Source organism: Peromyscus eremicus, unplaced genomic scaffold (assembly GCF_949786415.1).
Source record: "Peromyscus eremicus unplaced genomic scaffold, PerEre_H2_v1 PerEre#2#unplaced_618, whole genome shotgun sequence".
Lineage (NCBI taxonomy): Eukaryota > Metazoa > Chordata > Mammalia > Rodentia > Cricetidae > Peromyscus > Peromyscus eremicus.
In genome coordinates this window covers 425-144603 of record NW_026734854.1, presented here as the reverse complement: position 1 = coordinate 144603, position 144179 = coordinate 425, and the positions used below count along the sequence as shown (strand labels likewise).

The window sequence follows — 144179 nt, the reverse complement described above, 5'->3', positions numbered from 1 at the left end:
CTGAACAGACTTCTTCCTTCCTCACAGGCGGCTCCCAGTTTAGCTGTACTGCATTTGGAAGCTGTTGCCCCCCCCCCCCCCCCCCGTCATCCTGTGATTGGTTTAATATGACTAGCAGACAGATTGCTGGTAGCTGATTCATAACCACGATGCTTGGTTGCTTGATTAGGTAACCAAAACCTGTACCATAAAGACTCAGTTTTTAAGTATTCGGAGGGTTGATGTGCAAAGACAACATACATGAACAATAGACCAAGAGGTATACTGTGACAGGAACAAGTCATCCAGCTCTTCATATTTGAACCTGAAGATTCTAACTGTAGCGTTATAGCCAAATAGACAAGTCACAGCCCTTGTCAAGACTGATCTTGGGTGGCTATGAGTGTCTGGCATCTTAAGTCTTTGGGTCATCCACAGCTTGGCTAGGAATAGTCCCATTGCATAAAAAAAATTGTGTCAGCATGCTTCCTAATTAATGGAATCTTGTGGTTCAGTCTGTAATAAAAGCAAATGGGGTTAGCTATGTAAGCCCTCCTGAAGGTCTCCCGTTATGTGGTCTCATATGATATGCCTGGTAGTAGAGGAAGTTTATACATTGGAAGTGAAAAATAGATTAAAACAAATCGATATACCAATTGTTTAAAAAAAGTGGTTGGTGGGTCTACAGCAAGGCTCAGAGGGTAAGGGCACTGGCTGTTCTTCCAGAGGACCTGGGTGTGATCCCCAGCATCGGCATGGCAGCCAACAACCCCGTTACTCCAGTCCCAGGGAATCTGATAAATACTCTTCTGTCGGGCACTGTGTGCAGGTGGTGCACACACATACTGCCAGCAAAACAGCCAAACACACAAAATAATAAAATAAAATTTAGAAAAAAAATGGATTTGATAATATAGCAACAATGTGGTGTGGATTCCTTTTTTCTTTTTTCTTGCTGAAGTTATTCTGAGATGACTATATTAACAGCAGGGATGCATGAATGCTATGAGTCAGCTTTGGGACTTAAGGGGGTGGACACCTGGGAAGTAGGTGAAGCGATGGCACCTTATGTTTAACGCTGTTTCAGCGGTAGGTTAATGGGAAGCCAGAGTTTGTGACTTAGAACAGACAGCCTTTGCCGTCTGGATCTCCCTCTATCCCTGACACATGAAGATTTCACTAGAGTCAGACATATGCAAATTAGATTTCCCTTCCTAAGCCAAGGTTAAATAAGAGGGAAAATTATGAAAGGTTGCTTATGGCAGCAAAGATTTTTGAGGGCTTGAGGATGAATTTGCTTTAAAGCCAGGCTAGATCTCACTGCTAAGCGGGAATAAGGTGGAGGGAAAGGAGATCCCGGTATAAGCACGTTCCAGTCCAGCATTTGTGTTGAGGGGTTCTGACCCTTGCTAATTACAGGCATTTTCCTTGGCCTTGAGAAGCATTTGGCAAGGAAGCTGAAGGAGGGCGTTCCCTCCTTTCCGTGTTCCAGGCTGGGTCCTGGCACCCACTGCAGGGACAGCCAATTCCCAGCGCGGCTCCCTAGGAAGAAGGATTTCTTTCCTTTTCTCTGGTTCAGCCTGGGATGGAAAACCTATTCGATGCAAGTTGTGGTCAAGAGGGAAGACAGAGGAGCAGACTTGGGGAGGTGGGAGGGGACGCTGCTGCCTGGGCAGCCACACCCATTGGCCAGGCTGGGCCCCACGGCGGCGGTCCCATGTGTGTGCCCACGTCCGTGTCAACTCCACACATACACTCCATGCATAAGCCCTCTACGCCATTCCAGCCCACCACACGGCCACACACACTCATGCTCAACCTATGCAGTTAATCAGGCTCACACACACACTGTGGCATCCACACTCACTCCCCCGCTCCCACCCCCAACTCGACCACTCGACTGTACGCACAGGCCACACACATAGACATTACAAGTCACTCAGTGAACACCCCTACCCCCATCTATCAGGACACGAGCCTAACACAATCTCCCACCCCAGCTGCCCGACGCCCCGAACCCAGCACTAGTTCCGGGCGGCTGGCGCTGGGAGGAAAGCGCTAGGTCTCGGGTCTCGGGTCACTGTCGGACCGCGGCGGGGGCAAGTGCGAGCCCCGCAGGACGCCGTGGCACGCCGGGGAGGGAGTGCCAGGGCCAGGCTGGACCGTGTGCCGAAAGGATGCGGGAGAAGGCAGCTGCAGCCAGAGCCACCCCCCACCCCACCCCACGAGAGGGCGGGCGCGTGCGGGACGTGTGCGTGTAGGGACCCAGCTGACCGTCCTCGCGGCCCGCCCTCCGCTCCTACAGGCGCGTGGGACCGACTCGCGGGGGCCAGGCTCTCCGAGGGGCGCGGCAGCCTAAGTGTGCGCGTGCGCGTGCAGGCGTGGCGGCCCGAGTGGGTGGGGGGGAGCAGAGAGGAGGGAGCAGCGGGGAGGACGAAAGAGAGAGAAGGGAGGTGGGAGCAGGCAGGAGGGTGGAGAGGAGAAAGAAGGGAGGAGGGAGCAAGGAGGAGGGCGCAGGAGAAGGGACCCGGGCGGCTGGAGGTGGCAGGCCCGGCCCGGTCGCTGCGCCCTCCCGGGGCGGCTCCTCCACCAGCCGGTCCCCGCCGCGCCTCCTCCAGCCCGCAGCTCGCCCGCGTCCTGCCCGCCCCGCGCCTCTGCTCCCGGGCTCCGGCCCCGGCTCCGCGCCGGGAGAGATGAGTGCGGCCGCGGCGCCCGAGCGCGGCTGGAAGAGCGAGAAAGTGGACGAGGCCCAGGCCCTGGCGCGGAGCTGCGCCGCCCGCAGACCCGACTTCCAGCCGTGCGACGGGCTGTCCATCTGTGCCACGCACAGCCACGGCAAGTGCTTCAAGCTGCACTGGTGCGACATGTCACCTGGGATGGTGTCACTGTAAGTGGAACCGCGTCGGCCTGCGGTCGCCCGCCTGCGGCCCGGCGCTGCCAGGACGACGGGAGGAAATCCCCGGGGAGCCTAGCTGCCTAGCCTTCTCTGGCCCAGGGAAGCCTGGGTCTGGTGTTCTTTGCTTTTTCTTTAATATACTTGCTTAGAGGTGGTAAAGCCGCCAGAGCGAGTGCCTAGTGGCAGGAACGTTTTCAGGGGTGGGGGTAGGCACGGACATGCCCCTTTCACTTTCTTGCCTTTTCTTTCTGGCTGCTGTTTAACAGAAAGAGCTCAGAGAAGCCCAAGTGATTCTCATTTATTCAGACCGAGAAAGAAGTATGAAGGCTGGCTGCTAAGAAGTTAAACAGTTTGTAAGAGCAAACTCCTTCGATACCCAGTTACAGCGTTTGAGCCAAGCCAGAACTAGTCTAGGCCAGGCCCTTTCTGTTTATCCTGCAAGTTTTAAATAGATTAAACTTAAGTATCCATTTAATCAGAATTCCACAATTTGATTACTTCGGCATTTAGCTTAATCTGACTGATGAATCATTTCTTTTTAGAAACATTCTACAGTCTGTTTCCACATAATCTTAGATTAGAGGGCTTTAGAGTGTTTAAGACACATTTTCCAAGTGATCTTCAATCAAACTTATTTTTCCTGTTATTCAGAAGCAAATGGCTCACAAGGAGAGATGTAATATGTAACTAATCTTTATTTGCGTTAATTGAGGATATTTGAATACCTTAGTTGAATTATGAGTTAAAGGATAGAAAGTCTTTGCTTTTTCCTTATAGACTCAGCAAACAGGGGTTTTGTTGCTGACTCCCCTGCTGATGAGGCCAAACAGGAAGTTTTTGCTTCTCATCACAACTGTGGCTTCCGAGTCGGAAGTACGGGTCTGAAGGACAGCAGTGGGATGCATTGGATGGGAGTCCTCAAGCGTCCTGTTCATACTGTGGGCTGTGGAGAAGTCAGGGTGGGCCCAGCCTTTCTTACTCAAGCACTGCCCCTTGCAGGTGGAGTTGACTCCTGGGAAGTAGCATCTGCTCAAACCGATTTCTCCTCATTGATGAGCCTGGATTCCCTACTGTCTCCCTTATCCATTCTTTCCTCTGTTCTTACATGTGCCTTATGAAATCATGTGTGCGCGCGCGCGTGTGTGTGCATGCCGTGACTCACATGTGGAGGTCAGAGGACAACTTTGTGGATCTTGGGGAATCCAACTCAGGGTGCCAGGCTTATGAGGCCAGTGTCTTCAACTCTCTGAACCATCTTGCTAGCCCACTTCTTACTAAATCTTAAATTCTTCTCAAATCGTGGTGGTCTCCACTCTAGATACGCACGTTTGAATATACGAAGGATTTCTTGCACACGTGCCCATTTTTTTTCTCTGCATCCCAGGTTTGAACTTGATGCTCACTGAAGGACTTAGTGGATAGAGATAGCCACCATTTTTCACTGAGGCCATTGCTGTGTCCTGTTTCTGAACTGCCTGCCATTCCCGGCTGTCCTTCCTCTTATAGAAAAGTAGCCCTGTTCCTAGCCATCCTGGTTGTTTTGTTCTGAACACGTGTGCTGATGTTAGGTGGAAACTACCTGAGTTGTGGTCTGGCCCGTGGGGACCAGGACTGCCGCCTGTCTAGGTGGAAACTACCTGAGTTGTGGTCTGGCCCGTGGGGACCAGGACTGCCGCCTGTCTAGGTGGAAACTACCTGAGTTGTGGTCTGGCCCGTGGGGACCAGGACTGCCGCCTGTCTAGGTGGAAACTACCTGAGTTGTGGTCTGGCCCGTGGGGACCAGGACTGCCGCCTGTCTAGGTGGAAACTACCTGAGTTGTGGTCTGGCCCGTGGGGACCAGGACTGCGGCCTGTCGTCTCTGAGGGGCCACTCTGCCTTTGCCTAGCTGCGTGATGTTAGCCCTTCTCGGATACCTCGTCACGCCAAGCTGCCGCTGCTCCCTCAAACTAAGCTTGTTGTCTGCTAATGCCGTTAAGTGAGCTTTGAAAACGGTGGCAGTTCATCCATGACGTGCCCCTCTCAAAGCTGTACGTGTGGTTTTGGAGACAAGTTCTGATACCTTAGGGATCCCCCCCCCCCCCGTTATTTTATTATATGAGAATTAGCCCATTTTCCTAAGTTACTGTGATTTCAGCCTTGGCTCTTTGATTGGGTGTGCATAGTTTTTGTGTATTTACGTGTGTGTTATTCCTCCTGTGTTCATGTCATTGTGCCTGTAGTAAGCTTCTATGCCTTTACTCTAGTTATCGATAAAGTAGTTAAGAGGGAAGGCCACAGAGTCCTGCAGCCTGCTGATAGACCTGCCCTTGAAGCTGACAGCGCTTTGTTAAGGAGCACTGTTGGGACTGTTCCATATTACCTAGATGCCTAAATGCGCTCTCCATCTTGTGTTGTGATGTCCATCTGGGTAAATGGGAGCTGGTCAACTAAATTGCTGCGGTCCCACCAACACAGGGATTTTGCTGCAGCCTCTTGATCTGTGCTTTCTATACGCAATCCTCTTAAAAAAAGGAAATTAGAATGAGCAGATAACTCAGATGGGTTCCACAATGCTTCCTGTTTTCTTTTAAGAGACCAGGGACTGATAAATAATCCAAATTTAGGAAAGGATTTCCATCGGGTATACTGATATTCGTAGTTCTTTATGATTTCTTTTCTGTGTGTAATGTTTATATCTGTACATATGTGTGTGTTTCTGTGAGTGAGTGTGTGTGTAGTGTCAGTATGTGTACATGTGTATGAGTGAGGGTATATGTAGTGTCTGTGTGTGTGTAAGTATGTGTGTATAGTGTTTATGTCTGTACACACTTGTGTGTTTATGTGTGAGTGAGGGTGTGTGTGAGGCCCTGGGTCTGTCCTCCAACTTCCCCCTTGTTTGGGTCAGAGTCTTTTGTTGTCTGCAGACTGGCTGGTCTGTGAGCTTCTGGGGACTCTTCTCTGCCCACCTCCCGTCTCAAGGTAGGAGCACTGGGGTTGCAGACACAGGTTTTCGTGCTTGGCTTTTCTGTGGGGTCTGCAGATTTGAACTTGGGTCTCCTCACTTGCGGTTCAAGCACTTTGCTCGCTTAGCCGCCCCCCAGACCTTCATCTGTTCTTCTTCATCTCTGCCAGGCCCCCACTCCTGTTCTGTGCCCCTGCACTGGCAGCGATGCAGGGGTCTCATTCATGTGCGGCTGTGGTGCCCAGAACTGCCAGGTGCTCTGTTTCTGTCCCCTCACTTGGTTGGGTATCAGTTCTTACTACCTCTTCACCAAAATAAAATTGTTCTTGAGTAGAAACAGTTAACGTGTTTGGGAACCTTGTTGTCTGTCACGATTCTTATAATCTGTTCTATGTATCTTACATATTTTCTTTTCATGAGATGTTGTAGAAACGAAATACAGATATGAATACAGCTGCATCCCACCCTTTAAGCAGCGTCTAAGGGTGTGCCCCATGAATTTTTGTAATTTCTTTAAAGTAGCACATGTATAGATGAGGACACCATTGGTTTGTTCATTGAAGCTGAGAATGCAAAATGAGAGATATCCCATCATACTTGAGAAAGAGAGAATCAGAACAATTAAGCAAGTTCAGTATATATGATGGATGTTATATATATGATGGATGTCAAAACTGTGAAGTTCATAACCATATAAAATAGAAAAAGCTGAAAATATGTACATGTTTATAGAAGACATGTAAAATATATACTCAATGGTGCATTCTTGCATAATTAGCGTGTTTGGATAATGACTAGTTTTTGAGGAATAAACTAGGACTTTTGTAAACCTTCCGACTACAGACTCTTACTGTGTTAAGAGTGTTACTTACTGTGTTACTTAACCTTTTCCTGGTAAGAATGATGTTGAGTTGAATGAATGAATGAATGAATGAATGAAGGTTTCTAAGAACAGTTTTGAGAGGAGGGGGAAGTTGTGGCTTAGCTGTAGGAGAGAGGTAGGAGAGAGTAAACCATATGAAGATATTAGAAAGTAGACTTTTGTCCTTGAGTAGACATTGGTTTAGAAGGAAGAAGAAATTAGAGATGTAGGTGGGTGAATTTGAGAGATGTTTGAGGTGAAATATATGGGTGTGAGTAGACTTGGGGTGAGGGGAAGGGATGGGAAGTTTATTGGGATCAACTTCTAGGCTTCCGTCCTTTACAGCTGGGATAAACGGAGAGCAAGTGACGTGGGTGGTCATAAAGTCCGGTTTGGATTTGTTGAGTTTATGTGGTCTTAGTTGCATACAGGGTTGGAGAACTCAGAGGGGAGGTTTGGGCCAGAGATTGTATGAACGTTTTCTGTTAACTAGAGCTTGTAGTTGGAGCCATGGGGAAGTGTGGTATCTCCAAGAGCAAGAAGACACAGGGCAAAGAATAAAGAAAACCACCCTTAGGCTCTCTCTTCAGACAAGTGTGGAGAGTCAATGCATGAGGATAAATTCTGAGATGACTAGAGAAGACAGATCTTCAAATGGAGTGCTGGACGGGCAAAGGGCGGTGAATTCTGGAAGAAGGAACAGGAAGATGTAACCAGTACTCATCAGGTTGTTCCTTAGATATTGCCAATGACACTCCTGGTTTTTTTTTTTTTTTCTGCAGAAGAGGATGAAAGATTTAGCCTTGCAATCATTACTTCAGGAATATACTAAAGTATTAGTCAAAGCAATTTCAGATAGATTCTTCAAGGCAAAAAGCCAACAGAGTCCCAGGAGCTGAGAATTAGGAAGTGACTGCTCATGTTTGTTCACTGATTACTTTGTGACGGACTAAACTGACTGTGCTGAGGATATTCTCGACAATCAATGCCATTCTGTCCATTTCAAAGTTGATAAAGAAGACCCAGTGGAGTCAAGAAGCTTTCTCACGGCATATAACTAGTTAGGACTAGAGCTTGTATCTGGATCCAGGTATGCCTGATGCTGGAATCTGACCCAGAACCAGAACAGAGAAATTTAGAGTTAATGAGCAGAACCAATAGCTCAAGTCCATTAGAGCCAACGATGGAGAAAGTGTTTTAGAAATGGGCAAGTGTCGTTTACAGTAATGAAATCCAGCAGAGTGAGAGCTGTAAAGAGGTCACTGGATTTGGAGAATAAAACTCAAGTGAAGGCTTATGAAAGAGAAAGTGATTAGAAGATGACAGGTGGGGTTGAGTGGGTGTACATGATATGATGTAGGTGCCACTAGCAGAGCTCAGAGTTGACTTCATAAAGTCACATAAGAGATGAGCTCGATTTCCTGCAGAATGCATCTCAGAAGATGTCTGTTCCTTTCGGGTTGAAAGCAGTCGGAGTGGGACTTAATGTCACCTAAGATGATATTAGCATATCTAAAGAAAGACTGTCTCTGGAGAAGATGGAAGAATGGAGACAGAGGCAGGGCTGGAGGTGATTTTCAGGACTGTTTAGGGGAGACTGTATGCTACCTAAAGGGTGGGAAGCAGCCTGGTCTTCAGGCATTTGGATATAATCGAATCCCTGTTGGTCAATGTCCTATACAGAGGTAAATTGCTGATTAGAGAATTTAGCTGTTAGAACTTCAGAGCAAATGAACTTTGTCCGTAGGTTAGCACTGTAGTTTTGTGTTATTCTAGTGTTCTCTTTCCCCACATCCATACTATGAACGCTAGGAACCTCATACTTTCTGTTTTTCCTGGCAGTCCCTGGTTTCTTCTTCTGAAGGATAGCTCTGTCATACCCATAATTGGGGCTACAGGGAATATATTCACTGCGGTGACAGTGAAACGCGTAGCCGGAGGGGAAGAGGGTAGTTAGGTAGAACAGTCAACTTCTACCCTTTATTTCTCCATAAGACTGAAGGTCCTGCTTGACCTTGACTGGTAGTTGAAGAGGAGAGCTCAGGTCTTGGGTAGGAGATGTGGACTAATGTTCTGGGTAAGTCTGTTGAGAGATGTCAGAGCTGGAGAAGGCCGATAGGTATCCTCACATTAGACTGGTGCTCAGGAATGTGTCCACCTCCCCAACAGCATAAAACAGAATGCTTGTCTACACACGCTGAAGTCTTTCTGTTTGAGTGTTAACTCACCCGCTGCCAACAGCTCACACTGAGCAGTGCTGAGAACAGTAATGTAAGCATACATATTTAGTAGGTAGTTTGATACCATGTCCATTCAGGAAAACAACAGAAGTAGGTTCTTCATTGGGGCCTGTGACCTCAGGACCTCTGACCAGGTTTAGAATGTATTGCTGTGATAAAATACCATGACAAAAGTGTGGCGGTTTTTTGTTTGTGTGTTTGTTTTGTTTTGTTTGTTTGTTTCTTGGTTTTTCGAGACAGGGTTTCTCTGTGTATTTTTGGTGCCTGTCCTGGATCTCACTGTGTAGACCAGGCTGGCCTCGAACTCACAGAGATCTGTCTGCCTCTGCCTCCCGAGTGCTGAGATTAAAGGCATGAGCCACCACCTCCCAGCGGTGTGGCGGTTTGAATGAAATGTCACCCATAAGTCTCAGGCATTTGAAGACTTCATCCCCAGTTGGTGGCTGTCTGGGGAGGATTCAGTGTGACCTTGCTGGAGGAAGGGCCACTGGAGCCTGGACTTTGAATTAGCTCTCGCTACTTCCTGTTTGTGGTTTGAGATGTGATCTCTGAGCTGTTCCTGCCGCCATGCCTCTGCTCAACCATCAGATACTCTAACCCTCTGGAACCATATGTCCAATTAACCGCTTTATTTTATAAGTTGCTGTGGTCATGGAGCTTTATTACAGCAACAGAAAATAACACAAAAAGTACCCAAAGACAGGAAGAATTTATTTTAGCTCACAGTTCAAGGCGTAGTGCATCGCATCATGGCAGGGAAGTCAGAGAAGCAGGGAGCTGGAACAGCTGTTCACATTCCATCTAAAGTAAGGAGAAAAGAGCAAAGAATGCATGTTGTGTTCAACTCTCTTTCTCAATTTTATATAGTCCAGAATCTGCTGTCCTAACAATGACCCCACTCACAGTTAAGGTGGGTCTTCCTACATCTATTAACGTAACTAAAATAGTCCCCAGTGGGCATGCCCAGAGGTCCATCTCCCAGATGACGCCATATTCTGCCATGTTGAAAATTAACCATCACACAGTACCAGGTATGCGTTCCCTCCCATGGTCCTCTAATTCAGTCATGATGTGGTTGGTTACGCCACAGCAGTCATGCCATTATTGTATGAGTGGCATGTCCTGCCTGGCAGGCCAGTATTTTAATGCCAGGGTTTCACAGCTGGGTAAGACTGTTGATGACTTTTCTCTGCCAGCAGCCTGCATGGCATTATGAGAGCTATCTAGCATGAATGAAGCTTCCATCTCATTTCCAGTGTGATTTTTCTATGTCCTGTAACCAAGATGTGTGGTGTCTTCAGCAATATGGCCTTACCATCAAGTTCTTAAGGGCAACCAAGAGCATTGGCAATAACCTGTATTGTTTTGGGGACCTCTTGGGCCTCCATGACCAATACTCTATAGGGAAGTGTCTTACACCTAGAGCTGGTATACATGGCTTTTGGGAGAAACATTATCTACCCATGCAGGATATGTCTATTCAAACTTTTTTTTGTTTTTTTGTTTTTCAAGACAGGGTCTCTCTGTGTAGTTTTGTAGACCAGGCTGGCCTCAAACTCACAAAGATCCTCCTGCCTCTGCCTCCAAAGTGCTGGCATCAAAGGTGTGCGCCACCACTGCCTGGCTAACATTTTTTTTTTTTTTTTGGTTTTTCGAGATAGGGTTTCCCTGTGTAGCTTTGTGCCTTTCCTGGAACTCACTTGGTAGCCCAGGCTGGCTTCGAACTCACAGAGATCCGCCAGGCTCTGCCTCCCGAGTGCTGGGATTAAAGGCGTGCGCCACCACCGTCCAGCACAATTTTTTTTTTAAAGTTGTAATTTTTGTTTGTGTTTTAGATAGGATCTCACTATATAACTGTGGCTGCCCTGGAACTCCCTATGTAGAACAGGCTGGCCTCAAACTGACCACAATTGGTCTTTTTTTTTTTTTTTTTTTGTTTTTTGAGACAGGGTTTCTCTGTGTAGCTTTGCGCCTTTTCCTGGAACTCACTTGGTAGCCCAGGCTGGCCTCGAACTCACAGAGATCCGCCTGGCTGTGCCTCCCGAGTGCTGGGATTAAAGGCGTGCGCCACCACCGCCCAGCTACAATTGGTCTTAAATTGTATTCTTGAGTTAGTTTACAAAATAGGTTCCTAGGCGAGTTTTTCCGCATGTCCTTATTTCGGCCAGCTCTCTCACCCTCTCCTCTTCCACCACTCCATGTCTGTAGCCACTGAATCATTTCCTCTGCCTGTGTTCCTCCCCGGTGCCTTCATAGCACGTGTTCTACTCCCCTCTCCCCTGAGGCCTCCTCCCCTAGCCCCAACAGTGGTCCCTTTCTAACTTCCTGGCCTCTAGTCACTCCAGGGTAAACACACACATCTAAAATTTGAAAGCTAGGATCCGCTAATGAGTGAAAACATGGAGTTTGTCTTTCTGAGCTTGGTTACCTCAGTCAGGGTAATATTTTTCAGTTCCATCCATTTGCCTGCAGATTTCCTAATTTGGTTTTATGTACCACTTATTCATTACCCACTCGTCAGTTGGTGACATCTAGTTTGATTCCATTTCACATCTATTTTGAGCAGAGCAGCAACGAACATAGATGTGAAAGTGTCTCTGTAGTAGGAAGTGAAATCCTTTGGGCACATTCTCAGGAGTGATTTAGCTGAGTCGTATGGTAGTTCTATTTTTAGCTTTTGAGAAACTTCCACACTGATTTCCATAGTGGCTACACAAGTTTGCATCCCTGCCAACAGTGAATAAGGATTCCCCTTTCTCCACACCCTTCCAGCATTTGTTATCATTTTATTTCTTTTTTCAATTTAAAACGCTTTTAGGAAATACATAAATACTGTATTTACATAATTTTCACTTCTTCCTTTTCCAACTCCGCCTCCTCTCATGTCCCTTACTCCATCCTCTATAATTACACACACCAAACCAAACAAACCAGCAAAATAGCACCCCGAATCTACTGAGTCCGTGTAGTGGTGTTCTCATGGGATGACCAGTTGAGATCGGATAATCCATTAGTTGGTTTGTACCTAAAGAAGATTGCTTCTTCCTCTCTCAGAAGCCATTGCCTGTAGCTCCTTGGCTAGGGGTGAGGCCCTTTGAAATATCCCCTGTCTGCATTGACATGTCGACTGGTCTGTTATTGTGCTGGTCTTGTTTAGGAAACGGTATTGTTGAGATTTCATGGGTGCAGAATCCCTGCCACGTCTGCAAGACACTGCGTAGCCTTTAGGCATCCTGGTCCTGTGGCTCCCATAACCTCTCTTTCCCTTCTTCTGGGATGTTCCCTGAGCCTTAGAGGTAGGGATTGCATTGTAGACGGTCCACAGGACACCCCATTGTCACCTGATCTCTACATTTTGACCAGTTGTATATTTCTGTCGTGGTCTCTGTCCACTGCAAAAACAGGCTTCTTTGATGAGGGGTGAGATCTATAGACATCTGTAGGTGTAAGGGTAAGTACTTACAATACAGCTGTACATCATATTGGCTTATGGAAATGACAGTAGTGGTGTCTCCTCTAGGGTCTATAACGTCTACAGCAGTGGCCAGTTGAGTAGGTGTACAGTCCTAGACATGAGTTACCTGCTGTCCAGCAGGCCTTAAGTCCAGCTAGTCAGCTGTTTGTCACTTCCAAGATAGATGTGCCACTATGACATTATCGTACGGTTTCTATTGCTGTGAAGAGACACCATGACCACAGCCACTCTTATTAAGGAAAACATTTCATTGAGGTGGCAGCTTACAGTTTCAGAGGTTTAGCCCTGTGATGCATGCAGGCATATCTTGATCAGAAGGCAACTTAGGAAGCTGACTGTGACTGGGCGTGGTTTGAGTATATATGAGACCTCAAAGCCCGCCTCCACAGTGACACACTTCCTCCAACAAGGCCATACTCACTTCAACAAGGCCACACTTCCTAGTAGTGCCACTCCCTTTGGGGTCCATTTTCTTTCAAACCACCACAGGCATCATTAAGGACATCTTGCCAAACTGGTTATTGTTGTGGTTTATAGGCTTTACAGCTTGGGAGGACTACTGATTACCCATTAGCAGCTTGTATGGAACCTCTGTGAGTTCCTATGTGCATCGGTCTGGTGTATTTAGAAGACCTTGTTTCCTTGGTGTCCTCCAACTCCCTGGCTCTTAAAGCCTTTCTTTCTACCTTCTCTTCCACAGAGTTCTTTGAGCCCTGAGGGGAGGAATTTGATGGAGATATTCCATTTAGGGCTGAGTGTTCAAAGGTCTCTCACTGTATAATGTCTGGCTGTGAGTCTCTGTATTTGTTTCTGTCTACTGCAGGAGGAAGCTTCTCTGATGGTGGCTGAGCAAGGCACTGATCATGTTTGTCTTTCTGGTCTGGGTTACCTCACTCAGGGTCATTTTGGTTTTTTTTTAGTTCCATCCATTACTTGTTAATTTTATTAAAAACAAACCAAACCAAACAATAACAAAAAAACCACTGGAGTAATATAGTCCATTGCAGAAATATCCCACATTGTCTTTATTCATTCATCTGTTAGAGGACATCTAGGTTGTTTCCAGTTTCTAGATATTATGAGTAGAGGAGCAAAGAACATGATTGAGCAAGTGTCTCTGTGGTAGGATGAAGCATCCTTTACGTGCCTGAGTGTGGTGTGGCTGGATCTTGAGGTAGATCAGTTCCCATCTTCTTGAGGAACTCCCATACTGATGTCCATGGTGGCTGTCCCAGTTTACACTCCACCAGCCGTGGAGGAGTGTTCTCCTTACTCCACATTGTCGCCAGCATGAGCTGTCACTATTGTTACTCATCTTGGCCATTTTGACAGGTATAAAATGAAATCTCAAAGTAGTTTGATTTGCATTTCCCTGATGACTAGGGATGTTGAACATTTCTTTAAATGCTTCTCAGCCATTTGAGTTTCCTCTTTTTGAGAATTATCTGTTTAGCTCTGTACCCCAATTTAATTGGGTTATTTGTCTTCTTGATATCCAGATTTTTGAGTTCTTTATATATTTTGGATATTAGACCTCCTCCAGATGTGTTCTTGGTGAAAATCTTTTCCAATTGTTTAGGCTGCCACTTTGTCCAAATGATGGTGTCCCATGCCATGCAGAAGCTTTTCAGTTTCATGAGGTCCTGTTTATTAATTGATATTAGTGTCTGTGCCAATGGTGTTCTGTTCAGAAAGTCTTTTCCTGTGCCAGTGAGCTCAAGGCTGTTTCCAACCACTTTCTCTTCTATCAGGTTCAGTGTATCTGGTTTTGTTTGTTTGTTTGTTTTTGTTTTGTTTTGTTTGTTTGTTTTTTCGAGACAGGGTAGTTTGGGTGCCTGTCCTGGATCTCGTTCTGTAGACCAGGCTGGCCTTGAACTCACAGAGATCCATCTGCCTCTGACTCTGGAGTGCTAGGATTAAAGGCGTGTAACACCACTACCTGTCTTTTTCCTGCTTTTTAAATAAAGGTCATTTAAATTGAAACCAGGGCCTCATAAATACTAGGCAAGACCTCTCCCAGGGAGCCATACCTTCATGCCCTAAGGTCATTTTTTTAATATAAAAGTGATTTTTTTGTTTTTTTGTTTTTGTTTTTCGAGACTGGGTTTCTCTGTGTTGTTTTGGTGCCTGTCCTGAATCTTGCTCTGTAGACCAGGCTGGCCTCGAACTCACAGAGATCCATCTGGCTCTGCCTCCTGAGTGCTGGGATTAAAGGCGTGCTCCACCACTGCCTGGCGTGAATTATTTTTTTAAAGTGATGTTTACTTAGAATGTAGAAAAGTTTCCTATTGTGCCACTGCTTAGACATTCCCATTTGGTGCTTTCTTCTTCTCCTCCTCCTCCTCCTCCTCCTCCTCCTCCTCCTCCTCCTCTTCTTCTTCTTCCTTCTTTCTCCCTTCATCCTTCTTCCTTCTTCCTTCTTTCTTTCTTCTTCTGCTATTTTTTTATTATTGTCCCTGTAGTATATGATTCTATATTCAGCTTTAGTTTTTCTAACTTGTAAGTGCATATGTATGCACGTGTAATCACACATAAAGTATGTATATAAGCTGGTGTGGGACACTTATAATCCCAGAACTGGGGAGGCTGAGGCAGAAGAAGCTCTTGATGATAGCAGCTTAGGCTGTTTAGCAAGACCCTTCTCAAGCAAACAAACAAAATAAAAGAAAACCTTTGTCAAACATGGCAACACATACCTTATAATCCCAGCACTGGAGGTATAGGCGGGAAGATTAGGATAAGAAAGCCTTCTTGGCTAAAACTAAATCCCATTGTGCTTCAGAAATTTATACATGACATAAAATGGTCAAGCTGATTGATAGACATGTGCATCCTATTTTATGTGATGACACCTAAAGGCTGTCATGCTGTGATATTGTGCACAGAAGTGTGTAATACTGTTGTTTGTGGGATTCTTTTCAGCACCAGATGCCTCTCTTCCGGAAGAAGATGGTGTGGGAAATCCTCCACCAGCAGTTGCTGTGACAATGCCCTGCCCTGGGCCTTCTAGCTGCTGGTGGTTCTTTCATGGATGTTTCTATATACCTCATGCATTATGGGTTAAAAGTCCCCGTATCATTTCTGTTCTCTCACAGGTACTGAGCTATCAAGAGTGCATGAAGGCCTCTCCACAGTAGCCCTGACTTGAGGTGTGGAGGGGCTGCTTGCAGCCCTGTGTGTAAGGCTGTGCCTGCCCAGAGCCCTGGACTGTTCACCCCATACAAGAACAAATGCTCATTAATATTTTTTTGTGTTAAAGAGTTATTTCCATATGAATGTGGGAAATGCAGGATTTGTTCTATGAATTGTTGTTTTCTGTATATTTGTTCACATGTATTCATTCACTCACTCATTTGCAAACATTGGGCAGTGCCCTTTTCTCATTGCTCTTTTATAATTAACTATAAATCATTTGTTTGAACTATTTATTTCTGAAAAGAATGTAATCTAACTGCCACTCCCTGCTGCAGAGGGACCTCAGCAGGGGGAGGAAGGGAGTGTTGACTAGCTTCTCTAGTGCTGGAGTAGGAACTGCCCACATGAAGTTAACGTTCTCCCTTTAGAGGCTTGAAAATGCCAGAAGAAATGACGATGCTGTGTTGTAGGGATCTAGCTGCCTCTTAGAGAGTCTGCCGCTATGACACGGGCACAGTTCATGGAAATGTGGCCAAGGACCTCAGTCTCTGCGTCCTCAGAGCAGTGCGTGCTCATCTTAGAGACTTTCTTTTTTAGAACTGAAGTAGCTTGGCTTCCTCTCGAAACTGGATTCAAAGTGACTGTGACCATAAATGTTTCATCCTAGGTGTGGTTGAGTATGACCCTCACAGTGGTAGAGGGCTGGCCTGAGTTGTCTGTTTCAGAGGATGCTCCTCAATTTAAGCCTATTTTTCCTCAGAGTTTTTTTTTTTTTAAATATATAAATATATATAAAGCTGAAATTAAGTTCTTGGCTCATTAGCATGCCCTACTCCAGTCCCACTGAGCCTCCGGAGAGAGATTTAGTACGTGGCTCTGAGGTCATCTTTTACAGTCATCTATTTTGCATATGAAAGTTTGTATTTAACTTTTTTGTTCATTAAAAATCTTACAGATGTGGTTATGCATTTTTTTTTCAAAGATTTATTTATTTATTATGTATACAGCATGTATGACTGCAGGCCAGAAGAGGGCACCAGATCTCATTACAGATGGCTGTGAGCCACCATGTGGTTGCTGGGAATTGAACTCAGGACCTCTGGAAGAGCAGTCAGTGCTCTTAACCTCTGAGCCATCTCTCCAGCCCCTGGTTATGCATTTTTAATTTCAGAAAGTTGGTCAGAGCTTATTTTACAAGATCTAGTGCCTAGTGTTGCTTTTATCATGTAATAAAAGACTGTCTGGCAGAACCTAGAATATGCTGATAATTTCTCCTCTTTTGTCGGCTTCAACTTTCCAAACTTGTTCTGGAAACAAACAAAAAGAAGAGATAAACTTAGAAAAGCTGCACTCATGTTAGATACAGATGCACATATCTGCTCTTGAGAATCCTGGGCAAGCTGCTCAGAGGTTATAGCTGTTGAAACCTGTTTTTTCTGAGACTTGAAGTGGCCTTGGTATGGAAACTGGGCCTGTGATGTGGGCCCAAATGACTGAGCCTACCCAGCGTGACCTGGGGGCCTGGCCAGACCTGAGAGCATATGGTCCAGTGATTCAGGGGTGAACTGTTTGTGCTTCTTCCTCCACAAGGACAGACTGTGTACAGAGATCCCTTCCTTTAGCCTAGACCCTTTTCCTGGCCTCCCTAGGAACTGTGCCAGTGATGCTGGGATCTGGCAGCTGGTACAACCAAAGGAGCTCAGAAGTTGACTGTGTCTACACTGCTGAAAATTGGATGCTAGAATTCTACCTGAGAGTTTATGGCTCAGACCTACCAAGATGGCTGCCTTACCTGAATTTAATCCCCTGCACCCACCATGGAAGGAAAAACTGACTCCCCAAATAGTCCTCTAACCTGCACACTGGCACACACCAACAGGTGCACCATAGTAGTAACAAGTAGATTTTAAAAGGAATTAAGGGCCTTGGATAAGGTTTGTTTCTGTTGGCTTTGTTCTCTTGGATGGTGATTTGTTCTCCACTCAGGTGAGTGGTACTGTGGTTGATGTGGTATTTGAGGGACATCCTCTGAGCTTACCACCAATGTTTGCTCTTGAGAGCTATTCTTAATTCAGAACACGAAGCTAGAGAGAATTCACTCTCAGTCTCAGCCCAGCACCCATGTCATAAGCTGGGCAGCTACTCACATCTGCAATCCCAGTTCTGAGGGAATAGAGGCAGGAGGACCAGACCCTGAGGAACAGGAGGAGTGATGGAGGACACTGACCCCTCTTCCGGCCGCCTCCTGTGCACATCTGCAGGCAGTGCACACACCACACTCATGCAGACACACAGTAAGTCTTTACAGAACAGCAAAGTAGGGGTACAGATGTGAAGCTACAGGTGCACTACTCTGCCTGAATTCTGGGATCCAGGCTAAGGCACCACAGCCCATGGTTCTTGAGGCACTGATACGTCTCCCTTGGTGTGAGGACATGTGTGGGTAATAGAATTGTTACAGTCAAACAGATTATGAAATAAAAATAGGTGATAAAAACAGCTATTGGTGTAACTAGTGAGACAGCAAAATTAAAGCCAGTGATTTGTGTGTGTGTGAAATTTCAATTTTGGGACCTGAAAAAGTGTTGCATTGTTCTGTTTAGCCCACAGTCTCTGAAAATGAGTAAATTTTAAGAAATTCATAGTGTTGGTGACTTCTCTTTCTGCAGTCGACTGCTTTACGCTTGTGCTTTACCTGGAGTTGGGGTGGAGGAAAGCTGTCCAACCACCCCTGCAGATTTTGTATCCTACCCAAGTTGATTAAGGCTCTTAGAACCCCTACTCCTTCTCTCCCGAGTCTTGGACACAACTTGGGGACTGCTGAGGGGATGCTGGGTGTTCACCTACACCGAGAAGATGCACATGATGCTGGGGCCTTGTGTGGGTGTGGGGAGTCTTCCTGAAGATACAGTAAACCCCAAATACATAAACAACATAAAATACTGTAGTCACCCTGTAGCACAAATCTTAAAAGTTCTTATTAATAAACAAATCCAGAGCCAGGTAGGAATGCTGAATGATCAGAGAAACAGAACAAGCCACAGCTACCTCACCTTGCCAATTCCTCAGCAGATCCTGTTTCCTCAGGCTGGAAGCCTCCAAGTCTTCATCCAAAATGAATCTCAGCTGAACTGCTGCTCAAAAGCCTAAAAGCTTAACCAGGCTAGTTCCTGGTCCTCACACCTTATATACCTTTCTGCTTCCTGCCATCACTTCCTAAGATTAAAGGCGTGAGTCACCATGCTTGGCCGTTTCCAGTGTGGCTTTGAACTCACAGAGATCCAGATGGATCTTTGCCTCTAGAATGCTGGGATTAAAGGCATGTGCCACCAGTGCCTAACCTCTATGTTTAATATTATGGCTGTTCTGTTCTCTGACCCCCAGATAAGTTTATTGGGTTGCACAATATATCAACCACCGTCAACCACATTTAAATGGCTTTGTGAGCTAATTTTGAGAAGACCTCCATATCAAATAAGTTTTTAGAATTTATTTGTAAGGTAGAGATACAGCTGGCTTGCTAACTTACTGTTTTAATTATTTAATATACACAGGGATAGCCAGGTGGCGGTGGCGCACGCCTTTCATCCCAACACTCGGGAGGCAGAGCCAGGAGGATCTCTGAGTTTGAGGCCAGCCTGGTCTACACAGCAAGATCCAGGACAGACACCAAAATTACACAGAGAAACCTTGTCTACAAAAACAAGAACAAGAACAACAACAACAACAAAAGCCCCCCAAAAAAACCAAAACCCCATACACGCATGTGATTTTGGGTGTGTTGGAATAGATAATAATTTTATCTATTTACAAGGAAATTATTAAGTGGCTTTTTAGATTTTGTATTTAAACTCATATTTTATCTTATAATCAATATATAACGCATGTACACAATTATTTTGTGAAATAAATGTTTGCTTTTTTGGGCTGGAGAGAGGGCTCAGCAGTTAAGAGCCCTTGCTGTTTTTGTAGAGGACCATAAATTTTAATCCCAGCATCCACACTGGACAGCTAAGAATGGCCTATAATTCTGACTCCAGGGAATCCACCACCCTTTCTGGGCCCTGCACACTCGTACATGGTATACACTCACATAGACAAACACACAGTCCGACCAGCTCGAGAGATGGCTCAGTTGTTAAAGAGCACTTGCTTCAAGCCTCAGGGGATCCAGTGCTCTCTTCTGGCCTCTTTTGGCACCCGTACTCACATGCACAAACCCCACACAGATAATTAAAAATAAAAATTTTGAGAAAGGGCCCCACCTGTCCTAAATATATAAATCAGGCTGGCCTGGAATCCACAGAGGTCTGCCCACCTCTTCCTCACCAGTGCTGGGATTAAAAGTATGCACCAGTATGTCTAGCTCTAAATTTTCTTTTTCATTTCAAAGTGCTGCAGGCAAATCCAGGGGCTTTGGTGTGCTGGGCAAGTTTGCTATCACAGAATAGACTCCCCAGCCATAGTTGAAAACACTGCTCTTAATGACTTGAAAGCAAAATGAAAGGTTTTTAAAGACAGGAAATGGGCAAAGAGGGAGGAAGGGAAGGAGGTGAAAGAGAGGCACAAGCTGATTCAAAATGATCCATCTAAACCTAGGCAAACAGGCTAGAAGCTTCCAGATCCTTAATGGAAATCTGTAGGGTAATCACTGGTTTGTACATTGGCATTTCCAGTAGAAGTCCTGTTACTTCTCTACATAGGTGATAAGACAGGGAATCTGGGATTGACAGGATGGCCCAACAAGCAGCTGAGTTCACTCCCTAGAACCTGTGGGGGAAGGAGAGAACCACCATCCAAAAGCTGTCCTCTGACCTCCGTATGCAACACCAACACACACACACACACACACACACACCCCACAAACAAATTCAGATTTAGAAACAAAAAGGAGTCTGGCTGAGTCGATGTGAGAAGTGTGTCTTCTTTCTGAACATGCATAGCCAACATGAAGGTTTTACATTAACAAATTATGTCTTTGTTTTTATTTTGTTTTGAGAAAGGTCTCTGTAACTCAGGCTGGCCTGGAACTCACTTTAAAGCCCAGACTGTTCTCAAACCTACTGCCTCCTGAGTGCTGGGATTACAGGCATGCACAACTACGCCTAGCTAAATGTCTTAGCCTAGCATCTTTCAAATGTAGATATTGAGTCCTTGTCTCCAAGACTCCTATGGAACTGTTTACATGAAACTGTTAGAACTACAGAGTTCTTGAGGGCATGTGATTCAAATATATAAAGAAAAGTTCTACACCCCTGCTGTAAACACCCCCCCCACACACACACACTACATGTCATATGTCAAACATGTTACACATATGGCAGTCATAAAGTGTGATTCCTAAGTATCTGACACCTTTTATAATCTCATTTAATAATGTCAATAAAAAGTACTTATGGTAGAAAAATACTGATAGCAGGTAAAGAATAAAAATTCTGGCCACCTACCACCCCACTCCATATCCAGACTTCCCACATCTTCCAGGGTCCCACAGCCAGTCCCACCACCATCTCCTCTTCTGAAGTCAACCTCTAGATGTCCACTAAGACCTGCCCTACCTACATCCATCCATAAGACCCTTTGCCCTGCCTGCACCACCCCACATCATACATCAATCCATACATAGTAGGCAATTTCACTGGCCCACTTTCTCCAGTAGATCACCTGGACAAAAAAATAAATATCTGAATTAATTGACGTCATACATTAAATGGACTTCACATATCTACAGACTAGTCTATCCAAACACCAAAGAATATGCATTCTACTAAACAGCACATGGAAGCTTTTCTAAAAATAGGCCACATCCTGGGACACAAATGATTACAAATTCAAAAAGATTGAAATAACTTCTTGTATCCTATCTGACCACAATGCAATAAAACTTAAAATTGATACTGGGCAGTGGTGGTCCATGCCTCTAATGCCAGCATTTGGGAGGCAGAGACAAGTTTGAAGCCAGCTTGGTCTACAAAGTGAGTTCTAGGACAGTCAGGGCTGTTACATACATACCCTGTCTCAAAAAACAAAACAAGAAAAAAACAAAAAGTCCAGGACCAGATAGATTCACAGCAGAATTCTAGACATTCAAAGAAGATCTTAAACCATTCAAAAGAGTGCTCCAAACTCCTCCTATGAAGCCAGATAACTCTGATACCTAAACCAGGTAAAGGCAAAACACAAAAAGAAAACTACAGGCCAATATTCCTGATGAACATAGACTCAAAAATAATAAATACTTGCAAACAGAATACAGACATAACATCAAAAAGATTATCCACCAAATTGGAATTATCCCTGAAAAGCAGGGATGGTTCAACACATGCAAGTTGATAAATGAATGACATAAATGGACTTAAAAGCAAAAATCTCATGATCATCTCAATAGATGCAGAAAAAATACTTGACAGAATCCAACATTCATGATAAAAGTACTAGAGAATAGAAGGCTAGAGGGAGTAAAAGCTATATACAAGTAACCCACAGTCAACATCTTTCCTGATGGAGAAAAGCTTGAAGCAATCCCACTGAAGTCAGGAACAAGACAGGTCTCCTATCCCGACTCCTTCTCAACGCTGTGCTTGAAGCACTAGCTGCAGCAATAAGGCACGAGAAGGAAATTAAAGGGACACAAATAGGGAAAGAAGAAGTCAAACTATCGCTGTTTGCAGATGACACACTATACACGAGAGATCCCCAAAATCCTACCAGAAAACTTCTGGAGACAATGAACACAGCAATGTGGCAGGATACAGAATCAATTTGCACAAATCAATAGCTTTTCTATTGGTATTCTATACCAACAACACATATACAGAGAAGGTGGTTATAGACACACACTCATCCACAATAGCCTCAAAGAAAATACAGTATCTAGGGGTACACCTAACCAAGGAAGGGAGGGACCTCCACATGAAAAAAGAGATAGAGACACAAGAAAATGGAAAGACACCCCATGACTGTGGGTTAGTAGAATTAACATTGTGAAAATGACCATTCTACCAAAAGCCATTTATAGGTTCAATCCCAATCAAAATCTGTACCTCATTCTTCACAGAAATAGAAAAGGGTATCCTAAAGTTCATATGAAACCACGAAAGACTATGAATAGACATAACAATTCTTGGCAAAAAGAATAATTAATGCTAGAGGAATTACAATTCCAGATCATAAGATATATTACAGAGACATAGTAATAAAAACAATGTGTATTGGCAAAAAACAGACATGCAGACCAAAGGAACAAAATTAAAGATCCAAACATGAGCACACATAACTTCAGCCATTTAATATTTGATGAAGACTCAAAAACAACAACAAAACAAACAAATAACCTTGGAAACAAGAAAGCATCTTCAACAAATGGTGCTGGGAAAATGATGTCCACATGTAGTATACATTAGATCTGTGTCTATCACCTTGCACAAAAACAAACTCCCAATGGATCAAAGACCTTAACCTGAAACCTGAAACTGCTAGAAGAAAACAGTAGTACCCTAATGATACAGGTGTAGGAAAGGACTTTCTGAACAGGACTCTATTTGTCCAAGGATGAAGGCCAGCAATTGACAAGTGGGACTCCATGAAACCACAAAAGCTTCTGGTTTTTATTGTTTGGAAACAAGTCCTACAATAGATGAATGGATAATGAAAATGTGGCACATACACACTGGGAATACAAATCAGCTGCAAAGAAAGATGAAGTAACTTTGTGGGTAAACAGATGGAAGTAGAAAAGGTCAAATTGAGAGAGGTTACCCAGACCCAGAACGACATGCACCATATGGTCTCTTATTGAAGGTTCCTGGCTCCAAATCTTCAGATGTGAATACGTAGCCTATAGGAACTACAGAAACAAGGAAAGTAAAACAGAACCATTGTCAAGATAGGGAGGTAGGAGAACAATGGAAAGGGAAATGGGAGCAGGGAATCCCTAGGGTGGGAGAGGAGAGTAAATACAGAGGAGGGTGAAAGGAGGGTAAAGGGGAATAGCAGGATGCAAGTGATTTGATGGGGAAATGGAAAAGACAGGTTCTTCAGGGACTGAAGAGGGAGGTATATACAGAAGGAGGAGAGAGGTGGGTCAAATAACAATAAGGACATCTAGCCACATGGTGGTGGTGCACACCTTTAATCTCAGCATTCAGGAGGCAGAGGCAGGTAGATTTCTGTGAGTTCAGGACCAGTCTGGTCTACAGAGCTAGTTCCAGGACAGCCAGAGCTACACAGAGAAACCCTGTCTTCAAAAACAACAACAAAAAACCAACAAGGACATATGAAAAAGCTACAAGGAATCATACTATTATTTACAAAAAAATCCATAATACAAGAAATTGCGTGTATAAATATACATATATATATTTTAATGAACCTTTCTCATCTGGACTTTTTGTGCTCCCTCAAAGAGCCAAAGATCACCTAACAAAAACCCCAATAGCATACAGGAAAAGTTCTCTTCTGAGTTGTTGTCTAGGGCTGTCTAAGAGACTCCCAAAACATAGCCAGTTGCAATTTCCCTTGGCTACTCCTCAGAGGTGGAAGATAAGTCCCTATTGTTGAAGACACCAGGTACTGCAGAAACAGGGCCCAGAGGCCCAAGAGCTGGGACAGATTCGCAAAGTCCCCTCCCTGATGACTAGCTTTCATGGTATCTGGTCACTATGCAAGCTTCCAAGGGAGGGAGACAACCAACAGTCCTACCCAGCTATGACACCTGTGAGCCACATCAATGACCATCATGGCAGGATAACCCTAAAGATACAGTAATGGCACACATACCTTGGTGGTAACCAGTAGCTCTCTGATTGGACTTGACAAGTTCAACAAGAGGGAAACCATGCCTGGCACTGGAAACCTAGCTAGCTAATCAGTGCTAGTGAAGTCATGGTTATTGGAAGAGAGTCTACAAACACTAATTTACTAAACTAGCATGATCTCTATCAAAAGCCTATAATCATTTGTCCTTATACCCACAGATCAGTGTATTTTTCACCTTCATCAAGAAAACTTCTCTTCACAACACAAGGAGACTATTAGAGAAATTCACAAGCAATAAAAATGCAGAATTATAGAGCTCAGTCCCAGTGGATGCGTCTACAAAACATTCCTGCACGTAAGGCTCCGGGAACATTGTGGAAGAGGAAGTGGAAAGTTGTAAGAGCCAGAGGATCAGGGAGTTTGCTGTGGGACTGTGTCTCCTAGTCATGTCTGGCCAGCATGACTGTCCGAACGTGAGCTGAACAAGGATGACACCAACGGACATGACAATCTAGATAGAGAACCCACGAGGCCGCAACCCTACAGAGAACTATACAGGTAACTGAGGATGGCTAGAAATGGGAGGCGGCCTTCGAAGAGAAGTGCATACCAACTGATTCAGCGCCCAATGGTCAGCCCTGAAACTATACACACAGGTAGCATTATATGGACCGAACAGACTCTACTTAGGAATGCATATGTATATCCATATCCATATATGCACACAAATAACAATTAGTAAAAAAAAAAAAACCGGACATGAATTTGAAGGAGAGCAGGGAAGGGTATATGGGAGGGTTTGGAGGGAGGAAACAAAAGGGAGAAATGTTGTAATTAAATTATAATCTTAAAAAACTTTTAAAGGAAAACAGAAAAGAATAAAAATTCTCAACTTAACCACCCAGAGTTAGCTTGTGACTTTGTTTGGCATATATCCTGGCCGCCTTCCACCATATTCATGCTTATGTGTGTGTATTTTTAAATTAACAAATATACCAAGTTGTGCTTATATGATACCTTTTTATCATTTTTATTTTTACACAACATTTTGACAATTGATTCTGACCATATCTTCATGTCAATGTCATAATTGCTTCACAATCTAAGGTACAATTGTAACTGTAATATCATTACATATAACATTTTATACAATATATGGCTTTTCCTCTTAGAACAAAATGGAATCATTAAGATCTAGGTTGCTGGGTATAGGCTGGGTGTCTAGGCTAACACTTAGGTGTGTGTTAACTGCATGGGAGCACACACCTGTAGCCACACACTCTCCAGAGCTATGGTGATTGTCCTTTCTAGCATGAACTAAGGGTCTGTGTCTCCAGGGATTTAATGTCTACATTTTTCACAGGTGGGCCTTTATTCAGTGCACAATGAAGGATAGCATGAATCATCTCAGTGGATGACTTGAGCTTCACAGAAATTTTTACAAGAAACTTTTTGTAAAAATTTGAAGAGACAAAAAGAGAAAATAGGATAATGAGCCTTTATGCAAATATGTTCTGCAGTTATTAAAGTACAAATAATTCTGATAGGTGTGGCAGTACACACCTTTAATCCCAGCACTTGTGAAACAGAGTTCTGGGCCAGCCTGGTCTGCACAATGGGTTCCAGGCCAGCCAGGGCTACATAGTGAACCCCTATCTAAAAAACAAAAGAAAAAAAATACTGATTTAGTTCACCTATTTCTTTTAATGGGGGATAGTCAAACCTGGCAAGCAAAACCCTGATGAACCATCATGTTCTTCTACTTAAATGCATCAGAATGTCTCCCTCACAACAAAGAGAGTCATTTCACATTTAACAAAATAATTGATTAAAAAAATTCCAATATCCAGGTCATTTTCATAGCTCCCTGATTATGTTAAGAATATGTTAGAATCTAAACTATTTGGGGGTTTGCTCCATTTATCATGTGTACCACACTGTGTGTCTTGCTACCCAACCAGGAGCTAAGATGTAGGTTTTGAAGTTGATTTTCTCAGGTAGTTGGTTTGGTTTATTAGGCAAGGACCCCCTTTAGCTGACTTTACTGCAACAAGAGCTCAGAATGTCAACTTGTGCCCGTTAGTGGTGCTGGTTGTGATCAGCGGCGCAGGCTATGTAGGTCTGAACTCTGTTTTAAGTTTTGATAAATCCTTCTTAAAGTGTGTGTGTGCACGTGTGTGCACATGTGCTATTTCATTCACACATATAAAATGCTGATTTTATATTTCTGTCACTACTCCTGTGCTCATGAGCTTGAATTGTTCTAGGAAGGAAAAGCTCCCAACTATTTGGCTGTGTGCGTATTTTACACAGTGGAGGATGGCATGGCGCTTAAGTTCATTGTCATTGTTTTGTTACCACACAGTCCCTGACTTAAACTTGGAATTTCCTGTTGGTGTCCCGATTTCTTTTCATAGGTCATTTAGAAAGCCATATTTGGGCACAGTTGCTCTCATCCCTGGGTTATTGGTACTTCCAGACCTTTGCAATAGAAGAGGAAATGCCTTTCTTTGAAGAGAAGAATTTTCACTTATTTCACTTTCAAATTTGAGACTCTGAGGTTTCTCTTCTTATATTATAATACTGCACATCAGGGTGGCCTTCTGCATCAACAATCATTTGCTTGGTCCTAACATATATGTATAATGATGCCACAGTCTCAATGCCCGTGTTCTACTCATAGGACCACTAAGCCCAGTATGAGATGTGTTCTAGAGTCATGATGAGAGTACTCATCTGAAAACCAAAGAACTGGTGCTGCAGCCCTGAGGCCCTGAGTTTGATCCCCAGTGCCACCAAAAACCCCTCCGTTCACACTATGAGTGGTTGTGCTATCAATTCAGTATGCAGTTGTATTTGCGTTTGGGGACTTTTGTCTCTGTTTTTGCTTACATTGAGCAAATGATTGGGGCAAAGTTCCATGGCAAGGCATGTTCATAGTAGGTCTGCCACTTCTACCCAGTTCTCCCTGCAGCACTCACATGTTTACCTCCAGACTTCTGAATATAGCCAAGACTTACATGTTTTTCTATTGCTTTCCTAAAGAAGGCATAATAAACCATGCACACCCCTTGATTTAACCTCAGCTGTTCTAGACCCAATTCCTCATGTTCCTTCATATTACTGAGTAATTTGAGGCACTGTAGCTTATTGCTGTACCTTCCTAAACAGATGTTGAGGGTACCAGTCTTTCTATCATGAACAGTACAGTAATACAGGTACCTGTCTTGGGGGTAGGTTACATGAAATGAGGTTGCTAGGTCAAATACCCAGGAACATTTGTGATTTTGCTAGGTACTGCCAAATTTCCTTGCACAGAGGTAGCTTCTTCTTCATCACTCCCCAGACATGGCTTCACTGTGTAGCCCTAGTTGTCCTAAAACTCAATCTGTAGACCAGGCTGGCCTTGAACTCAAAGAAATCCACCTGCCTCTTCCTTATGAGTGCTGTGATTAAAGGCATGCATCACTACCATCCAGCTAGCTTTATTTTTAAATTAATTTGTGTGTGTGTGTGTGTGTGTGTGTGTGTGTGTGTGTGTGCGGTTGTTTGACCTGTGTTGGAGCCCACCTAGGTTTCCTGGTGGCTTTATCCTGCAGGTCTGCATATAGAGGATGATTGGACCACGGGCCTGCATATCAGGTGTTTGGAAGGGTCTACACTCTGGGAAAAAGTAGGGGTGGGATAGCCCCCAACAGATGGCACCAGTGAGCAGAGACAAAGACAAAAAGAAAATCCAGAGTACTTGGCAAAAGGGAGAGTTAGGTCTTCACAATAAGCAGTTGGTTCAGTCCAGTTTTGTAGTGAAAAAAGTTAAATGAGGCAGGGGTTTTATCCTCAGGAGAAAAAGAAAAAACGGGATGAAAGGATGCCCAAGTGCTGCAACAAATGTTTGTCTTTGTCTATGTTTCTCTGTCTATGTTTTTCTCTCTCTTTAGTGAAGTAAGTCATAAGTTTAGTTTGAGATATTAGGGTAGAATAAGCTTTAGGTATATACATTGTGAAGGCTTAGGTGAATTTAGAGTGGAGTAGGTTTTCCCAGCCTGGGACGCAGAGAGTAGTGTCCCTGGCAGACTGCGAGTTTGGCAGTCTGAGGGGCTGGCTTCAGGAACTCCAGAAGTCACTGAGAATGGTGGACACCAGAGGCAGCAAAACAGTCACAGCCAGGCATCTGCAGCTGAGACCCGAGGAACATCAGTACAGCGCAGGTGGCAGATGCCCCAGGGCCTGCAAGCTTTCTGCAGAAAGAAAGCAGCAGTGAGGAGAGGAGTGGAGACTCTAGGGCAGGTAGCAGCTTGAAGTGCAGCCAAGGCTTCATTAGACCCTAGTGGCTGGTGCAGGCCTGTCTCTTGAAACCACAGTCCCTGGTGGTTGGAGCCCCGAGACAGCATGGGAAAAGTGGAGAGCTGAGCAGGTGACACAGCAGAAGTGACACGGGAGAGGCTAAGTGCCAAGTGGGCAGCTGGAGTGCTGGAGCCCAGGGAGCTAGAGCCATGCTCCAGGCTGAACAGCCAGATCAGGGCTCTGCAGGAACTGCTGAGACACAGCTTGAGTTCCCAGCAGTAGGGTGTGGCTGGAGCCGTGGAGTCACCTGGGGTTACATTCGTCATGCAACAAGAAAGCATATAGAGGTTTCCAGGACCCAGAGTGCTGGAAGCAGGTAATGGGACCCAAGGAAGCTGTAGTAGTGGCTGGATTTCCTCCCAGAACCAGGGTTGCTGTAGGAAAGCAATGGCTCATAGCAGCTGAAGGAGACAATTTTGAGCCTGTGTGGCTGTGAGGTGATTGAAAGCTTTCTAGCCTCGGGACACAGAGGTCCTGGGAATGGCCTGGTTTTGGGAGGCACAGACATACTGGGACTGTAAAAGCTGTAAAACTGAGCTAGCAGCAAAAGCTTTGCAGTTTCTGTTTGCCGGCTAAAAGAAAATCTCTTTTAAGAGGACTTTTCACCAACTAGCTCTTGTGGAGCTATTAGCTTTTGCTATGAGGGAAAACTACTATAAAATGCTGTTGTAATTGAAAGTACCTCTGTCTGTGAGAATGAAAGTTGCAGAGACACTTGTTTGAACTAAAATTGTTAACTGCAAAAAGTTTTTGGTTGTGAGAAATGCTTCTTCCTTTTTGGAAGTAGAAGTCTAGAACCAGAATTTATTTTTTTGAACTTTTTGAACTTAAAAAAAAAAGAGATACAACTACAAAAAGGTTTTGGTTATGGTTCAAGAATTTATTTGAATTTTTGGATTTAAGAAATGAATTGCACAGGGGTGATTTCATTGCAATGGGACAACTTTGAGTTTGCTTATGTATATAGACTCTATCAATGGTGATGACTTAGGAACTGTTTTATGGAATTATTTGTGCTAAAAATGGAACTGTTAAAATGCAAAAATTTATTTTTTTCTACCTAGGCTCACGATATAGTTTTGTGTATGCATATATGCTTTATTAACTGTGGTGATTCATGAACTGTTTTGTGTTAAAAATGGAACTGTTTTATAGAACTGTTTATATAAAAATGGAACTGTTTATAGAATTGGTTTTGTGTTACAAATGGAAGTGTTTAAATGGAGAAGTTGGGTTTTTTTTCTAACTAGGCTTGAGATTTAGCTTAAAAATTATAAAGAAACCGGGGAATTAATATTCCTTAGTCTATTTAATTTAAAAAAGTATTTTCTTGTTGAGTGGATTAATGTTACGTTTTGTTAGTAAGAAATTCAAATGGTTATACTAAGAGATTACTTTAAAGTGTAAAGAGTTTTATTAAGGAATTGCTTTTGGATGTTTTGCTAAAGTTTTTAAAGTGTTAATGGTTATATTGAGAATATTGCTTTTAAATGTAGGTTTGTAGGAATTATAACTGTGTATAATAATATTGATGTCTTTTGTGGTTAAGGATACCTTCTGCATCTCTTATTGCTTACTTCTCTACCTATTTCCTGAGTCTGTACCCAGGAAAAGCAAGTAGTTGATCTTAGTTGTAAGTGAAATACTTACTTCAAAATAGGGGTCCAACTATATTTAGATTTTATATTTCTGAAATATTAGTCCAAAAATGAGATGTTTTTAAGTTTTTTAAAAAAGAATTTTGTTGTTTTATTTAACTTACTTTGGAGAGTTCCCAATTAATTACATTTTAAGGCTAGATGAAAGAGAAAAAGAAAAATTTTCACCATCACCACTGAAAAAAAAGAAGAAAATAAAAACAGAATTTTATATATCAAATAAAGCGTAAAAGGTCTAGGGGCCGAGTAGTACTCAGAGGGAAGTGAAGGTAAGAGGCATGTAGCTGACCAAGAAGCACATACAAGGACATGGAAAGTATCAGCCACTACCACTGCATGTATGTGTAGAATTTTGTAGAATAGAGCCTACCCCAATACACTCTGAGCAGGTCAACCATACTAGGTGGAAACTGAAAACCATACATTCATTATATTACTCCATAAATGTAGACTAAGGAACAATGTATTCGGACTGTTGTGTACTAGGCTTAAAAGAAAAAAAAACCTTTCCAGCCTACAAAGAGATTTCGGTCCAGGAAAAACTATAGCATGAGGTGCATTGCTGTGGGATGCTCTGTATGGCAAATGTGTTGCTGATTGGTCAATACATAAAACACTGATTGGTCATTGGCTAGGCAGGAAGTATAGGCAGGACAAGGAGGAGAATAAAGCTGGGAAGTGGAAGACTGAGTCAGAGAGACACTGCCAGCCGCCACGATGACAAACAGCATATGAAGATGCCGGTAAGCCACGAGCCACGTGGCAAGGTATAGATTAATAGAAATGGATTAATTTAAGCTGTAAGAACAGTTAGCAAGAAGCCTGCCACGGCCATACAGTTTGTAACCAATATAAGTCTCTGTGTTTACTTGGTCAGGTCTAAAAGAGGCTGTGGGACTGGCAGGTGAGAAAGATTTGTCCTGACTGTAGGCCAGGCAGGAAAACTCTAGCTACAGTGCAGAGTACAAGGATCTATTGAATGGAATGATTAGAACTCTAGTAGGTCCAAATATAGAGATATTTCCCAAATTACAAACTAAGGCAGTTGTAGTGTGAGGCCATGCAGTAGTTCTGAAGCTCTGAACTTTATCTATTGTGAATTAAGTGGGGCAGACTGATTGGAAAGAGAGAGATTATGGAAAGAGATTTGCCAATATTTCCATATTTAAAAAGTCCTTAGGCTCAGGGTCTGGTATTTAAAATAGCTGTAGGGCAGCTGGTTAGCAGCTTGCCCAGGTTCAATCCCCAGCAACACAAATGTGAAAGAAAAACATCTATGGCCTGACTAGGCCTTTCTTTGTGCTTATTTTATCCAGAAGTTTCTATTGAAGAAGCTTGATAGCCCAGCCAGGACTGAATGAACTACTAGTGACTACCTTGAGAACAAGAAGAGTATGTGTCATCTTAATAATGAATTAAGAACTTCATCCTTTTGTATAATTTTTTTTGTCATCAGTGTTGTGATTATTAGTGTGTACATCCTTGTGTATTTTCATTGAACTTGTAAAAGTACTCCTATGTCCAACTATCTATGCTTGTAATAAGCCAGCCTCTCACTACTCAAGGTTTAAAGTAGTAATCGTGTGTGTGTGTGTGTGTGTGTGTGTGTGTGTGTGTGTGTGTGTGTGTGTGTGTTTCTCAAGACCCTGACATTTGTCAGGACCCAATAGGGCTAACTGGTATTCATTCCTTAATGTCTAGGATTTGGCTGAAATGACTTAAAACAGTTGGGACTCTTTTCTATTCTGACCAAGAAGACGCAACAGTTGTGATAGGAAACAAGAAGACAGAACCCCAGACCATCCCAGCTGATGAAGAGCCAGGATGATGCAAGCTGCAAGACAAGGTAAGTAAGTTTCAAAAGAAAGTACTGAGGTCAATTTCTTCCCCCAAAGGAGGAACCTGAGAATTTGCTGGGCTTTTTGCTGCTTCCTTGGAAGTGACATGGGGGAGTTCTGACTCTGCTTGGCTCTTTCATGTCTCTGAATTTAGCATAACTACTTCCCTATTCTGAAGCCCAGACCAAGGCAAATTCTCTGTCAAGAAAGGTGGTCTTCACATATACAGAATAAAGAGATGATCTTTTCAAGGTATGGTTGAGGAAAAGTTTTTGTTTTTGTTTTTGTTTTTATTTTTGTTTTTTTGACAGGGTTTCCTGGATCTCACTCTGTAGACCAGGCTGGCCTTGAACTCACAGAGATTTGCCTGGCTCTGCCTCCCGAGTGCTGGGATTAAAGGCATGTGCCACCACCTCCTGGCAAGGAAAAGTTTTTTATTGAATATATGAGGGAGAGTACAGCCAGAAGTGTCTGGAAGAGTCCAGAGAAGGGAGAGAAAATAGTAGACTAAACATGACCAGTATACTGAACTGGGCCATGGGGGGAGCACCAAGAGAGGGGTCCAAGAACCAAGAGAGAAGAGAACCAAGACAGGGGCTGGAGAGATGGCTCAGTGGTTAAGAGCACTGGCTGTTCTCCCAGAAGTCCTGAGTTCAATTCCCAGCAAACATATAGCCACTCACAAACCATCTGTAATGAGATCTGGTGCCCTCTTCTAGCACGCAGGTGTACATGCAGGTAGAACACTGTATACATAATAATAAATAAATAAATCTGAAAAAAGGGAGAGAGAATCAAGACAACAAAAAGAGGGCACATGTTCAAAACGGCAAGGCCCTACAGGGATGAGAAGCTGGGGAAAGGGAAACCCATGAGCTGAAGAAGTTTAGGGTAGGGGTTGGGGTAAGAAGAGCTGAGAGGAGTCATGGACTCTATAACAGGTATTCGCAATGCTGAGAGAGTCTAGAGGCCAGCATGTTCTTTGGTGTGTTAATAGGTACCAGTCAGCCATTTGTCCCCAGTTTCTTTTGGACCTGACACACTAATAACACAATTGAAGCACAAAAGAATGAGAGAAATAAGCACAAGAATCCACCTGTGTGGATTCTTCATGACCTCCTTCAGTCCTGTGGGGTCAGCCCTTCATGGTCAGAAAAATCCATTGGAGACAAACCCATCCCCCCAGTTCCTTGGGTTATTTTGTTTTTGTTCTTGTGTTTTTGTTTGTTTGCTTGTTTGGTTTGGTTTGGTCTAAAAAAAGAAAAAGAGGCTCAGAGTGACAAGGTTCAGGGTAGAAGCTGCATTTCTCACTATGGAGACTGAGCTCTAGGCTATCCTATGAGCACAAATGTAAGCAAGAGTTCCCCTAATTTTCTTCTTGTGTTCCAGAGGAAGGTTCAAGAGGGTTCTGGAGAGACCCAACTAGTTGTGAACTCAGTGAGTGGATTGATACCTGAGAAAACAGAGAAGCATCGTACAACCTGGGGTGGAATGTTATCTGAGGATACAGAGGCACAAGGAAATGAAAGGGGAAAGGATGGGGGAAGTGAAGCTGGGAATGGGAAGCCAGGGGAGAGGTTATCTTTAAGGATACAGTCAGGAAACCCCTGTTGTTTTACTGTCAGCTTGGCAGCTGCATCTGAATCTAAGGCTACTTTAGCTGCTGTCTACAGCTCTGCAGTCAGTGCTCCTCTACTCAGGCTGCGGCTGGTGGGACTTCCCGTCCTTCTGACATCGGTTCTGCCACTGCCACCAAATGTAGGTTTTAACTAAGTCTCTATCGTTCTATTTACCAATAAAGACTTGGGAGTCAGATGATGGGGTGAAAACCTGCTAGCTCAGAGATGCCTAAAAGCAACCAACTGACTGACCTTCCTCTTTGGCTAGTGACCCAGCAAGATTATCTCTCCAGCTGTTCCAAACCCAAAAGACTGCCAATACTCCAAATCTCCCTACTACTTCCTGTCTGTCTGTCTATCTGTCTTCCTGGCTCCCTCATACTCACTATGGCTAACTCCTGTCAATTAGTTGCAGGCTCTGAAGGTTTTAACTTTAACATAGTAAAATTACATATAACAAACAAAAATTACAGTTACGGGCTGGAGAGATGGCTCAGTGGTTAAGAGCGCTGGCTACTCTTCCAGAGGAACCAGGTTCAATTCCCAGCAACCACATGGCAACTCATAACTGCCTGTAACTCTAGTTCCAGGGGATCTGACACCTTCACACACACATACATGCAGGCAAAACATGAATGCATGTGAAATAATAATAAATAAATTTAAAAAAGAATTACAGTTACAATATCTAGTCTATTTGTATTTTGTAAAATTAAAGAAAATATCTATCTTATATTTGTGAGTCTAAAGTTTCATATCTACCTTATCTCTTATCATAACCAAGGAAAACCATAATTATAACTATTTAGTCTTCAACTACATCAAAGACTTCAGAAGGATATACTATTACCTAAGTAAACAGGAAGAACATTGTAAGCAACTTCCAAAAATCTAGAATGTCAAAGACAGTTGCCTGGACAGTCACCCAAAGTTCCGCAATGTTGGGGCATCCATCTTCAGCCTATGGGTCTAGAGTCTTTCAGTCACTTTTCTCTGTGTCCTGTAGAATGTCTGGCAGTTTCCTCTGTGAAGCAGGAACCTGAAGGACCATCTCACCTTGCAAAGTTCAGTGGTCACCTTCCTATGGGTCTTGTATGTTCAGTCAATACAACATTTTGTCAAGCAGTCCAGGCAAGAACAGTTTCTTGCCCAAATGGCTATTTTTGCCAAGAAGAAGATAAATTCCATATGGAGTGTCTTTGACGCTCATCTTTCTTTGAAGTAAATCAGTGCTGCCAGGAGCAGACATGTCTCATTGTCCAGGAAAGTCTAAGTTTTTAAAACATTTAAATGCATATTCTGTGGGTCTTTGAAGTGTTTGAAGATTACCTACCTAATTGAAATGTATCTATATATATCTAGAAAACTTAACTAACATGACTATAAGTTTGATTATTAATTATTAATCTGTATTTCTCAACTATACACTACATTTTCAAATGAGTTGCACAAACAAAATACTTTAAATAAGAGTAGAAATATACATACAGTATAACAAAATTAACTTTAAATTTGTATCAATAAACTAAAATCCATAGCAATGTAAAACATTTTAAACAAGTTGCTCTTTAAAAGTAGGTTCAACAATTCACCCCTTTATCCTATCATATCTATATCCTATATTTTCATATCATATCCTCCTTTCTTCTTTTAGAAAGATACTGACTATGACCAATAACAATTTGTAACCAACAACCTAAACAAAGACAAACATCCATAATCCATTATTTGGGAATGTGGGCATAGTGTTCTAGGCTACTTCCTGCTGATAGGGGGCACTGGTAGTCTTATGGGGATCCTGAAAAAATTTGAGATAATGGTCAAGTCCTGACTGGAGTAGTCTGTGAGACTGCATTGTCTGAGCCAGTTGCCTTGAAACAGTTCTGGATGTTGGATCATCTGGGCCATGGTGTCATCAGAGACCTTTCAGGGGGTCTTGACTGGTCAAACCATATTAGCCTGGAAGCAGTCCACAGGTTTTCATCTTCTTTGGAAACAAAAGCAGAACCTCTTTCCCAAAGCAACATATCCTTAGACATACAATTTGAAATCGAGATACCTTTAATATATACATATTGATTTAACTCAGCAATTTTTACAATCAAATGTCTCTCTGCAGTTAAAAATCCCAAAGACAACATAATCCAGACTCTCTGTGTGATATCCATCTTTACATGGGTTATTTTTTATACTACCTTTACTGTCTCTTTAAAGATTTTCTTTTTTAAAACTATCTATTCCTTTATATAACTGCATATATTCCTTTTTCTCTCTTTTCCAAGCCTATGTACATTTTTACACACATTGTAAACTATTCCATCTGAACCTGTCTTATTGTGAACCTATTGCTTTAAATTGCAGTATTACTAGGACTGAAATGGCAGCTTTGGCTGCTGGCTCCACCCACCTCAGCTTCCCAATTTGGCAGAACTATGTTTACAGCCAGCTCTGAGAACTATGCTTACCGCCAACTCTGAAAAGCAGTGGGTCTATGCTTCCATCGAGCAGCATGTAGCCCAGAAACCTCTCTCTCTCTTTCTCTCTTTTTTTGTCTGTACTAGCAAAGGTTAAATCCACCACGTAGCATAATGTTTGGCTTGGAGAGGCCTCTGTGTACCACGGGAATGCATCATGCTGCAGGTCAAGCCCACACACTGCTGCAAACCCGCCATACTGTAGCTCACAGCTTGCCTGAGAGACACAACTAGGAAGCTGTTTTTAGCTGTTTTAGAATCTTTTTTTTTTTCCAAGCTTTCTCAGGTTTTAGGTGGAAACACTTGCTCCACAGTGGGCACCATTTGTAGCTGAAGATTTCCTGTGTCCTGCCCAGTCTGTAGCAGCTAAGACCTAAGTAAACACACAGAGGCTTATATTAATTAAAACTGCTTGGCCATTAGCTCAGGCTAACTACTGACTAGCTCTTATATTTAGATTAACCCATTTCTATTAATCTATGCATTGTCATGTAGCCTGTGGCTTACCTGTTCTCTGACACCTTGTTCTTTGGGTGACTGGATCGAGTCTGCCAACTCCTCCCGTCCTTCTCCCTGTATCTCCATTTTGCTTTCCCGTGCAGCCTTATTCTGCCTGCCAATAGGCCAAATCAGCTTTTATCATCAACCAGTGAGAGCAGCACACATTCAGCATACAGAAGGATCTTCCCACAGCAACTGGGTCTTGGGAAATTGGTGTCATGAGAAATGAATTTATATAAGTCCTGCACATGAGAGAAAGTGTGGTATTAGGCTGAGTTTAACTTATTTCACTTAAAAAAGATTTCAGTTGTACCTCTTTTCCTAACAAATGTCATGATTTTATTTTTATTTACAGGATCACAAAATTCTACTGCGAATATGTATCATGCTTCCTTTATCCATTTCTTGTTGATGGGCATCTAGGCTGGTTCTATTTCAGGCAATTATAAATAGTACAGCAATAAATGTAGGTATGTAGGTAAGGTATTTCTGTCTATGTTAACTTAGCACCCTTCAAATATATACATAAGAGTGACATAGGAGCCTGAAATGGTCATTCAGTGTTTAATTTGTTGAGGCGCCTCCATACTTATTTCCGTAGTGGCTGCACAGGTTTGGTTTCCCACCAGCAATGATAAGGGTTCTCCTCACACGCCCTTCTCTCTTGAATTTGATGTTATTTGTTTTCATGATCATGGCCATCTGACTGGGTTGAAATGGAATTTCAAAATACTCTTGTGTCTCCTTCATGACTTGGAACACTTTTCCAAGTATTTATTGCCCATTTGTATTTCATTTAAGAATGGTCTGTTCAGTTCATTGGTCCATTTACCGTTTTAGGTGCTTTGTTTTCATCTGTTCCATTTTTGCAGTTCCTTATATATATCCTAGAAAGCAATGACTTGTTTTTTGTTTTTTGTTTTGTTTTTTTTTGGTTTTTCGAGACAGGGTTTCTCTGTGTAGCTTTGCGCCTTTCCTTGAGCTCACTTGGTAGCCCAGGCTGGCCTCGAACTCACAGAGATCCGCCTGGCTCTGCCTCCCGAATGCTGGGATTAAAGGCGTGTGCCACCACCGCCCGGCACAATGACTTGTTTTATGAGTAATAGGCAGATTTTTTTTTTCCCTATTCAGTAGGTTGACTCTTCATTCTAGTGTTGTTTCTTTTGCTGTGCCAAAGATGTTTTAATTTCATGTAATCTCTCATTTGTTAATTTTTTTTTTTTTTGAGACAGGGTTTCTCTGTGTAGCTTTGCGCCTTTCCTGGAACTCACTTGGTAGCCCAGGCTGGCCTCGAACTCACAGAGATCCGCCTGGCTCTGCCTCCTGAGTGCTGGGATTAAAGGCGTGCGCCACCACTGCCTGGCTCATTTGTCAATTCTTAGAATTATTTCCGATGTATTAGAGTCCTTTTCCAAAACTGCTTGCCTATTCCTGTATCTCAGGTGTTTTTCTTAGATTTTCTTGGAATAGTGGTAAAGTTTCTTGTCTCACTTTAATATCTTTGATCCATTTTGAATTGATTCTGTGGAGGGTGAGAAATAGAGATCTAATTGTGTCCTTTTACATGTTAATCATTTCCTCAGAACTATTTGTAAAGGAGGCTATTTGGTCTCCAGTCTATATTTTGGACAGCTTTTCCAAAATGATATGACTGTGACTCTAAGGCTTTCCCTTGCTCACAAAGTAAAGATGTTGGATCCTTTCTTTTTTGCCCATGACTTGGGTAATTTCCATAATTTACTGAATTGAACCCTCACTACTGAGACATCTTCATTAGCAAGATAAACATTTTATAATCTATCTCATGTTAAAAAGAAATAAATCTTCCTTAATTTGTAACCTCCTATAGCTTTACTACATTTTCAAATTTGTCACAATAATTTTCTGTATCATTTAATCCATATGCCCCCATTTCCTCACAGTCACTGCTTCTTTGAATTCACACTTTGAAGCACTTTATATCCACCTGCTCATCAAAACTGTACTCAGGATGGTGTGGCTGGCAATACATAGATTAATAGAAATGGGTTAATTTAAATAGTAAGAGCTAGTTAGTAATAAGCCTGAGATGTTCAGCCAAGCAGTTTGTAATTAATATTAAGCCTCTGAGTGATTACTTTAGAAGCAGCCATGGGATGGGGTGGGACAGAAAAAAGCCTCCATTTACACCAACCTCCTGCCACCTCTGTCCTGAAAATACTAGCTTTGCTATAACAACCCCACAATTTCCTGTTGTTATTATTATTTTTTGTTTGTTTTTTTCGAGACAGGGTTTCTCTGTGTAGTTTTGGTACCTGTCCTGGATCTTGCTCTGTAGACCAGGCTGGCCTCTAACTCACAGAGATCCACTTGTCTCTGCCTCCCGAGTGCTGGGATTAAAGGCGTGTGCCACCACCGCCCGGCACTCCTGTTGTTATTTGACCAGACCATATATGTAGGATATTACCCAATGAGAATCTCCCTTCAAGATTTTTATGTAAGTTGTTTCTCAGGATTTATGGGCTGGGAGCTTGGTCTCCAGTATGGCAGTGTCGAGAGCCTAATGGAAAGTAATTAGTGATGTTTTAATTTAGGCACAGTGGCTGAGCCCTCATGTACTGCTATTTCAGCCGGCAATTGCAACTCTGCAGTTATGGGCCTGCTTCTCCAGCAGTGGCCTTGGCTGCTCAGGCCACAGCCTGGTCGGAATTCTGTTCCTGCAGGCACCAGCTCTGTCACTGCCATTGGAGGTAGCTTTAACTAAATCTCTATTGTTCTATTTATAAATAAGACTTGAAATTCAAAGGCTGGGATGAAAACCTGTGAGCTTAGAGAGGCTGAGTAGCCAAAAAGCTAACCTTCTCTCCTTGCTTCTGCTTGCCAAACCAGAAAAACCTGTTCCACTCCAAATCCCTCCCTCCTACTTCCTGTGTCTCTCTATCTCTCCTGGATGCCCTCTGATGCTGTATGATCACTTTCTGTCAACTAATTGCTAACTCAGCCTCCTGTTCCAAGGTTAATTTTATTTAATCAACACAGTGCAAACTCAGGGCTCACAGTGTGATCAAATATCCCCCAACAAATTAGAACATGGCAGGCCCCACCTCAGGAATGGATTAATGCTGTATACAGAGAGTGGGCTGCATCTGTCAGGAGTTAATTCCTGGTGGATCATGTAGTTAGAAATAGACATGCCTGCCCTTAACTCATACACCTTTTACACATGTCTGGTACCCTTTCTGATTTTCTGTGACTGTGCAACACAGTCAGAGGACTCTTCCTAGGATACCAGACAGCACTATACTATGTAGACTTTCTAGCTACTAGAATCATGAGTCAAATAACATTTTTTTTCTATATTGTCCAACATCAGTTTTGTTGTCCTGACAGAGAGTATACTAAGAGATATAACAGAGATAATTCAGTCTTTTTCATCATATAAGTACTAACGTGGTAATCAAGACCTGTTAGTGCCTGTGTTTCTCAATTTGTGAAGCTGGTAAAAGTGAAGGAAGTCCAGAGCTGGGGAGATGGCTCAGTGGTTAAAAGTCACTTTCTATTCTTGAAGAGAACCCTGTTTTTGTTCCCAGTACCCACATGGTGGCTTACAGCCATCCTTAACTTCATTCTGAGTGACATGGCACCCTCTTCTGGCCTCCACAGGTACAAGGCACAACATACACACACAGTGCATATATATTTGCAGGCAAACCATTCATACAAAAAACAAATAAATGAAGAGTCTTTAAAAATTGAATGGCCGGGCAGTGGTGGCGCACGCCTTTAATCCCAGCACTCGGGAGGCAGAGCCAGGTGGATCTCTTTGAGTTCGAGGCCAGCCTGGGCTACCAAGTGAGTCCCAGGAAAGGCGCAGAGCTACACAGAGAAACCCTGTCTCGAAAAACCCAAAAAAAAAAACAAAAATTGAATGAAGCCCATATGTAGAAAGGAGAAGAGATTGCTGGGGAGAGCCCTAGAGGTCTACGGGTCCTAGGTTGAAATTGTTCCATCCCATATTTAGGTAGTGGAACATCTCAGAGTCCTTCCAATAAATTATTTGCCACTTGTGACTAAGCAGTTCAAATCAAATAGAACAGGTCCAAACTCAGTGTTATTGGTGGAATGGGCATTGGCTCTACTGAGAAAAGTCTTGAAAGATGAAGAAAAAACCAGACACTGCTCACTATGGAGCATCATGACAAGCAGATGTCATGTGTTAGGTTTTCAGTAAGCAAGTTGCCAGTGTCTTCTCCATCCTAATCACCCTGCTCTCTTCTATTGGTGACAGGACTGAGCTGTACCTAGAGCTTCAATTCCATATGGCCTAGGTGGGACTTCCCTTGCTCACAAAGTAAAGACATTGGATCCTTTCTTTTTTGCCCATGACTTGGGTAATTTCCATAATTTACTGAATTGAACCCTCACTACTGAGACATCTTCATTAGCAAGATAAACATTTTATAATCCATCTCATGTTAAAAAGAAATAAATCTTCCTTAATTTGTAACCTCCTACAGCTTTACTACATTTTCAATTTGTCACAATAATTTTCTGTGTCATTTAATCCATATGCCCCCATTTCCTCACAGTCACTGCTTCTTTGAATTCACACTTTGAAGCACTTTATATCCACTTGCTCATCAAAACTGTACTCAGGATGGTGTGGCTGGCCAACCGTGAAGTGAGACGCAACAAAGGAAATTCTTGGATTCTAGCAATGCAGATGTAACAGGTGTAGAATGGTGAGGTTGGTCCAAAATGTGCTCAATTCTAGGGCTTCCTATCCTCACCGTTTCTCTAGTATTTCTTTCCCACAGACTCTAGACTCATATATCCAGTTGGCTACCTGGCTTTTCTACTTAAAAGTGTAACAGGCATCTCAGGCTTTAAAATCTCCAAAGGAAATTTGACTTCCCTCCTGTCTGTTCCCACAGTGTTCCTTATCTTATGAAAAGCATCATCCTCCATTGCATCCAAGATATTTAGAACATTTGCCTTTCTTCCCTGTTAACCACATGCCCAAAGCTTGGCCTTGGGAAAATAGGAGAGAGAAGTATGTGTCACAGGAAAACATTCCCACAGGAATGAGGGACTCAGCCATTTCTTCCTGCCATGATACTCCAGAGGAAATCCAGTTTATAGGGGACCATTGTTTTGATGTTCTGATAGCCAAAGGGAAGAAAACAAGTTGTTCTATTTAGAATATTTTTACTCTTGCAAGTAGGGTTACCTATAAAGCCTTTGCTTTCTAATACACTTGGGGGACTTCTATCTATCTAGTGAAATGTAAGCTCCAAAGGAAACTTCCTTCCTTTGTCATTCTTGACATCTCAGGCACCAACCCTAGCTGCAGATAGCTTTAACAGCCATATGTCTCCACCATTAGAAAGTCTTGGGGGGTTTCCAGAATCTTTTCTTCCCATTTCCTATTTCTCAAGCCACTTTAGCTCTCATATATTTTTTAAGCAGGGAGGTTAGACATAAAGCACTTGGCCAAGTTTCCCACTGAGGGCAAAGTCCCATCCTTAGAGCACAGTCCCCCTTGTAGATCTTAGTTTAGATGCAGAAGAATTAATGATGAGTGGTAAATTCTGTCATTTCATTCTGTATATTCTACTCTGCCATACCTGGAAACTGTAGAGGAAGAAGGGAGTGTAAGGGCTCAAAGCAGTGATTCCAAGTCACAAAGCATCTACTTCTATAACCATCCTGGCAGGCATGAAATAATGTAGAGATATACTTTTGGTCCTCCCTTTGGTATTAGGACACTGATACCATTGATGCCAAGAATCTCATACTGAGAGAAGGAACAAGCTAGGACCCTTGAGGAAGCCAGGAGGACTTATTTTCTGAGAAGAAACTTAAAATGTATCATATCACTTTTCAGGAGACTGAAGCTCAGACAATGGTAAAGGGGGTCAGGAGGGAGGGAATACCTTGACCAGCACTGCTGAGCTATGGATACCTCTTGACTTTGTTTAAAACTAAACCTCTGATAGGATCCTGAGGATGGTCTTGACGGAGGAGTCAATAAACCTCTTCGTTCCTCTTCACAATGTACTATCATAGCCAACATCAACAGGCCTTCTTAGGGTGCCATCTTGTGTTGTTCAGTGGGACTATGGTAGAGCAGTCAGGGCAGCATTCATGGGAAGTGGTCTGGTGGGGCTGAAGCAAAGAAAAGAGTTAATTTATCAGTCTTTCATTTCTGCTTTCCAGTACTAATTGTGTCTTTAATTGATTAGGGAGTGTCTTAGTTACTTTTATATTTCTGAGATAAAACATCATGGCCAAGGCAACTTATAAAAGAAAATATTTAATTTGGGGCTTAAAGTTTCAGAAGGTTAGAGTCTATGACCATCATGGCAGGAAGCATGGCATCTGGGAGGCAGAAATGGCACTGGAACAGTAGTTGAGAACTTGCATTTTGATCCACAAGTAGGAGGAAAACACACACACACACACACACACACACACACACACACACACACACACACGGAATGGCAAAAGGTCTTTTAAGGCCACACCTCTTAATCCTTCCCAAACAGTTCCAACAACTGTAGACCAAGTGTTCAAATATATGAGCCTATGGAAGCCATTCTTATTTGAACCACCATAATGGGATTCAGAGTCACGGTTTGGACCCTAACATGGGTACCACTTACACACCAAGTATAGGAACTGTACAGCTGAGGATGCCTAAAGAGATCTTCCTCTAACCTATTCTACCCCTCTGTTACAAGCTGGGTGGGTTAGCAATTCTAAAGAGCTATGCTGATCACCCCAAGCTTATGAAAAGCCTCTTGAGGCAATCCCAGGCTTGTTCTCCTAAGAACAAGAGGGGCTGAGCTCCAATAGACACATAGACAATCTAATCAAGAGGCTAGCCCTTGTAACCATATGACCACATTTTAGAATATCTGTACTCTTTCCAGGATGGTTGCATTTAAAGCCATCATGCAGTCAAACGAACCTATGATGTTGGGGAGGACAAAAAGACCCACAACTGGACAATGTACAGAGAGGGGAATTTTGGAACACTCAGTCCTAAATGATATGTCTTCATCAAGTCTGCCCCTCGTGGCTCAGGGACCTATGCAGAAGAGGAGGTGGAAAGATTTCAAGAGCCAGAGGTGACGAACCACTCCAAGGAAACACTGTCCTCCAGATGTAGCAGGATTGATGCACATGTGAACTCGTAGAGCCCGTGGCAGCACACATGGCACCTTCACAGGGGCGAGCCACACAGGGTCCCAACTCTGAGAGGGGGAAGTGAACAGGATTCCTAACCCAGAAGCTATTTGCAACCAATACCTATGGGCAAAGGAAAAATAAGTTTTCTACAATGTCAAACAGATGGCATTTGCAGAGTTCTTGGCCTAAGCCCTCATGTTGATGATAGACTTCACTGACCACACTGCTTACTGTTCCGTGCATTATAAAAGCTTCTGCACAGAGCTTGTTGCTCATTCTGGTGTGACCTCCTGGTGTACAGACTTGCCTTTCTGCATCACTCAGCTCCACGGCCATCACCTAGCAGCGGTGAAGTAAATAAACTTCCAATTAGATGATGATGAATGAGTACAGTGTGTATTGGCACCTTCCCCACACTCTAACTTCCAAGGCCTTTGTGAAGTGGTAGAGAAAGCTGAGTTACTCGGGCCTAAGTGTTACATAGCTACTACAATATTAGTAGGCTTGAAGGACATCATAATTAATAGTTTAAAACCCAGGACTACAACTACAGTCAACTAATCAATGGTCAAGAAGAATGGGACCTGAGTCATATCTCTGACCCTGGAAGGGAACATGACATCTTGAATGGCTAAGAAAACTTTAATTGATAACTGTCAAAACCTGGTTCTGGAGAAACCTGGTAACTGCCAATACCTGATTATTGAGAAAATGACCTTAGTTAAAAAAAAAAAAAAAAGATCTGATCTCCGGTAGGGAATCTTGAAAAGCATGGTCCTGAAATCTCAAACTGCTAGCCACAGATTGCTGCAACTTGGCATCACAGAGCTGCAGCCTATTGCCCTGTGACCCACACTTTAACCTGAACCAAACTTTAGTCAACCAGAACTGCTCTTATTTGTATGACTCTGATTTGCACAGGCCCTATTCACATGGCCTGGAATGCATAATTGAGGATTGTGTGCACTACAGTTTATGCTGACCTCCCAGACTAGGTAATCTGAACTGCATTTCTTTGCATGGGATGAACTACATGCCAGGAAAGTACACAAGGAAAGTCCCCCTTACTATAAAAGTAGTTTGCTCAAATGGAGACATCCCCCACACCTGTCTCCCGCCCGCTGCCCTGTGCTCTAAGTGATACTGTAGTTACTTCCCAGCCTGCTTCCCTCTTGCAGTCTACTCTATAAACTATTATTCCTGTTCTGGGTTAAAGAGTGAATTTGTTAACTCTACACTTATGCCTTCCCTACTACTGTAGTGGCTGAACACTCAGCCTGCTACAAAAATCTTATAAAATTACTATCTAGCAAGAGGCTTCTGCTAGTGAGCAAGGGATACCATATTCACTTCCCATAAGAGTCAATCCGAATGGTCTTGTCAATCACCCACACAGGATAACACCCATCAGGGGGCTTTGGAATAAAGCTTGCTTAAAACATAAATTGACATAATAGTATCTTTGGTCACTGTTAACTTACCCCTGTTGAGAGTGCCAGACTTTACTCTGTAGTAAGGACTGTCTACCTCCTGTACTATACTCTAAAATGTCTCATCAGAATTCTCTCCATAGAGATAACAAGGACCAGGGAGAAGAGGCAGAGCCAGGGTGAAGTTTTTCATGTATTTTTTTCTTAGAACACAAAAGGGGAGAAAAATTGGGTAAAACTTGGACTGGTCTTTTTGTGGCAAGGATGTGGGGAAAGGAGAAAACATTTTCTTTGGTGGTGGGAGTGCAAATTTGTACAGCCACTATGGCAGTCAGTGTGGTGGTTCCTCAGGAATCTGGGAATAGATCTACCTGAAGATCTAAATATGCCACTCTTGGGCATGTACCCAAAGGATTCTACCTCCTCCTACAGAGAAACTTTTTCATCCACATTCATTGCCGTTCTAGTCTAGATGATGTCCATTGACTGATTGAGAAGATATTGAAAATGTGGTACATTTACACAAAGGAATTTTGTGTTTTTTTTAAGCTGAATGAAATTCCATTGTATAATTAGACTAGAACATCCTTGCCAGCATGAGCTGCCTTTTTTTTTTTTTTTTTTTTTCGAGACAGGGTTTCTCTGTGTAGCTTTGCGCCTTTCCTGGAACTCACTTGGTAGCCCAGGCCGGCCTCGAACTTACAGAGATCCGCCTGGCTCTGCCTCCCGAGTGCTGGGATTAAAGGCGTGCGCCACCACCGCCCGGCCAATGTTTTATTGATAGATTTTGGTTGACTGGTATAAAATGAAAGTAGTTTTAATTTGCATTTCCCTGATGCCTAATGATGTTCAAGATTTCTTTAAATGCTTCTGAGCCATTTGTGTTTCATCTCTTGAGAATTCTATGCTTAGTTCTATACCCCATTTTGAATTGGGTTATTTTCTTGATGTTCAGTTGTTTTAGTTTTTTATGTATTTTAGATACTAAGCCACTATTCAATACATAATTGGTAAAGATCTTTTCCCATTCTATAGCCTGATACTTTGTCTGAATGATGGCATCCTTCGCCATACAGAAGCTTTTCAACTTCATGAGGTCCCAATTAGTAACTGTGGGTCCTAGTGCCTGTGCTACTGGTATTCTGCTCAGGGAGCATTTTCATTTGCCAATGGGTTCAAGACTATTCCCCACTTTCACTTCTATCAGATTTGGTGTATCTGGCCTTATATTGAGGTCTTCAGTCCATTTGGAATTTAGTTTTGTGCAGGATCATATGTATGCATCTATTTGAATTCTTCTACATGTAGCTGTCCAGTTTGACCAGCCGCATTTGTTGGAGATGCTTTCTGTTTTACAGCTCTGGAGGGAAAGGTATTCTGACTGTTCAGGAAGTCAAGCTATACCTGGAGCTGCAATAGGACAGCTCAGCTCCGGAGAGAAAGGTATCCTGTTTGCAAAGTCAGGCTATACCTGAAGCTGGGATGCAGTAGGGGATGGTCTCCCTGCAGTATATAGCAATCCTGCTCCTCTCTTGGAGAAAGCCATCACAGTTGAGCTTTGTTCTGCCTCCCCACCCCCACGTTTAGGGGGACTTCCCAGAAGAGCGCTGCTGCTGCTGCTGCTGCTGCTGCTGCTGCTGCTGCTTCTCCTCTCTGGCCCAAGATGTTGCTTCTTCTGCTTCACTCTGCTAAATGGGAAACCCCTGCAGAAATGTAGCAATCTCCTCAGGCTCTGGTGGAAATCTGTTACATTTTTTCTGCTCCACCCTGCTCAGTCCCCTAAGGGATGTCTCAGCAAGGTTCTTCTGTTCTGCACCTGCAAATGAAGATCTTCACCTAACACTCTTTTAAGAAAGAGCTTTATCACTCTGGAAGTTGCAAACAGCCCAGCACCAAAGTTCACACTGAAACCCTGCTGGTGGCCCTTTCTGATTTCATCTCTGTAACGCCACTGCTCAGAGGCACACAGGTAAGTTTGGTTTCTAACATTTTTTGTCAATTATAAGTTTTTGTTTTTAATGTTTTGAGGTAGGCAATTGGTTCCTTTATTGAAGTACAAATTGAGAAAAAAGAAAATGCTATTCCTTTAAGTCCAGTATACAACTCTACCAGCTTCACTAGCAGACAGCTGACAGGACTGGAGTTAGAAGAGACAAGAGTATTGAATCTTGGGAGAACAAAGAAAGAGATCCCATGATAAATGAAGGCACTGTGAGAATAGGGAGAAGCAGAGTGCTAGGGAGGTCCCCAGGAATCCACAAGGATGACTCCACCATAGACTACTGGTAATGAGCTGACCTACTCTGGTGATCAGATGGCTGAATACCCTAACTGTCATCACAGAGCTCTCATCCAGTGACTGATGGAAGCAGATGCAGAGATCCACAGCCAGGTCCTAGGTGGAGCTCCAGGAGTCCAATCAATGAGAGAGAGAGAGAGAGAGAGAGAGAGAGAGAGAGAGAGAGAGAGAGAGAGAGAGAGAGGAGACAGAGGGGGGGGATTCTATGAGCAAGAGATATCAAGACCGTGATTGGAAAAAGTACAGAGACAACTAGCCAAACTAGTGGAAACATATGAACTGTGTACCAATAGCTGAGGAGCCCCCATGGTACTGGACTAGGCCCTCTGGATAAGCAAAACAATTGTTTAGCTTGAAATGTTTAGGGGGCCCCCAGGATTGGGACCTGTCCCTAGTGCATGAGCTGGCTTTTTGGAGCCTAGTGCCTATGGTGAGACACTATGTGCAGCCTTGGTGCAGGGAGGAGGGGCCTGGACTTGCCTTAACTCTGCTGACTCCCTATGGGAGACCTTGCCTTGGAGGAGGTGGGAATGGGGGGTGGGAGGAGGGAGGACAGGGGAATCTGTGGTTGGTATGTAAAATGAATAGAAAATCTCTTAATTAAAAAAAAAGAAAAGAAAAAGAAAGAGATATATTAGGAAGGAGGAGTCCAGGTGAGTGGCTGCTTCTGCCAGGGTGGGAAGGAACAGCCCACAACTGAACATGCAGAGATGTTTATATAGGGCTTCTTAGGGGTGGAGTTTCTTGATGGAGAAGATTTTCTGCTTAGAGATTGGTTAGTTTTCCTGCTCAGGGATTGGTTGGTTTCCTTGATCAGAGGCAGAGATGGCTTTGGTTTCAGGGTTAAACTCTGTTTCTTTTACTGGCCCTTTTCAGCTTTTTGGCTCTAATTCTAAGACTAGGGCATATTTATTTCACTGGCTCTGATTCGAGGGACAAAGTATGTTTCTTTGGCACTGGTTTCAGAGTCAGGGCATGTTTCTTAGGTTCTGGGTTCAGAGATAAAGTGTTTCTTTCACTGGGTCAGGTCTCAGATTCAGGGTGTGTTTCTTTCACTGGCTCTGGGTTCAGGGCCGGAGTGGGTTTCTTTGGCTGGCCCCCTTTCCCTACAATAAGTATGGATCTATTTGAATTCTTTTACATGTAGCTATCCAGTTTGAACAGCAGTATTTGTTGGAGATGCTTTCTTTTTTTCAATTGTGTATTTCTGGCTTTTTTTTTTTTAATCAAAATCAGGTGCCCATAGGTATGTGTACTTATTTCTGAATCTTCAATATAATTCCATTGATCAATGTGTCAGTTTTTATGCCAATACTGTACATACTCTGTAGTACAATTTGAGGTTGGGGATGGTGATATCTCCAGCAGTTCTTTTATTATTCAGGATGGTGTTAGCTATCCTGAGATTCTCTCTCTCTCTCTCTCTCTCTCTCTCTCTCTCTCTCTCTCTCTCTGTTTCCACATGAAGCTGAAAATTATCTTCAATTTCTGTGAAGAATCGTGTTGAAATTTTTATAAGACTTGCATTGAATCTGTAGATTGCTTTTGGTAGAATGGCCATTTTTTACAATATTAATTCTACCTATCCATGAGCATGGGAGATCTTTCCATTGTCCAATGTCTTCTTCAATTTGTCTATTCAGTGTCTTAAAGTTTTTATTATATGTCTTCCACTTGGTTAGGGTTATCCCAAGGTTTTTTTCATTTATTATTATTATTATTATTATTAAAGAGATTTTTCTATTCATTTTACATACCAACCGCAGATTCTTCTGTCCTCTCTTCTCCCTCCCCCCAGCCTTCCCCCAACCAACCCCCCATTCTCACCTCCTCCAAGGCAAGGTCTCTGAGAGGTGTTATTTTCCTGATTTCTTTCTCAGCCTGTTTGTGATTTGTATATAGGAAGGCTACCAATTTTTGTGTGTTAATTTTTAATCCTGCCACTTTTCTGAACATGTTTATTGACTGTAGAAGTTTCCTGGAGGAGTTTTTAGGGTAATTTATGTATTTAATCATATCATCTGCAAGTAGAGATACTTTGACTCTTTTCCTGTTCATATCCCCTTGGTCTCCTTCAGTTGTCTTATTGTTCTTGCTAGGACTTCAAGTAGTACATTGAATAGGTATGCAGAGAGTGGACATTTTTGTCCTGTTCTTGATTTTGGTGGAAATGCTTTGGGTTTCTCTGCATTTAGGTTGCTGTTGGCTGTGGGCTTTCTGTAAGTCACCTTTATTATGTCAATGTATGTCCTTGGTGTCCCAACTCTTCAGGAAGGAGTGTTGGATTTTGCAAAGGGTCTTTTCTGCATCTAATGAGGTGACCATATGGTTCTGGTCTTTCAGTTTGTATATATGGTTCATTACATTGATTGATTTACCCATGTTGAACCATCCCCATGTCTCTAGAATAATGCTAACTTGGTCATGATGGATAATCTTTTTTATGTGCTCTTGAATTTGGTTTTTTAGGTATTTGTTGAGAATTGTTCCAGCTATCTTCATAAGGCTTGCTGGTCTATAATTTCCTTTATTGTTGAGTCTTTGTGTGGTTTAGTTTTCAGGATAATATTGGCTTTATAAAAAGAATTATGCAGTGTTCCTTCAGTTTCTATTTTTTTGTAATAATTTGAGGAGTAATGGAGTTAATTCTTCTTTAAGGCCTGATAGAATTCTGTGCTGAATTCATCTGTCCATGAACTTTTTTTGGAGTAGGAGACTTTTAATGCTTTATTTCACTAGGTGTTATTTCACTAGGAGGGCTATTTAAATTGCTTATTTGATCTTGATTTTACTTTAGTAGGTTATATATATCAAGAAATTCATCTGTTTCTTAGGTTTTCCAGTTTGGTAGAGTACAGAATTTTTAAGGTATGTCCTTATGATTCTCTATGTTTCCTTGGTGTCTGTTGTAATGTTCCCTCTTTTGTCTCTAATTTTATAAATTTTGATCCCCTTCTCTATATTTTAGTTCATTCGGCTAAGGGTTTGTTAATTTTATTGTCTCAAAGAACAACTTCATTTCATTGATTTTTGTGTGTGTGTGTGTGTGTGTGTGTGTGTGTGTGTGTGTGTGCTTCGATCTCTTCATTTCAGCCATGAGTTGATTATTTTTTGCTGTCTATTCCTTTTGGGTGTTATCTCTTCTTCTCTTCCTCCTCCTTCTCCTCTTCCTCCTCCCTCCTTCTTCTCTTTCTCTTTCTCTTTTTCCTTCTCCTTCTTCTGTTGGTCTTTTTCATCAGGACTGTTAGCTCCCCAATAATGACACAGAAACTTATTTAATTATGAAAGCTCAGCCTATAGCTTAGGCTTGTTTCAAACTAGTTCTTATAATTTAAATTAACCAGTTTCTATTAGTCTACATCCTGCCATGTGGCTCGTATCTCTTACCTGTCCTTCTGCATGTCTTGTTTGTTTCCTGTCTCTCAGCACCTCTGCCCTTCCTCCCATTGTCCTCTGTGCTCCCCAAATTCTGCCTAGCTATTGGCCATTTTAGCTTATTATTAAACCATTCACAGTGACATATCTTCACACAGTGTAATCAAATATCTTGCAACATTTCCCTCTTCTTGGGAAATAAAAAAGAAAGAGTTTTTAACTCTAACATAGTAAAACTATATACAATAAGAACAATTATCAAGTAAGGATTACATTTACAATACCCAGTCCATTTGTATTTGGCAGATTCAAAGAAAATACTCCATTATTTATCCTGTCTTGGTGACTCCAAAGTTTTGTACCTAACTTATTTTCTTTCATAACTAATGAAAAATATAACTAAAACTATGTAGTCTTCAACTTCATCAAAGACCCCAGAAGGATATACTATTACCCAAGTAAACAGGAAGTGCAGTGCAAGCCACTTCCAAACCTGTAGAAATAACAGACATCTGGCTGCCTGGACTGTCACCCAACATGCCTCTACAATATTGGGTCATCCATCTTCTGCCTACAGTCTATCTGTCAGACTTTTCTATGAATCAGGAATTTTTGAAGGACTGTCCTATCCTGTCTTGGCAAAGTTCAGTAGTTGCTTTTTTGTATGTCCTGCTTGTCTAGTTTAGATAGTGTAGTGACAACAGTAGAGGCAAAGGCAATTTCTTTTTTTTGTCACATAGAAAGCAAATTCCATATGGAGTTTCTTCGATGACCATCATCTTCTCTGAAGTAGATTGGTGCTGCCAGGAACAGATGTGTCTCACTGTCATGAGAAGCCCTATGTTATTAAAACATTAAAATACCATATTCTGTAGGTCTCTGAAATGTTGGAAGACCACTATCTATTTAAAATATGTCTCTGATTGACCCTGAAAATATACCTAACTTGACTGTAATTTTGATTGTAATAGAAGACTAACTACTAACCTGTATTTCTTTATTATCCTAAATAGCTTTCAAGGACAAGAACTTTACATTACATTTTTAAATGAGCTCCATAGGTACAATATCTTAAATAAGAGTAGAAACATACCTTCAGTATAACAAAAATAACTTTAAGTTTGTATCTATGTACCAAAATCCATACCAATGTAAAATATTTGAGGTTAATAGTTGTCTTTTTTCACCTATATTCCTATATCCCCACTAAATTATGACAAACATCCATAACCCACTGGATTACCATAAACTACTCACTCCACCTCTTGGGAATGTGGATGTTACACTCTCTTAACTTCTTCCTGTTGTCTGGGGGCACTGACATCTTTGAGGGACCTTAAGAAAATTAGAATAATGGTCAAGTGCTGGCTAGAATAGCCTGTAAGGTAAGACCGTCTCAGCCAGTAGCCTTGAAGCTGTTCTGGATGCAGAATTCTGAGGAAACTGCAACAGAGGCATTCTGAGAAGCTGGATCACCTGGACCATCCATTTTCCTTGGTGTCTGGTCCCCTTGCTCTGAAAACACATACGCTTTCAAAGGTAACATACATATCTAAATTAACACAAGTATGGCCTCTGTGGTGTGCAAAAGTCAGTTAAAGATGATTTTTTTGTTTTATGTTGTAGAATATTATTTTAAAATGTATTACATTGGTTTGTTCTGTGGAACATTGGTTTAATGATGCAAAGATGTGTTGCATTCTTTTATGTTGTGTTTGTTTGGCTTTGTGAAGTTGTGTTGCTTTGCCTGTCTAGAGTACTTGATATTCTGATGAAGGGCTGATGGCTGGTGGCAGGCCAGGAGAAAGGAAAGAAAGGGCTGGCAGAATAAATAGAAGGAGAAATCTGGGAGGAAAAGAAAGATGGAGCCAGAGAAGGCTAAGAGGACTTCAGGGGCCAGCCACCCAGCCACACAGCCAGCCATGGAGTAAGAGTAAAAGCAAGCTATACAAAAGTAAGAGAAATGTAAAAGCCCAGAGGCAAAAGGTAGACAGGATAATTTCTGTTAAGGAAAGCTGACTAGAAACAAGCCAAGCTAAGGCCAGGAATTTATAATTAAGACTAACTCTCTGTGTGTATTTATTTGAGAGCTGGGTAGCGGGACCCCCAAAAGAACAAAAACAACCAACAACAACAGTTTTCTGATTGAGCAGGTAAAATATACATCACTTGTCTTGGTTTTTTTTTTGTTTGTTTTGTTTTGTTTTTCGAGGCAGGGTTTCTCTTTGTAGCTTTGCACCTTTCCTGGGACTCACTTGGTAGTCCAGGCTGGCCTTGAACTCACAGAGATCTGCCTGCCTCTGCCTCCCGAGTGCTGGGATTAAACGCGTGTGCCACCACCGCCCGGCTGTCTTGTAGTTTTTATAGGCTTATTTCTTTATGTCTGTAGCCAGGATTTTTATGGGGTTTCCCCTGATCAAATCTGATCCCAGTTATCTTGAATGAATCCACAGCCTTTTATTTCCTTTGGAAACAAAAGCATAACCTCTTCCCCAAAGTAACATATTTTTTTTTACTTCAATTTAAGACATTTAAAAAATATACAGACTAGTTTAATGTAGTAGTTTTTATAATCCAGTGTCTCTCAGCAGCTATTGTTTGCTCATCAGCAATCACAAAATTTAAAGTCAATACAACACTATACAGGATCCAGACTTTCTGTATATTTCCCATCTCTATGTGGCTTATTCTTTTTTTGTTTTTTAACTTTACTTCTCTCTTTAAAGACTTTAATTTATTATTTTTAAACCATTGCTTTTTTACAACTGTCTATATCCTTTCTTTCCCTTAAGCCTTCGCACATTGTTAAACACACTATAACCTGTTTAGAGGTTTCTTGTATTTGGACCTGGCTTTACTAACCATCTGCAACATTCTCTGATCACATAACATACAGCTCAGCTTAGCCTATGGCACTGGCACATGGTACTAGTGGATGGCAACTGGCTCCATCCCACAGGCAGCAGCCTGTAGCCATGTCTTTGTACACTGCCAAGAACCAGCCTGCCTGAGAGACTACAGGGCTAGTTCTTTGCCCATAATTTTATTTTTTGTTTTCTCAGGCCCTATGTTTGGATATTCATACCCCCACATTAGACGCCATTTATAGACAGATTTTTTTGTTGGGACCATCAGCTCCCCAATAATGACACAGGGATTTCTTATTAATTATTAATAAGAATAATTGGCCTATAGCTTAGGCTTGTTTCTAACTAGTTCTTATAACTTAAATGAACCTATTTGTATTAATCTATGTCCTGCTATGAGTCATGTCTGTTACTTCTCCTACTGCATGTCTTGTTTATTCTCATCTCTCGGCATCTTTGCCCTTCTTTTCAGCATTCTCTGTGCCCCCCCAAATCCTGCCTAGCTATTGGCCATTTAGCTTTTTATTAAACTAATCACAGTGACATATTTTCATACAGTGTAATCAAGTATCTCACAATATTCTCCTTCTCCTTCTGTTTTAGAGCTTCCAGGTTTACTATTGAGTTGCCAACATTAGATCTCTTTGTTTTTGTTTTGTACGTTTGATTTATATGTGGGCACTTAGTGTTATGAACTTGCATCTTAGAATGCCTTTTTTATGTCTCACAGCTTTGGGCTTGCTGTGTTTTCATTTTCATTCAATTTGAAAAATTTCTTTCTTGATTTCTGTTTTGACTCAGTTTTCATCAGTAGTTAGTTATTTAGTTTCCATGTCTTGGTTCACTTTCTGGCGTTTCTGCTGTTGTTTATATCTAGGTTTAATCCATGGCGTTCAGATAAGATACAGAATGTTATTTCCATTTTCTTATATCTATTGAGACTTACTTCATGTCCAGTTGTACGGTCAATTTTGGAGAAAGTTCCATGAGCTGCTGAGAAGAAAGTATATTCTTTTGTGTTTGGATGAAATATTTCCTAGATATCTACTAGATACATATGGTGTATGGCATTATTTAACACCAGCATGTCTCTGTTTAGTTTTTATCTAGATGACCTGTATATTGAAGAAAGTGTATTGAAGTCACCCACTATTGTTGTGTGAGGGTCACTATGTAATTCTAGCTGGGATTAAAGGTGTGTACCACCACCACCTGGCTTAATCTGTATTTTTAATTATACATTACATTTTAAAATGAGATGCATAAGCATAATAACCAAAACAAGAGTAGAAACATACATGCAGTATTACAAAATTAACTTTAAATTTGTATCAATGTATAAAAATTCATACTAATGTAAAATATTTAAGACTGGTAGTTGTTTTTGGTTCAAAAATAGATTCAATAATCTATCCTTTTATTCTATTATTTTTATATCCTCCCTTTTTCTTTTCAGAATGGAATCTTGAATGTAATCTCCTTTGTTCAGCTTATTTTTCCTGACCATTACCAATAACAACTTGTAATCAACCCCCCTAAAATTATAACAAACATCCATAGCCAATACTTTTGGAATGTGGATGTTGTTTTCTCTAGACTGCTTCCTGTTTTCTGGGGGCACTGTTAATCTTTGGGAGAACCTTGAGAAAATCAGGATAATTGTTAAGTCTTGGCTGGAGTAGTCTGTGAGGCTGGATCATCTTAGTCAGCAGCCTTGAAGCTGTTTTGCATGCTAGATCACCTTGGTCCATCCATTTTTATTGGTGTCTGTTCCCCTTGTTCTGAAAATATATAGACTTTTAAGGGTAACATTCATATCTGTATCAATATAAATATAGATTGTGCATTGTACACAAGTCGGCCAAAGATGATTTTTTTGTTATGCATTTAGCAGGTAAAATATACTTCATGTGTCTTGTTCTTTTAGGTTTATTTCTTCATGTCTGCAGTCAGGATTTCAGGGGGTCTTCCTCAATCAAACCTGATTGTCTTTAACCTGGAATGAATCCACAGCCTCTCATTTCCTGTGGAAATAAAAGCATAACTTCCCCCCCAAAGTAACATATCTTGTGACTTAAAATTTGAAGTCAAGATATTTTTAAAATATATAAGTTGGTTGAATCTAGCAGTTTCCATAATCCAATGTCTCTTAGCAGCCAAAAAATTAAAATACAACACAATAGCATATAGGATCCATACTCTCTGTGTATTTCCTATCTTTATTGACTTTTTATATTTTTTAAATTACTCTATTCCTTTTTACAGGACTTTCTCTACACTTTATCTTTCCTATCCCAAGCTTATGCATATTTTAAAACATGCTATTATCCATTTAGAAGTCTTCTTCATCTGAATCTGTCTTTACTGTGTATCTGTAACCTTTTCTGTCTGCAAAAACCCTAAACCTGCCATGCAGTATGGCTCTGGGTGATATCTCTCTGTACCATGCCCCATGTGATGGGAACGTACCACGTGGCTTAGCTCATAGTGTGCTGGCAGTTGCCAGGAGATTTGTCACTGTACTGCAGCAGGTATGAGAGATACAAGACTAGGAAATCATGTCTGGCTCCATTTCTATATGTTTAGAACCTTTTTTTAAAGCTTGCTCAGGCTTTGTGTGGATGAACACGGCCCTGGAAGTTGGGTGCCATTTATAAGGCAGAGTTTTCCTTTCCTGACCCCCTGATCCCAGATAATCAACATGGAGACTTAAGATTGCTTATAAATGTCAGCCAATAGCTCAGGCTTATTACTAACTAGCTCTTACATTTTAAGTTAACCCATATACCTTATTCATGCTCTGCATGTGGTGGTACTTTTATTAGCATGTCACATACATCTCCTGCTCCCTCTGCATCTGGCTGGCAACTCCTCTGACTCCACCATTTCTCTTCCCAGCATTCTCAGTTTGGCTCTCCTACCTAAGCTTATCCTGTTCAGCTATTGGCCAGTCACCTTCTTTATTAAACCAGTCACAGTGACAAATCTTCATAGTGTACAGAATGGTTACTCTACAGCAGGACTATCTTTGCAGACTGAAGGAAATACCAAAGACCTGATGTGTTGTGGATGTGTTACATTTGTTTATGCTGTGTAATATTTATTTAATGATGCAAAGATGTGTTGCATTCCTTTATATTGTATTTGTTTAACTCTGTGAAGCTGTGTTACTTTGTCTCCCTAAAACACCTTATTGGTCTAATAAAGAGCTGAATGTCCAACAGCTAGGCAGGAGAAAGGATAGGCAGGGCTGGAAGGCAGAGAGAATGCATTGGAGGAGAAATCTGAGAAGAAATATCAAGGAGCAAGAAAAGGAGAGGAGAACTCCAGGGGCCAGCCACTCAGCTACACAGTAAGCTGTGGAGTAAGAAGTAAAGAAAGGTATATAGAAATAGAGAAAGATAAAAGCTCAGAGGCAAAGGTAGATGGTATAATTTAAGTTAAAAAAGCTGATTAGAAGCAAGCAAAGCTAAGGCCAGGCATTCATGAGAAAGAATATGCCTCTATGTGATTTATTTAGGAGCTGGATGGTGGGCCCCCAAAAAGCAAGAGTAAAAAAACAAAAGAAACTACAGAGATCTTTTCTGGAAAAAAAAGAAAGCATAGCAATATAGGACTTTGGCGAGAAAGGCATGAACAGGTATAGTGCGTTCTCAATGCTCCTGTAGTCATTACCCCTATCTTAGCCAGAATTAATAAAGGCTGTACAGATGGTCAATGAGGATGTCACCTAGAAAATGATGTGTACAGACACTGTTGTAGATGTAACAGTCTTATTAAATAAGAAACACAGAGCCAAATGCAGAGTTAAAAGCCCAAGAGGTCAGAGCAGTGGCTAAGAGCTGAGACTTAAAACCGCCTTCTTAATCTTCCTGCCGCTGCCGTCCTTCCCCTCAGAAAGAGGTCTACTTCCTGTGTGTCTGTCTTTTTATTGACTTTCTGTTCTGCCTTCTTATTGGTTGTAAACCCAACCACATGACCTCCTCGTCACTGCCTGTCTATGCAGACCTCTAGGTCTCTATGGTTGGAATTGAGATTAAAGGCGTGTGTCTCCATGCTGGTTGTATCCTTGAACACACAGAGGTCTGCCTGTCATGTGATCAGGATTAAAGGTGTGTGCCACCACCACCCAGCTTCTGCTATGGCTTGCTATGAGCTCTGACCCCCAGGTAATTTTGTTTATTAACATACAAATAAAATCACATTTCAGTACAAATATCACCATAGCTCCTGTAGTCATTACCCCTATCTTAGCCAGAATTAATAAAGGTTGTACAGATGGTCAATGAGGATGTCACCTAGAAAATGATGTGTACAGGCACTGTTTATTATATTACCAATGCACCTGGCTACTGTTCTTGTCTGTTTGTGATGAGGACATATCCAGGCCTGGCTAGTGGAAGGGAAGTTCCTATTCATCCCAACCATCATGTGACAACTTGGCTTTGAATGACTTTGAATCTGAGCATCTCTAGAAAATATGGAAGCCTTGTTCACCTCTCAGTGTGGTCCACTAACCAGAGAATCACTAACTGAGAGGCACTAGGCAGGTTGAAAATATTGGAGGAAGACCATATATTTCTGCTAAGCTAGGGCCCTTCTTAGCTTCTTATGTAAACAGTGAAGGTAAACAGTGAAAATAAATACATTCTCTACTGTTAGTTACACGAGTAACCAACATAATCTCATGCTACCTGAGTTCACTCATGTTGCTCACTCTTCTGCCATTTAACAGACACCACAGAGAAATTCTGTAATGCAAGTTGTGTGTGTGTGTGTGTGTGTGTGTGTGTGTGTGTGTGTGTGTGTAGGGAAAACATTTACTTTGTAGTTGGCCATCATGAAGTACAGTACAGTGGCATTTAAAATAACCCAGACTCTAGTCTTGGACTTAGATGAGCTGACTTGCCTAGACAGCAGCTGTTGGATGTCACAGTATGATGAGTTCACAATGAACGTTCTATGACACGCTGCTGACATGTACTTAGATATGTTCATGCCTCAGTGCAGAGTGCCAGTATACTCTGAGGTTTGACTCATTGTAAACGTTTATAAATACAACGATAATTGTTTGGAGTTCGTAAAATGGGGAACTGCTGTAACAGTCCAGGTATGACATTACTAACCATTGAATACTTCTTCAATTAGACTGGTTAATGTTTCTCAAAATATCTTTAAATATTTATAACTTCTGTGTTGTTAGAATTATTTTTATCATGTATAATGTATGTTCTATTCTCTATGAAATACTTTGTAATGCAGTCCAGAGAAGGCTAGCTCCCCAGAACTGCTCCAGGGTTGTGAATAGAAGACCTCTTTCAGAGCTGTAGCTGTCTTCATGAATTGTTCAAAACCTAAATATAGAGATGTTCATATTTGTGAAGAACTGTTAATTAAGGTTGTATGTTTTCAATGATCTTATAATACTAGACATTTTAATATGTAATGTTAATCCATCAAGAATTCTGGGGCTCATTTCATTAAACAGGTATACACTGACCATGGTAAAGCAGCTAGAATACTCTAGTGAACAATGCTGGCTATTTTTAGGCATGGACATTTGATTGATTGTATACTTAGGACAACATAGGAATCATTTAAAAATCTACACCTCTTTTCAATAGAGATTGGTAAATTTGAAATGTAGGTCTTTAGGACTAGCAGTCATATGCCATTGAAGAACAGTGACCTGGGAATTTAAAATTCAGGACTTTGGATAGCAGGATATTTTACAATAACTAACCTTCCCAAGTGTTGACACTGCTTGGATTATATTCATTAAATGACTCAGCAACAGCATAGACACATGTTCTTCTTTATTGACTATGTGAATTCCCAGGGTGGAATAAACACACACACACACACACACACACACACACACACACACACACACAGAGAGAGAGAGAGAGAGAGAGAGAGAGAGAGAGAGAGAGAGAGAGAGAGAGAGAGAGAATATGCTCTTAGGTAGAAGAGCCAAGATGTGAACCCAGACATATTGCCCACTATCCTGAGTCTCTAAAATGTTACTTTATTCACCAAACAAGATGTTCTATCATCTAAGTACATGTCAGGATATCTGCAAGTCTGTAGAAGTCCTAGGTACTATCTACTTTATGACATAGCCCAGGATAGGTATTGTTACATCAGTGTCACATTTCATCCTAGTCATTATAAGGAAGTACCAGTACTTCTCATCAGTTCACAGATACTTAGGGTTGGGACACTCACCTTCACACCTGGCCTAAAGACAATTACAAATGGGGAGATCTTTGATTGATGTCTAATGGCAATACAAATGTGGCTCTTACAAGTACAGAGACCTTGTGAGCTATACACCCTGAAATAGTGACACATAAGTACCAAGAATATCTACCCAGTTTTAAGAGTACGCATCAACCTTGAAGCAACTCTCATGTAGAACTGTGTTAAAGGACTTGAATGGTCAACAGGATCCAGACAGTCATTCTTCCCCATCACTGCTGGTTTTAAATTGGATGCCACAAAACGCATGAATACAAAGGTTCATAGAATAGTAAGAAAAGACTAGAAGGAGAAACAAGACACAATATGCTTATTATTGCTTTCCACTCTTCAATAAATTATTGTTGTATGTCAAAGGATGAAGGATCAATACAGTTACACCATATGCCTCATACTAAATTCACTTCCCCAGTAAAATGTATATGTTATCAAGGCTAAAATTCTATGTTCTTTGTGGTGAATGCAGAATCAGAATGTATCAATTGATGGAGGTTGAAATATGTTTGTGAGATATGCTGAAGGGATTGTTAGTTCTCTGGGTTTCAAAACGATCTTAGGAATCGATGGTGATTTGTTGTTTAATTGTGAGATTTATTTTAATGGAGAGAGTGAGATGGCTCAGTAAGTATCAGTGCTTGTCACCAGACCTGATGTTTTGATTCTATCCCCAGAATCCACCTAATGGAAGGAGAGACTTGGACACCAAAGGTTGTCCTCTGATGTGCTCCCTCCCAAACTGAATAAATGTATAAAAGTTTTTCAAAACATGTATTCCATAGTTACATATTGAAACATAGACTCTCACGTTGCTTTAGATTCCTATTCTCTAGAAAGCAGAAAAAAACCCTCTGTTTATTATTATTTTTTTAATCTTTGCCTATATTTGCCGTTAGGAAAAAGTCTAGTAGTCGCTTAACTAAGTCTAATCACATGTACTGACGCCATACACTTTTATCCATGTCAAGTAAAGATGCTTGGGTGGGTAAATGGTACCATGAACTGACAGTTATTTTTCTGTCCCTCTAGTTGAACCGGAATATCCAACTGTCACACCTTCCCCAACCGATGTACAAAAGTTCCCGAATTCCTTAGTGAAGGTAAACAGTTTCTTTCCTTTATGAAAGAGTGAAAAGCTGCTTTAATGATTATTCCCTTATGTTTTAGTGGCTATCACATTTGAAAAATAAAGTTGGTTAGGTTATCATGAGTGTTAAATAGTATATTTAGGAAGAGGGGGAAACAGAATTAGACCAGATTAGTGATTGGATAGAACATTCACACATGCTTATGTCAGGTATTGATTCTGAGTCAAGGGGACAGGATGTCTTTGGGAGAATGGTGTTCTGCTTTTGACAAAAGTATGTAAATTTCACTTGGAAGTTGATAGGCATATCATCCATGTAGACTTGAATATTCACGTAAGGGTCCCCTCCCTTTTTTTATGACTTCTAGAGCCTCTGGTTTAGGTTGAATTTGATTGTTTCCCAAAGATCAATGTTGTGGAAGCTTCATATGCCCCAGTATAGGGTGTCCAGGTGCTCAGAACTCTAAGTCATGGGATGCACGTACATTATTAGAGTGCCTCATAAAAGGGCATAGTAGTAATATAGTAATCATAATAATCAGTAGAATACAGGAAACTTAGATATTTTTGTACCACTCTAGAAATCACAACAGAGATGGGGCCATTTTTTTTTCTCAACACAGAAACACCAACTCATCCTAAGCCTATGAGGTCTTATAAGGGCTATTACAATTCGGAATACCTTAAATATCCTAAAACTATGGCATGTAGGACTGGGTCTCCTACAACCCAGACTTGCCTCAAACTACTGGTCTCCTGAGTGTCTACCACCCTAGTGCAGGAGCTACAGGTGTAGACCAGTATGCCTGATTCAAACAAACATGTGGAAGTGCACGTTATCCTCGGGGACCACTAAACCCTCGGCCTGGACTGGGGTGCGTGTGCGTGTGTGTGTGCGCGTGTGTGTGAGTGTGTGTGCGTGTGTGTGTGTGTGCGCGCGTGCACACGGGTAAGGGGGTCCTACCCAACTCACGGATACACCCTCCCTCAGATCTTGGCCTCAAGAGGAGGCCGGACAGGGCCTGTTTGGGGCTCTCCTTGAAGAGAGGGGGACATTTTCCAGTCAGAATTTACGTCCTCCTCCAACACCCCCCCCCCCCCCCACCCCCTGGCCTAACACACCAGCCACGGGGCCATTTGGGGTCAACAATATTTCTCTTTCTGGAAGCCCCTGCAACACCATGTGCAAACGGAGCCCTCAAGTTAACCTGGCCCCCCTCAGCTGCCGCCTGGAGAGAAAAGAGACCCCACGCAGCGACGCCCTGCACTTCCAGCTTGTGAAAAACCGCGGGAAGCCAGTGCGTGGGCGTGGCAATCCGTGCAGGCATGGCCATCCCGGAGCACCCATGCTACTGACTGCGCAAGCGCAGAGGGTGGCCCGTGCGGGGAGGCCTCACAGAGTCACAGGGCGGCTGGAGTTTCTCTGCCTGGAAAGTCAGAAGCGGGGCCGGGGGGCGTTTGCTGGCGAGGCGCGCAGCCGGCACGGGCGTGGCGCTGCCCCTTTAGCTGTTCTGCCCAGCCCTGCCATGTCAGCCCCTGCTTGTCAGAAAACCAAGGCCTCGCTCTCCTTCCGCCTTGCCCGGTTCCTAGACGCTAGGTATTTCCTAAGATGCTGCTGGCATCCTGGACCGCGTGCCTGGAAGAGAATGACTCCCAAGGCATCAGAACAAGGTGTGGCCTTTCTGATCGGACGCCCTGGATCAGGCAGGGAATTTAGTCTCCAGGAGGCCGGTAGGAAGCTGAGGCCGCTTTTGAACTAACACCCTCCAAAGCAAACCACAGTGCGGGAGAGCCAGGTGGCGGCAGTTGTTGAGGAGAGCAAAAGAGCACGTGGTGTTGGTTTTCACCAGTGTTGGTTTTTATGTGGCGGCACAATGTCATTCATTAAGCGGCACTGTTACCGTGTGAGGAAAGGTTCCAGGCACCACAAAACCCACTATCAGAGTTTATTAGGGAAGGAGGGACAGGAGAGAATGTGCCTAGGCCTATGGAAGACTTGGGGGGAGGGGAAGGGAGAAGAGGGAAGGAGTCTGTGACTAGCTTTTTATGGATTCCCCTGCCCATGCGCATATGTAGCTATGCCACGCATACGCATAGATTGCCTAATGCAGCGCATGGATTACATAAGACGTAAAGCCTTGGAATGACTAATCATTTTGGCAGTGCATGCTCGGTCATGTAGCTGGGGAGTGGGGGAGGAGGGAGTGGCCAGTGACCAGGAATTCCAACACATGGGCCACAGAGGGACTCTACAAAGGAAGCCGGTGGTATGACAACCTGAGCTCTGAGCTTCAAGCCTCCTGTGTGGAAAAACTGGGAGTTCTTGGCTCTGTGACTTTGGGCAAACTTACCCTTTCTGTGTCTACATTGCCTTCCTCAATAAAGTAGCAATAACAATATTTACTTAATTGCCTTAAAATATTAAAAGATATTAATCTGTCCTGTCACATAGTAAGTGCTCAATAAAGGTTAATTCTTGTTTCAAACAAACAAACAAACAAACAAACAAATCATAGTAATCAGATATGGAGTTGCTCTGTCATGTCGTGATATACCTTAGCTGACCATCAGTGGAGGCTAAACACATAGGGATACCTGATGTGGCCTCTAGTCAGCAAAAGTGAAAAACAGACTAGTGTTTGTCACAAAGGAGACGTCCTGAGGTATTCTGTCAGTATCATATAACATACTAATCCAGAATCTTCCACCCAAGGGCTTGGCAATCCTTGGTGTAATAATGCCCAGCAAACAGGTGAACCAAAGTGTTGTGCAAACAGAACTCACCATAATCTGAGTCTCAAAGTGTTTTCTTTACTGTATGTTGCAGGTGGAACCTGGAATACACAGACACGGTATGTATTCTGGAGTCACTGAAGACATGTTTTAGATGTGAATTATGTGAATACTGGTTGTCTTTTGTCTAGTGTACCACAGTAAGCAAAAACACATTCATCAATTGACAGTTGGGAGTTCGATTTAAAAAAAAAAAAGTGATACCTCAAGTAAGAAACCATACTTATGTGTCTACAGTTGCTACATCTAGCTGTGACCTCTTTAGTTTGGGATTTTGTGCACTAGGCTATGTTTAAACTTCTTTTATCTAGACAGATGTCCATGTCACTGAACCCAATTTTCAGGGAAACTGTTGTGAAAAAAAAATTAAGGACTTGAGCCACTGTGTCAGCTGGCCATGAGTCAACCATGGAGGATCTAGCACAGGCTCCATTCTTGTTCTGGGAGACTTTTTTTTAAAACTTTTTTTAAATTGTATTTTGTTTACTCCATCTATGTTGATTGAGTAAACAAAATATATTTTTTTTTTAGGAGTGGGGGAGGAGAACATAGGGAAATGGGAGGGTCAAGCTGGAACAGGGACAGAGTGGGAGGGCAGGAAGGAAGATACCATGATAGATGAGGACATCATGGGAATAGGAAGAGGCAGAGGGCTGGGGAGGCTCTCAGGAATCCACAAGGTTGACCCCACCTTGGTCTGCTGGCAGTGGTCCAGAGGGTGCCTGGACCGGTCTACTCTGGTGACCAGCCTAGCAAATAACCTAGCTGTCATCATAGAGCCTTTGTCCAGTGAGAGATGGAGGCAGATACAGAGATCCACGGCCAGGCACCAGGCTAAGTTCTGGGAATCCAATAGATGAGAGAAAGCAGAGATACTGCAGGCGAGGGACGTCGAGATCATGATGGGAGGACGTTCAGAGATGACCGGCCACACTAGTGGAAGCCCATGAACTGTGGACTGGTGGCTGTGGAGCCTCCATGGGACTGGACTAGGCCCTCTGGACATGGAAGACGGTTGTTTGGCTTGAACTGTTTGGGGGGCACCCAGGCAGGGGGATCGGGATCTGTCCCTGGTCTATGGGCAGGTTTCTGGGAATCCGGGGCCTGTGGTGTGACATCTTGCACAGCCTTGGTGCAGTGGGAAGGGGCTTGGACCTGCCTAGTCTCAGTGAGCTGGGCTCTGCTGACTCCCCATGGGAGACCTTGATTTGGGGAATGTGGGGATGTGGAGTGGCTTGGGAAAGAGGGCTGGGGATGGGAGGAGGGAAGAGTGGGGGTCTGTGGATAGCATGAGGAGTGAGTAGAAAATTTCTTAATAAAGAAAAATAAAATTTAAAAAAAGTTGTAACTGGAAATGAGCCTTTGGGGATGAATGTCAGCTGGTTTCTATTAAAATTGTAAATTTCTTGAGAAAAAATAGTATTCATAATTTATCTAAACAATGTGTTTAAAGCTCACCACAGCCATATGTAGTGGGTTGATTTGTGTTTTCCTAAACAGATGAATAAACCAATGCCCAGAATAAGTGATGAGGATCTTTACATATGCAGTGCATCAAGTGCATTTAATATCCTGCCTGCACACATTAGCAAGTATGGAAGAAAACAGCCCATGTTGTGGTGTAGATCACAGATTCTATGCTTACCACTACATTGAGTCAGGATGGATGTGTGTGAACTGGGTGTGTGCTAGACTTGGTTGGCTCCTTCCAGTAAAACCTGAAAAGCTTTAAGGTGTTTAACAATATTAGTATGGACACAAAAAGCAACACAATCTAGGCACAGTGTCCACTAAGAACTCCAGTCTCCACCTGGATGTTGATCTGTGAGGTCTGACTTTTTGAACAATATAGTGGGTTTTTTTTTTTTTGTTTTGGTTTTTGCTTTTTTTTTTTTTTTTTTAAAGACAGGATCTCATTATGTATCCATGGCTCTCCTGGAACTAGCTACATATATACCCTTCTGACTTGGCTATCACACAGTTCTGCCTGCCTGTGCCTACAGAGAACTGTTATAAAAGGAGTTCACTACCACACTCAGTGAGACTATGTATTTAAAAATGGGGTGCACTCTATTATGCTCCAGGAGTTTTCTTCTCAGTGGTGATTGGTCCTCATGTTTTCAGTGTGACCACTCAGATATCTATATCTATATATTCAGCAGTGAACGGCATATGGCTAAGTAACATCATTTCAAAAGTATTTTATGCACAGTGTGTTTACACTTTCAGTACTTTGTTATATGGTAGTTTGTTTAAGTTAGTTTAAGAAAAGCTAGTATGCTAATATGGGCTGGAGCTTGTGGCCCAGTTGCCTCAGTGTATGATTAGCATAACCACGGAGTTTGCTAATTAAACGCAGAGTTTGACTCCTAATTCTGCTCAAAATGTGCCCAGGATGTCTCAATCTTATTAGTCCTTGTCCTTGAGAAGTGAAAGAAGGAGAGACATAAGTTCATTATTTGCTGTAGAAATTTCAGGCTAGACTAGAATACAGATCTGTTCTGGAAAAAGAAAACTGCATGAAAAGGCATGAAGAGGGATAGTACGTTCTCGATGCTCCTGTAGTCATTACCCCTATCTTAGCCAGAATTAATAAAGGCTGTACAGATGGTCAATGAGGATGTCACCTAGAAAATGATGTGTACAGGCACTGTTTATTATATTACCAATGTTCTTGTCAATTCGTGATGAGGACATATCCAGGCCTGTCTAGTGGAAGGGAAGTTCCTATTCATCCCAACCATCATCTGACAACTTGGCTCTGAGTGACTTTGAATCTAAGCATCTCTACCAAATATGGAAGCCTTGTTCACCTCTCAGTGTGGTCCACTAACCAGAGAATCACTAACTGAGAGGCACTAGGCAGGTTGAAAATATTGGAGGAAGATCATATATTTCTGCTAAGCTAGGGCCCTTCTATAGTTTCTCATGTAAACAGTGAAGGTAAACAGTGAAAATAAATACATTCTCTACTGTTGGTTGCACGAGTAACCAACACAATCTCATGCTACCTGGATTCATTTAAATGTAGCTAACTGTTCTGCCAATAACAGATACCACAGAGTAATTTGGTATTATATGTACATTTATTTGAGGGCAAGTTTTGTGTGTGTGTGTGTGTGTGTGTGTGTGTGTGTGTGTGTGTGTGTGTGCGTACATGCATGTATGCATGCATGTGTGTGTATTTGGATGGATATACATGTATATGTATGTATATATATATGTATATTCATATGTTTTGCACTGAGAAGTTTCACAGTATATAGCATCCTAGTAAACACTACTCAGAAAGGAGGGAGTTTATAAAGTTTACCATATTTATGGGACTCCAAGAAAGACATGGACACTGTTTATCAGGTAAAAGCAAACTTAACACAGTCATGTTGCTATTCTTTTAACAACATCACATTGACATGAGTTTAGGACTTGCCTACACCACCAATGCAATTCATGCAGGAGTGTGCAGTGCACTCAGTGATCCTCCTGAAACACCACCGTGACTCTGATGACTGTGCCTGGAGAATGGGCATGACATGGAGTTAACTGAAACAGACTGGTTTCCTCTATTTTCTACCATGAAACTGACGTACTGTCTCTGCTGTTAAATCATTTCCAGATTCCAATGTCTTGGAAGAGAACCATCAACAGCACATGGTTGCTCCTGAGAATGCTGAAATACTGCAAGTCCAGGCAGACACTTCTGTAGATGTATCAGAAAGTGAAGCAGAAGGTACGGTTGAAATGCATTAATCTCATTGGGTGACATACGGTAGTTGTAAATCATTATTGTATGATAGGAGGGAAAGATGATGACCTTAGCATTAGTTTCCTATGTAGATAATGTTGACTTGTATAGTTCCTCAGTTGAAATTCAACCACATGATTTAAGAATGAAATGTAAATTCACCTTTTGCAAACATTGAGTAACAAGAAACAGAGGAAAGGTGAGCTCAATCTTTTCTCTGTCACCGTCCCTTCACCTGGTGTAGACAGGAATAGGTGAGGCAATGTCTCTGTTACTTTCTCCCAGACACCTGCAGTGTGATGAACTGAATGTAAACAAGCTCAAGATTGACATGGTTATTGTCAAAACTGTCAAGAGTTAGCACAAAATTTCATACAGTTAACAGCATTTCTGGTGTGACCAAAGGGGATTCGGTCCCTGGAGTAGTGTGTCACACCCTGTGCTTATGGGAAAGAACAGAGACAAGGTCATGGAAGGAGGTTTCTGTGTTCTTCCTTTTCAAAGGCATCATGGTAGTCTTGTCAGGTATAATATTCTTGCGTTCATCTCTGTCATTTGAAGGCAGTCTTTCAACACTTAGTGCTCATCAGCATTTATCACTACCAAGTGTCCAAGCCTGTCACTGTGCTTAGTAGTTCTCCATGGAATTTGTGCATAAGGTACTTTCCCTGTTTGTGTGATGAAATACTATGACCCAAACATGCCAAAGGAGAAGTGCTTGTCTTCCTATGATACCATGAGTATGGTGTGCATATTTGCTGAGCAACCATAGATACAGGAGCCTGAGGCAGAGGTGCAGAGGTCCAGTGCAACAGAAATAGAGAAAAGGAGTGTTTCTTTATGCTCAGCTCACCTTCTCCTTCTACAGTCATGGATCTCAGTCCCAGGAATAATGCACTAACAGCTGAACCATTTGCTACCTCAGTTAACCTTGTCAAGATAATGCCATGCAGGCATCACCAGAGTCCTGACCTTATCAGATGACTACTGATATTTGCCATCACAATGCCCACAAACAGTTTGGAGTTTCAGTCTACGATAAAGCCAGTCTCTCTGGTGAGGGACAACTTGCTCCTGTGCATTCAAATGTACGTATAAATTTCTTACCAAGTGGTCCTGGTGATACAGAATAAGCAGATCCTGTCCGTGGTTCCCCTGGGACATTTGTAGTAGTGCCTTCTTGGTCTTCTGTTGATCATTTAGGCCATCTTTAAAGGACAACCAAAGGTTAGACAGCCAAATAGCTAGCAGGCTTCTCCAGTACCGCCTCATTGCAACACTGGCTATGTCCTGACAAGTAAAGACCTCATATGTGTCTTTAACTTTTACCAGTCTATGTTCCTTGACTTTAAGTGTCATGCTAGGTGATTTCAGTCAAGGGAGGTTTCAGGTTGATATCTATCATGGAACCTTTGACTTAATGGATGAGAAAGGGTCTGCCCTTTGGGTGATCTTTCTTGCTTTTAGAGGCATCCTTGCTTCAGCCTCCAATATGCAGAGACTGAGTTTGTGAGTTTCCCTAAAATACTGCCCATGTTCCTCATAATATAGGATATAGACCCAAGGGGATCAGCTCTCCAGACACCTATAGGAGGTGTCTGTCCCCTATGCTGTCAGTACTCGAATCTCTCACTCTTGGCCTGGTCTGACTTGTCTCTTCTTTCCTGGGGACATGAGCTTATGCTCTAAGGAGTCTCTCTTCTCTAAGTGGCCTTACTTTTTCTACTTCAGTAGACTCACAGCCCAGGCCCATCCGAACTACGTCTGCTTCTCTTGGATTCTCTCATTCTGCAGCTTTTTTTTTTAAACTTCCTACTGTGCACTATATCTGTAGGTTCAATGCATACTGTCCTCTTCTGACCTGTGTGTGGCAGAGAGACAGGATTCTACTTCTAGCCCCCCAACTTTCAATTTCCATTCGTGTTACGCCTTGCTGACCTCTCTCTCTCTCTCTCTCCAGCCACTTCTCTTTCATTATTGGCATGTTTCTTGGTCTGGAAAACCTTGGAGGCCTATATGGTCCATTTTTCCAGTTACTTTATTGGTTATTTTGTATACTGGAACACATTTTTCAGGCAATGTGGACTAATTCCCACACTGTTCTCATCTTGTCCTGGGTGTTCTAGGTCTTTCTGTAATCATTTATTGTCTCACAAAGCTCATGAGAGTGAAAAGATCAGTGGAGAGAACAGAAAAGAACCCTTTTCAGAAATATATGTCTGGAAAGTTAGTTGACTCTCTAGAAAGGGTATGGATCAGACCTTTATTACATGTACATAGGTAAAAGTCTGGTGGCCAGCTGAGGTTGATGAGAGCAGCAGTTATCCTGTGCTTAAATCATCTCAGAGACTGATTGAACTCTGTGATTATTATCATAAGGTTAGCTTTCTGTGGTTGGTGCATAGCAGTAAAAGCACTTGTTGTAAAGACTGAGATCAATACTTTGAACCTGGAACCTACATGTTTGACTGAGAGAACCAGGTACAGAAGGTTCACTTCTGCTAGAGCACTGCCAGCTGTTGAGCCCCCCAAATATAATAAATGTAAAAATAAATTTTTGAAACATTTATTTAATCTTTACATGATATAACTATTCTTTTACACTGCTTTAGATTCAGATTCCCTAGAAAGAAAAATATATCTGTTCCTCATTTCTCTCCAGACATGCACAGGGCCTTAATTTGTCTTCCTGGAAGACAGTCCAGCAACAACCCAACCATATTTTCCATTAGATTTAGTTGCCATGGAAGAATCCTCTTGTACACGGTAAAGATTTGTCACTTGAATTGATTTAATAAAAGGATAATTGGCCAGTAGCCAGGCAGGGTGACCAAACTAAGATTGCTGCAAAGAGCAAGGGCAAAGTCAGGAGTCCCAAGCGAGACCCAGAGGAAGCAAGATGAGAATGCTGTATGGAGAAAGGTACCAAGCCACGTGGCTGCCTATAGATAAGAATTATGGGTTAATAAAAGTGAAAGAGCAAGTTATTAATAAGCCTAAGCTACCAGCCAAGCATTTGTAAATAATATTAAGCCTCTGAGTCAATTATTTCAAAAACAATGGCTGAATATTTGGGTGTTGCTGATGGAATAGAAAAGGCTGATTACAATTAATCCCATGTACTAAGTCCATGCAGTTTTATCCACATCAATCAAAAATTCCCTGTAAATAATAATAAGTCCTGTGAGCTGAGAGTCGCTTTCTTTCCCCTAGTGTACCCTGAAACTTCTACCAGTGCCAATTCACCACACAGCAATCAAAACCTACCAACGAAGACGGTGAAGGTAAGAGGCCTTCCCTTGCCTGAGGTAGAAAGGTTACCTCAGTGGTCCCCTTGTGTTTCAGTGGGTATCACATTTCATTCATTAAACTTATCTGAGTCATCACGGACATTAGAGAGTTTATTTAGGAAGAGGAGGGAATGGAACTGTACCAACTTGGTCTTGATCAAGACAGCACACATCACAATGTGGCACAACTTTGTGTCCTGCTTTATGAGTGATCCCATCAAGGTGGGTGCCTCTAGTTTACACCAGTCCTCATGGTTGAAAGATCCTCTGAACATCCTCAAGCTGGACACACTAAGCTTCCAACAATATACTCAAGTTCTTTGTAAACCATAGTCTAGAAACAGAAAATACCTTAGTGAAACATAAAAGTTTTTATAGATGGTATGTGATATAGGTTTTGCAACCCTCTATAGGCCAGATAGGTTTACCTGATCTGCCACTGAATAAGAAAAAGTATGCCCACTACTAGTTTGTATCACAAAGGACAGAGTCCCAGATCTCTGTGACATCATCAAATAATGTACCCATTAATATAGTCTCTTTGTTACTGCTCTTCTCTGTCCTGATTTCAATCACTCGATGTTAAGGTGAAAAAGGCTTTGTAGACATTACTCAGCATGATCATGGCATTAAATATTTTCTTTCCTATTGATTGCAGGTGAAGTCTAAGAAACGCAGACGTGGTATGTATTATGGGATCACTTTCCTAAGACACACCTTAGGTGGGAATTGTGAAAACATTGGTTGTATTTTGTGTGATACACCACTGTGATGTGAGATACCGAATGATATGAGAATTGCTGTGTTAGATTTTTTTTTCTTAGTTTCTTTTAAAGGCAAGGGCCACACCAAGTAAGTAATCATGGATATGTCTATGGTCCTTGTGTTCAACAGTAATCCTTTGTTATTTGAGGGTATTGTACTTCAATTCTTGTTTAAATCTGTTTTTCCCCCAAAAGTAGGATGGCTTTTTCACAACCCAATTTCCAGTTACAGATATGTAAATTGAAAATCAGAATGCAGGTAAACTACAAAAATGTATTCAAACCTCATCTGAGATATGCAGGGTCAGTTACATGCTTGTGTTCCTTCATAAATGAGTTAAGCAGAACTCAAGAGGTAGTGATGAGGCTCCTTAGCTGTGCATCTTAAGAGCCACTTCCTACCTCATCAAGGGCACAATAATCCCCTTGGAGAGGTCTGCCTTCTTACATCTGCCTGCAGTAAGGCCAATAGATAGGGATTCCAAACACTGCAATGACTGCTGTCGTGGTTAGAAGTCCTAGGAAGTGTCATTCAGCATGCAGCAGACAGTCACTGCTTTGAAAGGTAGAGAAGCACAGTGCTTCTTTTAAGATGACAGATTCCCAAAATTAAATAAAGGACATGGGACAGTGGGATGGATATTTCTAAAATGGGTTTTGGATCTGGAGAGAAGCATGAACAAATTGGACAACAGAAGCATGGGCCCAAAGAGGAGCACAATTTAAGGACAATGTGCACTGAGAACTGCAATCACCAACTGGAGGTTGATGTGTACTACCTCATTCTCTGAGAACACAGTGCTTTTAGGGGCGGGGTGCAGGGACTGACAGTTTGTCCTTATCTATACTGGAACTACCTACTTATGTACCTACCATACTGGCCTAGAACTCACAGAGCTTCACCTTCTCTGCCTACAGAGAACTGTTATGAAAGTAGTGCACTCCATATCCAGTGGGAATACATCTTTAAATGTATTGATTGGGTACACTCTGCTCCATGTGTTTTTCCTCTCAGGGTTGGTCAGTCCCCATGATTTGATGGTGTACTCATTAGGTACATGTATTCAGCAGGGAAACACAACACTGTCACACTGCCATGAACTTAGGACTTGCCTACACCACCAATGCAGTGCATGCAGGAGTGTGCAGTGCACTCAGTGATCCTCCTGAAACATCACGGTGACTCTGATGACGGTGCCTGGAGAAAGGGCATGACATGGAGTGTACTAAAACAGACTGGTTTCCTCTATATTCTGCCATGAAACTGACATAACTATCTCTGCTGTTAATGCATTCTAGTTTCCAAAATTCAAAGGAGACTGCTTTGGAGAGGGAATGTTTCTTCAACGGATGTTGAAGTACCTCAAGTCCAGCGTGGCACTTGTGCACATATGACACCAACTGAAGCAGAAGGTACTGTTGAAATGCATTAATCTCATTGGGTGACATCCGGTAGTTGTAAATCATTATTGCATGATAGGAGGGAAAGATGATGACCTTAGCATTAGTTTCCTATGTAGATAATGTTGACTTGTATAGTTCCTCAGTTGAAATTCAACCACACGATTTAAGAATGAAATGTAAATTCACCTTTTGCAAACATTAAGTAACAAGAAACAGAGGAAAGGTGAGCTCAATCTTGTCTCTGTCACCGTCCCTTCACCTGGTGTAGACAGGAATAGGTGAGGCAATGTCTCTGTTACTTTCTCCCAGACACCTGCAGTGTGATGAACTGAATGTAAACAAGCTCAAGATTGACATGGTTATTGTCAAAACTGTCAAGAGTTAGCACAAAATTTCATACAGTTAACAGCATTTCTGGTGTGACCAAAGGGGATGCGGTCCCTGGAGTAGTGTGTCACACCCTGTGCTTATGGGAAAGAACAGAGACAAGGTCATGGAAGGAGGTTTCTGTGTTCTTCCTTTTCAAAGGCATCATGGTAGTCTTGTCAGGTATAATATTCTTGCGTTCATCTCTGTCATTTGAAGGCAATCTTTCAACACTTAGTGCTCATCAGCATTTATCACTACCAAGTGTCCAAGCCTGTCACTGTGCTTAGTAGTTCTCCATGGAATTTGTGCATAAGGTACTTTCCCTGTTTGTGTGATGAAATACTATGACCCAAACATGCCAAAGGAGAAGTGCTTGTCTTCCCATGATACCATGAGTATGGTGTGCATATTTGCTGAGCAACCATAGATACAGGAGCCTGAGGGCAACAGAAATAGAGAAAAGGAGTGTTTCTTTATGTTCAGCTCACCTTCTCCTTCTATAGTCATGGATCAGTCCCAGGAATAATGCACTATCAGCTGATCCATTTGCTACCTCAGTTAACCTTGTCAAGATAATGCCATGCAGGCATCACCAGAGCCCTGACCTTATCAGTTGACTACTGATATTTGCCATCACAATGCCCACAAACAGTGGTGATCAGTTTGGGGTTTCAATCTATGATAAAGCCAGTCTCTGGTGAGGGACAACCTGCGCCTGGGCATTCAAATATACATTTGAAGCACTTACAAAATGGTCCTGGTGATAAAGAATGAGCAGATCCTGTTCCCGGCTCCCTTGGGACATTGGTAGTAGTGCCTGCTAGGTCCTCTGTGGACTATTTAGTCACTCCGTGTAGGACATCGCAGACTGCTAAGTAGTTAGCAGGTTTCTCTAGCAACACTAGCCTCCTTCTTACCTTAGCAATGTCCTGAAAGTAGAAGCCTCATGTGTGCTGTTAGCTCTAAGCAGTCTATGCTCCTTAACTTATCTGGCATTCTGTGTAATTTGAGTCAAGGAGGGTTATAGGGTGATGTCCTTCTTTGATCCTTTAAATTAATGGATGACATAGGGAGAAAGGATCTGCCCTCTGGGTGATCTTTGATGCTTTTAGAGGCACCCTTGCCTCAGCCTCCAATATGCAGAGACTGAGTTTGTGAGTTTCCCTAAAATACTGCCCATGTTCCTCAGAATAAAGTGTATGGAGAGGAGAGGATCAGCTCTCTATGCACCATACTGTGTGTCTGTTCCTTACGCTGTCAGTACTCGAGTCTCTCACTTTGGCATGGGCTGACTTGTCTCTTCTTTCCTGCAGACATGAGCTTATGTTCTAAGGAGTCTCTCTTCTCTAAGTGGCTTCCCTGTCACTTCTTCAGTAGGCTCACCGCCCAGGCTTATCAGAACTATGTCTGGTCCCCTAGGATTCTCTCATTCTGCAGATTTTTTTTGCTCTCTCTCATAGACTATAACTGTAGATTCAGTGTATAGTGCCTGCTTCTGAGCTGTGTGTGACAGAGAAACAGGATTCCTCTTCTAGTCCCTACCTTTCTGTCTCTCTTCTTATGATCTCCTGCCCCTATCCTTCCCCAGCCACTTCTCTTTCATAATTGCCACAGAAGCTTACGTGGTTCCTTCTTTGTGTTACCTTATTGTGGGTTCTCTGTACAGCAACACATCGTCCATGCAATGGGTCCTAAGTCCCAGACATGTCCTTGTTCTCAGTCCCGGGTGTTCTAGGTCTTTCTGTAATCACTAAATGTCAGTTTCTCACAAAGCTCATGAGACTGAAAAGTTCCTTGGCAGAGATTAGAAAAGAACCCTTTTAAGAAAAAAATGCCTGGAAAGGCAGTTGAGTCTCTAGTAAAGGTGTGGATCAGATCTGTACTACATGTACATAGGTAAAAGTCTGCAGGTGGCCACCTGAAGCTGAAGAGAGTAGCCATTGCCCTACACTGAAAATCATCTCAGGGGCTGATTGTACTCTGTGGTTTTTATCGTAAGATTTGTTTTAGCGGGCCAGTGAGAACTTAGCAGTAAAGGCACTTGCTGTAAAGACTGAGATCAATACTTTGAGCCTGGAACCTACATGGTTGACTGAGAGAACTACGTACAGAGGTTCACATCTGCTAGAGCACTGCCAGCTGTTGAGCCTCCCAAACAGAATAAGTATAAAAAGAAAATTTTGAATGATTCATTTCATCTTTACACCATATAATAGATTCTTTTACACTGCTTTAGATTACAATTCCCTGCAAACAAAAAAAAAATCTGCTCCTCATTTCTCTCCAAAGCTACTCTCTGTCTTTATTTGTCTTCCTGGAAGACAGTCCTGCAACAACCCAACCATATTGTTCATTAGTTTTAGTAAGATGTACCAAGTCCATTTGCTTTTACTCACATCAAGCAAAGATCCCCTGTAAATAATACTAAGTCCTGTGAGCTGAGAGTCGCTTTCTTTCCCCTAGTATACCCTGAAACTTCTACCAGTGCCAATTCACCACACAGCAATCAAAACCTACCAACGAGGACGGTGAAGGTAAGAGGTCTTCCCTTGCCTGAGGTAGAAAGGTTACCTCAGTGGTCCCCTTGTGTTTCAGTGGGTATCACATTTCATTCATTAAACTGATCTGAGTCATCACGGACATTAGAGAGTTTATTTAGGAAGAGGAGGGAATGGAACTGTACCAACTTGGTCTTGATCAAGACAGCACACATCACAATGTGGCACAACATTGTGTCCTGCTTTATGAGTGATCCCATCAAGGTGGGTGCCTCTAGTTTACACCAGTCCTCATGGTTGAAAGATCCTCTGAACATCCTCAAGCTGGACACACTAAGCTTCCAACCATATACTCAAGTTCTTTGTAAACCATAGTCTAGAAACAGAAAATACCTTAGTGAAACATAAAAGTTTTTATAGATGGTATGTGATATAGGTTTTGCAATCCTCTATAGGCCAGATAGGTTTACCTGATCTGCCATTGAATAAGAAAAAATATGCCAACTACTAGTTTGTATCACAAAGGACAGAGTCCCAGATCTCTGTGACATCATCAAATAATGTACCCATTAATATAGTCTCTTTGTTACTGCTCTTCTCTGTCCTGATTTCAATCACTCGATGTTAAGGGAAAAAAGGCTTTGTAGACATTACTCAGCATGATCATGGCATTAAATATTTTCTTTCCTATTGATTGCAGGCGACATCTAAAAAGCCCAGATGTGGTATGTATTATGGGATCACTTTCCTAAGACACACCTTAGGTGGGAATTGTGAAAACATTGGTTGTATTTTGTGTGATACACCACTGTGATGTGAGATACCGAACGATATGAGAATTGCTGTGTTAGATTTTTTTACTTAGTTTCTTTTAAAGGCAAGGGCCACACCAAGTAAGTAATCATGGATATGTCTATGGTCCTTGTGTTCAACAGTAATCCTTTGTTATTTGAGGGTATTGTACTTCAATTCTTGTTTAAATCTGTTTTTCCCCCAAAAGTAGGATGGCTTTTTCACAACCCAATTTCCAGTTACAGATATGTAAATTGAAAATCAGAATACAGGTAAACTACAAAAATGTATTCAAACCTCATCTGAGATCTGCAGGGTCAGTTACATGCTTGTGTTCCTTCATAAACCAGTTAAGCAGAACTCAAGAGGTAGTGATGAGGCTCCTTAGCTGTGCATCTTAAGAGCCACTTCTTACCTCATCAAGGGCACAATAATCCCCTTGGAGAGGTCTGCCTTCTTACATCTGCCTGCAGTAAGGCCAATAAATAGGGATTCCAAACACTGCAATGACTGCTGTCGTGGTTAGAAGTCCTAGGAAGTGTCATTCAGCATGCAGCAGACAGTCACTGCTTTGAAAGGTAGAGAAGCACAGTGCTTCTTTTAAGATGACAGAGTCCCAAAATTAAATAAAGGACATGGGACAGTGGGATGGATATTTCTAAAATGGGTTTTGGATCTGGAGAGAAGCATGAACAAATTGGACAACAGAAGCATGGGCCCAAAGAGGAGCACAATTTAAGGACAATATGCACTGAGAACTGCAATCACCAACTGGAGGCTCATGTGTAATTCCTCATTCTCTGAGAATACATTGCTTTTGGGGGCGGAGTGAAGGGACTCACAGTTTGTCCTTATCTATACTGGAACTACCTACTTATGTATCATACTGGCCTAGAACTCACAGAGCTTCACCTCCTCTGCCTACAGAGAACTGTTATGAAAGTAGTGCACTCCATATCCAGTGGGAATACATCTTTAAATGTATTGGTTGAGTACACTCTGCTCCATGTGTTTTTCCTCTCAGGGTTGGTCAATCCCCATGATTTGAAGGTGAGCACCCATTAGGTACATGTATTCAGCAGGGAAACACAACACTGTCACACTGCCATGAACGTAGGACTTGCCTACACCACCAATGCAGTGCATGGAGGAGTGTGCAGTGCACTCAGTGATCCTCCTGAAACACCACAGTGACTTTGATGACGGTGCCTGGAGAAAGGGCATGACATGGAGTGTACTAAAACAGACTGGTTTCCTCTATATTCTGCCATGAAACTGACATAACTGTCTCTGCTGTTAATGCATTCTAGTTTCCAAAATTCAAAGGAGATTATTTAGGAGAACCACTATTTCTCCAATGGATGTTGAAGTACCTCAAGTCCAGCGTGGCACAGCTGTAGCTATAGAACTAAGTGAAACAGAAGGTACTGTTGAAATGCGTTAATCTCATTGGGTGACATACGGTAGTTGTAAGTCATTATTGTATGATAGGAGGGAAAGATGATGACCTTAGCATTACTTTCCTATGTATATAATGTTGACTTGTATAGTTCCTCAGTTGAAATTCAACCACACGATTTAAGAATGAAATGTAAATTCACCTTTTGCAAACATTGAGTAACAAGAAACAGAGGAAAGGTGAGCTCAATCTTGTCTCTGTCACCGTCCCTTCACCTGGTGTAGACAGGAATAGGTGAGGCAACGTCTCTGTTACTTTCTCCCAGACACCTGCAGTGTGATGAACTGAATGTAAACAAGCTCAAGATTGACATGGTTATTGTCAAAACTGTCAAGAGTTAGCACAAAATTTCATACAGTTAACAGCATTTCTGGTGTGACCAAAGGGGATTCGGTCCCTGGAGTAGTGTGTCACACCCTGTGCTTATGGGAAAGAACAGAGACAAGGTCATGGAAGGAGGTTTCTGTGTTCTTCCTTTTCAAAGGCATCATGGTAGTCTTGTCAGGTATAATATTCTTGCGTTCATCTCTGTCATTTGAAGGCAATCTTTCAACACTTAGTGCTCATCAGCATTTATCACTACCAAGTGTCCAAGCCTGTCACTGTGCTTAGTAGTTCTCCATGGAATTTGTGCATAAGGTACTTTCCCTGTTTGTGTGATGAAATACTATGACCCAAACATGCCCAAGGAGGAGTGCTTGTCTTCCCATGATACCATGAGTATGGTGTGCATATTTGCTGAGCAACCATAGATACAGGAGCCTGAGGGCAACAGAAATAGAGAAAAGGAGTGTTTCTTTATGCTCAGCTCACCTTCTCCTTCTACAGTCATGGATCTCAGTACCAGGAATAATGCACTAACAGCTGAACCATTTGCTACCTCAGCTAACCTTGTCAAGATAATGCCATGCAGGCATCACCAGAGCCCTGACCTTATCAGTTGACTACTGATATTTGCCATCACAATGCCCACAAACAGTGGTGATCAGTTTGGGGTTTCAATCTATGATAAAGCCAGTCTCTGGTGAGGGACAACCTGCGCCTGGGCATTCAAATATACATTTGAAGCACTTACAAAATTGTCCTGGTGATAAAGAATGAGCAGATCCTGTTCCTGGCTCTCTTAGGACATTGGTAGTAGTGCCTGCTAGGTCCTCTGTGGACTATTTAGTCACTCCGTGTAGGACATCGCAGACTACTAAGTAGTTAGCAGGTTTCTCTAGCAACACTAGCCTCCTTCTTACCTTAGCAATGTCCTGAAAGTAGAAGCCTCATGTGTGCTGTTAGCTCTAAGCAGTCTATGCTCCTTAACTTATCTGGCATTCTGTGTAATTTGAGTCAAGGAGGGTTATAGGGTGATGTCCTTCTTTGATCCTTTAAATTAATGGATGACATAGGGAGAAAGGATCTGCCCTCTGGGTGATCTTTGATGCTTTTAGAGGCACCCTTGCCTCAGCCTCCAATATGCAGAGACTGAGTTTGTGAGTTTCCCTAAAATACTGCCCATGTTCCTCAGAATAAAGTGTATGGAGAGGAGAGGATCAGCTCTCTATGCACCATACTGTGTGTCTGTTCCTTACGCTGTCAGTACTCGAGTCTCTCACTTTGGCATGGGCTGACTTGTCTCTTCTTTCCTGCAGACATGAGCTTATGCTCTAAGGAGTCTCTCTTCTCTAAGTGGCTTCCCTGTCACTTCTTCAGTAGGCTCACCGCCCAGGCTTATCAGAACTATGTCTGGTCCCCTAGGATTCTCTCATTCTGCAGATTTTTTTTGCTCTCTCTCATAGACTATAACTGTAGATTCAGTGTATAGTGCCTGCTTCTGAGCTGTGTGTGACAGAGAAACAGGATTCCTCTTCTAGTCTCTACCTTTCTGTCTCTTTTCTTATGATCTCCTGCCCCTATCCTTCCCCAGCCACTTCTCTTTCATAATTGCCACAGAAGCTTACGTGGTTCCTTCTTTGTGTTACCTTATTGTGGGTTCTCTGTACGGCAACACATCGTCCATGCAATGGGTCCTAAGTCCCAGACATGTCCTTATTCTCAGTCCCGGGTGTTCTAGGTCTTTCTGTAATCACTAAATTTCAGTTTCTCACAAAGCTCATGAGACAGAAAAGTTCCTTGGCAGAGATTAGAAAAGAACCCTGTTAAGAAAAAATTGCCTGGAAAGGCAGTTGAGTCTCTAGTAAAGGTGTGGATCAGATCTGTACTACATGTACATAGGTAAAAGTCTGCAGGTGGCCACCTGAAGCTGAAGAGAGTAGCCATTGCCCTACACTGAATATCATCTCAGGGGCTGATTGTACTCTTTGGTTTTTATCGTAAGATTTGTTTTAGGGGGCCAGTGAGAACTTAGCAGTAAAGGCACTTGCTGTAAAGACTGAGATCAATACTTTGAGCCTGGAACCTACATGGTTGACTGAGAGAACTACGTACAGAGGTTCACATCTGCTAGAGCACTGCCAGCTGTTGAGCCTCCCAAACAGAATAAGTATAAAAAGAAAATTTTGAATGATTCATTTCATCTTTACACCATATAATAGATTCTTTTACACTGCTTTAGATTACAATTCCCTGCAAACAAAAAAAAATCTGCTCCTCATTTCTCTCCAGAGCTACTCTCTGCCTTTATTTGTCATCCTGGAAGACAGTCCTGCAACAACCCAACCATATTGTTCATTAGTTTTAGTAAGATGTACCAAGTCCATTTGCTTTTACTCACATCAAGCAAAGATCCCCTGTAAATAATACTAAGACCTGTGAGCTGAGAGTCGCTTTCTTTCCCCTAGTATACCCTGAAACTTCTACCAGTGCCAAATCACCACGCATGAAACAAAAACTACCAAAGCGGCTGGTGAAGGTAAGAGGTCTTCCCTTGCCTGAGGTAGAAATGTTACCTTAGTTGTCCCCTTGTGTTTCAGTGGGTATCACATTTCATTCATTAAACTGATCTGAGTCATCACGGACATTAGAGAGTTTATTTAGGAAGAGGAGGGAATGGAACTGTATCAACTTGGTCTTGATCAAGACAGCACACATCACAATGTGGCACAACTTTGTGTCCTGCTTTATGAGTGATCCCATCAAGGTGGGTGCCTCTAGTTTACACCAGTCCTCATGGTTGAAAGATCCTCTGAACATCCTCAAGCTGGACACACTAAGCTTCCAACTATATACTCAAGTTCTTTGTAAACCATAGTCTAGAAACAGAAAATACCTTAGTGAAACATAAAAGTTTTTATAGATGGTATGTGATACAGGTTTTGCAACCCTCTATAGGCCAGATAGGTTTTCCTGATCTGCCATTGAATAAGAAAAAGTATGCCCACTACTAGTTTGTATCACAAAGGACAGAGTCCCAGATCTCTGTGACATCATCGAATAATGTACCCATTAATATAGTCTCTTTGTTACTGCTCTTCTCTGTCCTGATTTCAATCACTCGATGTTAAGGTGAAAAAGGCTTTGTAGACATTACTCAGCATGATCATGGCATTAAATATTTTCTTTCCTATTGATTGCAGATGATGACTAAGAAAAACAGACGTGGTATGTATTATGGGATCACTTTCCTAAGACACACCTTAGGTGGGAATTGTGAAAACATTGGTTGTATTTTGTGTGATACACCACGGTGATGTGAGATACCGAACGATATGAGAATTGCTGTGTTAGATTTTTTTCTTAGTTTCTTTTAAAGGCAAGGGCCACACCAAGTAAGTAATCATGGATATATCTATAGTCCTTGTGTTCAACAGTAATCCTTTGTTATTTGAGGGTATTGTACTTCAATTCTTGTTTAAATCTGTTTTTCCCCCAAAAGTAGGATGGCTTTTTCACAACCCAATTTCCAGTTACAGATATGTAAATTGAAAATCAGAATACAGGTAAACTACAAAAATGTGTTCAAACCTCATCTGAGATCTGCAGGGTCAGTTACATGCTTGTGTTCCTTCATAAATGAGTTAAGCAGAACTCAAGAGGTAGTGATGAGGCTCCTTAGCTGTGCATCTTAAGAGCCACTTCTTACCTCATCAAGGGCACAATAATCCCCTTGGAGAGGTCTGCCTTCTTACATCTGCCTGCAGTAAGGCCAATAAATAGGGATCCCAAACACTGCAATGACTGCTGTAGTGGTTAGAAGTCCTAGGAAGTGTCATTCAGCATGCAGCAGACAGTCACTGCTTTGAAAGGTAGAGAAGCACAGTGCTTCATTTAAGATGACAGAGTTCCAAAATTAAATAAAGGACATGGGACAGTGGGATGGATATTTCTAAAATGGGTTTTGCATCTGGAGAGATGCATGAACAAATTAGACAATAGAAGCATGGGCCCAAAGAGGAACACAATTTAAGGACAATGTGCACTGAGAACTGCAATCACCAACTGGAGGTTGATGTGTACTACCTCATTCTCTGAGAATACATTGCTTTTGGGGCCGGAGTGAAGGGACTCACAGTTTGTCCTTATCTATACTGGAACTACCTACTTATGTACCATACTGGCCTAGAACTACAGAGCTTCACCTTCTCTGCCTACAGAGAACTGTTATGAAAGTAGTGCACTCCATATCCAGTGGGAATACATCTTTAAATGTATTGGTTGGGTACACTCTGCTCCATGTGTTTTTCCTCTCAGGGTTGGTCAGTCCCCATGATTTGAAGGTAAGCACTCATTAGGTACATGTATTCAGCAGGGAAACACAACACTGTCACACTGCCATGAACTTAGGACTTGCCTACACCTCCAATGCAGTGCATGGAGGAGTGTGCAGTGCACTCAGTGATCCTCCTGAAACACCACAGTGACTCTGATGACGGTGCCTGGAGAAAGGGCATGACGTGGAGTGTACTAAAACAGACTGGTTTCCTCTATATTCTGCCATGAAACTGACATAACTGTCTCTGCTGTTAATGCATTCTAGTTTCCAAATTTAAAAGGAAACTCTTTAGGAGAGGCAATGCTTTTCCAAAGGATGTTGAAGTGCCTCAAGTCCAGCGTGGCACTTTACCACCAACTGAACCAGAAGGTACTGTTGAAATGCATTAATCTCATTGGGTGACATATGGTAGTTGTAAATCATTATTGTATGATAGGAGGGAAAGATGATGACCTTAGCATTACTTTCCTATGTATATAATGTTGACTTGTATAGTTCCTCAGTTGAAATTCAACCACACGATTTAAGAATGAAATGTAAATTCACCTTTTGCAAACATTGAGTAACAAGAAACAGAGGAAAGGTGAGCTCAATCTTGTCTCTGTCACCATCCCTTCACCTGGTGTAGACAGGAATAGGTGAGGCAACGTCTCTGTTACTTTCTCCCAGACACCTGCAGTGTGATGAACTGAATGTAAACAAGCTCAAGATTGACATGGTTATTGTCAAAACTGTCAAGAGTTAGCACAAAATTTCATACAGTTAACAGCATTTCTGGTGTGACCAAAGGGGATTCGGTCCCTGGAGTAGTGTGTCACACCCTGTGCTTATGGGAAAGAACAGAGACAAGGTCATGGAAGGAGGTTTCTGTGTTCTTCCTTTTCAAAGGCATCATGGTAGTCTTGTCAGGTATAATATTCTTGCGTTCATCTCTGTCATTTGAAGGCAATCTTTCAACACTTAGTGCTCATCAGCATTTATCACTACCAAGTGTCCAAGCCTGTCACTGTGCTTAGTAGTTCTCCATGGAATTTGTGCATAAGGTACTTTCCCTGTTTGTGTGATGAAATACTATGACCCAAACATGCCAAAGGAGAAGTGCTTGTCTTCCCATGATACCATGAGTATGGTGTGCATATTTGCTGAGCAACCATAGATACAGGAGCCTGAGGGCAACAGAAATAGAGAAAAGGAGTGTTTCTTTATGCTCAGCTCACCTTCTCCTTCTATAGTCATGGATCTCAGTCCCAGGAATAATGCACTAAGAGCTGAACCATTTGCTACCTCAGTTAATCTTGTCAAGATAATGCCATACAGGCATCCCCTGGGATCTGGACTCTATGAAGTTGACTACTGATGTTAAAATGACTGGTACATTCATTTTAAGGTTTTAACCTGTGGTAAAGCCAATCTCTCTGGTGTGGACAACCTTCTCCTTTGCATTCAAATGTACATATAAATAAAGGGCCTACAAAGTGGTTCTGGTGATGCAGTTCCTGTCCCTGGTTTCCTTGGGACATTTGTAGTAGTACCTCTTTGTTCATTTCTTGACCATTTTGTCTCTCTTTAAAGGACATCCGCAGGGCAAACTTCTAGATAGCTGGTAGGGTTCTCTAGTCTGGCTTCCTTGCAGCACTAGCAATGTCCTGACAATTAAGGATATAATGTATGGCTTTATATTTTTTTAATCTGTGTTCCTCATATTGGCATGCATGTTAGATGTTTGAGTCAAGGAAGGTTAAAGCCTGATGTTTATTTTGGATCCTTTGACTTAATGGATGAGAAAGTGTCTGCACTCTGGTTTGTCCTTAGTGCCAAAGCATTCTTGATTCATCCTCCAAGGCAGAGGCTGGGTTTGAGAGTTCTCCTAAAAGACTGCCCGTGTTCCTCAGGGTAATAGAATGGATTCATGGAGATTGGCTATCTCTTGGTACCCATCTGGCCATAGGCTATGTCTGTTCTCTGTGTTTTCAGTACTTGAGTCTCTCACTCTTTGCATGATCTGTCCTGTCACATCTTTTCTGCAACATGAACTTATAATCTAAGGAATCATTTTCCTCAAAGTGCCTTTATTTTAGCTACTTGAGTAGGTTCACAGTCAAGGCTCATCAGAAACATGTCTGCTTCTCCTGGATTTTCTCACTGTACAAGTGGTCTGGTATCAATCATAGGCTAGCCCTGTAGGGTTAATGCACCATGTTTATTGATTGTAAATTCAGACTCCTGCTTCTGAGCCATGTGTGCCAGAGACATGGGATTCCACTTCTAGTCCCCACCTTTCAATCTCCCTTATTCCTCTTGCCCCTATCCTTCTCCAACCACTTCTCCTCTTTCATAATTGTCATGTTGACTCAGGACTATAGGTCTGGCAAGCCATGGAGGCCTATGTGATCCCTTCTACCTGTTACTTTATTATTGATGCTACATACCAGAACACATTGCCCATGCAATGTGGCCTAACCCCCAAGCATGTCCCCAGCCTCAGCTTTTGGTGTCCTGGGCCTTTTTGTATTCATTATATGTCCCTCCCTCACAAAACTCATGAGACTAACAAAGTCACTGGGAGAGAACTGAACAGAACCCTTCTTGGGGACAATATGCCTAGAAAGGCAGTTGAATCTCAGTAGGTCATCGGGCTCAGATCTTCACTACATGTACAAAGGTGTTGTATGATATTTTGTTTGTGTTCTGACAAATAAAGCTTGCCTGGAGATCAGAGGGTGGAGCTAGCCATGAGTTAACCATAGAGGCCAGGCAGTAATAGTTCACACCTTTAATCCTAGCACTTGGGAGGAGGAAGCAGGAAAATCAGGAGTTCAAGGCCACCCTGGGCTACAGGAGATTCACCAGTCTCAAAGAGAAACAGAGCCAGGTGGTGGTAGTACATGCCTTTAATCCCAGCACTAGGGAGGTGGAGACAGGAATATAAGGTGGGTGGAGATAGGATCTCAGTGCCTAATAAACAAAATATTATACAACATAAAAATACATCTTCATTTTTCTCCAAGTCTTCCCTCTGCCTTAGTTTGCTTTATGGGAAGATAGTCTAGCAGCAGCAGAACCATCTTGTTCAGTAGGTTTAGTCACATGTGCTAAGTCCGTGCACTTTCACCCACATCAAGTAAAGTCCAGTGTAAATAGTAAGCAGTCCCGTGAACTGACAGTCACTTTCTGTCCCACTAGTGTCCCATGAACCTCCTGATAATACAGTTTCACCAGTAAACCAGCAAAAGTCAACCGTGAGCATGGTCGAGGTAAAAGGGCCTTTTCTTTCTCTGAGGTTGAAAGGTTACCTCGGTGGTCCCCTTATGTTTCAATGGGTATCACATTTGAATTAAGAAACTGATCAGGTACATCATGTGTTGTTGTTTGTTTTTAAAGTGTATTTTGCCTGCATGTGTATATTTGTATCACGTGCGTACTTGGTGCCAAGAAGGGCAGAAGCACCATGTAGGTGCTGGAAATCAAATCCCAATATGAGCATGTATGTCTGTGTGAGGGTATCACAAGCCCTGGAACTGGAGTTGCAGACAGGTGTGAGCTGCCACGTGGGTACTGGGAATTGAACCCAGGTCCTCTGGAAGAGCAGCCAGTGCTCTTAACATCTGAGTCATCTTTCCAGCCCAGTACATCATGTTTTTAAAGATCCTCATGTTGTTGGGCACACTAAGCTCCAGACACATCAAACTTTGGGTCATATGCTCAAATTATTTCTACCATAGTCCCTAGAAACAAAAAATATCTTAGTGAAAAATATAAGTTTTCATGAGTTGGCTTTTTGGAGCCCAGTCTGTATGGTGGGATGCCTTGCTCAGCCTTGATGCAGGGTGTGTGTGGGGGGGTGTTGGTCCTGCCTCAACTGAATGTACCAGGCTTTGTTGACTCCCCATGGAAGGCCTTACCCTTTTGGAGGAGTGGATGAGAGGTAGGGTGGGGGTGGAGGGAGTCGGGGAAAGAAAGGAAAAGGGGAGTGGAAGGAGGGATGGGAGGGGGAACTGTGGTTGGTATGTAAACTGAAAAAAACTGTGAACAAAAAAACCCAACAACATTGAAAGATGAAAAAAATAAATGAAAATACAAGTTTTCATAGACGTTATGTGATGTAGATTAGGGAACATTCAGTAGAGGCCAGACAGGTTATCCTGATCAGCCCTTGAATCAGAAAAAATTGTAAAAGGTACTAGTCTTTAGCACAAAGTATAGAGTCCCAGATCTTCTGTTACATCATCAAATAAGGAGTCAATTAATATAGTCTCCACTTGACTACACTTTTATATCCTCATTATGTCAACTACGGAAGGATCACAGATCTTTACAAATATTATTCAACATGATCTAAATGTTAAATATTTTCTTTCCTTTCAATTACAGGTACTATTTAATAAATGCAGATGTGGTATGTACTGTAGAACACTCTCTAAGACACAATTTAGATGAGAATTGTGTAAATATTAGTTGTCTTTTATATGATACACCACTGTGATATAAGCTGCTAACTGATAATGAAAATTATATGTTTTTATTTTTTTTTAAGGAAATGACATCCCAAGTAACAAATCATGACCAGGTGTCTATGGTTGTCATGTTCAACTGTGATTCCTTTAGTTATTTGAAGGATTTGTTCACCAAGTTGTGTCTAAATTTTTTTCCAAAGAAAAATATCCCAACTACCCAACCCAATTTCTAGTTATGAGTTTGTAAATTGAAAAATCAGAATAGAGTTTATCTACAAAAATGTATTCAAACTTGACCACAGCCATGCATGGTTGGGTTACATGCTTGCGTTCCTTCATAGACGAATAAACCAGAACTCAAGAGGTAGTGATGAGGGTCCTTAGCTGTGCATCTTAAGAGCCACTTCTTACCTCATCAAGGGCACAATAATCCCCTTGGAGAGCTCTGCCTTCTTACATCTGCCTGCAGTAAGGCAAATCGATAGGGATCCCAAACACTGCAATGACTGCTGTCGTGGTTAGAAGTCCTAGGAAGTGTCATTCAGCATGCAGCAGACAGTCACTGCTTTGAAAGGTAGAGAAGCACAGTGCTTCTTTTAAGATGACAGAGTCCCAAAATTAAATAAAGGACATGGGACAGTGGGATGGATAGTTCAAAATGGATTTCTCTTAGATCTGACGTATTCCTGTAAGTTCTGGAGAAAAGCATTAACAGATTATACAACATTGGCATGGGCACAAAGAGTCACAAAATTTAAGGACAGTATGCACTAGGATTTCCAGTCATCATTCGTTTAATGATCTGTGCTGCATCATTATTCCAGCAATACATTTAAATTTTATTTTTTAATTATTAATATAATTTTATTAATTTTGATATGTTTATGCACTGTATTTCATCTTATTCATCCATCATGACTCTTACTGTTCATAGATCCTCTCCCTTTTTACATTTTCCCAAATTTTATCCTTAAAAATAACTTGCTAGTCCATTTTGTGCTAAACGACACACATCTTGCCACATTCTGTGATTGTCCTTAGTGTTCTGTGTATTTGTGGATTTCTTCTGGGAATAGCAAGTTGTCCCACAGAGATCCAGGACCAGTTTCCACCCCCATAATCTTCCATTTCTGTCTTCTCCAGCCACTTTCTCCTGCTTCTGGAGTGCCATGTGGACTCTGTACTCTGTACCTGGTAATACATCAATGTGTGACAATTCCCTTATACCAGGAATCTTTTTCGTGATGTTTCATACTATAAAACATTTCTCAGAAGAATCCCCAGAATGAGTCTCTATGTGTCGTGTCTTTTGTATTCCATAATTTTCTCTCCCTCTTTCTCTAAACTTATCAGTCACAAGAGAAGAGTCTGGAACACAAAACTTCTAGTGGACTACATTTGCAGAAGGACATTTGAATCTTACTAAGTCATCTGGCTCATCCCTTTACCTGATGGGCATAGGTGGAAGGCTGGTGGTGAGCAACTGAGGCACTTGAACGTGTAAAGACAGAGGAGTTAACCAGAGTCAGCTTGGAGCAGTCACATAAGCAGAGTGACACAAGACACAGTAAAAAACAACAACAAAAAAAACACAACTAAGCGATCCATGCAACTACGTGAGCCAGGCAGTGGTGGTACATGCCTTTAATCTCAGCGCTCAGGAGGCAGAGGCAGGCAGATCTTGTGAGTTTGAGGCCAGTCTGGTCTACAGAGTGTGTTCCAGGAAAGGCGCAAAGCTACACAGAGAAACCCTGTCTCAAAACAAACAAACAAACAAAAAAAACAACAAAACAAAAATAAAACCAACTAAGTGAAACCACACACATAGACACACCAAGACACACCCAGGGATACACACACACAGACACACACACACACACACACACACACACACACACACACACGGAAGAGCATTGTCTGAAATCTTAGGAAGAGTGACAACAGTAAAGTCACTGACATGTGATGGTCATTTGGACCAAACACCTGAAGCTGTGACTCCAATTAGTGGAATATCTGCTCGAATTTACCTGCATCTATATACTGGTGGCAGCCTCGTGTTCACAGGCCCTCATTTTGCATGGAAAGGATCACCTCTGAGAATTCCTAGCCTTTGTGCCTTCTCTAAGAGAAGTCTCATGTCTTTGGTCTTCACCTTGCCAAAAATGCACAACTTCTAATCATTATTTAGGAGTTTTGGTAAGTTTAAAGGGCTTGCAGATATATATGTATATATGTTTATATATATATTTCACAAAGCAGAAGTGTTATAAAGACCAGAAAACCATGTTCATAAACACATGTAGATTATCCATTGTGCATTATTCTTCCATAAAATATGCACCACATATGATGAATTATTGCAATTTATCTCATTATTCATACTTACCAAGATTGCATCATTTTTACCTTTGAGAGATAATGTCATGGGACATGAACATTCACTTTTAAATAGTTGTTTAAAGTTAAATACTTGGTGTACAGATGCTCAGAAGGTGATTAGACTGTGCACACACATCGGTACCCTGTTTTGTTTTTTAATTTTTTTAAATCTTATTTTATGATTTAATTTAATTTTGCATATCAGCCACGGATTCACTTGTCCTCCCCCCGCCAGCCCCCCCCCCCGCCTTCCCTCCAGCCCCCCCTCCATTCCCATCTCCTCCCAGGCTGAGCTAAGTGTCCCTGCATAAGCCCCAGGTTCCAGACAGCCAGCTCATGCACTGAGGACAGGTCCTGGTCCCACTGCCTGGATGCCTCCCAAACAGATCAAGCAAATCAACTGTCTCACTTATCCAGAGGGCCTGATCCAGTTGGGGGCTCCTCAGCTATTGGTTCATAGTTCTTGTGTTTCCATTCATTTGGCTATTTGTCCCTGTGCTTTTTCCAACCTTGGTCTGAACAATTCTCGCTCATACAAACCCTCCTCTTTCTCGCCAATTGGACTCCCAGAGCTCCACCTGGGGCCTGGCTGTGGATCTCTGCATCCATTTCCCTCAGTCATTGGATGAGGTTTCTAGCACGACAATTAGGGTGTTTGGCCATCAGATCACCAGAGTAGGTCAGTTCGGGCTGTCTCTCGACCATTGCCAGTAGTCTATTGTGGAGGTATCTTTGTGGATTTCTGTGGGCCTCTCTAGCACTTTGCTTCTTCCTATTCTCATGTGGTCTTCATTTATCATGGTCTCTTATTCCTTGTTCTCCCTCTCTGTTCTTGATCTAGCTGAGGTCTCCCACTCCCCTAAGCTCTCTTTCCCTCGACCCTTGCCCTTCATTACCCCCACTCACGTCCAGGTTGTTCATGTAGATCTCATCCATTTCTCTGTCATTGGGCGATCCCTGTGTCTTTCTTGGGGTCCTGTTTTCTAGGTAGCCTCCCTGGAGTTGTGAGCAGCAGTCTAGTCATCTTTGTTTTACATCTAGTATCTTCCTATGAGTGAGTACATACCATGTTTGTCTTTCTGAGTCTGGGTTACCTCACTCAGGATGATTTAATCTCCAGTGCACATATAAAAAAGGTCAGACAATTCTATGCACACCCCTAACCCCAGCGTATTCAGGGGCAGAGAAGGAGGATTCTGGGTCTTGCTGACTATTAGTCTGGGTTTAGCTTCAATGAAAAACCTTGACTGAAGGAAGGAAGACAAAAGTGAAAGACCAGGATTGTTATAATTTACATTTTTAATTCTTTGAGAATTTAATGTGACTACTGTGTTTACATCATTCTATCCCACCTTCTCCTCAATCCAACTGATCCCAAGTCCCCCCTTCAAATATATGAGTTCTTCTCTGATAACTATTATACTTACGTAAACAGATGAGTTCATTTAATGATGCTCTTATATATACCTATGTGTGCTCTTGTATGTTTAGTGCAGTTAGTTCAGGATTAGATAACTTATGAGGAGGCTTACCTCTGGAGAAAATTCATCTCTCTGCAACCTCTCTGTAGCTCCTGGTCTAGGGTGCCATATCAGTAGGAGCTGTCATGATGCAGGTCCTATTTGGGGAACTTTGTTGAGATTTCATTGGCTATATCATCCCTGCCATGTCTCAAAGACACTATCTAGCAGCATGTGTCCTGTCCCTGTCCCTCCGGTTCTTATAGTCTTTCCAATCCTCTATCAAAATGTTCCCTGAGCCTTAGGTATAGGGGTTATCTTATGCATCTACAATTTGGGATCCCACAATTTGTCTTCTGACCTCTACATGCAAACTGAAGCACACCAGTGGTCACTCCAAAGAGAATACTTGTGAAGATTTGTATTTGATCTTCAATTGGATAGATTATTTTATGTTGCTTTAGATCCCCCACTGTCTGGAAATACAACAACTCTGTTACTCATATCTCTCCAGGCCTTTTTCTGTTTTAATTTCCTTCAAGGGAAGACAGTTCAGCAGCTGCCCAACCATCCTGTTCAGTAGGTCTAGTCACATTTACTAAGTCCATGCACTTTTAGCCACATCAAGCAAGAATGCTGCATAAGTAGTAAGCAGGATCATGAGCTGACAGTCACTTTCTGTCCCCTTTAGTGTCACCTGAAGAGACACAAGTGAAGGTGGAGAAGGTAAGGGGACCTTTCTTTTCTCTAAGATAGAAAGGTTATTCTAGTGATCTTACGTTTCAGTGGATATCCCATTGAACAACGAAACTGAGCAGGGCATCATGAGTTAATTTAGGAAGAGGACAAAGTGGAATTGTACCATCTTGGTCCAGACTGAATCAAATCTTCCAGTGTCAAGTGTCACAGTCTGTATGAGGGGGCCTTTTCTTCTGGAGAAAAAAGGCTCCTCTTTAGATAAATGTGTGTAATATTGACTCAGAAATTAACAGGCATATCATCTATTAAGATGTGTGTTTTTCCTTAAGGGACCTCTCCCAGCCTGTCATCTAGATAGAGTTTGGATTGTTCCCCAAAAATCTATGTGGTGGGAAGCTTCATGCATCCAATAATTGAATATTTAGGGTATAATGCATTTAAAATATGTACACTCATGCAAATAATTGGAGGCCCCCTCATAGAAGGAATTAATCTCCCAGGGCAGGTTGTTAAGTTGGTCTGCCATGCTGGGATGTAGCTTAGGGAGCCCTCAGTGAAGGCCAAACAGAAGAGGTGCTCTGCTTTCACTTTGAGTCAGCATTAGTGTGTGATGTATTAGTTTTTGTCACAAAGTACGTAGCCCTGGTTTTCTGTGACATCATCACATAATGTATGAATACAGTCTTTTTTTTTAATGTCTTTTTCCTATCCTGCTTTACACTATGCTGTGTCATAGGGTGAACCAAAGAGCTATGCAAACAGACTCTGTATGACATGAATCTCAAAGTGTTTTCTTTCCTTTCAATTACAGGTGGAGAGTAGAAGTTTTAATTGTTGTATGTATTATGGAATCTCTCAAAACACATTTTAGAATTGTTTAAATGCTGGCCGTCTTTTCTCTGACACAACAATGTGATATAAGACTCCTATTGGGAGTTTAAGTGGGGGAAAAGGCAATGCCCTAAGTAATGAGTCCTACCCATGTGTCTACAGTCACTGCTTTCAGTTCTGATGCCTCTAGTTATTTTGGCATTTTGTGTACCAGGCAGGGTTTAAATAGATTTTTTTCCCAATACAGTTATCCCTATGACAGAGTCCACTTTCCAGTGACAAATTTGTCAATTCAAAAAGCAAGATACACATTTTACCTTAAAAAAAGTGTTCAAAGTTCACCATACAGATGTGTGAGACTTGGTTTTGTTTTGGGGTTTTTTGTGCATCTCTCTGGAGAATGATAGGGATAGGTCATCAGTCTTTCCAGTGATAGAACTCAGGAAGTACTTTTTATTTTGTCAAGGGCTCAGGAATACCTATGTGAGAGACCCAGCTTCCCAGCATCTGCCTGCAATAACCCAGCCCTAGGTAAACACCAGACAATGATGAGCACCAAGTGGGCAGAAAGCCGGGCAGTGCTCTTTAGCTGCCTGCAGACACTCATAAGTATGATAGATGGAAAGTCCATATGTTTGGTCAGATCAGAGCATTTGACTATAGGAGACACTGCACTGAAAAATAGGTCGGATATGTGTGATAACTGGATTTATGGTAGAGATGGCTCATTCCAATAAGAACTATTGTAAAAGCTTAACAGATTAGACAACATTAACATGAGCCCAAAGAGCCACACAATTTATGGGCAATGTCCACTAAGACCTCCAGTCACCCCTTCATTTTTGAGCTGCACTGGGTCATTCTTGGCTACATATCCGTCTTTAAAGGTGAGCTCCAGTTTGTGTTCCAGTATTGCTTCTATCACTGGTGGTCAGTCTCCCTGCTGCCTGCTATGTCGGAGCACTCAGTGGAATGATATAAGCAGCAGTGAGTTACACAGTCAGAGTATGGCTGGGTATCATCATTTTGAAGATGCTGGCTGTGTTAGAGTACCCTCACAGCCAGATTTGTCAAAGAAGGTCAATGGGCAGGAATGTAAAGACCAGTTCGCTTTAGTGTGCGTCTACCATGTGCAAAGCCCTGGATTTGATCCCAATGACTGTATACTATGTGCCCATTGTGGCACACTTCTGTAAACCCAATTCTTCAGAGCTAGAGTGAGGAGAACCATAAGTTGAAACTCATCCTTTTATACATAGGGATTTTCAGCCTGATCTTTCATTAGAGGTATTTCTATAGGTTTAAAATAATGGTTAGGGAGTGAGCTTGACTCATTTCCCCCCTTAGAGTCTGTGGATAGAAGAGTGTGTAGAAATTAGACTTTGATGAGTCGAGCAGAGCAGGTATGGTGCACACTTGGTGCTAATATAGACTCTGCCCTTCTAGCTACATTTTTCTGGGTTGTCCGTAGAGTGGCTGAGAATATTTGTCATCTAGAAAGCCATGTGCATACTTACCACCCAAATACCAGACTGCTTTTCTTACCTGGTCATGTTGAAGACGTCAAGGAAGGCTTGGCCAATTGAAGGGAAGTTTCATTTTTGTCAAACCATCGAGCAATAACATGATATAGAATGATTTGGACTCTGAGTATTTCTAAGGAATATGCTCGAATCTATAATCTCTCAGTGTGGTTCCCTGGCAATCAAAATTAGTCAGTGGGAGGGATATGACAGGTTGAAGATGCAGGAGAAGGGTCACATATTGGTACTAAGCCAGTGCCCTCTACTCCAGTTTTGAGTCAGGGATTGGAAGGTAAAGAATATCTCTCTCAGGCTGCTTCTGTCGGGTGTGGTCACAGTGACAGAAGTGTAACTAATGTGGTACCTGAAGGTGAAAAGATGGGAGTGCACACAGTTTTTACTTCTCAGTCATCTAAGGCAATGCCATATGTTCTCTGTGAGCTACAAGTACCATAGGTAAATAAAGAGTGAAAGTCAGCAACAGCCACCTTTCCATGTTGGATGCAATGGATCACTCTAAATTCAGTCACTAGCTTCTAGCTGAATTCCTCTGGTATTTAACAAACCTCATCAGAGTATTTCTGCTGTACATGTGCCTTTCCTTATGATTTACCATTTGTAGTTCCCTTTTAGACTAGAAAGTATCATGAGAAGTCCTTCTGAAACTTCCAGTGTTTGGAGAAAAGCATGGAAGAAAGGGGAATCGTATGAACAACAGTGTATTCATGCGATTGTCAGAAGGAAGAGCTCCCATCTGGCACCAAACCCATATAACACATTCAGTCCTGCTGCTCCTTCTTTATTGCACCAGCCACGTAAATGCAGACAGTACTTATAGTGTCTTTATACTGCTTAATCACAAAATGTGGTGATTTTCCACAAGCAACACTCTGACACTGATGACTAGCTGGAACGGGAAATTAGACCATATTTATAAACACACAGCCACGATTAGTTTTCTGGTTTTCTGCCGTAAACTAACATAACTCTCCGTTGTGACTACATTCCCAGTTACTTCAATCTTTAAAAGATTTTATAAGAAGTCTGTCATCCCTGAAGTTATTGAAGAACCTCCAGCTGCTCCAGCTGCTCCAGCTGCTCCAGCTGCTCCAGCTGCTCCAGCTGCTCCAGCTGCTCCAGCTGATGTTGTGCATACATCTGAAGAAATACTACAAACCCAAAGGAAAGGTACTGTACATATTGAGGCTTTGCTTCCATTATATGTAGTAGTCAGTTATCCTCTGTGCCATATGTAAAACTGAACAAATTTACTGGAACTTTCACTATCTGAAATATAGCAGTGTATCCATCTCATCCCTAGAAATACAACCATAGAATTTTAAGATGTATTTAAAACAATTAAATAAAAATAAAAGTCACTTTGGCTCTCGCTGAATAACATGAACTAGAGGAAAGCTGGAGCACATGTATAAGTTGATATAGCTTCCCCTGATGTGGGCAGGAACAGGTGAGTCACTCTATCTGCTACTTAATCCACATGTGGGTGACACAGATGGATTAGATCTAAAGAATCCCCAAAGTACAAGTGAAATTTGAAATATGTAACAGTCTTTTTGGCCAGGTTCAATGGGAAAGGGTCCCAGTAGTGGCCATGTCACACCCTGTGCTTGGGAGTGTGAGAGAGCAGGAAAGAGATCTGTAAGTACAAGGAAAATGGGAGGTTCCTGTGCTTTTCCTCTTTCGGAAGCAAATGATCCATTTTATAATTCCATAAAATATATACAAACTATCAAAGAATCACAACATGTCCTCTGAAAAAGACAGATGATCTTTACCTCAGCCTTCTTTTCAGGCTATCAAATGTTTACATGGCAAGCTATGGCATCTGGCATAATTCTCTGTTTGAAGCAATTCCAATTATACATTTTTGTTTGACTATTTGTGTATATATTTAATCTTATAATTTTCCATTTAGCCTTTTCAAACATCCTCAGTGTGTCCCTCCTTGGTTCTACTCTGCCATCCCTTTCCCCACTCAGATCTCCCTCCCTTTACTCCTCCCTTTCCCTTCATGTCACCTGTGTTCTCCCATGACCCCCTTAATATCTTCCTTCCTCCTTACCAATTAATGTTCCCTTTCTAGTCTCCTGAACTCTATAGATTCTCCAAGTTAGTATCTAAATCTTAAGTTTCACACTACGATCAGATGAATATTATGATAACGTCCTTTTAAAGCTACCAATTAGAAACTTTGAATTTTAGTAGCACATTTCCATATATTTCATGTTTTCAAACATACCTTATGGGTTTTTTTTTGTTAATCAGACATTGCTATAAAATGGTTTTGACTACCTTGAAATTGATTATTGCTCCTGTGTGTTTTAAATCTTCAGTTTCTTTAGTGACTTTGTGAATGAATTGTTTACAGTGATTATTCTCTTCCTCATGTGTTTCTGGGGGTTTTCTGTAATAGTGAATTAGTGATTGGAGTGAGTTTTAACTGCATACAACCAGCAAGTATCCTGTCTTTGTCATGGGATTCTACTGGTCTGTGGGAGACAGCTTCAATACACTGGAGGGTACAGAATTCTTAGTTTAACCTTCCTATGTGAACAGAACTTCAGTGTCAATGGGAAAATAAAGCCTCATGTCTTGATTGTTCAGAACCACGTGTGTGTGTGTGTGTGTGTGTGTGTGTGTGTGTGTGTGTGTGTGTGTATACATTGTCCTCCATTTGTGTGAATCTTGGATTAACCAAAAGAATGTAGGAAGTGTGTAAATTATCTCCATGATACTCATTTTATTGCGATTTCATTTTATGGAATGTTTGCCCCAGAATATACCTATTACCACAGGAAACCACTGGAAAAACATGGTCTGCCAATGCTTTTAGCAGATGATTTGGGAAAGTGCTTTCTACTCCAAAGAGAAAAATTACATAGCTCTATTAGTCTACTCTAAAAATAGTATCTATTCCAGAGAAAAGCTGTGCTGCTCCAACACAACAGCATTTAAGGTTTTCCTGTCCCTGGGATGTGACTGCCCCTTTGTGGTTCATGCACTGAACTAGGGAGTGGAGCATGGTGCCACTAGAGGTTAAAATGCTACATGGTTCATTGAATTATCTCCTGGATTGCTGTGAGCCTTGTTTTGTTTCCAGCATTCTGAGGTACCCAGATGTGCAGCAGAGGGGACACGTTATCATGGTCTTTATTTTCTCCTGTTCACCAATACCACTTCATAAACCATATTCCTTTTGGTACCCTGGAGAGCGTGTACTAGATGGCAACTTAGCATAAATTAAAACTCACATTGTTTCTTGGTTTTAGAAGACCATCCGTCTGGTCTTCAAGTGATTGATAGGAGTAATGGGAAGCTTGTACCATTGGAGGATGATCTTACTGTCTTCTATTCCCATCAGCACACTGCAAGTGTTCCATTTTCCATTTCTTCCCTGCTTCTCGTTGACTCAGTGTCTTCAATGAGGATGCTCCAGCAGCCACTTGGTCTAGCCTTGAGAGCATAGCCATACATATAAGCCTGTTGTGTAAGCTAAGCAGATATTACTAGTTCATCATGGATGCACAAAATCCCAGGAATTAAAGTGCATGGCCACTTGTATTTTATCTCTTGAGTCCTCTCTGACTTATCCTCTGTATGTCTGAACCTCAGTTTCCTGCCCTGTCTCATCAGATCACCTTGCCATGTCTTCATGTGTGTTCTGTACTCTAAGCAGTCTGGAACTGATACAGCTTCATGCTTAGTATAGTTCTCACCTGTCTCCACTGGTCTAGAGTATGAATCAAAGGAGAGTATATTCCCCCAATGTCTTTTATGGAACCCCTGCAGTAGGGTGAGGGTTTTTCTTCATTGCAAAGTATGTCTGCCTGCCCTGTATTCTTCTACTTCTGATGCATTGATTCTGCATTGTGTAAACTCAGGGACTCCTCTTTCTAATCAATGTGTCCACAGCAAAAAAGGAGCCCACTTCACTGGCCACATCATTTGACCACTCTTCTGTCCTTTACCCAGAGCCTTCTCCACCCTCCTCCCTATTTCCTGAGTGGAATGGGGACTCTTCTCTTTATGCCTAGTAATCCATGAAATTGTGTCCCTGCTGCCTTATTCCTGATTCTGCATACTGAGTTGATTGGCCCACCTGATCGGACCTAACCATCCATCATGGATCCCTGGATTCATTCCTGTTTTATGCATGTGTACCCAGTTGTCTTCCCCTTCCCTTGAAATGTGGCCTCAACTGAGTCCTTTACAGAGTTTATGGGACAACCAAAATCCCAATAGGAAGTGTATACAATGGGACATTGCTTAGGGACATGCCCAGATAGATACAATTGAGTCTTAACAGGTCATCTGGTCACACCATTACTTGTGGAAAAGAGGTGAAGTGCTGTTCTTGCTTAGCTGAGGAAAGCAGGGGAGCTGAACAGGGTGGGAACAGGGATGCTAAGCACAGCACAGTTAGCAAGCAAAGCTTTGTTTCTGATGTGAAAGGAGACCCAAGGGAAACATCCAAAAGTTACAAACAACAGAACAACAGCCAATAGAAAATTGTCCCAAACAATGTTGTTAGCATGGATGGTGGCACCTGTGGGAGCAGTCACTCACCTAGGATGGTCAACTTGGTCCCTGCAAGAAACACCCAGCAATGTCCCAGAGCTTTGTTGTGGTGGTATTGTGTTCCCCAAAATATCGTGTACCCTAATAAACTTATCTGGGGTCGGAGAACAAAAAAGCCACTAGACACTTAGGATAGGTAGTGGTAGCACACGCCTTTAATCCTAGCATTCCAGAGGCAGAAATCCATCTGTTCAAGGATACAGCCAAGCATGGTGACTCACACCTTTAATCCCAGAAAGCAAGCCTTTAATCCCAGAAAGTGATGGAAGATAGCAGAAAGGTATATAAGGCATGAGGACCAGAAACTAGAAGCATTTGGCTGGTTAAGCTTTTAGGTTTTGAGCAGCACAATTCAGCTGAGAGCCATTCAGATATGAGGACACAGAGGCTAACAGTCTGAGGAAACAAGGGCAGCTGAGAAGTTGGCCAGGTGAGGTTAGCTGTGGCCTGTTCTGTATCTCTGATCTTCCAGCTTCACCCCAATACCTGGCTCACAGGTTTGATTTTATTAATAAGACTCTTTAAGATTCCTGCTACACTTTGTGCCATGACTCCTTCCCTATTTTGAACCTATTCCTACTCTATCCCTAGCGATAAATGTACTGTACCAAGGCCCACCTCAATCTTCAGATGAAGATATGCTTGAAGAGGAGGAGGAGGAGGAGGTGGAGGAGGAGACGGTGGAGGAGGCGGCGATGGCGGAGGAGGTGGAGGCAGAGGAAGAAGAATTGGAGGAGGTGGTAGAGTTTGAGGCAGCAGGGGAAGAGGCAGAGAAGGAGGAAGAAGAGGAGGAGGAGGAGGAGACGGTGGAGGAGGCGGCAGCGGCGGAGGAGGAGGCAGAGGCAGAGGAAGAAGAGTTGGAGGAGGTGGTAGAGTTGAAGGCAGCAGGGGAAGAGGCAGAGAAAGAGGAAGAAGAGGAGGAGGAGGAGGAGGAGGGGATGGAAACCTACTACCTATAAAAATATAATGCCTATAATCATGTATAAATGTTTTTTGTTTTTATTTCTATGTCTCTGAGTATGCCCACTGGAGTCACCCCTCCAGGGTGTGAAATTCCCTGGAGCTGTTGTGATAGACAGTTGTGACCCATCCATCCTATGTAGCTACTTAGAACTGAGCTCCAGTTCTCTGTAAGAGTAGCAAGCACACTTAGCTACTGAGCCATCTTTCTAGTACTCAAATCTCTATCTTGAAGGCACATTTGATATTTTGATAGTATCCATCCATAGATACAGATAGGTTTAAAAGCACTCCCTCAGAATACCTCTAACACCTAAGACAGGAGGTGTGGATGTCTCCAAGAGGAGTATATCATCCCTGAACATCCCCTTGTAGTACACCCAGGTCCTGGAGGTCAACATAGGCAAAGTTCCTCTGGAGACACCTCAGAACCTCACTGGGTAGCTGGGGAACCTAAGATAGCAAATTTCAATGGTGCTCCTTCAGAGGCTGGGCTTGTTCCCTGGGGTGCCCTCCAGATCTCCAGTCCTTAGGTAAAAGTGACAAAGGCCCTCCCCCTGCCACATGACTGAGGGGACCTGCTTCAGTGGCTTCAGGCTTTGAATATGGCCCACCAGACCAAAGCCCTTCCTTGAAGGGTCCTGTGTACCCTCAACAGGTCCTAGACACTGTGGGGTTGGGTGCCCACTGAGAGGTCGTCCTCACTGGCTGAGCCAAGCAAGTGTGGTGAGAGCTAATCCAGTTGCCTTCGAGAAACTCATGTCTAGGGCCAAAGATCACATGGGCTACCTGTATGATGCCTCTGAAAGAAGCCCAGGGATTAGCAAAGAAACCCAGTGTTGTAGCACAAATTCTAATTGATCTTAATAATAATAATAATAATAATAATAATAACCCAGAGTCAGATGTCATGGTGAAAGCTGAAAGATAAGAGAAGCAGAGCAGCAAGCCACTAGAGTTCTTACCTCTACAAAATCATCAGACTGAAAGGGGACTGGGTTCCTGTCTCCTCCCACCTTACATTCTTCTCTCTACCCAGCCATATCACTTCCTGTCTTCACCTCCCTAGTGCTAGGATTAAAGGCGTGAGATCCCAAAAGCTGACATCAAAGGTGTATGTCACCACTGACTGGCCTCTGTGGCTAACTAGTGGCTGGCTTTGCCCTCTGATCTTTAGGCAAGCTTTGTTAGAGCATACACAAAACATCATCACACAGTGTGCTAAAGGAAGCAGATTCTGAGTACATAGCTGACTGCTTAGGTTCATGGCCTGGAATTTGGACATCCAGAATCCACCCAGGAAGAGGTTTAGCCCAGTTTTACAATACCTAGAAAACTACAAGTTCCAGCATAGTCAAATGCTGCTGTTAGGGCAAGTTGTCTTCTTCACAGAAGTCTTTTCTTATAGAAGCTCAACTTAAGATTGCAGCCTGGCCCCAAGAGATCACAAAACTCTCAACATACTGACTGATCTGGAAGCTCACACAGTTGTCCACACCTGTTCAGGTAAGAAGGTAAATCAGGATGTACTCTGTTCTCAGAGCCAGAAGAAGAGAGCAGGCCCAAAGACCCATGAACTGACACTAGGGAGGCTGGGATGATTTGTGCATAGATCTCATGACTGGCAAGGCTCAGAATGACTTTGAGCTCATCATCTATGTCACTGAGTGAGAGACTTGAGACATAGGTAAGACTTTCCTCATGCATCTTCTACACCATGGTGCCTTTGCCATTGATCATCAACCTCTGGGAAGGTGGCCTTGGAGGTAAAGCTTTTTACTAGGTCAGCAATCTGGATTACACAGAAGAGAGCCAAGAGTGTTTGGCATGGACATCATATTTATCATCTTCAGAGCCTGATAAGGAGCAGACTCAATCCCTCTTCCCCAATCCATTGTCTAAAAGGTCTGTCTAAAAGGATGGGAGTATATTGGTCAGGTGGTTTGAAAAATATGAATTGGCAAATCTTCACTTCTTCTGCTCCACCAGATTCAGTCCACCCAGTCTCACCCCCAACTCTGTTGCAGAACACCTGCTGCAGTCTCCCCTTCTTCTCTGACCCCATCTCCAGTGGACCACAAAGATCTTTTCCTACAACCTTCCTTCCCCCAACTCATCCCATCATTTCAAGCTCCAGTACCACCAGCAGGCATTCATTTGAAAAACAGTCCAGGTGAACAGTCCAGGGAAACAGCCCTGCAACCATACCACTGTAGACAGACTTTTCTTTCCTGCCCACCAGATCCCAAATACCTGACATGGAGACTTAATATAAATTATGCATGATTGGTTGATAGCTCAGGCTTATTACCAACTAATTCTTACACACTTAAATATACTCATTTTTATTAATCTATATATTGCCACATGGCTCATGACTTTACCTGTCCTCCAGTATGTCTTCTTCCCTCTGTATTTCCCGGAGACCTCTCAGACCCTGCTCTCCTTCCCAACATTTTCTCTGCACTGAAAATTCTGCCTCGCTATGGATCAATCAGCTTTTTACTTACAACGAGAGCAATACATATTTACAGTGTAGAAAGATTATTCCATGGCATACCAAAACAGGCCCTGAATATTCCAATTTAGCTGAAAGCACTAGAAAAAAGATCTTAAAACAGTCTGTATGAAGATGATAGAGGTCCTTAAAGAGGAAATTAATGAATCCCTTGAAGTCCAGGAAAACAAACAGTGGGAGGAAATGAATAAGTTCCTTAAATACAGGAAAAGACAAATGGAGGAAGAAAATGAATAAGGCAATTCAAGACCTGAAAATGAAAATAGAATCGACAACAACAACAACAAACCAAACAGGGAATTCTGTAAATGAAAAACTTAGAAATTTGAAAAGAAACCACAGAGGCAGGCTTCACTGACAGAATACAAGAGAGGATGAGAAAATATCAGGTGTTGAAGGTATGATAGAAGAAATTGATACATCAGTCAAAGAAAATGGTAATTCTAAAAAACTGCTGACAAAATATCCAGGAAAGATGGGACACTATGAAAAGACTAAATCTAAGAATAATAGGAATAGAGGAAGGAGAAGAAACCTAGCTCAAATGCCCAGAAAATATTTTCAACCAAACCATAGAATAAAATTTTCCTAACCTAAAAAAGGAGATGTGAATAAAAGGTACAAGAAGCATACCGAGCACTAAACAGGTGGAACCAGAAAAGAAAGTCCCTCTCAGCACATAATAATCAGAATACTAAATATATAGAACAATTAAAAAAAAATGTTAAAAGCTACAAGGGAAAAAGACGAAGTAACATAAAGGCAGACCAATTAGAATTATACCTGACTTTTTCATGGACACTCTAATAAAAGCCAGAAGAGCCTGAACAGATGTTCTACAGGCTCTGAGAGACCACAGATACCAGCCCAGACTACTATACCCAGCAAAACTTTCAATCACCATAGATGGAGAAAATAAGATATTCCATAATAAAGCTGTGGTGGTTTGAAAGAGAATGGCCCCAAAGGGATTGGCACTATAAGGAGATGTGACCTTGGTGGAGTAGGTGTGGTCATGTTGGAGGAAGTATGTCACTGTAGAGGCAGGGTTTGAGGCCTCATATATGCTCAAGATATCACCCAGTGTTTCAGATCACTTTCTGTTGCTTGCAAGATGTAAATTCTCAGCTACTTCTCCAGTACCATGTCTGCCTGCATTCTGCCATGATGATAATGGACTAAACCTCTGAAAATGTAAGCAAGTCATCTCAATTAAACGTTTTTCTTTATAAGAGTTTCTGGGTCATGGTGTCTTTTCATAGCAATAGAAACCCTAAATAAGACAAAAGCCAAATTTAATCAGTATTTATCTACAAATTTAGCTCTACAGAAGATGCTAGAAGGAAAATGGCAACCTAAGGAGGTTAACTACAACCATGAAAACATAGGGAATAATCTCATACCAGCAAGATGAAAAGAAGGTAAAACACACATACACACACAAACACACCACCACCACCACCACCACCAACAACAACAACAACACAATAACAACAACAACACAACAGGAATCAACAATCATTGGTCATTGATATCTCAATAGCTATGATCTCAACTGCCCAATAAAGGACACAGACATCAATAGAATGGATATGAAAACAGGATCTATCCTGTTGCATTCAAGAAACACACCTCAAAACCAAGAACAGACATTCCTTCTGAGTAAAGATTTGAAAAAAGATATTCCAAAAAATGAACCTAAGAAGCAAGGTGGTGCAGCCATTTTACTATCTAACAAAACAGACTTCAAACCAAAACTAATCAGAAGAGATGGGGAAGGACACTACATACCCATCAAAGGAAGACTCCACCAAGATAACATTTCAATTCTTAACAACTATGCCCCAAACACAAGGGCACCAAAGTTTGTAAAAAGCAACACTACTACAGCTTATATTACATATTGACCCTCATGTGGCGACAGTGTGTAACTTCAATAGCCCACTCTCACCAATATGCAGGTCATTCAAACAAAAACTAAACAGGGAAATACTTGAGCTAACAAATGCTATAAACTAAATAGACCAAACATGCTTATAGAATACTTCACCCAAACTAAAAAGAATATACTTTCTCTGCACCTCATTGAACTTTCTCCAAAACTGACCACATGCTTGGACACAAAGCAAGTCTCAACAGATACACAAAAATTGAAATAACTCACTGCATCCTATTAAGCCACCACAGAATAGAGGTTGATATCAACAGAAAGCTTACAAACTCATGGAAACTGAACAACTCTACCAAATGAAAAATGGGTCAAGACAGAAATAAAGAAATTAAAGACTATATTAGAGTTTCTATTGCTGTAAAGAGACACCATGACCATGACAACTCTTTTTAAATAAAAACATTTAATTGGGGATGGTTTACAGTTCAGAGGTTTAGTTGATTATCATCATGGCAGTAAGCATGGTGGCACACAGGCAGACATGGTATTAGAGAGGTAACAGTTCTACACGTGGTTTGGCAGGCAGCAGAAAGAGAGACAGACATCGGGCTTGGCTTGTACTTCTGAAACCTCAAAGCCCAGTGGAATATTTCTTCCAAAAGGGCCATACCAGGCCAAATCAATATATAATGTCACTCACTACGAGCCTACATAGGCCATTTTCATTCAAACCACCACAAAAAATTTCCAGAATTAAATAAAAATAAATACACAACATACCCAAAATTATGGAATACAACGAAAGTTATTCTCTCATATAATAATCCTGTCTTTATCTTCCACTCCATCCCCTCCTCATAATCCCCTCACCTCCTCTTTCCCCTAGATCCACTGCTCCTCTGTTTCCCTTCAGAAAAGAGCAGACCTAGAGGTTTTAAGAGGCAAGTACATAGCACCAAGTACCTACATAAAAAAAATTAATTAAAAAAAAAAAAACAATTGAAGCATGTGGGGGAAGGGCCTATGGAGCCAGGTGCTAGTAAAGCTGGTCCTGAGGGAGAGTGTAGAGGGTGGAACCCAAGTTATTTACAAAAAAATACGATTGGTGCTTCAGGTCAAGAAAGATGATGTTAGTACATAATTCCCTCATAGACACCACTGTAAATTCTGTAGACTAGGCAGGTGCGTTATTGGGTAACCTTTAAGCTGATCCGCACAATGGGGCATTTGCCCCTCCCCTGCCCCGTCTCATTTTCTTTATGCTTTAAAAGGAGCTTGTTGTTTTTAAATAAATGAGTCCCTACCTGACTTGGCTTCTTGCTGCGTCTGATTGTCTCCCGGGTAAAAAAGAGGCTGGTGAGCAGTGCATTTACCTTTCCTCAGTTCCAGGGCTCCCTTCTCAGGGGACCTAGGTTCCCAGTGGGGCAGGACTCCACAGAAGAGTTCTCATGATAGCAATATAACAGAATACCTGAAACAAAAAGAAGAAATCACACACAAAGGAGTAGATGGCAAGGAATAATGAAAGCCAAGGTTGAAATCAATTAAAATAGAAACAAAGAGAACAATACAAAGAATCAATTAAAGATTGGTTCTTTGAGAAATCCAGTATGATAGATAAACCCTCAATGAAATTAACTAAAAGTCAGAAAGAGAATGTCCAAAGTAACAAAATCAGAAATGAAAGGGAGGACATAACAACAGACAGAGGAAATCCATAGAATCGTGAGGGTGTAGTTTAAAAACTTATACTCCACTAAATTGAAAAATCTAAAAGAAATGAATAATTTTCTGAATAGGTATCACTTAAATTAAGTTAAATTAAGATCAGGCAAGCAATTTAAACTGATGCATAACTCCTAGTGAAATAGAAACAGTTATTACAAGTCTTCCAACTAAAAATAGCCTAGGGCCAGGTGTTTTGAGTGCAGAATTCACCAGATATTCAAAGAAGAGTTAATGCTAATACTCTGTAAATTATTCCACAAAATAGAAACAAAAGGAACATAGCCCAATTAATTTTATGAGGACACAGTTTTCCTGATACCCAAACCACATGAATACCCAACAGAGAAAGAGAATTACAGACCACTTCCCCTTATAAACTTAGATACAAAAATACTCAATAAAATAGTTGAAAACCAAATCCAAGAATATATCGAAAAGATCATCCACCATGATCAAGGAGGCTTCATCTGAGAGATGCAGAGATGGAACAACGTGAAAATCAATAGATGTAATCCACCATATAAACGAACTGAAAGAAAAAAAACTACACATGGTCATCTCAGTAGATGGAGAAAAGACCTTTGAAAAAATCCAACACCTTTTCATGATTAAAATCCTGGAGAGTTTAAGGGTACAGGGGACATACTCAAAATAATAAAGGCAGCTCACAGTACACCTGTAGCCAACATTAACTTAAATGGAGAAAAACTCAAAACAACTCCACTAAAATCACAAGCAAGACAAGGCTTTCCACTCTCTATCTATTCAACATACTACTTGAACTCTTAACTACAGCAATAAGACAACTGAAGGAAATCAAAGGGATGCAAACTGGAAAGAGAGAAGTCAATGAATCTTTATTTGCAGATGATATGATAGTATACATAAGTGAACCTAAATATTCCACCAGGGAACTCATACACCTGACAAACCTTTCAGCAAAGTAATTGGATGCAAAATAAGCCCACAAAAATCAGTAGCCCTACCATATACAAATGACAAATGGACTGAGAAAACACTCAGAGAAACAACACCTATCCCCATAGCCACTAATAATATAAAACATCTTGGGGTAACTCTACTCAAGAAAGTAAAAGATTTATATGATGAAAACTTAAAGTCTTTGAAAAAAGAACTTGAAGAAAATATTAGAAGATGGAAAGATCTCCCATGCTCATGGATCAGTAGGATTAACATACTAAAAATGGCCATCCTACCAAAAGCAATCTACTGATTCAGTGTAATCCCCATCAAAATTCCCAACACAATTCTTCATAGAACTTGAAAGGACAATTTTCAACTTCATATTGAAAAGCAAAAATCGAGGATAGCTAAAACAATTTGAACAATAAAAGAACTGCTGGAGATCTCATTATTCCTGATTTTAAGTTGTACTAGAAAGCTATATTAACAAAAACCATATAGTATTGGCATAAAAAACAAAGATGTGTTGATGCATGGAACAGAATTGAAGAACCAGACATAAATTCACACTCTTTTGGCACCTGATTTTTATAAAGAAGCCAGAAATACACTTTGGAAAAAAGAACAACTTCAACAAATGGTTCTGGTAAAATAGGATGACCGCATGTAGAAGAATGAAAATAGATCCATACTTACAACCCTTCACAGAACAACTCCCAATAGATCAAAGACCTCAACATAAGACCAGATACACTGTACCTTACTGAAGAGAAAATAGTGAATAGTCTTGACTTGTAGACTTTCTGAACAGAACACTGTTAGTGTGGACACAAAATTAAACAATTGATAAATGGGACCTCATGAAACTGAAAAGCTTCTGTAAGACAAAGGACACCATCATTCTTACAAAGTGACAGCCTACAGAATGGGCAAAGTTTATAACAAGTCCACATCTAGTAGAAGATTAATACCCAAATTATATAAAAATCTCAAGACTAACCAAACAACCCAATTAAAAATGTGTTACAGATCTAAACAGAATTCTCAATAGAGAAAACACAAAAGGCTTTACCATTCTTGGGCAAATACTCAAATGACACTTCATCCTACCACAAGGAAACATGTTCAACCATGTTTATTGCTGCTTTTCATGGTAGCCAGAAATTGGAAACAACCTGGATGTCCCTCAACAGAAGAATAGATAAAGTAAATGTGCTACATTTACATAATGGATTATTACTCAGCTGTTAAAAAATAACAGCTTGAAAAATAGAGCTGGATAGCCCTGCTCCCTAGGACCTAGCCTCCAGGGGCACATCTCCTGTCTCTACCCTATATACTGACACCTAAGCCCCAGAGATACTACAGCAGCATCTACTTACCTCCAGCCATCCCAGCCTCATCAGTGACCACTAGGGCCCCACCTGAACCTGGAGGAGGAGCTACCAGAGGAACCACCTGCACCTAGAGGAGGATGTGAGTGTCTGGGCACCCAGGTGGACAGCCCTGTTCCCTAGTCTCTAGTCCCCAGGGGTACTTCTCTTGCCTCTCCCTCACCCTCAGACATCAAAGCCCCAGTGACCTGGCAGCTGCCTCCCAATACCCACAAACATCACCTGAGGCATCAGAGATCATCAGAGCCATAGGCCCCAACTGCACCCAGAAGAAGAGCAACCACCTAAGCCACAGGTCCCACCTGCACCAAGTGGAGGAAGAGATGAGTAGACAACAGTGTAAGAATACATTCAACAACATAAAGAGCAATATGGCACCACCAGAAACTAGTGGTTCTACAACAGCAAGACCTGAACACCCCAATGTAGAAGAAGCAGAAAAAAATCAACCTAAAAAATAACTTTATAAAGATGATAAAGGCCCTTAAAGAGGAAATGAAAAATTTCCTTAAGAAATGGAGGAAAAGACAAAACAGTTGGAAGAAATCAATAAACCCTTTCAAGAAAGCTAAGAAAAAAACAGGTGAAGGAAACAGTTCAAGATTTGAAAATGGAAATAGAGGCAATAAAGAAAACACAAACAGAGGGAATTCTGGAAATGGAAAACCTGGGTAAAAGATCAGGAACTACAGATGCAAGCATAACCAACAGAATGCAAGAGATGGAAGAGAGAATTTCAGGTGTAAAAGATACGATAAAGAAAATAGATACATTGTTTAAAGAAAATGCTAAATCCAACAAATTCTTAACCCAAAACATCCAGGAAATCTGGGATACCATGAAAAGACCAAACCTAAGAAAAATAGGGATAGAAGAAGGAGAATTCCATCTTAAAGGCACAGAAAATACATTCAACAAAGTCATAGAGGAAAACTCTCCCTACCTAAAGAAGGACAAGCCTATGAAAGTACAAGAAGCTTACAGAACACCAAATAGACTGGACCAAAAAAAAAAAGTCCCCTTGCCTTATAATAGTCAAACCACTAAACATACAGAAAAAAAGAAAGAGTATTAAGAGTTGCAAAGGAAAAAGGCCAAGTATAAAGGCAGACCTATCAGAATTACACTAGAATTCTCAGTGGAGACTCTGAAAGCTAGAAGGTCCTGGACAGATGTTCTGCAGACAACGAGAGACCATGGGTGCCAGCCCAGACTACTTTACCTAACAAAACTTTCAATCATCATAGATGGAGAAAACAAGATATTCCATGACAAAGCCAGATTTAAACAATACCTATCCACAAAACCAGCCCTACAGAAAGTACTACTAAAAAAAAATTCTAACCCAAGGAAATTAGCTGTACCCGCAAAAACACAGGCAATAGATAACCAACAAACTCCAAAGAAGGGAAACACACAAATGCTACCACCACCACTACCAAAACCAAAAATAACAGGAATTAATAACAATCACTGGCCATTAATATCTCTTAATATCAATTATCTCAATTCATCTATAAAAAGACAGGCTAACAGAATGGGTACAAAAACAGGACCCATTCTTCTGCTGCATACAAGAAACACACTTCAACCTCAAAGACAGATATCACCTCAGAGTAAAAGGTTGGGAAAAGATTTTCCAATCAAATGGACCTAAGAAATAAGCTGGTATAGCTATCCTAACATCTAACAAAATAGACTTCAAACTAAAATCAATCAAAAGAGATGGAGAAGGACATTTCATTTTCATCACAAGAAAAATTCATCAAGATGAAGTCTCAATTCTGAACATCTATGCCCCAAATATAAGAGCAACCACATTTGTAAAAGAAACATTACTAAAGCTTAAATCACACATCAAACCACACACACTAATAGTGGGGGACTTCACACCCCATTCTCACCACTGGATAAGTCTGCCAGACAGAAACGTAACAGAGAAATAAGGGAACTAATAGATATTATGACTCAAATGGACATCTATAGAACATTTCACCCAAACACACACACAAACACACACACACACACACACACACACACACACACACAAAATACCTTCTTTTCAGCACCTCATGGGACCATCTCTAAAATTAACCACATCCTTGGTAACAAAGCAAACCTCAACAGATACAAAAAAAATTGGAATAACCTCCTGTATCTTATCAGATCACCATGGCTTAAAGAATTCAAAACAACACTCATGGCAGAAAGCCTACAGACTCATGGAAATGAACAATGTTCAACTGAATCACCACAGGGTCAAGGAATAAATAAAGAAAAAAATTAAAGACTTCCTAGAATTCAATGAAAATGAATGCATAACATATTCAAACTTATGGGAAACTATGAAAGCAATGCTAAGAGGAAAGTTTATAGCACTAAGTGCCTACATAAATAATGTGGAGAAATCTCACACTAGTGACTTAACAGCACATCTGAAAGCTCTAGAACAAAAGGAATCAAACTCACCCTGTAGATGACAGGAAATAATCAAAATGAGGGCTAAAATCAATAAAATAGAAACAAAGAGAACAATATAAAGAATCAATGAAACAAAGAGTTGTTTTTTTGAGAAAATCCACAAGCCCTTATCCAAACTAACCAAAAGGCAGAGAGAGAATATCCAAATCAACAAAATCAGAAATGAAAACAGGGGGCATAACAGACACTGAAGAAATCCAGAGAATCATTTGATCATACTTCAAAAACATGTACTCCACAAAACTGGAAAATGTGAAAGAAAGAAATGGACAATTTTCTGGATAGAAATTTACCACATACCAAAATTAAATCAAGACAAGATAAACAATTTAAATATACCTATAACCTCTAAGGAAATAGAATCAGTCATCAAAAGTCTCCCAACCAAAAAAAAAAAAAAAAAATCCCCAGTACCAGATAGTTTCAGCTCAGAATTCTACCAGAATTTCAAAGAAATCTAATATCAGTACTCCTCAAGTTGTTCCACGCTATAGAAACAGAAGGAACATTGCCAAACTCTTTTTATGAGGCTACAGTTACCTTGATGCTCAAACCACTCAAAGAAACAACTAAGAAAGAGAATTACAGACGAATCTCCCTCATGAACATTGACACAAAAATACTCAATAAAATACTGGCAAACCGAATCCAAGAACACATTAGAAAAATCATCCACCATGATCAAGTAGGCTTCATCCCAGAAGTGCAGGGATGGTTCAACATACAAAAATCTGTAAATGCAATCCACCATATAGATAAACTGAAAGAAAAAAAACCACATGATCATCTCATTAGATGCTGAAAAAAGCCTTCAACAAAACCCAACCCCTTCATGATAAAAGTCTTGGAAAGATGAGGGATACAAAGAACACACTGAAACATAATAAAGTCAATATACAGCAAGCCAAAAGCCAACATCAAACTTAATGGAAAAAAAAAACTCAAAGTGATTCCACTAAAATCAGGAACAAGACAAGGCTGTCTGCTCTCTCCATATCTATTCAATATAATATTCATAGTTCTAGGTAGAGCAATAGGACAACAAAAAGAGGTCAAGGGGATACAAATTGGAAAGGAAGAAGTCAAACTTTTGCTAATTGCAGATGATATGATAGTATATATAAATGACCACAAAAATTCTAACAGGGAACTCCTACAGATGATAAACACCTTCAGTAATGTGGTGGTATACAAGATTAACTCAAAAAAATCAGTAGCCCTCCTATGTACAAATGATAAATAGGCTGAGAAAGAAATCAGAGAAACATCATACATTACAACAGCCATAAACAACATAAAATACCTTGGGGTAACTCTAAATAAGCAAGTAAATGACCTGTATGACAAGAACTTCAAGTCTTTCAAGAAAGAAATTGAAGAAGATATCAGAAAATGGAAAGATCTCCCATGCTCTTTGATAGGTAGGATCAACATAGTAAAAATGACAATCTTACCAAAAGCAATCTACAGATTCAATGCAATCTCCATCAAAATCCCAACATAATTATTGAAAGAATAATACTCAACTTCATATGGAAAAACAAAAAACCCAGGGTAGCCAAAACAATCCTGTACTATAAAAGAACTTTCGGAGGCATCACCATCCCTAACTTCAAGCTCTACTGTAGAGCTATAGTGTAGTCCAGTGGTTTCTCCCATCCTGCCTGGCCCTGCAGTCCTGCAACCACTAATAAAATAATCATTTAGAGGCTTAATATTATTTACAAACTATGTGGTCTATGGCAAACCCCGTGTTAGTTAGCTCTTATATCTTAAATTAACCCATTTCTATTAATCTATGTTTTGCTATGTGTTCTGTGGCTTTACTGGTCTGTTGGCATCTTGTTTTTCCTTCAATGATGGCTGCTGTCTCCCTAGATTCCACCTCCTCCCCCCTCTTTTTTTTCTCTCTTTGGATTTCCTAACTGTCTCTAAGTTGCCTTGCCACGGCCAAAGCAGCTTATTTATTAACCAATGGGAACAACATATATTTACAATGTACAGAAAAATATCCCCTAGCACTAAAGTATTAAAAAATAGGTTAGTATTGGCATTAAAACAGACATATGGATCAATGGAAATGAATTGAAGACCCTGACATTAACCCAAACACCTATGAACAACTGATTTTTGAAAAAGAAGCTAAAGTTATGTAATGAAAAACCAAAAGCATCTTCAACAAATGATGCTGGCATAACTGGATGTCAACATGTAGAAGATTGCAAATAGATCCATATCTGTCACCATGTACAAAACTCAAGTCCAAGAGGATCAAAGACCTCAATATAAATCCAGATACACTGAACCTGATAGAAGAGAAAGTACAAAGTAGTCTCGAATGCATTGGCACAGGAAACTACTTCCTAAATAAAACACCAGTAGCACAGACACTGAGAACAACAATTAACACATGGAATCTCCTGAAACTGAAAAGCTTCTGTAAGACAAAGGACATGGTCCACAAGACAAAACAGCAGCCTACAGAACGGGAAAAGATCTTCACCAGCCCCACATGTGACAGAGGGCTGATTTCCAAAATATATAAAAGAACTCAAGAAACTAGACATCAAAATACCAAATAATCCAATTAAAAATAGGGTACAGAGCTAAACAGAGAATTCTCAACAGAAGAATCTCAAATGGCTAAGACATTTAAGGAATTGCTCAACATCCTTAGTCATCAGGGAAATGCAAATCAAAATGACTCTGAGATACCATCTTATATCTGTCAGAATGATTAAGATCAAAACACTGATGACAGCTTATGTTGAAGAGGATGTAGAGTAAGGGGAACACTCCTACACTGTTGGTGGGAGGGCAAACTTATACAGCAATGTTGGAAATCAGTATGTATGTATCACATACTCTTTTTTTTTTTTTTTTTTTTTTGGTTTTCAAGACAGGGTTTCTCTGTGTAGCTTTGCGCCTTTCCTGGAACTCGCTTTGGAGACCAGGCTGGCCTCGAACTCACAGAGATCCACCTGGCTCTGCCTCCCGAGTGCTGGGATTAAAGGTGTGCGATTTTAATTATTTTTATTATGTGTCTGAGCGTTCTGCTTGCATGGCATGTCTGTGTACTATGTGCATGCCTGATGCTCCTGGAGACTGAAGTTACAGATGGTTATGAGCTGCATGTGGGAGCTGGGAAACAAACCCAGGTCCTCTGGAAGAACGGCCAGTGCTCTAACCCCTGAGCCATCTCTCCAACACCACATCTTTTTCTTTCTTTCTTTCTTTTTTTTTATTTAATGCCAAATGCTGTTTATTGAAGGAGGGAAGAGGTCTTAAATACAGGCTTACAGCACAATGGGAGAACCCTCGAGGGCAGAAGTTCACTACCGATGTTTTACAATCTTACATCTAAGCTGTTAATGCCCATTATGCAGGATACACAGACAAGGAACTTCCCTTCAGCATTCAGGAGGGTAGAACCTGGGAGGGAATTAGCATAGGGAGGATACCAAGGTCAAGGTCAGCAATCAAGACAACAGTTACCCAAAACAGGGGTCCCTCTTTTACTAAAAAACGAGCTTCTGACTTAGGTTGCCTGGGACATCAGCAGGTCACATTATCCGTCATGGAGACGCCTGCCCAGGGTCTTAGGTTGGTTAGCACTCCCCAAGCATTACCCGTCTTTAAATACTCATTATCATACAGGCTCAGTCGTGTGTGAGTTGCAGAGTTAACTGCTGCCAAAGATCTCAAAGTGGCACTGGGCTTGCAATCTGTGTGTTTGACACAGAAAAGACCAACAGAAGTCCTAATCCACCCATAGCCAGTAGGCTAAAGGCAACTGAGCCATTCCCTTCTTTAACGAGCCTTACTGCAAATTGGAGTCCTTGTAAGATGGTATCCCAAAAGCAAATGGAACTTGAGTTTATAAATTTATAATTTTTCAAAGTCAATCGAAATGTATATAACTATTGAATTAAGTTTATCATGCCCAATAGAATGAAAGATTAATTAACTGTGGTAGCTACTTTTGCTGCCAGGGTCTCCACTGTGCTAGCTGTAGTAAGCAATTATGAAATGGTAATCCCAGAAACAGTAGCAGCGGTGGCCACCATTGCTATAACAGCAACAATGGCAGCAGCAATGTCAAATTCTCTTCTGGAGCGTGTGGACATCCACTGGCATGGATACAATTCCAGTAACACGAACTGCCAAGGCCCATTTTTCTTGATCCCAGCACGACTTAAGCTGGCAGCCCTGCAAAAGAACAACTAAGAACCATAAAGAAAAAACAGGCAGCTCATAAGGAGCATAACTTATGGTCTTACAATGGCTACATTCAGGCTCATAAATTTTAAGGTATCTTCAAAGGGGGCTAAATGAATTTCAAGAGGCCAATAAATGTTGCACAGAGCCACTCCTGAAAAGTAGGTACTACACCAGCTTGAAGAGGATTGTGAAAATGAAAAGGCTTAGCTGGCATGCTACTGTTAACAAATGGTGGTCAGTGACCTTCAGGGTTATCCTTAATCTCCAAGGTGTCTGGGTGACACCTTCTCAAACATACTTGAAAAAGCAGTTACCATACATTACCTTCTGGAGAATCCAACCGCATGACTACAGTTCCTAGGCTTACATTAATGCTTGCCAAAGCTGGCCATATTGGGCTCTCAATCCCCATTGGCATCAGAAGGGGAGAGTTTTTCACGAAGGCCCAATAGGTCTCTGCCATGTTGGGCTTCAGCATTGGCTGAGCATTCTTGTCAGTGTCTGTACCCAGAACAAGTTCAGGAAGCATTACCATTTTATTCACACTGCGTCTTGAAGTGGAGTTCATTTTCCTTCAAACAGTCCCTCCTCCACAGGGACCCTGGCACTGCTCTCGTGGGTCACTGTGTGACAGTGACAGCATAGCCAAAGGATCTGAAGTGTTAGATCTTTCAGTGTGGTTCGTAGTGCCTCTTTCTTTCCCTGCCCTGAAAATGAATATATTGAACCCTTTGATGGAAGTCACATGGAGATGAGGGCCCTGGGAACTCACCAGACCACAGGTATTCATTGTTTGTAAATGGTAACCTGAAAATACCCTGTTGTTAGAGTCAGGATAAGAGACAGTATAAAAAGACTGACCACAGTAGACACTGCTTGCCCTGCCTGATTATTTACTAATTAAAACAAAATGGTAATGATCTTACACGCATCTTAATGCTCAGCAGATCCAGATGAAGAAGGCTGAGGAAGAGACAGGTTAAAATAACACACCAATATTAAACCAGCTATGAAATGGCTTTCTCACTAGAATCTGAAGCCTGAACACCCACAATGATGATTTGAGGCTTGAAAGGGGCTCAGAATCATAGAGAACTCAATTTTCAGCTGGGCAATGGTGGCACACGTCTTTAATCCCAGCACTTGGGAGGCAGAGCCAGGCAGATCTCTGTGAGTTCGAGGCCAGCCTGGTCTACAGAGTGAGATCCAGGACAGGCTCCAAAGCTACACAGAGAAACACTGTCTCGGAAAAAAAAAGAAAGACTTATTTTAGGGGTTGGGGATTTAGCTCAGTGGTAGAGCGCTTGCCTAGTAAGCACAAGGCCCTGGGTTCGGTCCTCAGCTCTGGGAAATTTAAAAAGAGAAAGAGAAAGAGAGAGAGAGAGAGAGAGAGAGAGAGAGAGAGAGAGAGAGAGAGAGAGAGCAGAAACAGTGCATCTGAAAGCTCTGAAAGCGAGTGCACTGGTGCTCTCCTGCGGCCTCAGCACTTAAGAGGCTGAGGTAAGAAGGTCATGAACTTGAGGCCAGCCTGGGCTACATAATGCATTCCAGGCCAGCTCAGGTTACACAGAGAGAAAGCCTCAAAAGAAAAGAACTGGAAGATGAGGAGAAGGGCCACAAAATAACATCTGGCATGACAGGGTCACTGAGGTCACAAACCCTCAGCAGCTGCAGCCCCTATACTGGACCTGCACAAGATGGGTCCTAATACTCTTAATGGACCAGCCTTAGTAGTATTCTTCCCAGGGGCCCAGAAGAAAAACTACAAATGGCGAGAATTGTTTTCGGGGGAAGAATCTAAGTACACCATGCTCTTTGTCCATTAACTTTATTCCTCTATGACAAAATTCTATCTATACAGCTTCAGCTCTGTTCTCACATTCAGCTCCTCTCTATGCCCACTTTTCCTGTCCTCATAATTTTAGTAAGCTCTTGTGCTTTTGACCTCATCCTCGTCCTTGGTTCCTTCATCCTCCATCTATCCTTCCCAGCTCCTTATTCCTGGCCCTGATAAACTCTACAAGAGATCTGCCTTACCATCTACAGAATCTCTGCCTTTCTTCTCTCTGGCCATGTGGCTCTGTCTACCATCTACAGGAAAACTGTCTTGTTCTTTCTCTCCCGGCCACGCAATTCTGTTCTGGCCAGGAATCTTGTTCCACCTTTTACCCCACCTGGGTATGCAAAACCCTCCTTTGTTCTGAGTCAATAGCTCTGGAATGCCATTAGGCCTGAATGCAAGGAATGGTCTGAGCTTCATTTGCACAAGAAACAAAGCTATGCATCTAAAGTCTGCCTGTCTCCTAAGCTCTGTGGGGGAGTTAGTTACCTGGAAAGAGGATCAGCTTCTGGGAAGCTTACACTGTTTGCCAATATGGTCTAGTAATATATGGGCCCACAAGAATTTCATAGCAGAAGACAGCTGAAATATTAAAAACTGAATAACACCAAATATTCCATGATAAATGGCTTCCTCTAGAAAAAAAACCTTGAAATTTCTAGATATAGCTTTATTTTTTATTTTTTTATTTTATTGGTTTTCTGAGACAGGGTTTCTCTGGGTAGCTTTGTGCCTTTCCTGGAACTCACTCTGTAGCCCAGGCTGGCCTCGAACTCACAGAGATCCGCCTGGCTCTGCCTCCCCAGTGTTGGGATTAAAGGCGTGCGCCACCACCGCCAGGCTGTGTATAGCTTTAATATCCAGCTGAATCTCTATAATATAGTCTTGCAGCCCACAAGAGTCCTATCCTTGGACAGTTATGGGTTGGGGAGGGACACCTGGGCCCCTACCACTCCCTGCTGAACCGTTGACCGCTGGTAGATGCTGGGAGAGGGGGGGTTGTTAGTTGTCTTCTCACTGCTAGCTGCCAGCCTGAGTGGATAAGGGTCACACAGATGGCTCTGGCTAAACTCAATGGTCCATAAAACAGATCACAAAGACGTGAGTGCGGGAAAGGGATTTTGTAGAGAATGGATGTTGGCAGGGACCGGGGACATAAGAGAAGGTGAGGATGAGAGTAATCACAATGCATTTTATACATGTATGAAATTGTCAGACAACACAATTAATTTTAAACATAGCTGAAAATACAACAAGTAACTTGACGATACTAGAAATATGAATTAGGAAAATATTTTTTATCTACTAAAACTGACTCAAGGGGAAGGAAAGGCCAAACAGTTGTGTATCCATTACAGAAGGGCTCTGTGTGCTGGTACCAGCCTGTAATCTCAACTCAGGAGGTTGAGGACCCCTGAATCATACAGTGAGTTTCCCACCGCAGCCTGGTCTACATTAGCAACACCTTGAATCAAAAAGGAAAAATAAATAAATAAATAAATAAATTCAATTAGAAATCAGAAAACTCACAAAGTAAATTCTTAGCCCAGGTGGCATCATTGGTAAACTCTCCTACAAATTCAAAGATAATTTTACGATAACATTTTAGGAAGGCAGGAGAAGGGTCCTGGAACTTTCTTTGGATAAGTCTCCTGATGCTACTGTAACAAGTTTCCATCAACTATTTTTCTGAGATAGGGTTTCCCCATGCAATTCTGGCTCACCTAGAACTCACTCTATAGACCAGGCTGGCCTCAAACTCACAGAGATCTGCCTTGTCTGCCTCCTGAGTGTCCATAATCTGTTTTAAAATAATAGAAGTTTCCTGTACCTTGGTTCTGGGGGCTGGAAGCTCATGCTGTGACACCAGCAGCCCCTCTTTCTGTGGGGTCTAGGAGGAACCTTTGCCCGTCCCTTCTGGCATCCTGTGGCCGGCACGGTCAATCCTGCCTTGGAAGTGTTACTCACTTCCGTTTTTGTCTTCACGTGCGTTCTTCCCAGCAGGTCCACAGTGAAGTCTCTGATCTTAGGTAGCTTCTCATTACTCAGTATTACATATTTTCCTTTTAGAAGAGATTCGTTATTTTATGTATATGAGTAAAGTTTTGCCAGCATGTATGCCTAGCCATGCCAGCAGAGGCCAAGGAGGGCATCCGATCCTCTAGAACTGGAGTTAGAGATGGTGATGAGCTGCCATGTGGGTGCTGAGAACCAAATCCAGATCCTCTTGAGGAGCAGCCAGTGCTCTTAACAGTTGAGCCATCCCTCCAGCCCCTGTATCACCTCTTCTGAACTTGAAGGGTTCTACAAAGGCTCTGCTTCCAAGTCAGATGATATTCAGATACTCTGTGGACACAGCAGTGCAATACCTGTCTCAGTTTCTGCTGATGCTAGCCTGAGCTTAAACTAGTACCTGACCAGGGCAGTGTGAGCAATCAAAAGGATAGACCAACCCTGATCTTGCTGTTCTCCAAACAAGACCTCCTGTTATGTAAAAGGTGTGACAACCACTCTTGTCTTAGAAGTGTGAATCCTGGGACACTCCGTCAGTGTTATTTATCCCAGTAGAAGATTAAAAAGGATAATGATATGATTACTTCAAGAGATGCAGGGGAAATTATATTCAATAGCGAACATAAAGATAAAAATTCTTAGTGAGCTAGAGTTGAAGATAGCCATGTTTACAAGACCTACAGTAAAGAAAGAAATGATGAGTAGAAAGCTCTCCTTGTGGGAGGAAGAGAAGGCTGAGCTCTACTCATTTGGACTTAGACCCTTTGACAGCCTACTAAACTAGAAAAGTAAACCAACAGTGTAAAGGTTGTAAAGGAAGATTAAAAAACAAACAAACAAAAAAACACCCCATTATCAAAAGATATGGTAATGTTCACAGGAATAGCAAAATCATTCATCAGAAATTCATTGTAATTAAGAAGGGAATCTAATAAAACCTCTAGACATTAAACCAGTATCCAAAATTAAAGTTTTCCCCAAGAATTGAAATCACTGTACCCTTACCTTTGGTTTCTGTGAAGCTCTGTGACCACATTGCTAACTATGTGTGATGAAAAGACTCCAGAGACACGGGCTTTGTAACCTGACTGCCTGGGTTTGGATCTCTATTTCACGAGTAATTGTAATTTAATTTAATTTCTGTGTCTTGGCCAATCAGTTAATACCCCAAAACTTTAAATTTCTTACTGGTAATGCAGGGGATCATGCTATATAAACAAGTTGGTAGGAAACGTGAAGGAGACGGCAGGTGGGGCCATGCAGCTCCAGCCCGGGGTGTTCACAACATGGGGATGAGCAGTGGGTAGAAAGGAGGGAAAAGAAAGAAGACATAATTATGGTTGCCCAGAGTCCAGGGAAGACGCTACGTCCAGCATGGGATATCTGAGGGGAAAAAAAAAATCTACGTACACTATGCTCTTAGGTCTGTTAACTTTATTCCTCTAAGACAAAAGTCTATCCATACAGCTACAGCTCCGTCAGGCATTCAGGGCAGGAATAAATCTAGATACACCAAGCTCTTTGTCCATCTACTTTATTTCTTTGGGATGAAATCCTGTCTCCATAGCTTCAGTTCCATCCTGACACTGAGTTCTTCTCTGTCCCCTCATTTACTGCCATAGTTTCAGCTCCTTCCTGACACTCAGTTCCTCTTTGTCCCCTCTTTTACTGTCCTCTCATAGTCCTGCTAACAACTAAGCTCTTATGCTTCCAGCCCCATCTTCATCCTCTGTTTCTTCGCCCTCCATCTCTGCTTGCTCTGTACTCCTGGCTCTGTTGAACTCTATAAGAGCTCTGCCTTGCCATCTACAAAACCTCTGTGTTCTTCCCTTCTCCCTGGTCATGCCGTTCTGTCCACCTCTACAGAAAATGCCTGTTCCTTCTTCCCCAGGCTGTGCAGTTTTCTGCCTCCTCAGGAAGGTTGCTCCACCCTACCTTCCACCTTGATATGTAAAAACCTCTTTTGTTCTCAGTCAGTTGCTCTGGAGAGCCACTAGGCCTCAAGGCAAGGGGATGGTCTGAGCTTCATTTGCACAAGAAAGCTATGCATCTACCACCTGCTTGGCTTTGCCTATATGACCTTATCCAAATACTGGCCCAAGCAGGAAGTTCACACACACACATTCTATGGGAATTGTGAGCACAAGAAATTCATAACAAGGCACAGCTGAATATTAAGCAATATATCACCATCTAGTCCATGCTAGATGGCTTCCCACTTGACTGACCCTTGGCCTGGTCAAGGTAGAGCTTTGATACACAGCTGGACTCCTGATAACATATTCTTGTGGCTTGCCACACATAATACATTGAACACAAAATTATTATTTTTAGTTTTAATTTTTTTGCAGTCCTGTGTACTAAACACCAGACTTTTTGCATGCTATTCTAGCACTCTGCAACTGAGCTCTGCTCTCAGCCCTGACGCGATTCATTTTTAAGTTTATACTAAGCTTACTGATGTCATAAAATAGATGATGGCCCGTGGAAGTAGTAGGAATTACCTACACTGTCATGTGAAGACAAAAAAAAAAAAAAAAAAAAAAAGGTTTAACAGTGTGTTCTCTGTATTAGAAAGACACACTGAAATCTCTGAAGACATTCAAGTCACTTAAGATAGCCATTGAGACCAGAGGCTAAATAGCATGGTCTGGCACAAATCCTTTTACATGTTTGTGGGAGGACTAAAAATCCAGCCCTCTCAAGCTTCATCTCCATGTGATGATGTTTAGGTGATCCTTCATTTTTGTTGTTGTTTTTTGTTTTTGTACAGGTTTTAAATTTTCATAATTCCTGTATCATTTTTATAATCCAGAAAGACAAGCTATGTTAATTTTTATTACTCATAAGAAATCTATCAGGGACTGGAGAGATGGCTCAGTGTCTAAGAGCACTGGCTGGTCTTGCAGAGGGTGGGATGGCCATGTAGCCCTCTGTAACTCCAGTTCCTGGGAATCCAAGGCCCTCTTCTGGCCTTTACAGGTACTGCAGGCATGTGGTACACAGACACAAAATGCAGGTGAAATCCCCATACCCCTAAAATAAAATTAAGTAAGTCATTTAAAAATGCTTTCAGGAGACCAGGACTTATCCTGGGTATACAAACTGGATTTTTAGAGCCCATTCTTTATGGTGCAATGCCTTACTCAGACTTGATGCAGTGGGGAGGGGCTAGGTCCCTACCTGGTGTGCCAGACTGCTTTGACTACCCAAGGGAGGCCTTACCCTCTATGAGGAGGGAATGGGGTAGAATAGGGGTAGGTGGAGGGAAGCAGGAGAAGGGGAAGAGGGGGAACAGGGATTGGTCTGTAAATAAAAAATTATAAAAAAAATGCTTTCAGGAAATATATAGAAACTAAGTTGGTTACGGACATAACTTGTAAATAGTCTGCATTACTATGGCATTTTACACTGTAATGGCTTTTGCTCTTAGCGAAGAAAGGGTGACATTCTTAAGAACTAGGTTGGTGAAGAGCAGCTGGTCCTGACTCTCAAAATGATAGACTTAGTAAAGAACTACTTCTTTTTTCTGAGCTCTTAAATTTCCCCAAAGTTGAAGCTGCTCACTACCCAATGGGAACACAGAATTTGGAAGGTGATATGGTTCCTGGTAAAGATTTGATTTTTTTTTTTCTCCCATTTCCTTCTGTCTATAGTCTGAGGCTGAAGTGCCTCTCAGCCCCAAGGCATCTGAGCCTTCTAAGACTGCTGTGTCCCCTGGTGTTCGTGACAAAGACCCAGTCCTTCTGAACCATCTCCTCTTGTCCCTCTGTCTTCTTTAGGTGCAGATATCCATAGCTTCAGCTCTCCCTCCCCTAGCCTCAGATTGGGAGACACGGTAGATGAATTACAGAGATACCAGAAGCCAGTAGTGGCTGCTATCCAAGGTGTGGCTCTTGGAGGAGGACTAGAGCTGGCCCTGGGCTGTCACTATCGGATTGCCAATACAGAGGTAAGAGACTCCTAGGGATGGGCTTGGGGTGGGGCTTGTCTTCAGTGCAAACTCTAAAGGTGGGCCAGGCCTGGGGCTGATGGCTTTGAACTGCTGGCTTACTGGTGACGGTCCTGTGCCATCTTGGGTGCTGGTGCTCAACCGTTTGATTCCCACCTCCCTCTTCCACAGTGTTCCCTGAGCCTTAGGTTCCAGCGTTCTTTTGGAGATGTTCCATTGGGGCTGGGCTCCACAACTCTGCATTTCGATTGGTTGTGATTTTCTGTAGTGGTCTTTATCTGTTACAGTGATGGGGGGTGAGGAGTGCACTGTGGGTATAAGGACAAATATTTACAATGTAGTTAGGAATTGGGCTGTTTAGTAAAGCGGTGGTCGTAGGTTCACTCCGAGATCTCTGACTTCACTAGCCCTGGGTAGCTGGCTAGGTTTCCAGTACCAGAGATGACTTCGCTTTTGTTGAGCAGGTCTTAAGTCCAACTCGAGAGCTGTTGGTTACCATGCAGATGGAGGTGCCGCTACTGCATCCATGATACTTGTTACGGTTCATGAGCATCATGACTCGATTGTTGGTTGCTTCCCTCCTTTGGAAGCTGGTGCTGCCATGTAAACTAGTCCTCAGGAAAGAGGCTTTTGGGTCAACTCCAGCCTCACAGTCTCTGGGTCCTGTTTTTGAAGTGCCTGGTGTCTTCAGCAATAGGGACCTTCCCCTCCACCTCTGGGAGGCAACCAAAGATAACAACAATATTCTGTAGCGTTTTGGGAGTCTCTTGGACAATCCTGACCAACAACTCGAACAGAGACTTCTCATGTCTGGTTTTGGGGTTTCTGTTAAATTGTCTGTGACTCTTGTGGGTAGCATTGTCAGCCCAGATGGGAAAATACCGTTTAAACTATATATGTACACATAGATACAGATTCATATGTGTTATGTGTAATTTTTGGCAGAGAGATAATAGTATGATGCCTTATGACTTTTTCAGACATCTGTGTATGTGCATGTATGTGTATGTTGGCATTTGGCCTGCATGTGTGTCTGCGTGAAGGAGTCAGATCCACAGGAACTGGAGTTGCAGACAGTTGTGAGCTGCCCTGGGAACTGAACCCAGGTCCTTTGGAAGAGCAGCCAGTGCTCTTAACTGCTGAGTCCCCTTTTCAGACATCTTTACTATTAGTTTAGCCTTCTCTCCTTTTATTCTGCTTTTTATCTCCTTCCCCCTTCCTAATTAAAATTCCCCCCGGTTTTTCCTATGTCCCCCGTCAAATCACTTGTACCTCAATGTTCTCTTCTCTACTGAAAAATAGGGAACACTTCATGAACATGTGTGTCGTCCTTGGCAGCTCCCACGCTAATCATCTCTGTATTGTTCCAGTTCGGGCGTGTGTGCTGCCAAAGTGAGCACCTGCCTTTTTATTGTATTCATCCTGGCTGGCATCACTTGTGTTTCATTGTGGCTCACGTCTACATCCCTAGTGGTGGATGATACTGAGTGCCATTTACCACTTGTGTCCTCTCTTTGGGGGATTGTTTATTCAGATAATCGGCCCATTATTAGGTGGTTGTTCTTTTCTTGTTAGGTTGTGAATGTTCTTTGTAGAGTGGAGATACGGGAAGTTCTGTATCATTCTCTCCCTCCTCTGGATTTTGTCTTTATGTTCCGACGCTTGCAGGGACCTGAAAACTGCAGACTACTTCGTTATCTGAAAGGGGTACTTGTAGAGTCAAAAGAAAGAAATGTGCCCAAGCGAGGATGTGTGCAAACTGCCAAGCACTGTTCACGTTATTAAAGGAGACAGCAGACACTGTGTGCCCTCCAGAGATGGCTGCTGATTTCAGGGAAGCTGTTTCTTACGGTGTAGAAAGTCCTGGGCACACTAAAATCTCAATACATTGTCTCACCATGGTGGCCTCTCTGCCTTTAATGTCATGTAGGCTCGTGTTGGCTTTCCAGAAGTCACACTGGGAATTCTTCCTGGTGCCAGAGGAACCCAGCTTCTCCCCAGACTCATTGGAGTTCCTATTGCTCTCGACTTAATTACCTCAGGTTAGTAGAAACCTCAGCTATGATTTGGATCAATGTGAAGAACGAGACCAGCATCTAAAAAGTCTGGTCTTGGTCACTTACTGCCCACACAGGTTCTAAGGAGGCTATTTTAATTTCTCTGACTCTAAATTTTATCATCTGTAAAATAGAAACAATGATTTTTCTGAGCACTTCCTAAATGTTTCCACGAAGAACCCATGTGAGAGCCTTCTAAAGAAAAGTACATGCACAGGGCCCCTCTGTTTGGGGGTCATGTTGTAGTCTGTGTTATTCATAGACTACATATTCATGCAGGAACCATAATAATCAGACCTGGTTTAGAAAGTTGAATGTCTGGGACTGTGGTGTAGCTCAGTTGGTAGGGTGCTTGTCCAGCATGTGTGAACCTGAGTTGGTTCCTTGGCACTGGATAAAACCAGGTATGGTGATTGGTGACTATTATCTAGCACTCAGGAGATAGAAGCAGGGAGATGCGGCTCATCTTCAGCCATATAGTGTGTTCAGGGCCAGTAGAATGGGAGAGAGGGAGGGAGGGAGGCAGGCAGGCAGAATATTCAAAAGAATTAAAACTAGTATTTTCAAGTTTAGGTACCAATGATTGAATTATTCATTTTCAAGGTATTAAGATGATAGTTTAAATGAAAGTGTTTCTTTTTGAGTGGGGAATATGAGCCAAACACTTTACTTTCAGTTGAGGTGAGGCTGGAAGACAGGACATGTACAAGTATTTACTCCAAACAAGTGTGGTTAATCATAAGCCTGTGGGCAGTCTTCCCAGTAGGACAGTAGCAGTACCCACCAGAGGGTGACGTAAAGATTGTGTAGGTTACCACAGTGAGCACGAACTCCCTGTCCCTTAGCTCTAGCCTGATATTGCTGTTTCTCTCTTTTCTAAGTAAGACTCAGAATGAAAAGTTGTGTTAGCGTGTCATGAATTGGTCATTGTTTTAAAATTATTTCATTCAGAAACCTTCCTAAGGTTCTTGGCTTTAATTTCCACTACAGCAAACATTGACAGATACCACCTACATAGATAGTAGCCTTTTGGAGTCCTTCACAATTTCTAAGAATGTAAAGGAATGAAAAATGTTTAGAGCCGATAATAGAGATCCATATGCTCTGATTAGAAAACATAGAACCAATAGTCTATACGAACTAAAAAAGCTTTGCTCTTTTAAATGTGAAAGGACAATTAGAAAAACTAGATGTATGGAATTGAAATTCACTCAATCAGGTTACACATTGTTTAATGACAAATATATTCAAAAGAACGTAAAGTATTTGGAGTGATTTCGATTTCTTTGGAGGATGCTTGTAATTCCACATTCTGCAGAAATTCAAAGCACATGAGACAGGTTAGTTCTTCAGCAAAAGACAAAACAGAAGGAGAAGCTCAAAAGAAATAACCACGGTGGGAACTGAGTTTGCAAGCCCTGATGTGTGCAGAAGTTAGCCTGTGAGGAAATTCATCAGGAAGGCAAGAGCACCTTGAGAAAGAAACAGGAAGGACAAAGAGAAGTGAAGGGAACTCGCATTGGTCTTTGCCCACAGCACTCATTCACAAGATGCCGCGCTTTTAAATGCTGAGATTGACAAGTTTTTGTTTTTTTTTTTTGGTTTTTTGAGACAGGGTTTCTCTGTGTAGCTTTGCGCCTTACCTGGAACTCACTTGGTAGCCCAGGCTGGCCTCGAACTCACAGAGATCCCCCTGGCTCTGCCTCCCGAGTGCTGGGCGTAGCAAAGGCCCCTGTAAATCAGCAGGCAAGCTGGCACAGGAATCACACACCTGTCCTCTTGAGTGAACAGTGTGATTTGGTGGCCCGGGTTGGCTTTAAAATGACATCTCAGGAAGGTTCCGTGAAGACATCAAAATGTTAAGTTTGAGAAAAATTCTTGGAGAAATTTGGGAGGACACATGCCAGAGTTGGCCGTGTGAGAGGCGCTCTCTGCTCCAGTCGCTTTGGGGTCCCCTGCAGCTCATCATCCAGCACCTTTGGGTTACAGCCTGCTAGACAGAGGTCCCATGTACACCGCCCAGGAGAGGACAAAGCCACTGGGGAGGCTTTGAGTTCAGCTCGCAGGGCCTTGTGTTTACATTAGTTGTTTGGAGCAGAACTGGGCCCTTGTGAAGTCGCTGGTAACTGAAAATGCCCCCAGGATATTCTGAGACTCAAGAGCTTGGCAACCGCCAGCCCCTCCCACGGGCAGCTCACACTCCCGTACCTTGTTGCCCCAGAGATTTCTGTAGTGCCCAGATTTCATTTTCTATGCCTTGGTCTTTCTGCTCTGCCTAAGCAGGTTCACGTACACTCACCCAAGTGTCCTTATACAGAGGACACTTGACACCATTCGCCTGCCCTACACTCCTCACTGGATGAGGAGGTCTGGAAGGCTATTGATGAAGCAGTTGCCGAGGAACCCTCCCTCAGCAGAGCATTGATGTTCTCACCAAGCTTGAGGTCAGGGGCCACACTTGACTGCCAGGGCATTGAAGGAGCAGTCCTCTAAGTGTGTCTGCTGCCTTCTCAGCCTCCGAGACAGGAAGCAGGGCTGCGAAGCTTGCCCTGCAGAGAGTCCACAACATAAGGCAGGGTCAAAAGAGACAAAACTCTGTCCGATTTCTCCTATGTAATTGTCACTGTACTTTGTGGAATGCCAGCTTAATCAACACGGTCTCTCTGTTCAGCCAACTAGCTCTGTATTCGGGGACTGTTGATCAGTACTTTCCTGCTATGTGGTAGGTACAAAGTAGATAGCCCTGTCTGTCTGGTGCTACTGCTTCTATCACAAGCCAAAACTCAGCCAGTTCGCATACCTCCAGAGAGATTTACAGGGATCTCTACCTCTGTAAGCATCTAGAGGTAAACTTTTCATTTATCTAATATTCAGAATTACTATGGTAAGCATAATTACCTCCATTTATCAGGGATGGAAAAAACAAAATATCAACTACAGTGGTCAGACTGGTCTTACGCATTTTTCTTGCTAATTGGTATATACAGGAGTGGCCACCTTCACCGCTAGAGAGAACAATGCCCAGGTTTGTCCTCACGTTGGTCTTTAGCTTATTTTATTTCCTTTTGTTTCAGGAAGACATATTCCAGCAGGTGAAGCGCTCAAGCTTGGCATTCTGGATGCAGTTGTGAAGTCAGACCCAGTTGAAGAAGCAATCAAATTTGCTCAGAAGATTATAGGTAAACAATATTTTTAAAAAATAGCACAAGATTAGGAATAAATCAAATGTGCTTTCTAATGAGGAACTCCCTAAATATCTAATGGGGCATCAATGGAGTAGAATGTAGCCAAGCTTTAATGCTACATTGATCTGTTGTCTGTTGTATTAAGTAATGAAAAGAACATAAAAGATCCATAGTCTGTTGTATTAGGTAATGAAAAGAACATTGTTTTAAGTGGGACAAAAAAGCAGGGTGTGAGTGGAGAGAAGGTGTATATGCTGAGAGTGGGCTAGCGTGCTGCTGTCTGTGCCTAAAGTCTTCCAGAAGCAGTCACAGGAAATGAAGTGACTGCTTCTGGGAGTGGAACCAGACATTGCTGAAGTTTTAAGGACATGGTTTATAGTTTGTTCTGCTGAACCTGGAGATGTCATACTCTGAGTGTTCTTCTGGTTGAAAAATAGAATTAAGTTGAAACAAGGAACAAACATGTAGCTGGTTCACTAGAGGACAGAGCCTGCAAGGCCTTCAGAGAGTTCATGGCCTCCGGAGTTTCTCCGGAGTTTGGACATGTGAGTTCTGTCCCTGCTGGACTTGTGGACCAGTGGTGTTCCTTCAGATGTCCCTTTAGTACTCTCCTACAGAATTGTTTTGGCTTTTTAAATTTTATTTTTGTGCCGGGCGGTGGTGGCGCAAGCCTTTAATCCCAGCACTCGGGAGGCAGAGCCAGGCGCATCTCTGTGAGTTCAAGGCCAGCCTGGGCTACCAAGTGAGTTCCAGGAAAAGCGCAAAGCTACACAGAGAAACCCTGTCTCGAAAAACCAAAAAATAAAAAATAAAAAAAAAAAATAAAAAAAAAATTTATGTTTGGTTGGTTGGTTTTGGTTTTTTTGTTTGTTTGCTTATTTTATTTTATTTATTTTTTTATTTAAAACTGTGCCTTTAAGCTAGGAAAAAATAAAACTGGGGCCGGTGACAACTCTGGGACACGAGTGGAAACCCAGAGCCCAATTCCCAAAAGCCTTCCTGCCAGAAGTCACAACAGAAACAAAATCCATTGGATAGCTTCTGTGGGAAGTTTATGGAGGCCACATGCTCTCACTGAGCAAGAAGAAGCTAGAAATTGTTAAGAAAATACTTACGGGGATTGCTGGGCTCCAGGCAGAATGGAGTGTGTGCCAGTCTCTGCTTGGCGACAGAGAAAGCTCGGGGTCATTCCCAGACATTCCTGTGAAAGCTCGTTGGCTGCCTCTCCAGTGACCATTTTTCACCCCGAAGTCTTTTCTGTGGTCCAGCTAGCTGGGTTTTTAGTGTAGAGGTGGCACTCACACTACAAAAGTGAGGTACTGATGGGAGAATCCCCCTGACTCCTAGAGGGCGTTCTCTCTGTGTGGGAGCACTTCCCTGCTACGCTCTGCCTCCCAGGCTGCTGCCACAGCCCTGTGCTCCCAGGAGGGCTACTTGGCTCGTGAGCACTCACTCACACAGTCTGCTTGTAGAGAGCACCCCGGGCCATTCTTGGAATCAAGTTCATGCTATGGATTTCAGTTTGTACCAGCCTCAGTTTCTATGGGAAGTCTGTCCTTACCTGGTTTCCCTGGATTCTGCTCTGAGAATTGAGTTACTTCAAACAGGCTAAGGACCAAGGTCTACTACACTTACACTATGGTCCGGCGGTGTTTATTCCTTTCAGCTTTTAAAGTTATTTCTAAACATTAAATTCAAAAGTTTACAAAACAAAATGATGGCTGGTCTCAGCAACCTTACATAGTTTGTCCACTTGGTGGCACCCCAAAGTTGAGGCATTGTCTGCTTTAATACTTAAGTTGCCTGTGGCTCTGGCTTCGATCAGCTAAATGTGACTCACTCTTTTACATTTTCGTCATGAAGAGAGGATGGAGATGAGTAAACTAGCTTGTTATGTACTAATATTTCAGTGGTGAGGATCTGTGAAACCATGGGTTTGATTCCAATTCCAAAAAGGAAAAAAAGTCCATAAAAATTTACATCTATTTTATATCTATAGCTACTTAGAATTCATACGAGTAGATACAAAAATTGTAAGGAGATAATAATGACAAATGAAAAAAAAAGCTTTTCACAAAAGTTGCTATCCGGTTTTTGTTTTTACTGTGGTGTGGTTTTCTGTTTGTCTGCTTGTTGGTTTGGGGTTGTTTGTGTGGAGAGGCTCATAGGGAATGGAACTCTGGGCTTTGCACATATGTGACAGAGATACGTCACCAGTCATTGTTTTATTTATTTATTTTTTCTAGCTTAGAATATGCTAGTTTTCCCAGATACTTCTAATTTTGGGATGTGTTTGCATGTTGTTCAGCTTTATGTATTTCTTCGTTGTATGGATCATAATTGACTCTGTTGACAATTCTCCATTTAAGTAGTAATCTAGATGAAGAACAGTTAGAATGTTCCCTGAGCTTCTCTGATGTTCGTTTATGCACAGCGAAATTCACTCATTTAAGCCTAGAGTTTGGTGAGTGTTGGTAATAGTTGTGTGATTACTGTAAAATGGCCTCTGGCCGGACGTCAGGGGATAATGATGGCCACGTGGACCACGACAGCTCTTCTTTGGATTTTCATGTCTCTAAAGGGCTCCACAAAGTTAGTTGGCTTCTGGCCATATTCTGAGAAAGCAAAGGCCGTGCTGGTTGGAATCTCAGTGTTTGGTCCTTGCTCCAAGCACATCCACTATGTCTGTTTTGGGCTCCAGTGAATAGAATCCCATGGAAAATGCTAGAACTTTTACATTGCTGTGGAGGTTTTGGTTTTTTGTTTCTTGTTTGTTTGTTTGACCTGAGCACAGCTGTTTGAAATCTTACTATTTCAGGCTGGGGATGATAGGATGCTTACCTAACATGTAGGGGTCCCCGGCTTCAGTCCCAGCCCCCATAAAGCTGTGGGTGTTAGCACACTCCTGTAATCCTAGCTCTCTGGGTGGAGGCAGGAGGGTAGCAGGCTGTTCTTGGCCATGTAAGATCCAGTCTCCTTGTTGAAGATAGATCTACTAGGGGAACAATAGAAAAGCTGGGTAGCAATAAACGCCTAAGAATATCTTGCTATTTGTGATTTATTATCTCACAAAACACACCAGTTAGCGATGCCTACTTTTCATTTTATTTGAGGTCTTACTGTAACATGAATCTTAAAAGGTCTTATAATAAAAAACCCAGAGCCAGGGGGCTGGAGAGATGGCTCAGAGGTTAAGAGCACTGACTGCTCTTCCAGAGGTCCTGAGTTCAATTCCCAGCAACCACATGGTGGCTCACAACCACCTGTATCAAGATCTAGTGCCTTCTTCTGGCCTGCAGTCATACATGCTGTATACATTAATAAATAAATAAATCTTAATATATATATATATAAAAAAAAACAACAAAAAACTCAGAGCCAGATATTGGCGTGAGAGCTGAAAGATCAGAGAAGCAGAACAGCCAGCCACTAGCTTACCTCTACAAAATCCTCAGCCTCAAGAGAATGAGTTCCTGTTTCCTCACGCCTTATATACCTTTCTGTATCCTGCCATATTACTTCCTGGGATTAAAGGCATAGGTTACCACTGCCTGCTTCTGTTTCTCTCATGTAGCCCAGTGTGGCCTTGAACTCACAGAGATCCAGACGGATCTCTGCCTCCCGAGTGATAGGAGTAAAAGTATGTGCCACCACTGCCTGACCTCTATGTCTAATTTTGTGGCTAGCTCTGTCCTCTGGTCCCCAGGTAGGCTTTATTGGGGTACACAATACATCATCACACTTACACTTCTTTTTATGTGTCTCTGCTTCCTCTCTCATTTGCTTTTAAATGCAGCTATTAGTATGTAGTCATTTGACAAAACAAAATTGGTGGATTGACTTGATGGTCAGGTTCATAAACAACCAACACCTCATTAAATGTGTTTTTATACGTGTGTGGGAGTTTACTTCTCCATCTTTACTATGTCGGGATTTTCTATCACATAGCCTGCAGCCTATTGCCACATCCACTACTCAAATGTTGAATTGAAAAGCCAAAAAAGAAAAGATGTGAAGCTTTCATTTTTCCCCTCCCATGAGTGAGGAGAATGGTTCACATTATAGTCAGTATTTTGGAGCAAGTGATGATCCGGAGGGAGTTGAGGAGCTGTTGTGCCCACCGTGTGCATTTTCTCTGTAAACCTAACACTGAGTCCTGGAGAGTTGACTATGGAAGTTCATTAAACAGCTTCATACAAACCCTTCCAGACCTCGGAGACACAAGAGATAGGGCAGAGCCACATAGAACTAACTCCTTAACTCTCCTGAGGAAGGGAGGGCTTGTAAAATGCCATGTATTTCCACTTGCCTGTGACTAGCAGAGGCCTGGCAAACCCACAGGTGAGAACTCCTGGTCCCCACCACGTGTTGCTGGTGTGAAGCTGGGCACAGGGAGCATCCATCTGGGAGTCCCAGCTCAGGAACAATGCTCTAGGGAGTTGGTTCATTTGTGGGTTTGGGTTTTTTCTTTTCTTTCTTTTTTTTTTTTTAAGCAGACTGGATGTGAGATTTATTACTGAACATGATTTGGTAGGGTGCAGGAGAACACTGTGGAACCCCTCAGGAGTGCAGGGCTCGCCATTTGTCCAAGGGACCGCGATTGGGGATATACTTGACCCCACAGCCATCAGGAATAAAGCGCTTCTCAGCAACCATGTCTTCAAATTCATCCGCATTAAACTTGGTGAAGCCCCATTTCTTTGAGATGTGGATCTTCTGGCGGCCAGGGAATTTGAACTTGGCTCTACGAAGAGCCTCAATCACATGTTCCTTATTCTGCAGCTTGGTACGGATGGACATGATGACCTGGCCAATGTGAACCCTGGCCACTGTGCCCTGGGGCTTCCCAAAGGCACCACGCATACCTGTCTGGAGCCTGTCAGCCCCAGCACAGGACAACATCTTGTTGATTCGGATGACATGGAAAGGGTGGAGCCTCACTCGAATATGAAAGCCATCCTTGCCACAACTCTTTACCATGTATTTGTTGGCACAAATACGGGCAGCCTCCAGAGCTTCAAAAGAGAGCTGCTCATATTCATCTGACACCATGTGGCCACAAAGTGGGAATTCATCAACCTTCGCCTTCTTCCGTCCCAAGTCAAAGATGCGGATTTTAGCATCAGGGACACCTCGGCAGAAGCGAGACTTTGGGTATGGCTTGTTCTTACAATACCGGTAACACCGGGCAGGGCGGCGACCCATGATGACAATAGGATCGTCGGTGGCGCGCCGGAGGAAAAGAGCGGGTTTTTTCTTTTAAGATTTTATCTTATATTTTATATTGTGTGTATATCTCTGTGGGTTTGTGCACATGAGAGCAGTGCCTTCAGAGGCCAAAGAGGCCATCAGATCCCCTGGAACTGGAGTTACAGTGGTTGTGAGTCACCCTACACAGGTGCTGGGAGCGAAACTCTGGTCCTCTGGAAGAGAGAGCAGCAAGCACTCCTAACCGCTGAGCCATTTAACCACGGAGCCGTTCCTGCAGCCTCTGGTTTTGTTTTGGAGGTAGAGTCTCTAGGCCAATGCTCGATCTTCCTGTCTCATTGTCTCAAGTTCTGGGATGTTAGGCATACACCACCATCCCTCTAACGCTCTGTTCTTGTCTATGTAATGAGCTCAGGCCCTTTGCCCTGGATGTTTGGTCCGTTTTTAACAGTGCTGTTTCTGTCCAAAGACTTTTGTTTCTGTTAATTTGGATATTGTGGCTTTTAAGAATTCTTAATGCTTTCCTTAGTCTTTCTCTTCATTTTACCATTTGCTCTTTGTAAATGATTTTTACTTTGAGAGTGAATATATGTATGGCCATGTTTCTAAAGAATGGAGTGACCCTATCCTACACAGGAGGCCTCCTCTTGATGTGCCCTGCGCTCGTGAGTGGCCTTCCTGAAGTTGATGATGCACAGATGATCTGTCAGTCATTTGTGGAGCCTCTAACGTGGGTGTAGCACACTGGGTCAGGGTAAGAAGAAAGTAGTCATTTGTGTCTAAGGAAACAATTTATGTAAGCATGGGCTGTCTGTAGCCAGACTGACAGTCTCTTCCTGCCAGATTGGCAGAAGGGTGTAGGTGAGATTGTGTCCTTCTGAAGGATGACCCACTTGCTTTGTCAAACTTGTGGGCAGAGCCTAGGGTAGAAGGGAGTGATTTCATTCCCGCCTTCCTATTCTCCCCAGCAGCTGATGATGAGCTGGCCAGCCTTGCCCCGCCCCCCATCAGTGCCTGCTCACTGTGTAGGTGCTGTGTTTCTCCTCAGTGTCCTGAGGGACCTGCCAGAAACCGCAGCTGTCCTCCAGAAGTAACTCCCAGGGCTCAGATCTGCTCAGGACCTCCGTGAGAGCGCACATCAAAGTCAAGTGCTAATGGTTTTCAGATTGTCCTGTCCTGTCTATGTCCTTAAACCAGTCCTTAAACTGCATCTGTGATGGGAAATAGCCATTTGAACTTCTTCAACTTTTCAAAGACATCTGGTGTGCTGTGGTGTTGGAAGGCAGTTCTAGTCATGGAAGGAGCAGCAGCAGCTTCAGGATACCTGTCAAGGTCTGCAGTGTCCTGTGTGGGTGAGGTGCAGCCCTGACACCCACCTCCTTTCTTTTCCACTCCCCACTCCCCCCGCCACATGGGTTCTCTTCCTGTCCCCTCTTCTGTCCTGTCTTCACTGACCACCCATGGATAAGGCCAGTTGTAGACTGCCCAGGCCTCGTCTTCCTCAGCCCCCAGCACTGAGGATAAGTGATAACTAAGTGATGGTTACAGCTCCTGGTTCTCCAAAGGAGCGAGGGGAGGAGGAGCCACACACTGCTAAACCCTGTCTACATTCCTGTGCTAAAAAATGCCCTTTACATCCGATAGGTTAGCATTCACTTAAAACCCTCTCACAGCTACGAGTAATTAATATTTGCGTGTTTGAGTCATGGTCTTGCATTCAGCTTTAAGAACCAGGATGAGACTGCAGAAGCCCAAGGACACATGATGCTATCCAGGCCGTTCTCTTGGTCCCTTGGACACTCGTTAGCACACGACTGTCATGCTCTGTGTCCTTCTGTAGTGGACATATGTCATAAGCTCTGGTTGGTTCTCTGTCTAACTCCCTTAGGTGGACATTTGTGCTATAACAGTTCATTCTTGAGATGGCAGCCCTTTTTAGAACACATTATGTGGTATGGCTAATTAATTTGACATATTTTTATCTGATTTTTAAAACCATTTCATTGAATCATTTAATAAAATTACAGAACCATAAGATTCTGGTACCTAACTCAAGGTCACAGAGACGTTCCTTTGTTGTTGTTGTTGTTGTTGTTTTCCTAGAAAATTGTATAGTATTAGGAGTTCAGTAGAATTATAATTCATTTTGAGGTGCATGCTTCACAAGGAACAGAGCTCTTAGTACCTATGTATCCAGTTAGTTATCCCACTGTGTATCCAGGTATTCCACCTGCATATCTAGTTATTCCACCTGCATATCCAGTTATCCAATCTCCTTTTTTGAGGGAAAAAAGACTTTTCTTCCCCCTATCGATTATCTTCCCTCCTGTACTAAAAATCAATGCACTGTATTAGAAGAACTTATCAATGAACTTTCAATTCTCTTCTGTCGCCAGTCATTGCATCCTATTACATTCCTGTCTGTTCATGGCATTTTGAGGGGGTTGTCATTATTAGGAAAGGGATGTGAATAATTTTGAATATATGATATGAACTACGAACTGTCCTATTTGGACTCACTGACAAATTAATATTTCATCTATTATAAAGTTGTCTTGACCTCAGAATAAAGAGAGAATGAACCTTTCATGCCTGAATTAGTAGCTTAATACTTTAGAACTTGGAAATTTTGCTTTGTGGTCTGCTGTTACTAAGGTAGCAGATTTCGGAATTAGTGTTTCATTAAACGATAATGCACAGTGTCTAGCTGGGTCATTGGAACCATGTACCGTTGTGCAGCTCCTGTGGGGTCCTGTTCCCTCTCTGTTACACTTGCAGTGCTCTAATCTTTGCAGTTTCTTTCAGATAAACCTCTAGAACCCCGCAGACTCATAAACAAGCCAGTCCCAAGCTTGCCCAACATGGACGGTATTTTCGCGGAAGCCATTGCCAAGGTACAAAAGCAGTTCCCTGGCCACCTGGCTCCAGAGACTTGTGTCCGTTCAGCCCACGCCTCCGTGAAGTACCCCTATGAAGTGGGCATTAAGGAAGAAGAAAAGCTGTTTATGTACCTTCGGGCATCAGGACAGGCCCGAGCCCTGCAGTATGCCTTTTTCGCTGAAAAGTCTGCAAATAAGTGGTCAACTCCCTCAGGAGCCTCTTGGAAAACAGCGTCTGCGCAACCAGTGTCCTCGGTTGGCGTTCTTGGTAAGTACATTCTTCAGACCTGCACATTTCTTTTAATCAATTGAGAATTTCATACATGCGTAAATTATGTTTGGATCAAGTCCCTTCCTCCACCTCCTTCCCTTCAATTCCTCTCTTAGCCTCCCCGACCACTATTTTCTCTCAATTCCATGTGCTCTCTCTTTTTTAAAATCACACAGGTGTCTTAGTGCTGCATGGGTGTGAGGCACGGGTCGCCTCTCGGGAGGGTGGGCTCATCTCCCTCTGCCAACAGCCATCAATGGTCAGTAGCCCTCAGCCGGGGGTGGGACTTCCTGCGTCCCTCCGCTGTATGCTGGATTTCTGTCCACTTGATCTGTCGAAGCTCTTGGGAGTCTGTCAGAGGTGTTTCCAGTTCAGATGCACAAATGCACTGTTGTGTGAAAAAAAAAAACAAAACACAGCACATTTCTAAATCCTTGGTTGAACTTAGTGCTCACATTAGCTTTTGTTAATTCTCCACATAGTACATGAACCCTCTCCATCCTGTGGATCAGCCCCAGGGACCTTTCAACAGTAGCAGTCCCATCTACACTTAGGCTGTAAGAGTGGAGTTTACGTCTGACTCTGTCTGCTCCATCTACCTTGAATACTTTGGCATAACTATTGAAATTGGGAAGAGTGACTTCTCCAATTTTTTAAAATACTGTTTTGACTCTTCTTGCATTTCTGTATTTTAGAATCTACTGTTAATTTACACAAAAAAGTTGAGATACCCCAGAGCTTGCCTTGGTTCTACAGATCAATTTGATATTTCTTCTTAACAATGTTAACTTTTTCCCAGTCTGTGAGCCATGGATGTCCTTCAATTTATTTAGGTCTTCTGTGATGCTTTTCCCCCCCTTTCTCTCCCTTTCGCTTTTCCTTCCTTCCTTCTTTATTTTTTCTTTTCTTGTTTTCAATGTTAAGTCTCAAACTCAGGGCCTTGTGCATGCTAGGCAAGTCCTTTAACACCAAGCAACAAGATTTTTTTCAATAGTGTTTCATTAATTTTAATGCAGAAGCCTTCCTTTGTTAAATGCATTCCTTTAAGCGTGTTATTTTTTGATGTTATCACAGGTAGAATTATTTTGCTTCTTTTCATACAGATTGTTCATTGCTAATGTGTGGGAATATATTTGGGGCTGGAGAGATGGCTCAGCAGTTGGGAGTACCTGGTTTGAAAGCACGAATATCAGAGTTTAGACCCCAGCACCCATGTAACCCCAGCTTCAAGGGGGACAAAGGCAGGAGGGTCACAGGGCTTGCTGGCTTCCAGACGAGGTGACAAGACACAAGTCCCCACCCTCTTAAGAGAGGAGACCCTGTTTCCAGAGGAATAGGCAGTGACAGACGAGGACACCTGTTTCCTTCTGACACCTGCGACATGTACACACAGAGAAAGAAATGTTAAAGAGAACACGGTGGCTTTTATATGCAGGTTTTTATATCCTGGAACTTTACTGGGCTTGTTCGTTAGTTTTAATAGCTTGTGTGTATATATGAATATGAATCCTACTGATTTTTATTTCCTCTGGAGCACTTAGCCATTCATGAACTCTTACTCAATACATTTATGTTCACTGACCAATCCTAATATTCTTATTTTATTTTATTTTTTTTATTTTTTTGAGACGGGGTTTCTCTGTGTTGTTTTGGTTTCTGTTCTGGAACTCACTTTGTAGACCAGGCTGGCCTCCAACTCACTGAGATCTGCCTGCCTCTGCCTCCCAAGTGCTGGGATTAAAGGTATGTGCCACCACTGCCCGGTGGCCTCCAATCCTAATATTCTTAATCATCTTTGGTGCTAGGGACAGAAGCCAGGGCCTTGTGCATGATCAGCACACACTGTGGCAGTGAGCAGCAGCACTTTGCCCTGTCAATCTTTTAAAATGCCACTTTGCTCCAATGCCTTCTACCAGTGTCCACCTGTTCAGCAAATGATGTTTTCTTTCCTTTGCTCTTAATCCATAGGCTTGGGAACAATGGGCCAACGCATTGCCATTTCTTTTCTAAGGGCTGGGATCCCCGTGGTCGCTGTAGAGTTGGACTCAAAGCAGCTAGATCTTGCAAAAAAGATGATAACTGCCATCTTGGAAAAAGAAGCATCCAAAATGCAGCAGAGTGGCCGGGCTCCAGCAAGACCCAAACTTAGGTTCTCCTCATCCACAAAGGAGCTTTCAAGTGTGGATTTAGTGGTTGAAGCAGTGTTTGAAGATATGAACCTGAAGAAGCAGGTCTTTGCTGAACTGTCTGCTCTGTGCAAGCCAGGAACCTTTCTGTGCACCAATACTTCAGCCCTGGATGTGGATGAGATTGCATCTTCCACGAATTGCCCTCAGCTGGTGATTGGCACCCACTTCTTCTCCCCAGCTCATATCATGAAGTTATTAGAGGTTATTCCAAGCCGATACTCTTCCCCCACTACCATGGCCACTGTTATGACCTTATCAAAAAAGATTGGAAAGATTGGAGTCGTTGTAGGCAACTGCTATGGATTTGTCGGGAATCGAATGCTGAGTCCCTATTACAACCAGACATATTTCTTGTTGGAGGAAGGCAGTAAGCCAGAGGATGTAGATGGGGTCTTAAAAGAGTTTGGTTTTAAAATGGGACCCTTTAGAGTGTCTGACCTGACAGGACTAGATGTGGGTTGGAAAGTTCGCAAACGGCAAGGCCTTATTGGACCTTCCTTGCCACCAGGAACTCCTGCCCGTAAGCGGGGCAATAGCAGATACTCCGCACTTGCTGACATGCTCTGTGAATCCGGGCAATTAGGTCAGAAGACCGGTAAGGGTTGGTATCAGTATGACAAACCACTGGGTCGGATTCACAAACCCGATCCCTGGCTTTCCTAGTTCCTGTCACAGTATAGAGCAACCCATCACATTGAACCGCGCTCCATCAGCAAGGATGAGATCCTGGAGCGCTGCTTGTATTCCCTTATCAATGAGGCATTCCGCATCTTGGGGGAGGGGATGGCTGCTAGCCCAGAGCACATTGACGTCATCTACTTGCATGGGTACGGGTGGCCAAGGCACACGGGCGGGCCCATGTTCTATGCTGCCTCAGTTGGGTTGCCCACAGTTCTAGAGAAATTGCAGAAATATTACAAACAGAACCCTGATATCCCCCAACTGGAGCCCAGTGACTACCTGCGAAAGCTGGTTGCCCAGGGAAACCCTCCCCTGAAAGAATGGCAAAGTTTGGCAGGACCTCACACCAGTAAACTGTGATTTAGGCTTCTGCATCTTGCCACACATGTTGGCATCTAATCTCTAAAATTTGCTCTGAGGTACAGATGATGATGATGATGATGATGATGATGATGATGATGATGATGACTGGTCAGCAAAAGCTTCTCTCTATCTTTCTACCTCATGATTCTATTGGTCAGATTTTAGGAATGCGTTTCCTATGCCTCTGAATGTATTTCTATCAGAAAAATTCAGTGAATATGTACTTACACTACCAAAAGAGTTCTCTTTTGACTTTTTGCCTTGTATAACAAAAATTTGTACAAAATGCTGATAGTAGAGCTATTCATAATAACCCCAAATTGACAACCCAGATGTGCCTAGCAAATCAACAAGAAGTGGCATATACATGAAATTGACAATTTTCAGCCATGTGAAATAATGGACAAATGTTGTAACACGATGCTGAGTTAGGGCACTGCCCTGAGTAAGAGGAGGCAGGCAGAAAAGGCCACACATAATTTGGATATAGATATGAAATTCCAGAATATACAGATCCGTGGACAGACAGTAGATGAGTGGTCCAAGACTGTAATTGTTAGAAGTTAAAATTACTGCTGATGGATACAGAATATCTTTGGGGGGTGATAAATTTTTCTAAAATTACTCTAGTGGTGGTTCTGTAGTGCTACAAATATACCCAAACACACTAAGTTGAATGGTTCAAATGAACTATGTTGTCTATATATTATATATCTCAATAAAGTTAATAAAATTAACGGAAATAAGGCTTCTCATTATGTAAAGATGTTTTCATAGTATTTTCACCTATTGTAAGCAAAGTCATTGTAGTTTCTGATGGAGAACTCTCAAGTGAATGGAGCATAAATATTCCATTGGAAAACAGCGTGGTGAGGGGTGGTGATGCCAACACAGGAGCATCAGAGGTTCAAGGGCTGGAGTGGGCAACAGGGAGCCCCATCTCAAAGCTCACACAAGCAAGAAACCAAGAGTGTGACTTGCATTGTAAGTCAGTTTGGAAAATTTTAATAAGGATTATTAGCATTTGGGTAACTTGATTGGAATTCAGGGCATTCTAAAAGAATTCAGTGGGAGGCTCAGCAGCCACGTGAGTCTGATACCACGAGTTCAATTTCTGGAACCCACGTAAAGGTGGAAGGAGAGAACCAACTCCACAGAGTTGTCCTCTGACCTGGACACATGTGGGATGCTGTGCACATGCCCCCTCCGTGATGATAAAAAAAAAATTAAACCTTATTTTCACCCTACACTAGCCATTCTTCATAGACACCGGAAAAAACGATCTCACAATTCACATGGCAGCACAGAAGGACAAGGCCAGCCAAAACACTTTGAACAAACAGAATGCTAGGAGGAGAATCACATGCCTGATTACGCTACAGAACCGTAGTAATAAAAATGCCACGGTGCTGGCGCAAACAGGTACAGAGCTCAGTGGAATAGAATCGGGGACCTAGCCGGGCGGTGGTGGCATACCCTTTAATCCCAGCACTTGGGAGGCAGAGCCAGGCGGATCTCTGTGAGTTCAAGGCCAGCCTGGGCTACCAAGTGAGTTTGAGGAAAGGCTCTAAAACTACACAGAGAAACCCTGTCTCGAAAGACCAAAAAAAAAAAAAAAAAAAAAAAAAAAAAGAATCTGGGACCAAAAAGTCCAGCTGCAGCTACTGATCTTTGACAAAGACAACAAAAAGATACACTGCAGAAGGGACATCTTCAACAAATGATGCTGGGAAACCTGGTCATCAATATGCAGAGGAATGAAAACAGATTTTTTTAATCTCTTATTTTGCACACACACACACACACACACACACACACACACACACACACACACAAACCCTCAACTCCATGCTGGTCAGTGGGGTTCCATGGACACCTAGACATGACAAGCCAGTGCCATTGCTCCCGTTTACCCTCCAGAACTCGACAGTAAGATCCTATTGCTGAAGACACTGCACACTTGAATCAGAACACAGTGAAATCAAGGTGGTGCCGACCTGGAAGCTTCATCCCTACCGGCTAGTTTTCATGGTGCTGGGATGTGCTGTGCCTGTTACTGCAAGATACAAATAATCATCAGCCTCACCCAGCTGTGAACCCAGTGGCACATAACAATGACTGGCCTGACTAGATACATTCACTGATGCAACAGTGGCATGAATATTGGGGTAACCAACCACTTTCTGCATGGATCTAAGACCTGCTCCGTGCAATGGAGCCCATATCTGTCACTGGGAATGGAGCCAAGAACCAGTAGTTAGGTCATAGGCCCTAGGGGGAAACATATACTATTCTGCTAAATGAAGATAGTATTAAATAACTCCTAGTGACTTTATTGCTATACCCATAGGTCAGTGTATCTCACAATCTTCAGAGAAGTTTCTTGCACTGCTTGGCAATTAGCACAGAGACCCCTCCCCACAACTGATCGATATGCAGAGAATTAAAAGACTGTGGAGTGTTCGACCCTAAATGGACATACATGCCACATCCCTCCCTACCAAAGCTCAGGGATTTTCATGGAAGAGGGGGGCAGAAAGAATGTAAGAGGCAGAGGTGGTGGTGATAACTTCAAGGAAACGGTGTTTTCTGGACACAACGGGGCAGTTGCACATATAAGCTCACAATGATTGTGACAGTATGCACAAATGTCACAAAGCTCAAGCCAAATCACAGCGTGTGTTGGGCCCCATAAGGGCCGGGTGTGAGGCCCAGTGTAACTTCCTGAGCCTAGCTCGAGTTTGGCAACCTGTCCTGGGACATGACTTCCGCATACAAGTGACTCAGCACTACCCAACCTAGAATCACCTCTGCCTAATAACTGCTGAGATGGCATCATCTCACTGGCCCACTATCCTCACCTCATCCCCCCCCCCCATCACCCCAACCTATATAAGTCCACTCCTGATGCAATAGAGCGAGTTCCTGCTTCGGCAAGACTCCAGGCCCAGTGTGCTGCTCTCTAGTGGACGGGGGAGGTCTGGGCCAACTGACACTCACCATCCTGCTCAGCCCCAGGGAGAGACTGGCTGGACCAGTCCTGCCTCCGTTCTACCTGTCGGTCAGACCAACAAGCATGGAGACCCAACATGGACACAAAACCCCACCAGTAGCCAAGATTCTGGAAGAGGGAGAGTTGTGGAGGTGGAGTTTTCCTGTCTTACAGCTGCTCTCAGTCACTCAGAGGCTTAATATTAATTACAATTGCTCAGCCAATAGCTCAGGCTTGTTACTAACAGGCTTATTACTAATCAGCTCATACATTTTAAGCTAATCCATATTCCTTATTTACGGTCTGCCACGTGGCGGTACCTTTATTAGTATGGCACGTTCATCTCCTGCTCCCTCTGCATCTGGCTGGTGACCCCAGACTCCACCCTTCCTCATCCCATCATTCTCAGTTTGATTTTCCCACCTAATTTTATCCTGTTCAGCTATGGGCCAGTCAACTTCTTTATTAAACCAATCATAGCAACATATATTCACACAGTGTGCAGAGTTGGTTTTCATTAATGGTGTGACACTGAGTAGGTTGACCACACTCCAGGGCAAGCTCCACTTCCAAGAGTAGTTGAGCAACACAAATTGGATTTGGGTTTTTTACAAAAAGAAAAAAAAGACTGGAAGTTGGGTGGATAAGGAGGTGAGAGTCGAGAGGAATTGAGGGAGAGAGGGTGAATATGGTCAAATTACATTGTGTGGAATTCTCAAAGAATTAATCAAAAGCTTATTGGTTTTTTTTTTTAATCTCAACTCTAAATGGATAGAGGACCTCCATGTAAGACCTAATACTCTGAAAAAGTAGGACACATACTTCCAGTGACAGGCACAGGTAAGGACTTTCTGACTAAGACTCAGGGAATCAGACCAACAGTCAGCAACTGGGACCTCATGACATCTGTACAGTAAAGGAACTGTGAAGCCAGTGAATGGGCAGCACACACAGTGTGAGAAAGTCTTTGCCAGCTATACACTGAAGAGGATGAGTGTCTAGACTATATAAAGAACTCAGGAGTAAATGTTAAGAAAATAAACAACCCAATTTAAATACTGGCTGTGGAACTGGACAGGAAATTCTCAAAAGAAGAAATAGAAATGACTAAGAAACACTTGAATAGCTAGGAAGCCATCAGGGAAATGCAAATTAAAACTATGTTAAGACTCCACCTCACCCAGTCAGCATGACCATCATCAGTAATACAGATGATAACAAATGCTGCTGTAGCTATGGAGACAGGGAGACCTTGCTACACCAGTCTGGTGCTGCAGTCCCAGGGAAGTTCTAGAGAACTGCTGGTCTTCAGTCTATGTTTGGATCCTGAAGAAGTATGTTCTAATATCAGGGAAAGGATACCTCAGCAGCAGCATAGATGGACTTACCAGCAAGAGTAAGAGCAAGCAGGCAAAAACTTCCTTCTTCCATGTCTTTTATGTGGTCCAGAAGGTGTGTTCCAGATTTAGGATGGGTCATCACATTAACATAATCTAATCAAGAA

General features: G+C 42.3%; 3 protein-coding genes and 1 non-coding gene across 4 annotated transcripts; 2 read left to right on the top strand and 2 right to left on the bottom strand.

Annotated features, from left to right (window-relative positions):
* Positions 1-2456: 2456 nt before the first annotated feature.
* LOC131901894 (UPF0524 protein C3orf70 homolog) lies at positions 2457-24831 on the top strand. The gene is made up of 2 exons (XM_059252962.1): positions 2457-2866; positions 24505-24831. The coding sequence occupies exons 1-2, from the start codon at positions 2673-2675 to the stop codon at positions 24563-24565; spliced, it is 255 nt and encodes an 84-aa protein (XP_059108945.1). The 5' UTR covers positions 2457-2672; the 3' UTR covers positions 24566-24831.
* Positions 24832-58683: 33852 nt separating this feature from the next.
* LOC131901895 (peroxisomal bifunctional enzyme-like) lies at positions 58684-140359 on the top strand. The gene is made up of 23 exons (XM_059252963.1): positions 58684-58974; positions 61152-61222; positions 64037-64061; positions 67619-67732; positions 70961-71031; positions 71696-71720; positions 73101-73214; positions 76038-76108; positions 76773-76797; positions 78175-78288; positions 81113-81183; positions 81848-81872; positions 83248-83352; positions 86167-86237; positions 87355-87379; positions 91968-92002; positions 92787-92811; positions 95341-95517; positions 122681-122850; positions 124781-124892; positions 127982-128086; positions 136106-136447; positions 138419-140359. Exons 1-23 carry the CDS (start codon positions 58950-58952, stop codon positions 139300-139302), a joined length of 2802 nt encoding a protein of 933 aa, XP_059108946.1. The 5' UTR covers positions 58684-58949; the 3' UTR covers positions 139303-140359.
* LOC131901898 (U6 spliceosomal RNA) lies at positions 124145-124250 on the bottom strand. Its single transcript, XR_009376932.1, has one exon. It is a non-coding gene; the product is annotated as a U6 spliceosomal RNA (small nuclear RNA).
* Positions 132634-133332, bottom strand: LOC131901896 (large ribosomal subunit protein uL16-like). The gene has a single exon (XM_059252964.1). The coding sequence runs from the start codon at positions 133295-133297 to the stop codon at positions 132653-132655; it is 645 nt and encodes a 214-aa protein (XP_059108947.1). The 5' UTR covers positions 133298-133332; the 3' UTR covers positions 132634-132652.
* Positions 140360-144179: the final 3820 nt, after the last annotated feature.

Excerpts from the sequence above, each read along its gene's own strand:
- LOC131901894 (XM_059252962.1), top strand. The coding sequence starts at position 2,673 with ATGAGTGCGGCCGCGGCGCCCGAGCGCGGCTGGAAGAGCGAGAAAGTG. Across the intron at positions 2,867-24,504 it reads TCACCTGGGATGGTGTCACT|ATCAGTGTATTTTTCACCTT; the intron begins GTAAGTGGAACC and ends TTATACCCACAG.
- LOC131901896 (XM_059252964.1), bottom strand. The coding sequence starts at position 133,297 with ATGGGTCGCCGCCCTGCCCGGTGTTACCGGTATTGTAAGAACAAGCCA.
- LOC131901895 (XM_059252963.1), top strand. The coding sequence starts at position 58,950 with ATGGGGAACTGCTGTAACAGTCCAG. Across the intron at positions 78,289-81,112 it reads AGAACTAAGTGAAACAGAAG|TATACCCTGAAACTTCTACC; the intron begins GTACTGTTGAAA and ends TCTTTCCCCTAG. Across the intron at positions 86,238-87,354 it reads CAACCGTGAGCATGGTCGAG|GTACTATTTAATAAATGCAG; the intron begins GTAAAAGGGCCT and ends TTTCAATTACAG.